Below are 144179 nucleotides of genomic sequence, written 5' to 3' on the forward strand. Positions count from 1 at the left end.
TACCCCATAAACATTTCCATGGGGGGGGTGCAGGATCTGGGGGCCCCCTTGTTAAAGGGAGCTTCCAGATTCCGATAAGCCCCCTGCCCACAGACCCCCACAATCACTGGGCAAGGGTTGTGGGGATGAGGCTCTTGTCCCCATCAACATGGGGACAATGTGCTTTGGAGGGGACCTGAAGGGGTTGGCATGGATTTTAGGGGGACCCCCGTGCCTTTTTTAAAAAATTTTTAACCACTTCAATACACTATACTGTATGTACTACACTGCCTGGATATAGATTCTACACTGAATATCTAATCTACACTAAATGCAGAATATATATATATATATATATATATATATATATATATATATATATCAATCAAATACACTGCCTGCAGGCCACTAACTAAGCTACCTAATCGCTCTATATCAAATACCCTGCCTGCACGCCACTAACTAAGCTGCCTAATCGCTCTTCATTCATTACACTATATACGGCCACCGAGTAATCAGCAGCCTTATATAGTGTGGGGCGTGGACTGCCTTTGGCCAATTATGGCTCTCTCAGCAGAGCGCCCTGTGATTGGGCAAAGCATGCATGTCAGGTGCATGCTTTGGCCAATCATAAGACGCCAATGCACTGCGATCTCGCAGTGCATTATAGGGCATTCCGCGGCGCTCAAATTTGCTGCGAACGCCCCATAATGTTCTAAATTTGCCAAATGGGTGAACACCCGATATTCGAGTCGAACTTACATTCGACTCGAACTTTGGACTTATGCGTAGTGGGGATCAGTATACAATAGGCAAACAGTCGAAACCCAACAAACGTGAAGAAACTTCCCACCCTCCTGCCCGGTGTTGGATCTGTTTATGTTGATAATAATGTTTTAGTGGTTGGAGCAGTGGCGGTATGTCCATACATAAGGGTGCACAGGTGCCGCCCCCTCTCTCCAGCCACCCCCTCTATCACCAATAGATAGATTCAAGCATTGCATGAATCTATCCACGGCCACCGCTGCCTCCCCCTTTTCAGGTGCCGGGACCCTTTTCGGGCGTGTTTTTGAAGCAATTGATTAGAGCCATAGGCTTTAATAGGCATCAAAAAAGGTGACCTGCGAGCGCCATGATTGGCACTTGCAGTTCACCCAGCTGTGTTAGAAAAGTGAATGAATATTCGCTTTCCTAACACTGAACCGCCTCTCCGCCAATCAGGTGCTTGGATCTGTAATCCGTCACGTGATTGGCTGAAACGACAGGTGCTGTGATTGGACGCCTATCAGGCGTCCAATCATAGGAGAGGACGGGAGGAGAGGACGGGAGAAAAAGACATTGAGGACATGGAGGTGCATTGGGGACACCGCTCACCGCCCGCCGCCATGACCCGCTGCCCCACCAAGACAGGGTAAGTTCTGGGCAGACGGCGAGCAGGCGGGTGGGGGGGGCACAGTGGCAGCATTTGATGGGCACAGTGGCAGCATTTGATGGCACAGGGAGAGCAATTGATGGGCACAGTGGCAGCATTTGATGGACACAGTGGGAGCATTTGATGGACACAGTGGGAGCATTTGATGGACACAGTGGGAGCATTTGATGGGCACAGTGGGAGCATTTGATGGGCACAATGAGAGCATTTGATGGCACAGTTGCAGCAATTGATGGGCACAGTGGCAGCATTTGATGGCACAGTGGCAGCATTTGATGGGCACAGTGGCTGTGTTTGATGGGCACAGTGGCGGTTTTTGATGGGCGCAGTGGCTGCATCTGATGGGCACAGTGGCTGCGCTTGATGGGCACAGCGGCGGCAATTGATGGGCAGGGTGGCTGTGTTTGATGTTTTTTTTTTTCCAGAATTTTTCAGTTTGTTTGCTCCCCCCCAAAAATTTTGAGCACCAGCCGCCACTGGGTTGGGGTCTTCGGAGGCGTTTAAACTTCTCAATTATAATTCATTGTAGGGAACCCATCTAAGGTATGGAGTCCTCTGTGGTATCCCAGTTAATGGTGGGTTAACTGGGAAGTGGTAAATAGTAAGTATCTGTGAAAGGTGGGTTGTCCCCGAGCCAGGGTTGTGCGGCTGGGGAGTTTTAATAGTCACACAGATACAAACCGAATAGGTTTGTGGTGCCTCCCAAGATCGGCACCCTTTAAATGATGGTTAGTTGACGTTGAGTTTTATTGTTTCTGTTTTAAAGGAATGTTAAATTGTTTGGTTATTGTTAATAAATGGCCACTGTGGCCAAATTTTCTCCATATTGGTGTCATTCTAATTAGGGTAGATGGTTTAATGTGATGGGTAAATAAGGCATAGTTTGTAAGAACGGTGAACATCTGGGTTACCTTAGTCATGTATGTGCACCTCTAAAGTCACAACACTTTTGACCATAAAGGGATACATTATTCATCTGCACCTTTTCTGTTTAACTCTCTGAAATATCCATTCTTCCAAAAAACAAAGCTAAACAATACTGCTCAAGATGCCTTGGTATGTTACTCCAGTCAGATCATACTGCTTCTAGCTGCTGCTTTTCAGCTGAGTGCAGGTTCGTCAAGCCCAATCATAGGACTACAACAAAATGGTGCCCCCCCCTGCACACTGTCCAGTCCACACTACTGATTGCAACTGTATTAGAGTGGCTCCAACTTAGTCTCCACCCATGGGAGAACCCCCCCCTAAATCAGAGAACCCCCCCTCTAACAGAGACCTACAATTATGCCCCTAATTGGGTGAATTGTGTTGGAGGGGGGTTCTCCCATGCTTGGAGACCAAGCTGAAGCCACTCTAATACAGTTATAATCAATAGTGTGCCTGGACAGTGTGCAGGTGGGCACCATTTTGTTGTAGTCTCTGAAATACCTCTTGCTCCCCAAGGCAGTCACATAAAAGTGATTGCGTTCATAACTCGCAGTGATGAGAGCTAACAAGTCCAAATTAGCTGGATATGTTAGAGTATATGTAGTGATATACTGTATGTACTGCATATGTATAAACCAACAAGTCTGGATGCACAATTGGCACTGCATTATCATAGCTCCACCCACTATCCTAAACGAAGAATAAACGTCTTGGTCTTTGGAAATGTGCTGGAAGTTGTGATGTCTAAATAACTTTTAGGATGGCTCCTGAGTGTATGCACAAGTTCTTTTCTACACTTCCCCTTTCTGCTGCAGGCATAAATTAATTTCACACATGTAAGAGGAACATAAATACATGTGTTATGTATAATTCTTGCAAGCACGTGTGTTTCCTAATTTACATTCTGTTCTGTGTTCCACTCGAGGAAAGAATTCCAAGAATGCCCTTGGCCGATGACAAGCAGATCCCAACCCTGTGACCAAGGATGTTCGCCTTACTACACGCGACAGGGTTGGGCCAATAACAAGGCAACCGAAATAGATTTAGTCACACTGGCTGATAATTTCTTTAAAGTGAAACCTTACCTTTGCACCTTATAAATTAATTATTTCCCAAGTGTTCATACAGTTTTTATTAGGCATACACCCTTTTTATAACTTAATTACTTATCTGATTCTATTCCTACAACATTCTTTGATTCTGCTGTTCTGCTCTGCTGTTATATTGACAAGACCAAGTTTAAAATGTCCCTGCATTTTATGGGTTTTTCTGCTCCTTCTTTTGGAGTCTCTGTAAACTGCACTATACAAGACTAGTGGGAATATTCAGGTTAGTGTACTGCTCACTGAGGCCTGAAGGTGCCATCGTGAATGACCCAGGTCTCCCTTACCTGTTCAGGCTCAGGTAGCATTCCCGGAGCACACAAATAAACACAGGCTCAATCTAGAGATGTCTTTTTGCAGATTTATTGCTGTAATTGAACAGGAAAGAGGGATGAGGGTGCGGGATACTCCAAAAACACTGACAGGTACAGGGGAAGAGCACCTCAAGCATAAATCCTTTAGTAGTAGCCTTAAATATTGCTGGAGGTTGAGGGGACAGCCAGTCTATCTGATACTCTGTGAAATCAGTCACAGTGCTTGTAACAACTTCTGGCATCTAACCCTCAAAGCACAGGAATACCTGGAGTCCTAGGCAAAAAGGTCCTGTTCACAGTTTCCAAGGACAACTGTCTCCAAGCCCAGCTCCCTGAGGTACTGTCCTCCAGCAAATGCCTATAAATCCAGGTTGCTCCTTGCCCTCAGCCATCGACATGCTGAGGCCTGACAACAATAGCTATCCAGTATCACAGGCTGCCTCCCAGGTCAGAGGCCCCAGGAGAGAGAGTTCTGAACAAGCCTTCCCAAACAATTATCCTCTGCCCAGCCACCTTCTGGGTGCCCCCTCCCAGTGATTGACTGGGGTCAGATAAATATTCATAATCCAATGGCTGATCCTCCTACTCTATTTCTGGAAGCTTCTTTCAGAGGCAGGAGAAATCAACCACCAGGCTTAGGAGTAGACCTGACCAGACCAGAAAAAAAAATTGCTGTTCAGCTGAGTACAGCACAGCCAAAATCTAAATTTACATTTTTTTTGAGTAGGGTCTACATTAAGATGATGTTAATGTTCAATAATAGGCAGCTACAAAAATATTTAAAGGAAGAAGGGAAGGGGGAATTGGAATTTTACATATAATCAGTGGAATTTAAATTGACCAAACAACAATTTTCTAGTAGTAGTTCCCTTAAAGACTCTGTGGCTAATTCAGGCAAGTATTTGCACCAGTGTAGGTAACAGCAAATTTGAGTACTTCTTACTACTGCCACTTAGGGAAGCCGTCAATATGGTAGCAATAGATTCTTAAAGAGGAACTGCAGTCTGCTCACATAATTTGTAATAAAAACATCTTTGCCATTCTGAAGCTTCCCTCCAACCACTTTGCATATTATTTTATATATACTGTGATTCTGTGCTTGCCAAATATGCTGCAGAAATCTCCCTCCACTGAGTCTGGCTGCAACCATTTTAACCGTGGGCAGCTGAAGCTGCTGCCTGTTTACTTCCTGGATTTACACAGACACACAGAGGCACACCTCCAGATCTGCAGCTCTCATTGGCCCTCTTATGACTAATCCCCCCTCCTTTCCTGGCAAACTCTCACAAGAGATGTCATAAGGCTAGGCTTTTTACCAGACAAGAAACAGGAAGTGGGCTGTAAAAGGTATTTACTGGCAGAAAAAATAAATGTTTTACTAGCCAAAGGTAAAACAACAAGGGCAGAGGATTTAATAGATGGAAAGTTGAAAAAATTACTGAAGTTCCGCTTTAACTTACCGACCGCCGCACGACGATGTACGTCCAAACTTTGGCGGCTGATATCGTCGTTATGGCAGCAGCTAGCTGACATAACCCCGGTATCCCCGTTTTCGTGCGGCGGCCGGCTTTCAGATAAAAGTGGTCCCTGCGGCGGATTCGCCGCGAGATCACTTTTTTTTTTCACTTTTATCGGTGGCGGGAGAGGGGCCCTCCCGCCGCGATCCGGTGCCCTCCGCCACTTACCGGAGCTGTCGGTAGCGGCGGAGGCGATCGCATCCGTCTCCGTCCTGTGTCTGGAGACGAGTGAGGCTAAGATGGCGCCCACTCATCTCCATGACACTGCTGAGCGGAAGCGACGTCCACGCCTCTTAAAGGCACATTTTTTCAAATGTCATTTTTTTAAATGACTTGTAAAATAAATAATAAAAATTTAAAAAACATTTTTTAAACCCCCCCCCCCGTTCCAACGAGCTCTTGCGCAGAAGCGAACACATAGCACCCGCATATGAAAACGGTGGTCAAACCACACATGTGAGGTATTGCAGCGACCGGTAGAGCGAAAGCAATAATTCTAGCCCTAGACCTCCTCTGTACCGCAAAATATGCAACCTGTAGAATTTTTTTAAACGTTGCCTATGGAGATTTTTGAGGGTAAAAGTTTGACGCCATTCCACGAGCGGGCGCAATTTTCAAGCGTGACATGTTGGGTATTACTTTATTTGACGTAACATTATATTTCACAATAACTAACTTTACTGTTGTCTTATTTTTTTATTTAAAAAAGTGAATTTTTTCCAAAAAAAGTGCGCTTTTAAGACCGCTGCACAAATACAGTGCAAAAAAAGGTATTGCAACGACCACCATTTTATTCTCTAGAGTGTTAGAAGAAAAACCATTTTAAACATGTAAACACCTAAAATCCAAAACGAGGCTGGTCCTTAAGTGGTTAAAGAAGGTACAGTGGTATTTAGAGTGGGGCATGTTTGTGCTTGGATGCTGTCATTTATAAACTAAAGTGGACCTGATGGGGAACTAGTGTCTCAGTTCCTCATCAGGTTCCACCCATCCCTATTACAAAACTCCTTGGCCATGCACTTTTCAGGGCGCACTAGTCAGAGAGGGAGGAAGCACACTGAGGAAAGAATGTCAAGTAAAGACATTCTGACCTCAATACCAGGCACCAACAGATTCTTGTACCTGTCTCTGAAGCAAGCCATGTCACTTTCGGTCCTGGGCCCTATCAGAAATCTAAAAGGTGTCTATGACATCTATTACGTATTCCCTAGAATATGGTGTCCCAATGGACATTGCCATGCAAGGGTCAGGAGCATGTAATGCACAAAGTTCAGGGGTCAAGAGTATGTAACACAGATTCGCCCCTCCCAAGCAAACATTCCACCCCCAGCACACATTCTCTTCTTAAGCAAGAAATTCCTCTTAACCACTTCAGCCCCGGAGGATTTTACCCCCTTCCAGACCAGAGCACTTTTTGCGATTCGCCACTGCGTCACTTTAACTGACAAATGTGCGGTCATGCGACGTTGTACCCAAACAAAATTGACGTCCTTTTTTTCTCACAAAGAGAGCTTTCTTTTGGTGGTATTTGATTGCCTCTGCGTTTTTTATTTTTTGTGCTATAAACAAAAGAATAGCGACTATTTTGAAAATTTTTTTTAACTTTTTGCTATAATAAATATCCCCCGAAAATATATAAAAAAAAATTTTTTTTCCTCAGTTTAGGCCGATATGTATTCTTCTACATATTTTTGGTAAAAGAAAATCGCAATAAGCGTATATTGATTGGTTTGCGCAAAATTTATAGCGTCTACAAAATAGGGGATAGTTTTATGGCATTTTTATTTTTTATTTATTTTATTAGTAATGGCGGCGATCTGCGATTTTTATCGGGACTGTGACATTATGGCGGACACATCGGAAATTTTTGACACTATTTTGGGACCATTGTCATTTATACAGCGATCAATGCTATAAAAATGAATTGATTACTGTGTAAATGACACTGGCAGTGAAGGGGTTAACCACTAGGGGGCAGTGAAGGGGTTAAGTGTGTCCTAGGGAGTGATTCTAACTGTTAGGGGGCTGGACTTCAACATACAGGACAGTGATCACAGCTCTCGATGACATAAATAGGCGTGCGGGGGTGGGCAAGTTGTTAAGCACATGTAGCGTTACCCTCGTGAGGGCTGCTCAAAGATGCCATGCCCCATTAATTGCCCTGATCTTGCAAGTCTCCTGACACCTCAGACATTTCAGTCAAAGAAAAATATAGATGCAGACACAGATTAGTTCAAAGTAAGCCTGTTGAGTTTTACTTGGAATTTTGCAGTAAATATGATCAACAGAAACAGAAACAAAAAATATCCAAAGTTTTTGAGATTCGAGTGGAGGCCGTCCTTAGTGATTTGAGGGGGTCAAGCCACATAGTCAAAATAAAGACTCATAGGGTGGTTCAGAGTGCTAGCCAGAAAAATGTGAGACTAGGCAGGAGAGCCCTTATGGTATAGTATGTAACTGTAATTTAGTTGTTACCTCAAAAAAGATTATGGTTTACGTAGAAAGAAAAAAGCAGAATAACTTACATCTGGTTGCATTGCGGTCACCCTATAGGGTAAGGCACACAACCTTCCATGGGAGCCATTAAAGAAGTCCCCTGTCTCCACACAGGGTGAGATTGGTCTCTCTGAATGCCTCAAGGGTCCTTGTCCTATATCTTCTGGGGTAAACACTCTTATGCCCCGTACACACGGTTGGATTTTCTGACGGAAAATGTTCTATGGGAGCTTGTTGTCGGAAATTCCGGCCGTGTGTAGGCTCCATCGGACATTTTCCATCGGAATTTCCATAGCACAAAATTTGAGATCTGGTTCCACGCATGCTCGGAATCAAGCAGAAGAGCCGCACTGGCTACCGAACTTCATTTTTCTCGGCTCGTCGTACGTGTCATACGTCACCGCGCACTTGACGTTTGGAATTTCCAACAAGATTTGTGTGACCGTGTGTATGCAAGACAAGTTTCAGCCAACATCCGTCGTAAAAAATTTTGTTGTCGGAATGTCCGATCGTGAGTACAGGGCATTAGGGGGAGCTTGAAACTAGTAATTGACATTTGTGTATCACCCTAAACTGAGGAAGTGGTGGGTCTGAGCCACAAAACATGTCTTTTTAATTAAATAAAGCTATCTGGTGTCCATCAAACATGATGACTTCGATCTATCCTTAGACACACTAATGCCCTGTACACACGGTTGGACATTGATTGGACATTCCGACAACAAAATCCATGGATTTTTTCCGACGGATGTTGGCTCATACTTGTCTTGCATACACACGGTCACACAAAGTTGTCGGAAAATCCGATTGTGTGTACAGGGCATAATACTAAATTATACACCCCAACGAGCGCCTCTGCCATTCAATTCATTGACCCTTTTTTTTTTTACCTCCTCCAATCCAATGTTTTTAGGCTCTTCTTTACAACAACAATGTGAGGCTATCCTGGGCTTTCAGCACCCAACAACAAATATGAATCAGAAACAACATTTTAATTCTACAATACTTTTTTATTATTGAGTAACTTATATTTAAACATTGCAGGGAGCTACTTTTTAAACAATGAATGAGATCACTTTTTTCCAGCTGTGTCTAAAATTGCTTTTCACTCATTAAAAATCCACGTCTCCAAAAGTGTAGCGACCCTATGTTATTGATCTAAATTAGCATTCATCCTGGCTTTCGAAAGGGATGTGGAGCTGCAAAATATAATAACAGATAATTGCAATGTGAGATTCAGGTGAGTGTTTGGTCAGACAGAGTAAGCTGCAGAAGCGGGACCATTACCAAGAACAAAGGAATTAATGATGAGTATATTGACAATTAGAAGGCCATAATTAAATCATATGTGATTAATTGGGATACGTTGCTTTGGAAACATTACGAACACACACAGGTGTTATCAAATCAGTTTGATTGCAATACTTATAAAAGGGGCTCCAAGTCTATAATGTTGTTTTCCAACAATACATATCTTTGAAAAACTAAGGACACATAAGGGCCATTTGTACTGAATCAGCAATGTATAAATGTATCCATTGCAATTTGTTAACAAAACCATAAGTCAGTGCAGAAATACTGATTTATTGATGAGGGTGGGAAAGATCGCATTATGATCAGTGAGGTTTCTCTGCTGCTAAATTTTCTGAAATAAGGGAAGATTTAAAGCTGTTATGTTTAACCTTCCCAATCATGTTTGAAAAAGGCTCAAGGTTGGAATGGATTTGTGAACTGCAATAAAAGGACATTATGAATGTAGTTCGATGTGGACAATGAGGTCATCCATTTGGCAACAAATCATTGGTCAGCACTATTACCTTGTAATACTTGTGTCCTGGGTTCACTTTCTGCAAATCAGACCTTCTGCATGAATATCGTATGCCCTTCTGGGCTTGTGCACACTTACATCCTCCTACAATAGAAAATATATTGGTAGGCCAATGAGTGTGCTGTCACAATAAAAAGTCTCAATACTGTTGCATAATGTTCCCTGTGTTCGACACTAATTGATATAGTCTTTTCTCCCATTCCGCAGTCCCACCATGCTAGTTTTCAGAATAGATCCATGTAGGCAGGAGCAGGCCATCCCCCAGTCTGTAGATGGCACTGTGCCATTGGGAGAAGGGAGGATAGTTGACTGTTTGGATGCTGAAATCCCCCAAGATCCGAGGCAGCCATCTTGACGAGGGACCTTTTAAATAGGGCGACTTATGTCTTTCAGGCATGCCTGGAATGAGTGGTAGGCCAGGAACAAGTATCCACTGGTAAGGGAAAGAGAATAATGCAGAGGAAGGTTCCTGACGAGAAGGGTGAGAATAGGGAAAACTTGGGAAAACAGTGTCCGGAGTGGAAGTGTAAAGTTTCCTCATTCAGAAAATTCAGTGCCGCCTTGGTATGTTGTACATAGGGATGAGCTTCGTGTTCGAGTCGAACCCATGTTCGACTCGAACATCGGCTGTTCGATCGTTCGCCGAATTGCGAACGTTATGGGCCGTTCGCGCTAAATTCGTGTGGCGCGTCACGGCCCATAATTCACTGCGGCATCGCAGTGCATTGCTGGCTGATGATTGGCCAAGCATGCACTATGACCCGCATGCTTGGCCAATCACAGCGCCGTCAGTAGAGAGAGCTGTAATTGGCCAAAGCCAGGGTGGCTTTGGCCAATTATGGCTCAGGGGATTTAGTACACACCCCACACTATATAAGGCCGCCTGCACGGCGGCCCTGTGTAGTGTGTGTTCCGGTGTGCTGAGAGATAGAGAGAGAGAGAGACAGTGTCATTTGATTTGAGTTAGATAGATTAGGCAGAACAGTCAGTCAGTTAGCTGCACTTACAGTGTATTGTGTATATATATGCATCCCAGGTGTTGCATATATATATATACACTGTATTCAGTTTAGCTAGATCCGTTCCTGTTATCTTCTATCTAGACTATTTACATTTAATGCAGTGCGTCCTGCTCACAGTGTTCAGCTAGATCCGTTCCTGCTATTTACATTTAGTGCAGTGCGTCCTGCTCACAGTGTTCAGCTAGATCCGTTCCTGTTATCTTCTAGACTATTTACATTTAGTGCAGTGCGTCCTGCTCACAGTGTTCAGCTAGATCCGTTCCTGCAATTTACATTTAGTGCAGTGCGTCCTGCTCACAGTGTTCAGCTAGATCCGTTCCTGCTATTTACATTTAGTGCAGTGCGTCCTGCTCACAGTGTTCAGCTAGATCCGTTCCTGCTATTTACATTTAGTGCAGTGCGTCCTGCTCACAGTGTTCAGCTAGATCCGTTCCTGCTATTTACATTTAGTGCAGTGCGTCCTGCTCACAGTGTTCAGCTAGATCCGTTCCTGTTATCTTCTAGACTATTTACATTTAGTGCAGTGCGTCCTGCTCACAGTGTTCAGCTAGATCCGTTCCTGTTATCTTCTAGACTATTTACATTTAGTGCAGTGCGTCCTGCTCACAGTGTTCAGCTAGATCCGTTCCTGTTATCTTCTAGACTATTTACATTTAGTGCAGTGCGTCCTGCTCACAGTGTTCAGCTAGATCCGTTCCTGTTATCTTCTAGACTATTTACATTTAGTGCAGTGCGTCCTGCTCACAGTGTTCAGCTAGATCCGTTCCTGTTAAATTCCTACTGACAGGCAGGCTTGTCTGGTTACAGTATATAAAGCTACCTGAAGAAAATTACAGGTGTTCTATTTGATCCTATTAGTACCACGGTCAGGCAGCTAGACTATTTACATTTAGTACAGTGCGTCCTGCTCACAGTGTTCAGCTAGATCCGTTCCTGTTATCTTCCTACTGACAGGCAGGCTTGTCTGGTTACAGTATATAAAGCTACCTGAAGAAAATTACAGGTGTTCTATTTGATCCTATTAGTACCACGGTCAGGCAGCTAGACTATTTACATTTAGTACAGTGCGTCCTGCTCACAGTGTACAGCTAGATCCGTTCCTGTTATCTTCCTACTGACAGGCAGGCTTGTCTGGTTACAGTATATAAAGCTACCTGAAGAAAATTACAGGTGTTCTATTTGATCCTATTAGTACCACGGTCAGGCAGCTAGACTATTTACATTTAGTACAGTGCGTCCTGCTCACAGTGTTCAGCTAGATCCGTTCCTGTTATCTTCCTACTGACAGGCAGGCTTGTCTGGTTACAGTATATAAAGCTACCTGAAGAAAATTACAGGTGTTCTATTTGATCCTATTAGTACCACGGTCAGGCAGCTAGACTATTTACATTTAGTACAGTGCGTCCTGCTCACAGTGTTCAGCTAGATCCGTTCCTGTTATCTTCCTACTGACAGGCAGGCTTGTCTGGTTACAGTATATAAAGCTACCTGAAGAAAATTACAGGTGTTCTATTTGATCCTATTAGTACCACGGTCAGGCAGCTAGACTATTTACATTTAGTACAGTGCGTCCTGCTCACAGTGTACAGCTAGATCCGTTCCTGTTATCTTCCTACTGACAGGCAGGCTTGTCTGGTTACAGTATATAAAGCTACCTGAAGAAAATTACAGGTGTTCTATTTGATCCTATTAGTACCACGGTCAGGCAGCTAGACTATTTACATTTAGTACAGTGCGTCCTGCTCACAGTGTTCAGCTAGATCCGTTCCTGTTATCTTCCTACTGACAGGCAGGCTTGTCTGGTTACAGTATATAAAGCTACTTGAAGAAAATTACAGGTGTTCTATCCCAGCTTAGTGCAGCTACAGGCCATTAGTATGTCTGGAAGGCCAAGAAGGAGAGGCAGACAGTCACAAGCCAATAAGAGAGGGCAAGCAGGCTCTGTGTCTAGTGCTGGTCGTGGAGACGGTGCATCCTCATCAGCACGTGGCCATGGGACACGCTTGGCCTTTTTTTCGGCAGCTGGCCGCGTTGAGCCGCAACATGCGGAAGACTTGGTCGAGTGGATGACCAAGCCGTCCTCATCCTCCTCATCCTCTCTCACCCATGCCCAGGGTGCTTTGTCTGGCAAAGCAGCGGCCTCTTCCCTCAGCTCAATGTCATCAGTGACTCCTTCCCTAGCTCCACCATGTCCTCATGAGGATTCCCTCGAACTGTTTGACCACAGTGTTGGGTACATGCTCCAGGAGGATGCCCAGCGTTTGGAAGGCTCTGATGACGATACTGAGCTCGATGAAGGCAGTAACATGAGCGCGGACAGAGGGGGTGCCCAAGAAGGACAGCAATCTGGCAGTCATGCTCCCCCTGCTGCAGCATACTGCCAGGTTTGCTCCAGTGATGAGGAGGGAGGGGATGATGAGGTCACTGACTCAACGTGGGTGCCTGATAGGAGAGAGGAGGAGGAGGAGGAGGAGGAGGAGGAGGAGGAGGCGGCAGCACATCACCAACGAGGCAGGATGCCCTCCAGGGGCCAGCCTAAGGGCAGCACATTGACTGCATCACACCCCAAAGCTCCACATGTGCAGGGCGCTGCAGTCTCTGCGCGTTATTCAAAAAGTTCTTTGGTGTGGGCCTTTTTTGAGACGAGTGCATCAGATCGCACCGCTGCTATTTGCAACATATGTCTCAAGCGTATCTCGCGTGGCCAAAACATCTCCCGCTTGGGTACCACATGCTTGACCAGACATATGTTGACCTGCCATGCAGTTCGTTGGCAAGCGTATCTAAAAGACCCACACCAAAGAACAAAGAGGATCTCTCCTTGCTCCTCATCAGCTGAGATTTCCAACCCCACTAGACCTTCAGTCCTCTCTGAGACCTGCAGTGAGAGGAATGAAGGTGTAGAATTAGGTGTGTCACAGCCAAGTACTTGTGGGCAATCTGCTTTTGGTACACCGACGTCAGATTGTACCAGGCAAATTTCCCTGCCCCAGCTGCTGCACCGCCGAAAGAAGTTTGCTCCCAGCCATCCACATGCCCAGCGGTTGAATGCTAGCTTGGCAAAATTGCTAGCACTTCAACTGCTGCCTTTTCAGTTGGTAGACTCTGCCCCCTTCCGTGAGTTTGTGGAATGTGCGGTTCCTCAGTGGCAGGTACCCAAACGCCACTTTTTCTCACGGAAGGCGATTCCGGCTCTCTACCGGCATGTGGAAGGCAATGTCCATGCCTCGCTGGACAGGGCGGTCAGCGGTAAGGTGCATATTACCGCTGACTCATGGTCCAGCAGGCATGGACAGGGACGTTACCTAAGTTTCACGGCGCATTGGGTGACTCTGCTGGCAGCTGGGAAGGATGCAGGACAAGGTGCAGTAGTGTTGGAGGTTGTTCCGCCACCACGCCTCCAAAATGCTGATTGTGACACACCTCTCTCCTCCACCCCCTCCTCTTCTTCTTCCTCCATGGCCTCTTCCTCGGAACCAGCGGTGCTCCGTAGGCGTTCAAGGGGCTACGCAAGTACGCAGGCCAAAAGATGCCATGCGGTGCTTGAGCTGGTGTGCTTGGGGGACAGGAGCCACACTGGGGCAGAGGTTCTGTCAGCTCTGCAGGGGCAGGTTCAGAGGTGGTTGACGCCACGCCAACTTAAGGCAGGAATGGTGGTTTGCGACAATGGCACCAACCTCCTCTCTGCCCTCCGACAGGGACAAATGACCCATGTGCCCTGTTTGGCTCACGTCCTTAACTTGGTGGTGCAGCGGTTCTTGGGCAGGTACCCGGGCTTACAGGATGTCCTGAGGCAGGCCAGGAAAGTCTGTGTGCATTTCCGCCGGTCATATAATGCCAGTGCTCGGCTGACGGACCTCCAAAAGGAGTTTAACCTGCCCAAGAACCGCCTAATCTGTGACATGCCCACCAGGTGGAACTCAACGTTGGCCACGCTGCAGCGGCTGCACACGCAGCAGAGGGCCATCAATGAGTACCTGTGCGACTATGGCACCAGGACAGGGTCAGGGGAGCTTGGTTTTTTTTCCCCACGCCAGTGGGCCATGATCAGGGATGCATGCACTGTCCTGTCACCATTCGAGGAGGCCACAAGGATGGTGAGCAGTGACAGTGCATGCATCAGTGACACTGTCCCCCTTGTCCACCTGTTGGAGCACACGCTGCGTGGAATAATGGACAGGGCACTTGAGGCAGAACAGAGGCAGGAAGAGGAGGACTTCCTTAGCTCTCAAGGCCCCCTTTATCCAGACAGTGTTCCTGCGTGCCCGCCGATCACACAGGAAGAGGACGAGGAGGAAGAGGAGGAGGAGGAAGATTGTGTCAGTATGGAGGTGGAGCCTGGCACTCAGCATCAGCAGCAGTCTTTAAGGGATCAGTCCCAAGAAACACATGGACTTGTACGTGGCTGGGAGGAGGTGGCTGCGGACCATGTCGTTCTTAGTGACCCAGAGGACTCCGGACCAAATGCCTCAGCAAACCTACGCTGCATGGCCTCCCTGATCCTGCAAAGCCTGCGTAAGGATCCTCGTATTCGTGGTATCAAGGAGAAGGACCAATACTGGCTGGCAACCCTCCTTGATCCACGTTACAAGGGTAAGGTTGCGGACCTTATCTTGCCATCGCAGAGGGAGCAGAGGATGAAACATCTTCGGGAGGCCTTGCAGAAAGGTCTGTGCAACGCGTTCCCAGAGACTGGGAGGTTACAAACTCCTGTTTCTGGACAACGTGTTGCTGAGGCTTCGGTCAGTCAAAGAAGGAGCGGTGGAGAAGGTGGCCGTCTGACCGATGCGTTCAGACAATTTTTTGGTCCGCAGCCCCAAGGTATGATCGGTTCCAGCAACCATCGCCAGCGTCTGTTTTACATGGTGCAGGAATACCTAGGGGCAAGATCAGACTTGGACACCTTTCCCACCGAAAATCCTCTGGGTTACTGGGTCTTGAGGATGGATCACTGGCCAGAGCTTGCACAGTATGCAATTGAGCTACTGGCCTGTCCTGCATCCAGCGTTCTTTCGGAACGCACATTCAGTGCTGCTGGAGGCGTGGTAACCGATCACAGGGTGCGTCTGTCCACCGACTCGGTCGATCGGCTGACCTTCATAAAAATGAATGAGTCTTGGATCACCACCAGCTACCAAGCACCTGATGCTGATGTAACCGAATAATTTTTTTTGAAATCTCAGATCCCTTCAAAGACTGCCTATGCTGATGCTGAGTGACTATCCCTGAGTAATTATCCTCTTCCTCCTCAATCATCACGCTGATAGCTTGTAAGAACATTTTTGGTTCTGGGCGCCACCACCAGTGCCTAAGGCACAATTTTTCAGCCCCTGTTTAACAGGGGCGTGTAATTACAATTTTTGATGTAATACTTTGCAGCAGGGCTCGTTCCTGCATTCCAACTAGAGTGTCTGTGAGGGGTTGCAGTGTTGTGGCACCAGCACCAGTGCCTAGGGCCCAATTTTTCTGCCCCTGTCTAACAGGGGCGTGTAATTACAATTTTTGATGCAATACTTTGCAGCAGGGCTCGTTCCTGCGTTCCAACTAGAGTGTCTGTGAGGGGTTGCAGTGTTGTGGCACCAGCACCAGTGCCTAAGGCCCAATTTTTCTGCCCCTGTCTAACAGGGGCGTGTAATTACAATTTTTGATGCAATACTTTGCAGCAGGGCTCGTTCCTGCGTTCCAACTAGAGTGTCTGTGAGGGGTTGCAGTGTTGTGGCACCAGCACCAGTGCCTAAGGCCCAATTTTTCTGCCCCTGTCTAACAGGGGCGTGTAATTACAATTTTTGATGCAATACTTTGCAGCAGGGCTCGTTCCTGCGTTCCAACTAGAGTGTCTGTGAGGGGTTGCAGTGTTGTGGCACCAGCACCAGTGCCTAAGGCCCAATTTTTCTGCCCCTGTCTAACAGGGGCGTGTAATTACAATTTTTGATGCAATACTTTGCAGCAGGGCTCGTTCCTGCGTTCCAACTAGAGTGTCTGTGAGGGGTTGCAGTGTTGTGGCACCAGCACCAGTGCCTAAGGCCCAATTTTTCTGCCCCTGTCTAACAGGGGCGTGTAATTACAATTTTTGAAGCAATAATTTGCAGCAGGGCTCGTTCCTGCGTTCCAACTAGAGTGTCTGTGAGGGGTTGCAGTGTTGTGGCACCAGCACCAGTGCCTAAGGCCTAATTTTTCAGCTCCTGTTCAACAGGGGCATGTAATTACAATTCTTGATCTAATATTTCACAGCAGGGCCCTGTGAGGGCTTACAGTGTTGTGGCCACAGCAACACCTAAGGCCCAAATTTCTGCTGAGTATATAGGGCAGGACCCTACTTTCAAACATCTAACTTACAAACGACTCCTACTTGCAAACGGAAGGAGACAACAGGAAGTGAGATGAAATCTACCCCTAGGAAGGGAAATTCTCTCCTGTAAGAGTTAATATGGGAAAACAATTTCTCCTTTCCACTGATGCTTTCCAATCCTTGTTCCACAAAAAAACCCAAATTTTCAAAAAACATTTTTCATTGGGACAAAAAAGTGAGGTGAAATCTTCTGAAGAGGAGGAAAGACAGCAAAACAAATGTCACAGGGGTGATAACCCTTCCCTATGTTTTCCAAAAAGCTTAGAAAAGATTTTTTGGCTGGAGCTAAACACGTTAAAAATGTTCAAAATTACAAACAGATTCTACTTAACAACAAACCTACAGTCCCTGTCTTGTTTGCACCGCCTGTATACTGCTGTTCAGAGTATATAGGGCCTGGTGGCCCCACACCTTTCCTTATTTTAATTTGGGTGCGGGGTTCCCCTTAATATCCATACAAGACCCAAAGGGCCTGGTAATGGACTGGGGGGTACCCATGCCGTTTGTCTCACTGATTTTCATCCATATTGCCATGACCCGACATGACATTAAACCCGCAAGCAGTTTTAAATGAGATTTTTTCCTTTAAAAATGACATTTGGTGCAGGGACTGTTCTAAACATGGGAAACATGCGTCACTTTACAGGCATACTATAGACACCCCCCAGGTACGATATTTAAAGGAATATTTCACTTTTTTTTTTTTACTTTAAGCATCATTAAAATCACTGCTCCCGAAAAAACGGCCGTTTTTAAAAGTTTTTTTTGCATTGATACATGTCCCCTGGGGTAGGACCCGGGTCCCCAAACCCTTTTTAGGACAATACCATGCAAATTAGCCTTTAAAATGAGCACTTTTGATTTCGAACGTTCGAGTCCCATAGACGTCAATGGGGTTCTAACGTTCGTGCGAACTTTCGGTCCGTTCGCGGGTTCTGGTGCGAACCGAACCGGGGGGTGTTCGGCTCATCCCTAGTTGTACATTATTTATCGCTATCCATGCAGTGGAAGCCATCCTCCAGTACTACATGCCATAAGACTTATAACACTGTGTGAATACAACTCTTACATTGCCCTATACTGGTGTCCACCAAACTGTTTATGCTTGATTCAGGTAACCTGTTCTGAATAAAGCGGAGGTCCTGGTTCCCTACTGTGCATGCACCACTCGTGCTGCGCTATCCCACTGGTCCCTGCTGTCATCTGGGTCCTGTGTGTCTCCCAGAAGACAGCGGGGGGGGATGGTAGAAGGCGCTGAAAGTGGCGTAGATATCGGTGGCTTGGGTATCTATGCCCGGAAGTGGGAGCAAAATACCTGTATTAGACAGGTATCTGCTCCCCCTCCCCCCTGAAAGTTGCCAAATGTGACACCGGAGGGGGAAGGAACCGGAAAAGCGGAAGTTACATTTTTGGGTGGAACTCTGCTTTAATACAAGATAATATAGTGTGCCGAAAATACTGAGTGTGGTTACCCTGTCTGAAACCCCACCTACACACAGCCAACCAAAAAACTACAAGATGTAGAAGTTTAACAGAATTAGTCATTGGAAGAATGATCAGATAGAAAGTAACTGGAACTTTCAGTTTACTAAACAGGTGTAATTTTAAAAGCAATAATGCAAAACAGGTTCAGGATCCCAAACAGCATGCATACACTGCAGAATAATACAAAACAAATTATGAAAGCTGTGAAAACATGGTGTCATGTACCTGGTAGGAGGTCAAAGTGAGGGCTTTCCCTGCAGCTAAGCTCAAGGCACCCTTGGAGGTAAGAACAGGCTCAAAGAAACATGGTTGCCATTTAGGTAAATCCACTGAATGCAATATTGTGGTAGCACGCAAGACAAGAGAGTGGTCAGACTGGTAGAGCAAGACTAGGATGGCATAGTCAGGGTTGAAACCAGGGTTATACACAGAGGATCCAGCAAGAGTCTAGTATGAAGCATGGTCAGGAAAGGAGCCAAGATCATGCCCTGGAATCAAGAGGAGCAGGCAGAAGAGTGGTCGAAAGGGCAAGCTAGAGTCATATACGGATGGTCAGCAGAGGCAAAGTGCTTTAAGTGAGCCAGGGTCAGGAAAAGGAGTCAGGCAGCAGGGAGGTACAGACACAAGCTGGGTCAGTAATGGGGATCCCAGGCCTCCCACCCTACTGCAGAGCACTTGCCCAGCTACCGCTGCCTCATCAGGTGTGGTTTCTCTTAGATATTGAGGAAAGGAAGCAGAGGAATCCAAATATAGGAAAAGGAGTTAAAGGGACCTGTGCCTTTTTTTTCTTTTACCTGACAGAAACTCACATCACCCAGATTACTAAAAGATGTATAAGCAGGTGCTTCTTTGTGTGTTCTTTTTAGGTTTTTGACTATTGTGGTTCTGATTACTTTTTTCTGCATTTCTTTGTAAAACGGAATATCCCAATGTGAGTTAAGTGCACTGTTGAGTTGTGCTTGCTCTGCTGAGATGGTACTCCCTGAGGGATAAGGGTTAACTCTGCTGGGCAGGTTTTCCTGGGCTTTTTGGGGAAGTACCCCCCTCTGCTGGGGCAAACACATCAAAAGGGAGGGAACTGCCTCTCGGGGGCGACACAGATAGTAGGATGACCTCCCCGCTTAACCAGTTGCCGACCGCCGCACGCCGATATACATCGGCACAATGGCAGCGATGGGCAAATGGGCGTACCTATACGTCCCCTTTAAGAGCCAGGGATAGCAGGCGCGCTCGTACAGTGTGACCGTGCCCGGTGATCGTGTCACGGAGCCTCAGAACGGGGAAGTGCCTATGAAAACAAGGCACTTCCCCATTCTGGCTTGTGTCATGACAGAGATCACTGCTCTCTGTCATCGAGAGCAATGATCGCTGTCATGTGACTAGTAGCCCACCCCCCCCACAGTTAGAATCACTCCCTAGGACACACTTAACCCCTTCATCGCCCCCTAGTGATTAACCCCTTCACTGCCAGTGTCATTTACACAATGCACTTTTATTGCACTGATCGCTGTATAATTGACAATGGTCCGAAAATAGTGTAAAAAATGTCTGATGTGTCTGCCATAATGTCGCAGTCCCAATAAAAATCGCAGATCACCGCCATAACTAATAATAAAAAAATTAATAATAAAAATGCCATAAAACTGTCCCCTATTTTGTAAACCCTATAACTTTTGCGCAAATCAATCAATATACGTTTATTGCGAGTTATCTGTTATATAATGCCATGTGTCCCAGTGCCTGTGCTGTAAAAAAAAAAAAAAAAAAAAAAATTTCTACCTTATCTTAGAGCGTCTCTCGGCACTCACGTGTTTTCTCGGCTCTCTGCTCCTCTTCCCCCTCCTCCCGGCTGACGTCAGCAGGGGATTTTCGGCCCCACCTGCTATAGCCTTCAGCCAGGGAGAGGAGAGAGCAGAGGAGTCACGTGAGCGCCAAGAGACGCTCTAATATAAGGTAGAAATCAGCATTTTTTTAATATTGCACAGGGACACATAGCAATATATAACAGGTGGGATGGTATACGAATTATATAGTGATCTAACAACCACTTTAAGGGGTGCAATGCATATGTGGTATATCACAAGAACAGGGCTTAATAAGAGGACAAGACGAGATAGAGATAATGAAGTACAAAACATGCACTGAAGCCATTCTGAGAAGGCTGATCCAACAACAGATAGGAGAGAGACGGCTGATTCATAGTTGCAGCTTGTCTAGGCTGTGAGTACTTTCCTGGGGCAAAAAAAAAAGTGTTTACAGCCAAGACAAGCTGCAGCTATGAATCAACCAATTCCTTCCTAGCTGTTGTTGGACCAGCTGGGGCAGGAGGGGAAGGGGGAAGATTGATACTCTTAACTAGGGTTAGGAAGCACTTAGAAGCATGTGACAAAGTGCTACTTGTAAATTGCCCGATACGGGACAGAACTGTAAAATAACAATTTCAACGATAGATCTTGTTTAAAACCCAATAACACTTTTAGTATAAATCAGCTATCTACATTCCAGGTTCATTCAAAAGGCGTGCAAAGTCTTATTTTTTCATTAAAATCAACCACAGCCTGAGTAGAAAAGTTTGCCCACTGCCAGCATAATTTAGAAAAGGACTCTTGCTCTTTGAGTGAAAGCAGTGGTCTCTCTGCACAGATCTGACATGCCCACTGCTCAAATCTTTACCTCTGTAATTGGCAAAGGTCATACTTTCTGCTGATTGGAGAGTTTTCATTCTGATTCAGCAGGGAGCATGGTGGACCTCTGCAGAGAGACCACTGCTTCCACACAGCACAAGTTCTTCTCTGAAGCATGCTGGCAGGGGACAGACTTTTCTACAATGTGGTTGCCTTTAAAAAAGAACAACAAGGCTTTGCACACGTTTTGATTTAATGGACATGGAATGCATTTAGCTGACTTAAATAGAAAGTTCATTTGAGCTTTATCCTCATCTGGGTGCTCGCCTAGAGATATCAGTATACCACGCAGAAACAGAAGACTAAGGCCTATAGTGCACACATATAGGCATATAGCGGGCTTTATATGTCTTTGTCCTTCTGTTTCTGCGTGGTGTACTTTGTTACGGATATCTCTAGACGAGCACCCAGATGCACACAAAGTTTTGCGTGCAATTTAACTTCTTTGCGCTTCCCTTTACAAGTGCTGAATCCTTCGAGAGATGTCCTGAAACGAAAGGCCAGTGACCGCTCTTTCTGTTTGCTGACAGGTCCAAACACAGGACCCTTTGAGCCCCTGATTCTTCAGTCAGTTTTGATAGCCAGGGAGAAATAAATGAATACGGTCTGGAATTCAGCTCTACCTTTTATTTTGCCCTCTGCTTTGAACTGTTAGTTGAGAGAGATCTTTTCATGTTTTTCCTCAGGGAGCCAGACCGGCCTTGTTGTGAAGCTGCTGTGGGAATTAACATTTTAATATCTCTTAACCGATTACCAGTACAGTCTTTTGAAAGAGAGACACATCCAGCAGAGCAGAATTAAAGTTTTTCAAAGAGATACCAAATGTTACGTTCAATTAGTGGAGGTAAAAAAAAAAGTTATTTTATATTCACTACATTTTTTAATGATGAACATAAAAAACTAAATTTTTTATGTTTAACTTTTATACAGTTTCAGAAGTTAGATGAGAATTTAAAGGATAATTAATTTTCCATCAAATGTTCCTGGCATCATCGTTTTACCCTCCCCTCTATGGTGCTTTTTGTTTACACTTCTGAAAATTCATGTGTTTAGTGTGCAAAAAATTTGTCACTTAAGATTTTGCCATTAATAGTTTTAATTTTTGGTGTTATTTGTATATCACACTTGAAAATGTTATTAACTCCGACCCTCACCAAACACATACACCTAAACATAAGCCTAACCCCCACATCCAACCCTTAACCAGAACCCTACCATATACCAGCCTTTCTCAACCTTTTCAACACAGAGGAACCCTATAACTTTTTGATCTCAGCAAACCACTGCTAAAAATGACTATGTCTACAACGTATGATACACTAGTGTGATGGTCAGTGGGAGGAATGTTCCTTACACTTGAGATCATTGGGGAAAAAATGCCTTCTTAGAGACAGCTAAAAAGATCAATGGTGTCAGTGGAAACTTATCTGAGAGGCAGAAATTGCTAATTGATAAAGGAACCTCTAGCAAACTCTGAAGGAACACTAGGGTTCCATGGAACCATGGTTGAGAATGCCCTATACATTTAAAGTGAGCCAGTGCTCAGACTATAAACATAGTCTGAGCATGCATTATAGTCACTTTAAATTAGGCCATAATTCACCTCTGTAGCTATAGGCATTGTGGAGAAATTAATTTTCAAATTCATGACAGAGGCACTGTGATTTCAACTTTTTTTCTATGAGAGCAGAATCTTGCAAGAAAACTTTGCAGTTGTTAACAGAATATGTTTCAGTGGACACTTTTTGTCCAGCTGGTCCTCAGAAGGTGTTCGGTATCACAGTAGTCCTTTACCCTTTGGATCTCCTTCCATAATCTAATGAGCTTTTATGGGATTATCTTGAGGAAACCACCTGGAATGCTTTGTTTAAAGGAACAGTGTGTAGACCATTCAAAGTACCTCTACATACAGTGGCTTGAAAAAGTATTCATACCCCTTTAAATTTTCCACACTGTGTCATGTTAACGTCAAAAACGTAAATGTATTTTATTGGGATTTTATGTGATAGACCAACACAAAGTGGCACATAATTTTGAGGTGGAAGGAAAATGATAAATGGTTTCCCACATTTTTTACAAATAGATATTTAAAAAGTGTGGTGTGCATTTTTATATTCAGTCCCCTTTACTCTGATACCCCTAACTAAAATCTAGTGGAATCAATTGCCTTCAGAAGTCACCTAATTATAAAATAGAGTCCACCTGTGTGTAATTTAATCTCAGTATACATACAGCTGTCCTGTGAAGCCTTCAGAGGTTTGTTAGAGAACCTTAGTGAACAAAAAGCATCATGAAGGCCAATGAACACACCAGACAGGTCAGTGATAAAGTTGTTAGAAGTTTAAAGCAGGTTTAGGTGCACAGAGCACTGTTCAATCCATCATCCAAAAAATGGAAAGTGTATGGCACAACTGCAAACCTATCAAGACATGGCCATTCACTTAAACTGACAGTCTTGGCAAGGAGAGCATTAATCAGAGAAGCAAAGGGCCATTGTAACTCTGGAGGAGCTACCGAGATCCACAGCTCAGTTGGGAGACTCTGTCCACAGGACAACTATTAGTTGGGCACTCCACAAATCTGGCCTTTATGGAAGAGTGGCAAGAAGAAAGCCATTGTTGAAAAAAAGCCATACATCCCATTTGCAGTTCGTGGGAAGCCACGTGGGGAATGCAGCAAACATGTGAAAGAAGGTGCTCTGGTCATATGAGACAAAAAATGTAATTTTTTGGTCTTGTCAGAAACCATGAATCAGACTGAGACAGAGGTGCAGTTAAAATCACACTTGTTTAATAATAATAGTAAAAGGTAAACAGAGCAATGTAGTCAAATCATACCCAGAGTTCGGTAACCGGAGCGGATAGTCAGACAAGCCAGGATGTCAGGGAGCCAGAGATCAGCGTACTTCAGGACAGGCCAGGAAATCAGGAAACTGGATAATCAGCGTAGTGGAAGACCAAGAAAGTCTTCAATATGTACAACAGGAGAGAGTCTGGATGTGTTGATCAAGGCGAAGGCAGAGCGGAACTGAACTGAACAGCTTAAAGCGGGGTTCCACCCAAATTTTGAACAATATCTGTATGTATTCCTCTTCCTTGCCTAGATGCTGACATGCCGTTTAAAAAAATTTAAATCGCCGTAATTACCTTTTATTTTTCTATTCTTCTTTGCACTTCCTGGTTCTCCTCCCGTGGGAGTAGGCGTGTTTCTAGCCTCTCCCAGACTCCGCACAGTCTCCTGGGAACTAGTCTCAGGCTTCCCAGGATGCCACTGAGCATGTGCAGGAACGAGCAGTGAATGCTGGGAGCACAGCATTCACCGCATCCAGGAAATAAATGCTTGTGGGCTTCAAATGCCCACAATGAAGATGGAAACTGCCTGCAGTGAATAATATAAGTTATTCTTTCCAACGAAATCTGACACAGGCGGACATATATGTGAGTATGTAATGCTGAGAAGAAAAGTTTGTGAATGAACTCCAAAAAAAAAAAATGATAGATAGGTGGACACCCGCTTTAAGTAACCAGGACTGACGAACAGGATATCATCATCAGGTGAATCACTGTGGAAAATATTGGAGCTGGCAATTAACTGTCAGCTAAGCGGCCTGCTCTGAGAAAGGAGGGCTGAGCCCAGCCCTTACAGGCCTAAAAGCAAAACACTCTGTATGGCGGAAAACTAACACTGCACATCACCCTGAACACACCATCCCCACCGTGAAACATGGTGGCGGCAGCATCATGTTGTGGGGATGCTTTTCTTCAGCAGGGACAGGGAAGCTGGTCAGAGTTGATGGCGCCACATACAAGGCAATCTTAGAAGAAAACCCGTTAAGAGTCTGCAAAAGACTTGAGACTGGGGTTGAGGTTCACCTTCTAGCAGGACAACAACCCAACACATACAGCCAGAGCTACAATGGAATGGTTTAGATCAAAGTATATTCATGTGTTAGAATGCCCAGTCAAAGTCCAGACCTGAATCCAATTAGGAATCTGTGGCAGAACTTGAAAATTGCTGTTCACAGACGCTTTCCATCCAATCTGACAGAGCTTGAGCTATTTTGTAAAGAAGAATGGCCAAAAATGTCACTCTTTAGAAGTGCAAAACTGGAAAGACATCCCCAAAAAGACTTGCAGCTGTAATTGCAGTGAAAAGTGGTTCTACAAAGTATTGACTCAGCGGGGCTGAATACAAATGTACCCCACACTTTTCATATATTTATTTGTAAAACATTTCGAAAAACATGTATCATTTTCCTTCCACTTCACAGTTATGTGGTACTTTGTGTTGGTCTATCACATAAAATCCCAATAAAATACATTTACGTTCTTGGTTGTAACATGACAAAATGTGGAAAATTTCAAGGGGTATGGACACTTTATACACTGGAGATCTTTGTAGAAATGTTCAGCATTTAACAAGTGAGGGCATACTGGCTATGTCAAGAAACTGTACAAATACAATGCAAAAACATTTCACAATAAAAAAAACAAAAAAACAAAAAAAAAACATCACTTTGCTGTCCTTCTCAATTCAATCAAAATATTGCCTTTAATATATATTTTAATATATTATGTTGTCCCCGTTGGATAGAATTTACATTTTTATTTGTCCTGTGGCCATTATTATCATAACAGAAAATGATGGAAAGAAAACATTCTGTAGTTGTCAAGTAGTAAGAGTAAATCTTCCAATGGGACACATATGTTTCAGTGACAGCTGTCAGAAAGGCGTTCTCTCTCTCCCAACATGTGCTACAAGCTTCCTCTACCATGGAGACATTTGTAGGCTCCTCCGCTGGCCCCTCTCTAATATTCTAAATATAAAAGCAAGCTACAGATAGATTAATATAACATGCTTGTTCCCACCAAAACATTTTCAATGTATTCTATTCACACGGAACTCAAGTATGGAACAATATCAAATCTCATATGTATCAAAACTCAGGTTTCGTCTCATAGCTTCTTCAGGGAATATACTTTATTAGTATTCAGTAACAACCTTCTTGAAATATCCACATACAGTATGTAGGTTTCTTTACATCAGCATTTAACACAAATAATTGTTTCCTTTTTTTTTTTTTTTGTTCGTTACGTAACTCATTGAGTAAAGTATATTAAGTATGGTTAGAGTGTAATTTTATTATAAAAGCCCCATTTAAATATCAAAGTCATTTTTTTTTTAAAATGCTGATAGGTAGGGTTTTTATAACAGAGGAGACCCTCTTCTCATCTTTCATAAATGTTTCCTCCTGCCAGTCAGTTGTCTAGTATCCTGAGCCATGCACGCACAGCTCGGCGTACATTTAGGGTGCTCAATCTGTAGTGATGTGACTCAGGGAATGACATCATTGTGGCGTGGCCATTCACGCGGCCAAACAGATGGTACCTGAAGTCTGGGCAAAGACAGAAGCGTCTGGGGCCTGTAGGATCGGTGACAGCGCAGCGCTGGAAACGAAGACATTATGATATAAACCACCTGGAGGCACATGTAATTTAAAAAAAAAAAAAAAACAGCTTAATACCAATTTAATGCCTTCATCACATAAACCATTGGGGGCTTTGAGAATTAATACAAAAGCCTTTTCAGCAATAAAGCTAGATTTTGTATACGTGCGTATCCCGCTGACAAGATCATGTACACCTTCCATCTCCAATCATCCAGGGAAAATCTGCATTGCTAGAACAGAACACAATGCTCTAATTCCGTAATTAGCAATCATCTACATTGCAGTAGTTGTTGATTAGTTACATATTGTGAAAACCGTGCACAGCCTTTAAAGCATGGATTACATTTAGTTTCTGTTTAATCAGAGCAGCTGGCAGTTATCAAACTACAGGCAAAATACCATGTATACCATAATAATAATTCATGGCCTGTATGTTGTGCTTGCATTTTTTTGAATGCATAGATATCTGTTCAAAGGGGCACTTATGTCCCTGTGATACAAAACATAAATAGAGACACACATTTGGGCTGATTTACGAAAACGTTTGCGCCATCAGTAGAGGCGCACGCCGAGGCGTAAAGTACAAATTCATATTAATGAAACGTTTGCGCCGGTAACAGAGCGCTAATCCCCATTTACTCTAGCGATTTTGGTGCATGGGAGAATGAAATCTGTGCGCCACTATGGACATGGCGCACGGCATCTCCAATTCAATATTAACAGATGATGGAGGTGCCAATATTATGGGGTGATGTGAGGAATTTTAGTAACAAATATGCCCAAAATAGAATGAGAAAGTAACTTTTTCTGAGCAAGCCTGCTGTGCCTGCAAGTTTGTTTAGAACTGCGTGAGATCAATGTAAGCAGTGTGCATGCGCAAGCGACTCTTGTGCTCACTCAAATGCGTTTGTTCACTGCGTGGCCAAAATCTTAGTAAATGTCAAGCCACGAAAATGCAATTGCATGGGTTGAACGGGCGCAACTCTAAACTTGACAACTTTTTTTTTTTTTTTTTACGCTGGTTCACCTTTATGTATTTTTTTATGGATATTTGCACACAGGTCATGTTAGCATGTTACGTTGCCAACATGTGACATGCACCTTGTTAAAATTATGTAAAATGACTCTCGCTCCTCTAGCTCCTCCTAAAAGGGCATTTAACCTTCCCCCTCTAATGCATGCTGCCTTCACCAATCCAAACCACATCCTTTTTCAGAGCATACAACAGGGGCAGCTAGGAAGAGTACTTTGTGTGTCCTTATCGAGTTTGTAACACATGTATTTTCTTTTTGTATTTGGTTTGTTATATCTTTGCAAAACAGATTGCAAGTTTTTTTTTACTTTGGTTTATTGTATTTTTTTGGGTGAGGGATATTTTCCCCTGAAATATTTTTGAGGACAGGGTTGAGAACCACCGATTCAGAGCACTGAGCTAAAATCGAGCTCCAGACAGTCCTATTCTAAGGCTTCATGTATACGGGAAGTCTTTACAATGTTTCCTGAATTGTTTAACTTGACAGATAGTAACCCATGTTTAAAATGTCTGTTTTGCCGCGTTTACATGCAGCGTTTAGTGGCGTTTTCCCGCGTTTGCGTACAGAAGCGTTTCTAAAAAAAAAAAATTTTTTTTTTTTTTTTTAATGGCCAAAAACGCCTATAAACGAACGTTAGCGTCTGAAACGTCGGCGTCTGAACTCATTTTTTTGGCTTCAAAAAAAGGCCTATAAACGCAACTGCCTAAAAACATTAAATGAACCTGTGTATATGTACACATAGGATAACAATGAATGAGTTCAGGGACAGTTGAAAAAAGTGTCCAACTGCCTCTGAACATGCGTTTAGCAGAAGCAGTGTACATGAGGCCTAATTGTGGGCATTTGAGGGAAACCGAGTGAGTGTTAGAACCCCTGCTTGTCTTTTTTAGGTTGGGCTTTGTGTCCCTTTTCTTAAAACTGGCTTTACTTACTGTCACATAGCCAAACAGGAAGTGAGGGTAAAACCCTACCAATGTCTTTCCTTGGGGGGACACAGGTCAATCTAACTAGTGTCCCCATTAGGCAAATTGCACTCTAGCACTTTGTTGTGTACACCCCAAATTATTAGGTATTTTGGGGTTTATTAAAGGCAAATCCACTTTGCAATACAAGTGTACTCGCTGTAAATCTGAGGGGAAGCACTGGTGATTTTTTTATTCAATCATGTAGAATCAAAGATGCTGTTTTTTTATTCTCCTTGCATGTCCCCCTCGGATCTCCAGCAACTGCACTTCAAAGTGCACTTGTAGTGCAAAGTGGATTTGCCTTTAGTAAATAAACCCCAAAGTCCAAGATATCTAATAATTTGGGGTTTACAGAGCAAAATGCTAGAGTGCAATTTACCTAATGGGGAAACTATTTAGATTGACCTGTGTGTCCCCAAAGAAAGACATTGGTAGGGTTTTACCCTCACTTTCTGTTTGGCTATGTGACAGGAAGTGAATACATTTGAAGGAGAATGTGGCAAAATTTGGGGGGGTCTCTTCACCCTATCCGGGGGGGTGCAGACATCCCCAAAAACTGACAAGACTTCTAATCCCTCTGCACTCTATCCCCAAGCAAAAATAAGAAAGGATTCCATTTAGTTTAACTTTGCAAAGACACAGTCCTAAGTTCAACTGTGATGCATGTCAATGGCCCATTTAGACCTTGTTTAATAGAAAACACCAGTTGCCTTTCACTAGAAACATTTGTTAGTCCAGTCCTGGAAATCTGCATCTGCTTTACTATTAATTTACATCAAAATATGGATTCCTGCATCTAGATGCATGACTGCTGTCTATGTGAGACACGCAACTGCTGTGTGCACGGAGGTATGTACCCGTGGCACATATCTGGTTCCCGGAAGCGGTGGACAGCACACAGGAATGACATCACGCCCCTACAGGAAGTTGCTTGTACTGCTGCTAATTTCTTCCCACCACCATGCCCCGCTCACTGTTCTCTGAGGAAGAGATGATCCTTGTTTGCAAATTAAGAAAATTAATATTATTTTTTTTTTAACATGAGGTGGTGTTTGTGTGGGTCCCTAACACACATTCAGACATATTAGGGCCAATATAGACAGGATCCGATTTACCTACCAGCAAGTTTTTAGCGTGTGGGAAGAAACTGGAGTAAACCCACTCAGGCGCAAGGAGAACATGCAAACTCCAGGCAGATGGTGGATTCGAACCAGTGACCCTTTTTCCTGTTAGGTGAAAGTGCTAACATTTACACAACAGTGCTGCCCAATTTTTTATCTATAGATGTAGGTTCTTGTGTCCACCAGCAGAGAGATGTTGGGTAGATGCCACACTCCCAATTCTGGAGGCATAATAATGGTCTAGCACAGGAGTCTTCAAACTACGGCCCTCCAGTTGTTCAGGAACTACAGTTCCCATCATGCCTAGTCATGTCTGTGAATGTCAGAGTTTTACAATGCCTCATGGGATGTGTAGTTCCGCAACAGCTGGAGAGCCGTAGTTTGAAGATTCCTAATCACTCTAGCACATTTTGAAAAAGGGTGGTTTCTCATGTGCATTGTATAATGCCCATTAAATATCAATAGGAAAATACAAGTGGGTCATGGCACAACTACATTCCAAACTTGGCACTTAAGATGGTCATGCACTATGCAATCTGATTGGCCAATCTCTGTACAACTCGATATTTTGGCAAAATAGGTAATAGGAAGACGCACTTGAACAATTAATTCAAATTATAGAAAATCAAACAAGCTCTTGCACCAAATCTATTTTTTTTAAGATCTGACTGATTGCAGTGTATGGTCACCTTTAAATATCAAGATCAGAAAATATTAATTTATTGGGTTTAGAAACCCTTCTCTGTTCTTTGCAATGTATTGAAAGATTTGGGTAAAAATAGAAAAAAACAAATTTCAAAGATATATTAGAAGTGATAGGAATGAAATTAGCATCAAAAGGGTTAATTCACTGAGAACACCTACTAATTGCCTAACAAGACACATCCAATGAGATGAAATTAACCAAATGTATTGGGCGTGCGCTATTATCAATGAGAAAACTGCAGTTACCCTAGCACCAGTTGCAGTTTACATATTTATTATCGTCTGCATGCGCCAGTTTGCACGTTCAATCAATGACTTTTCCGGCTCACCAATTAAGGTGTGAACTGGCGCAGCACATTCGTCTTAGTAAATCACCCCCTTTGTCTCTTCCTCTGCACCCAAAACTTTATTGTACTAGCAGCAGAGGCACTCCCCCTCTTGTTTCTACTGACATATTTAGCCCCTATCTCTATCATTAGGCACCAGCCAAATTGTTGTGTCTCTTTGGCATTTACACAATACACTTTTGCATGTGAGGTTGTAGAAATGTTTGTTCCTAAAGCAAAGAGGGGGGATAGAGCCCAAAGGATTGCAGGCACTCATGGCTGGAGTGTGACATTAGAGCAGTATGGGGACATTAAATATATTGGTGGAGCAATTTGGCTGTTGGTTGCTCAAACTAACAGTCCTGGGTGAAGCTAATTTCCCCTTTTTGGAATATTGAGTGCAGTGCAAAACCTCTGTAAAAAAAAAAATCTTGTTCCCAAAGGACACAAAGAGACTTATTCAGTTTTCAGGCTGATGTCCACTATCTCATCCTCTTACATTGAGTTCCCCAGCTGAAGAGGATTGAGTAGGGGAGAATTTTCGATTATGTAAGATTTGATAGAAGGTGTGATGGAAGTGTGGTGCTGACAATAGACCATAAGGCCCCTTTCATACTGATCCGCTATGGTTTCTCCACAGTGTGAATGCAGTGCAGTGTACCCAAGGTTTTGTGTGGGTTATCCACGCCTTGCCATGGACTTCCATTAGATTGGGCGGCTTTGGTACATTTTCTGAAAGCTTATCAAAAGTCCTCCATGCAGAGGTGCACAAAAACCACAGGTACCCTGCGCTGCACCCTCGCTGTTGGGAAACCGCAGTGGATCATTGTGAAAGAGGCCTAAATGAGTGTGTAAATTCTTCCAGGAGATAAAGTTTGTGCTCAAAACCAACAGGAGAAGGTGTAATATAATATAATGAAATAGAATAGAATATTATTATAGATCTGTGTCCTGCCAGTTTGTGAAAAGGATTTTGTGTTATCCAGGGTTTTCATCCAGACATGTTGAGGGGCTCCAGGATACCAGTTCAAAGTAGAGAAAACAGGTTTTGCAGTTTATCTAGAATTGGTAACTCCTGGATTGAGCTCTGGAGCCCAGAGACTCTGTGTAGACTTGGGAAAGATGAAGCCTCTAACCCCGGGTCCACCTTTTACTGGAAACCAGCACTTTAATTGTGCAGGCTGATCAAGAAATAGCCCTGTTTATAAAATAGCATTGTTATGCATAGTGTGGCTACCACTTTTAGCAACATGTTCTACCGCGTTTTTCTTAATGTCTGTTGACCAAATGCATTCTACACTTTGGAGAACGTCCATGCATGTGTGTGAAAAATCTTTCTTTTCAATGTAAGATAAGTGGTCTTGACTGAATTCCACAACAAGGTGTGCACAGCCCTTTTAGTACAGGGGCTGTTCACACTTGCGTAAACAGAATGCTGGTTTCCAATAAAATGGGGACCCAGGGTTAGAGGCTTCATCTCTCCCAATCCTCTACACAGCCTCTGGACTCAAACCAGAAGTTACCAGGAGACTGCAAAACCAATTTTTTCACTCAGAACAGGCAGCCTGGAGCCCCTCAACCTGCCTATATGAGAACCCTGGGTAACACAAACCCCTTTTTTCTCACCATTGCATGGCGCACCACTGTCACAATACATATATAGGAATACATATTGAAAGATGACTAAGCCCAATAACAAAAAGTTAACATGTTACAGCTTAACAGCTTAACTTTTTCAGGTTAAAAAAGTTTTAGCAAGTAAAAAAGCTACCTATTGATCTTACCATAAATGCAGGGTCCTTTTCATGTTCTGTGAGCTGAGCAGAAACCAAAAAACAATGTTATCTTTCGTCTGTGAACTACTAATCTCATCAACTTCCATGCAATGGAAAATAACTAAGCAGACATGTTTAAAATCTACCCTGGGTAACAACTGTGGCTCCTTCCATAGACAAAATTGTAAGCAGGTGCCTACAAAGAGGATTTTTTTTTTGTGTAAACAAGTTAGTTGGTTTGCCCAGGCTGGGAAAGGGTTCATTGGGTCTGGACTCTTTTCCTGGGTTTTTCGGGCTCTGCCCTCCTTCCTGGTACAGAGCCTGCACATGGGAATTCACAGAATACCTGAGCTTCGGAGGAATCTGCCAGCTTAGGAGGACAACAGTTACGGACTACACATATTAACCTCTTGGCTTTGATGCCTCCCAGCCCTTTAAGAGGTTTATGACACCCGGAGGCGGTGCATGGTTTAAGATCACTTGGCCGCCGGTAACTGTGCCAGGAGCGAGCAGCAGGCGTGCTCTCGGCACAGGTGTATTTGGGGCAGTTAACGCAAATATGCGACCCCTCGGCGCTAAGAGGCCACATTTTTGCATGTGGCCGGCGCCAAGGAGTTAAAGTATGCCTGGGCAGTCTCAGCTTAGTTATTTAAGGTTGGATTTGTATGACACTGCTATGGACATGGCCATGAGAGAGCTCTCAATAAAGTTTTTAAAATGGTCTAAGCCTGGTCTGAAGCTATTCAAGGGGTACATGGTAATATATGGTGCATCAGAGGAAAAAAGTCTGTAAAGCACACGTAGGGTATTAAGCAAGGCCACAATAAAAGGTTTACTCAGCAGAAGAGTGGAGTTGGGGAACAGTTGCTATGGGTAATCATTAACAGGTGGAAAGTGTATAGCAGCTGGTCATAAAGCAAGGTACCTGGCGAAGGTAATGAGGGGGGTCGGTGATCTGGCTCTCTACCTAGCGGTCAGTTCCCCAAAGTAACAAGGACTGAACCCGCATTACGGAAACCCCATATATACCTAGCCACATTGTATGGGACAGTGAAGAAGTTAAGTGAGAGCATGCCTGAGGTCCACAATAGTGCTTGGTGGGACCCCATTCTGTTACTGGGAGTGAAGTAAAAGAGATACACTGGACTGATGGAGAGCACATGGGCTTAGCAGTGTCCCTCCTAAATGCAACATACACGAGGAAGGTGCATAGTAACATGGGACGGGACTTTGAACACTTAACCACTACACATAGTGTACGGCACATCTGTAAGTCGGGAAACCGTCATAATGTTGGCTTTCACATGAACACGGCCCCATTTGGTCCTGGGCATTGATGAGCATGCACATGAGAGAAAGGTACCCCCATGTGTAGGGCGAGTAGGCCCCACCCACAGAATGAATCAAAGAAGGATGAGGAAGGCTGCACTAGACTGTTAAATTAGGCAAAGCAAAATCATTTCCAAGTACAAACAGCCTGACACCATGTCATTTTATTTGTGATATATTCTTCCTTGTTCTGCATTACACAATGAAGCTCTCTTATCATTGTTGATGAAATATGTTACAAAGAATGATAATGTGCTTCACGTTCCACCAACTAATTACATAACAGTTATTGCAATTCTTGTTTCATCATAACAACCATAACCTCTAATTGGCTGCTATGGTTATCAATTGCCATCACAGTAAAGCAGAACCAAATTCTTACAAAAGAATAATTAGCTTTGTGGGGGACTGTAAATAAAACAGAACCAATTTTCTGTTACAAAAACATAGTTTTCCTCTTTCTTTGGTCATGTTTAAACCACTTACCGACCGGCTCATGTACATACACAACGGCAGTTTGAAGATGGATATCTCAGTAACGGCATGAGCTGCTGCCACAACCGAGGTATCCATCTTTAGAGCCGGCGGGTCAGTTTACGATAATGGTGGTCTCTGCTGCGGATTCGCCGCAAGATCACCGTTATTGGCGGCGGGAGAAGTGCCACCCCCCCTCCCGCCGATCTCCTGCGCCCTCTACTTACCGGAGCCGTCGGCAGAGGCGATCGGGACCTGTCCGTGGCTGTGTATGGAGACGAGTGAGGGGAAGATGTCCCCCACCCATCTTCATACTATAGCAGGGCGGAAGCGACGTCAAAACGTCACTTCTGACCATACGTCTTAAAGGCATATTTTTCTGTTGTCATTTTTTTAAATGTCAATTTTTTTTTTTTTTATTGCATTTAAGTCCAAATATGAGATCTGAGGTCTTTCTGACCCCAGATCTCATATTTAAGAGGTCCTGTCATGCTTTTTTTCTATTTCAAGGGATGTTTACATTCCTTGTAATAGGAATAAAAGTGACCCAATTTTTTTTTAAACAGTGAAAAAATAAATAAAATTAAGTTAAATAAATAAGAATTTTTTTTTTTTTTAAAGCGCTCCGTCCTGACGAGTTCGCGCGCAGAAGCAAACGCATACACGAGTGGCGCCCGCATATGAAAACGGTGGTCAAACCACACAAGTGAGGTATCGCCGTGATCGGTAGAGTAAGAGCAATAATTCTAGCCCTAGACCTCCTCTGTAACTCAAAACATGCAACCTGTAGAATTTTTTAAATGTCGCCTATGGAGATTTGTAAGGCTAACAGTTTGACGCCATTCCACAAGCGGGCGCAATTTTGAAGCGTGACATGTTGGGTATCAATTTACTCGGCGTAACATTATCTTTCACAATATAAAAAAAAAATGGGGCTAACTTTACTGTTGTCTTATTTTTTTATTCAAAAAAGTGATTTTTTTCCAAAAAAGTGCGCTTGTAAGACCACTGCACAAATATGGTGTGAAAAAAAGTATTGCAATGACCGCCATTTTATTCTCTAGGATGTTAGAAAAAAAACAATATATAATGTTTGGGGGTTCTAAGTAATTTTCTAGCAAAAAAAATGTTTTAAACTTGTAAACACCAAAATCTCAAAACGAGGCTAGTCCTTAAGTCTCCCCCCTATGTGCCCATTATGTGCAAAGTAGATATAAAGCATGAGAACTCCAGTAGCAGCTGAATGTCACAGGTTTTCTGTGGTTATTGTAGCGTGACATGGCAACACATTATCCATTAGCATGGCTGCTTGTAGTCTAACTAAGGAGTCCCCAGAAAAGGGTGACAATGGTGCAGCTCCACTGGAGTAAGCGTTGTCACCATAGAAAGGGATATGTCTTTGGATACACAGGCCTGGTATGCTTAAGAGTGGAATTCCAGGAGTTATATTCTTAGCATACCTACATTGGGCCAGCTTGGTTCATGAGGCAGAGAGAAACAGAGAGGCAGCAAAAACATCAAAATATAATTTATTCAGAGAATAAGCTTTGTATTCAGGGTCATACCTACAGGGGTCGCAATTGCAACCTGGCCCCATGCTGCCGGGGACCTGTGTAGCCCCCTTGTACACCTGGATGAAAGGAGCAGCGGGGGCAGCTGCATAATGAGTAACTGATCTTTCCATTTTTGTCCTGCAGCCGTGGTTGCAAGAGGAAAATGGAGAGATTGGTTCCTCTATATGCAGCCGCCCCCACCGCTCCTTCTAACCAGCTTGTTTTTGCAGTCTCCCCTGTGCTTTCCCGGCCCCCCTGTACTCTCTCCTGTCCCCCGAAGCTCTGCCGGTTTCCCCCCTGCTCTCGCCCGCTGACTGCTGTGAGGATCTTTCAGGATGGAGAGTCAGTGATCTACACCAATCACTGCCTCTGTCCATTCATAACTGAAACCTAGTAAACTTACTACGCTTCAGTTAATGAATGATTGAGGAGATCTGTAGAGAGCTATTCCTGTCCATTCATTCAGTGCAACTGAGGCTGAAGAGAAGGAGATTGAGGGCCGTGTCCTTAATCTCCTTTCTCTGTCTCAAAGGTGAAACATCAAAGGTCTGTTTAGACTCTGATAACTCACCAAAGACCCCCAGCTGGGTGCCTATAAAAACTCTAAAACATAAAAAAAAGAATATTGTAAAAAATTTTAAAAAAATTATAAGAAAAAATAACAAAAATAAAAAGCTACTAACACCAGTGTGGAACTACCAGGGTCACAATGGTCGCACTTGCGACTGGGCCCTGGTGTTCCGCCACCAGGCTCGGAGGGAAGGGCCCTGGACGGGGTTCAGGGGGGGTCCTTTATGGTTTTTTTGCAGGGGGGGCCCCTGAAGGTTCTAGTTATGCCACTGCTTGTATTCAATGAAAAAAATACAAGGTATTCTTTGAATGGCAGAGGTGCCAAGTGAGTGGCCTTCGGTGTTAAGAGTACAGAGGAGAAGCTGCTAGCACAGAGCTCAGAAGATCCTGGCTCTTACTGTATGTAGCGCTGACTACTGCAGTGATTTAGTGGCATTCAGCTTTAATTAAACACATGAGTTATAAAAATAAAATAATTCAACTTTTAACCAGGAACATAGTAGTTTTAATGTGAAACTATAGGCAAAATAAAAATGGCATATATGATGCAGTCTGTCTCTAATATGTACATAACAATGTTTGTAACATAGTTTCATTACCGGTTGATCCTGCCAGGAGATTTGTTATTTTTCCACTTTCTGTAACAACGCAAGCTGCCCAGCAGAAGAGTCAGTTATAGGAAGCCCCACTCTCAGGTGCTAAACATAAACGGTAAGCGCAGCTGTCAGTCAACCAGTAGAGGGTATTGACTGCTGTGGTTTGGATAACACATAGCTGCCTGTAGATTGCACAAGAGGATGACAACTATCTTGAAGCATTGGGAGCTGGTGGTCACCCTAATAAGGCTGGGTTCACACCCTTGCGAATTGGATGCAGGTTCCCCACATCCAATTCCCAATAGCAGGAGATTTTGGCCGGCCCTCTATGGAGCAGGTTCACATAACTCCGCAGCGGGTCCGGTGCGATTTGCACAAAAACGATGTGCGTCTTTTGGTCTGTTTCAGGTCTGAATTCAGCCAACAATTCGGGTTGAAATCGGACCTGAAACGGTGGACCGGGACGCACTGGACCCCTGCTGTGAGCCGAATGTGGCTCATATGTGAATCCAGCCTAAAGCAGGGCTCAGAGAAAGCAGAAACTGGCAGGATCAGCATATATTTATTACAAATGTACTCAAAAAAATAAAAATAAAAATGCGCAACTACATTTACAAGGCAAGAAAGTCAGCTATTTACACACATTTACTATTCAAGTCACTTTAAAGTGTTTGGTTTGGATCCACTATAAGCCCCGTACACACGATCGGATTTTCCGACGGGAAATGTTGGATGTGAGCTTGTTGGTGGAAAGTCCGACCGTGCGTATGCACCATCGGACAATTGTTGTCTGACTTTCCGCCAACAAATGTGTGTTGTCGGACTTTCCGATTGTGTGTACACAAGTCCGTCAGACAAAAGTCCAAAGTACAAACACGCATGCTCGGAAGCAGAAGCGGTTGGTCTTGTAAACTAGCATTCATAATGGAGAATTAACATTTGTGACGTAGCAAATTATGAAATCTCCAAATGCAGCGCACAATTCTCTTCTTCTTTAATGGGATAATAATGAAGCTGCTTTGCTGGTGATACTGATGGAGTTATTGCAAACAAATTTTCAAAAGCTTTTTTTTATCTAGTGATAACAAGAATAATATTATTATGTTTTTTTTTTTTTTTTATTTGTACATTAAAAAAAAAATTAAAAAATTAGACATGCTATCTGCCAACAGAACTTAACCAAAAAGTGCATTCTATGCATCCAAAAATATAGAAAATATACCAAATCAAATCATTATTATTCAACCCAAAACATTATGTCAAAGCAATAACTCCAAGGCCAATAATAAATAACACGTTATCTCCTCCGATTCCGCAACATGGCTGGTTGACGAATGGCCGCTCAGAAACAAACTGAAAAGCACAAAATGAAAAACGCAAAAAGAAAAGCGCGAATCAACACTCACCAAACTTCTACTAACACAAAATTAGCAGAAGGAGCCCAAAGGATGGCGCTAAAGAGCTGAAAAAACACGTAGTACGTCTAGTACATCACTACGTTCGTAATTGCTGGCCAACATTTGTGTGACCGTGTGTATGCAAGACAAGTTTGAGCCAACGCCCTTCGAACAAAATTCCACGGTTTTGTTGTCGGAAAGTCCGATCGTGTGTACGAGGCTTAAGGGTTAAAGCAGTATTAAACTCAAAATCAAAAATATAATATATTGCAGCTTACCTATCATTAATCATTAAATGTGGTGGCTGCATCAGTTTTCTTTTCTTTGACTTTTTTTTTTCTCTATTTTCACCTGGTGGCCAATAACACACCTCCTATATTAGTGAGATACAACTCTGGAGGAATGAGAACGGGACACAGCAGACAGCAGCATTGTCAGTCTGGGGGAGCGGAGTGTTAAATATATTAGCAGATTTGAATATAATAATACATTGAAGCCAAACTTCATTTCATACTTTATAATCAGTTACAGCAAACTGTTTTTTTTTTTTCCTTTTGGGATAAAATTTTACATGAATAAATAAAAAATTATAATTTTAATCACCCCTGCCAGTGGTAAATGGATGGTCTCATCCATGTAAACTGATACATTCTGCTAAGGAGCTTGAACTTGAAAGATAGCCTAAAAAGAGAACTAATGCAGCCATCACATCTAAGAATTGGTAAACTGCAAAATAATACATTTTTGCTATTGGTTTTAATACCGCTTTAAAGAATGTCCGATTTAAACATTTAACCAGAAATAAGCATGTTTTGTCCAGTTGGTCCTAAGAAGGTGTTTGTTATCACAGTTGTGGGATCCCCTTCTATAATCAAATGAGTTTGTATGGGATTATCTTGATGAAATCACAGCCACGACGTGGAATGCTTTGTCCAAGTGAACATTGTGTAGAGTCCATTCAAAGTACATCTACATAGACCCTTGTGGAAATGTTCAACATTTAACACCAAGTGTGGGCATTGGCCATGTCAAAAAACTCTACAAGTACAAAGAAATAAAAGTTCACAATAAAAAAAAAAAATTCACACACATACTGTAATGTTTCTGTCCTTCTCGAATTTATCAAGCTCTTGCCTTCTATATATATTCACTTCGGCTATTGCGGTTTCGGCGTATTTCTGGACGACTTGGTGTACACTCCAGTTCACATTCACGAGGTGGCACATAGCCACAGCTGTCATGAGGTGGCACATAGCCACAGCTGTCACGAGGTGGCACACAGCCACAGCTGTCATTCCTGCATCTGCAGTTGTAACACCAACACATGATTATTCCTCCGATAAGAATAAAGACAATAGCAGGCCAAGCCAAGAAGAGGGCTTCCCCCATCTCTATCCTCACTGCACCTCTGCATACAGCCGCATCATAGTATTTTCGGAGAATATTGCTTGATGTCCAGGCCACTGGAATTATGATGAGTACGGCACTTATGATATACAGGACTCCCGCTGTCAGGCGCATGCAGTGCTTTGTCTGCAGGCCCTCCTTATTGCATCTGGTCAAAAGAATTGCAACCAGAGAGAATAAACAGGCAACGAAAGTCATCAGAACAGAAAAGACCATCAAAACCCTTCCAGCTTTTAAGTCTGTTGTCAGCGACACCTGGGATTCATAGCTGCTGCATTGTAAAGGCATTCTGGACTGGCTGACACAGGTTGTCCACAAGCCATCCCACCGGCTGATCCATTGTCCATCAATCCGACCATTGGCAAGTCCATTGTTCTCTGCCAGAACAGATATCCTCCACTGAGGCATGATCGTAATGATCCAGGTAAGAATCATCCCAATGGCTCCACAGATGATCCCAAAGATCTGAACTAAGAGCCAAGTCATGATGTTTTCAAGGTACAGGGACCCAAGATGCAAAGATGATAGTCTGTCCCAGGCTAAAGTGCCAATGTTAGAAGGGCATCCTAAGGCAGAGCAATTTATTAATCCAGTCACGTGCAGAAGACAATAGGATGAATGAGTAAAGTATGACATAATATCAAAACAAGAATGGTAATTACTGCATTCAATGGAACTTAATGTGCTTTGAAACTGGCAGAAAAAAAAAAATACCCAGAGCTCTGTTGTTGCCTTCTAGGCAATAATACATGTTGATTTTGTGGATCTTATAAGCTTTTAATACAAGCTAAAAATGATTCTCTTTATATATACAGTTTATATTACTGAAGTAATAAACATATCACACCTAAAGGCCCTTAAGATTTATGAAGGTAATTAAAGTTCACTAGAAGTATAATTTAGAACTTCAACGTTACGTAACTAATTTTAGCTGTGCAAATATACACTCACCAGCCAGCTTTATTCACATTCCTCAGAGATTTTGGTGCATACTGACATGATAGCATCATGCAGTTGCTGCAGATTTGTTGGCTGCACATCCATGATGTGAATCTCGCGTTCCACCACATCCCAAAGGTGCTCTACTGGATTGAGATCTGGTGACTGTGGAGGCCAATGGAGTACAGTGACCTCATTGTCATGTTCAAGAAACCAGTGGTGAGATGATTGGAGCTTTGTGACATGGTGCATTATCCTGCTGGAAGGAGCCATCAGAAGATGGGGACACTGTAGTCATAAAGGGATGGACATGGTCAGCAACAATACTCAGGTGGGCTGTGGCATTTAAGTGTGACAAGAAAATATCCCCCGCACCATAATACCACCACCACCAGCTGGATCCGTTGGTACAAGGCAGGATGGATCCATACTTTCATGTTGTTTACGCCAAATTCTGACCCAACCATCTGAATGTCACAGCTGAAATCGAGACTCATCAGACCAGGCAACATTTTTCCAATCTTCTATTGTCCAATTTTGGTGAGCCTGTGCGAATTGTAGCCTCAGTTTCTTGTTCTTAGCTAAAAGGAGTGGCCCCCGGTGTGGTCTTCTGCTTCTGTAGCCCATCTGCTTCAAGGTTTGATGTGTTGCGCATTCAGAGATGGTATTCTGCATACCTTGGTTGTAACGAGTGGTTATTTGAGTTACTGTTGCCTTTCTATCATCTCAAACCAGTCTGCCCATTTTGCTCTGACCTCTGACATCAACAAGGCTTTTTCATCCACACAACTGCCGCTCACTGCATATTTTCTCTTTTGCGGACCATTCTCTGTAAACCCGAGAGATGGTTGTGTGTGAAAATCCCAGTAGATCATCAGTTTTTGAAATACTCAGACCAGCACATCTGGCACCAACAACCATGCCACATTCAAAGTCACTTAAATCCCTTTTCTTCCCTATTCTGATGCTCGGGTTGAATTTCAGCAAGTCATTTTCACCATGTCTAGATGCCTAAATGCATTGCGTTTCTGCCATGTGATTGGTTGAGTAGAAATTTGTGTTACCAAGCAATTGAACAGGTGTACTTAATAAAGTGGCCGGTGAGTGTATGAAGTGTATTCAGATTACATATTATTCACATAAAGGAGCTGGGATCAGATCATAAAATAACCATCAATGCAACTGTGATAACCCCAGCCTGTACTGAGGGAAATACTGTATGTAGATTTCCATTGTTGACTTTTCCTTCTAAAAAAGCTCCTCGACTGACCAGCATGCTGATCCAATGGTGCTGATCCAATGGTGCTGATCCAATGGTGCTGATCCAATGGCATCAACTCTTTCAGAGTTTCTAATCTGTAACATCTCTACAGATCTGGAGTCCTCACTTCACTGTCTTCATATCTGTTCCAGGTCTATATTTGAGAAATTATGGGAGAAAAGAGTTTGTTAAACATTTAGGAAAAACTGGTATTGTGACCATAGCCCCTTGTAGTTCATGCCCAAGACTTGTCAGGTGGGAGAAGGGGTGTGACTAAGCCCCCATTCACACTAGTGTGGTTTCCCATGCAGCTGTGCTGCTGCCACTGCACATCAATGGAAACACATTACTCCGTATGGTGCCCATTCACTTAACTGCAAAAAGTTTCAGGAGCTACTGACGTGGTACAGTTGCAGCACGATTTTGAGCCCATAGACTTCAATGGAAACACACCAAAAAAATGTGTGAAAAATGCATGTAAAACATGTGTTTTTAGAGTGTCTTGTGGCGGAATTTTGTGTATAAATCCAGTCTCCTACAAATAGCGCATCGGCATGAAAAACACATCAAAAATGAGCCAAAATTGCTTCAAAACTTGCAATGTTGCGCTACAAAAATGCACAAAGAAAGGCATCATGCTACAGCTGCACTAGTGTGAACCCAGCCTAAGTCTAGGCTCGATTATGTTCAGTATTTATTCAGTCACTTTATTTAGTTGTAGTGCTCACACCCAAGGGGTCAAATGAAGTAGACCATGGTAGTACATGGTTTTACCATGGTAGTACAGAGGCTGCCTGCCAAAGACACAGCTCCAAGCACACCCACACACAGGCTTAGTCTAGGGCATGTCTTTTTGTGGATTTTATTTGCAAAAAAACTTGAACAGGAGAGGATTTAGAGGTTCAGGATACTCCAACATAATATCAGAGATCGACAGGAGGACAATCCAGTTTTCACTTGGCTCATTTCAGTGAGGTAGACAAAAGATCCTTTCCAGACCCAGGTGATGCCCTCCAGCAAAAATCCTTTAGCAAAACTTCTCTAGATCCTCAACCCAGCAGCTGCTGATGCCCAAACTGTAAATCTGTTAGCCACCTTCTGGGTGCCCCTTCCCAGGGATTGGCTGAGGTCTGATAAATATTAATAACTGTGTGATTGACCCACCCTTTTCTATTTATTGGAAGCGCCCTCCAGAAACAGGCGGGAGCAACCAATCGTCCAGCCTAAGAAACCCTGACCAGACCAAAAAAACTAATAATTTCTCCACTGAGTACAATGAAGCCAACAACCAAATTTAGCCTAACGTTTGGCGGAGTGCTACATAGTTATAAATCCAGCCTGGTGGGCTGTGTCACAAACTGGCTTCGTATATGTCTTGTACACCCCAACAGTGAGAACTCCCTGCCATAATTCCTGATATTTTCCTGTCTAGCTGGGAGTTTTAGGTGTTCCTGTTCACCTTTTCATGTTCCAGTTACATGCTCCATAATAATACATATACTGTATATAAAATCTACCAGGAAAAGCAATACCATAGGGTTCCTCCATAGGTTGCTGGGGCTTCCTTGAGCTATGGCTGATTGGGTCAGCGGCATGACATCAATTATCTTTTTTGCTCTCTGTAAGGGTGGAATTCCACTGATCACACATGTAAGGGGCATGTATGCCACTGAATCCAAAAGATTGGTTTTAGCAGGGGTTTCCTGAGACCTGAAAAATATATTTAGGGTTCCTTGGGGGGAAAAGAGATAAGAAAGACTGAGCTATAGAGTTTTTTCATGTCAAGTGGTGCCAGTTGCGACATATAGTTAAATGTTTGCAGCTTCCTAAATAAAGAAATCTGCACCACTATTGTTTCAGCAGAGTGGAGTATCTTAGTTGCTTGGCTTATTAGTGAACTAACAAAAAACAAAACAAACAGCCTCCCATCCAAGCTATAGCCAAAAGACAGCTACATTGTGGGCTCACATTGCCAGGAAGCTCCTATGGATGTCCTCCCGTGGTTGTGTTTCCCACATGCCCCCTGCGGCGCGCATTGGCATGGATCTGTGGTCTGTATCTACATATGATTCTTTGACTTCTACTTTTTACAAAATATGCCTTTCTAACTTGCTCAGGCATACCCTCGCCTCAGCTCTTTTGATTCCGAAGGACATTATATAATTTCTCTGCTATATTCACCTACTTTTCACCTTTTTTTATCAATCATCATGGTTGACAACATTCTTGCATCTTCGGCTGCAGATACCAACTTTAGTAGAACTCTTACAGCACTAGTGGATAACCCATTGAGATTGTGATTGTCACAACAGCCCCATACTTTACAATTGTCCCATGATGGCGATGTTTCACTTTTTCGGCGGTTGGAGAATTTCATGGCCAAAGAAATCAGATCCTTCTGGGACATCAATACTCTGACTGAGTATAGCAAGTTGCAACAAATTCCCCGTGGGTTACTTATTAAGAAATTTCCTACATTTGAATTGTGCAATGACAATTATAAAAAAGAGTGGACCAATACCCTGTCTTCTTGCTCCTTTAAACTTATCCAGATTATCATCGACTCAAGGATGGAGGAGCTTGCAAGATTACAGAAGGAGTTTACCACCATACAGAAGGATTTGACACCCTTACAGCAACACAAAGATTTTTTGGATCTTGATACCCGCTTGAACAAAAATCTTGATAGGCTGGAGAAAAGTGTCATTTCAAGAAAAAAATGATAAGCTAGCACGGGATCGTATGGATTACGAAATTGACAGTGCCTATGTATGGAGAAAACCAACCTTTCCAAATCGTTCTCGCAAATATTCAATGAAGAAACGGGTCAGTTTCTTTGACCTGGAAAATGAGGACACAGCTGATCACAGATTGGGGTAAAGAGCCAATCACAGCAGCTCTTTACCATGTGACCAGCCGTGTCCAATCACAACTGATCACAGTGTAAACATAATTTGCCGGTTATCGGCAGTCCTATCCTCACATTGGTGCGTGAGGCGAGAAGAGCTGGTAACCGGCAAATCCACACAGGGTACATCTACACTGATAATCAGGGCATTGATCATCATTCCTGATTACCAGTGCAGCCCAACAGTACCCACAACTGCTGTCAATCAGTGCCCATCAGTGATGCCTGTTAGTGCCCATCAGTGCTGACTGTCAGTGCCCATCAGTGATGCCTATCAGTGCCACTTATCAGTGCTGCCTATTAGTGCCCATCAGTGCAGCCTATCAATGCAGCCTCATCAGAGCACAGCAGTGAAGAAGAAAAATTACTTTTTTAGAAAATTTTATAACAGAAATACTTTTTTTTCAGATCTATTTTATATTTGCACAAAATAAAAAATACAGTGGTGATTAAATACTACCAAAAGAAAGCTCTATCTGTCTCAAAGCAATGATAAAAATGTTGTTTGTGTACAGTGTTGCATGGCCGCGCAATTGTCATTTAAAGTGTGACAGCGCTGAAATCTGAAAATTGGCCTGGGCAGGAAGGGGGTGAAAGTGTCCAGTAGGCAAGGGGTTAAACATTAACCACTTAAGCCCCGGAAGATTTTACCCCCTTCCTGACCAAAGCATTTTTTGCGCTTTCGGCACTGCGTCGTTTAGCTGACAATTGCGAGGTCGTGCGACATTGTACCCAAACAAAATTTACGTCCTTTTTTTCCAACAAATAGAGCTTTCTTTTTGTGGTATTTTATCACCTCTCTGGTTTTTATTTTTTGCGTTATAAACAAAAAAAGAGCGACAATTTTGAAAAAAAAAGCAATATTTTTTACGTTTTGCTATAATAAATATACCCCAAAAATGTATAAAAAAAAAAAAACATTTTTTCCTCAGTTTAGGCCGATATGTATTTTTCTACATATTTTTGGTAAAAAAAAAAAAAAAATCACAATAAGCGTATATTGATTGGTTTGCGCAAAAGTTATAGCATCTACAAAATAGGGGATAGTTTTATGGCATTTTTATTATTAATTTTTTTTTTTTTATTAGTAATGGCAGCGATCTGCGATTTTCATCATGACTGCGACATTATGGCGGACAGATCGGACACTTTTGACACTATTTTGGGACCATTGTCATTTATACAGCAATCAGTGCTATAAAAATGCATTGATTACTGTGTAAATGACACTGGCAGGGAAGGGGTTAAACACTAGGGGGGCGATCAAGGGGTTAAGTGTGTCCTAGGGAGTGATTCTAACTGTGGGGGGGATGGGCTACCTAGGACATGACAGCGATCACTGCTCCCGATGACAGAGAGCAGTAGATCTCTGTCTTGTCACTAGAGCATCTCCCCGTTCTACCTCTCCACATTGCAATCCCAGGTGGCCGGCGAACATCGAGTTCCCAGGACCCGCAGGCATGCTCCCGCTGCGTGTGGCAGGCGCGCGCCCGATGGGTGGCAAATTTAAAGGAATGTACCTTTACGCCCATTTGCCTGCCTGTGCCATTCTGCCGACGTATATCTGTGGGCAGCGGTCAGCAAGCGGTTAAACAGCAAAACTTTTTAATGGCATGTTTTTAATAGACCAAAAGGGAGCAATTGAAAGACGATCATCGATTAAGACTCAGGATACTTTATTAGGGTTTACATAAACTTTTCGTTAGAATTTAAAGCAACATATCAGGTGGAAAGATTTTTAAATTGACAAAAACTTTCTATTATATACACTTTGTTGTTTTAGGAATGTGATTAAAACCAGCAGAGAATTGCGCTTAGCAGCTTTAGTCATAGGTGAAACTAGTGAAATTGATATTTCCCACATACACACAAACCCCAGTGTGTTCAGATCTCTTCGGAGTCTATGTATGAATGTCTAAAATAAGGAATGTAATGAAATGGAAAGGTTTTAATAGTATGCTGATGAAGGTGAGAAGGAGGAACCAGGGATGGCAAATTGAGCAGATTGAACATCATCTTTAAAAAGACTATAAAAGCAGTCTCTGAATTATGGAATTACTGCTATCCACAGGTGACATAAATTTGACGAACGACAGTAACAGATAGCAAGTAAGGATATATAAAAGAGAACCACAAAAGTAAAGAAATAAAATAATCAAAAGCTAGCACATTCCCTCTTTTTTTTTACTAAGTTATAAATGGAATAAATCCATATTTTGGCTGTAAATTCAGTTTATAGCCTTCTTCAGCTATCAACTGCACTTCATCACCTTCCAAAAGTTTGTGTAATGTTTAGTTTCTCCCTCCGGCAAAAGGTGCCTCAGCCGTAAATTCATGAATTATTTACATTGCTACCTTCCTTTGCTGTTATTCTTACAACAAGTTAAAAGAATGCATCAGTAAGACAAATACAGACAGTTCAAACTATTTAAAGCAATGACACGTGTCACTGTTATTACATTCTTCTTTTTAACCACTGGTTGTCACTAATTTATAATCGGTGCATAGAGCAGCTGAAAATGAATAGATACAGCTATGTATCAATGTCAGGCCAGACTTACATCATATTTTATCCTCTGATGACTTGTCCTCTTTTGGCTGTTTGTCATCTAAAAAGTTTGCGCTCATCCGTTATTCCTCAGAGTTTCAGTCAAGTGTTCCCTGGACAGATGTCATCTGCTCTACAAGCCCCAAGACTTCTTGACAGGCTGCATGACATTTCTTATGTGTTACACCAACTGGGTGTTACAGATTTATGTATTTTAGTTTGATTGTATCCTTTTATATGTCTGTATGAAATAGTCATGGTTAATAATGAGTTGAACTTACCTGGGTTCGCTTTGGGGCTGGTTCTGTGAATAATACTAAAGTTTGGATGCCGAATCCAAACCCCAATGGAGCCAAATGTTTAAAAAGAGTAAACTCCATTTTTTAGGCTAATAGGAAAGAGATTGTCAAACAAATGGCATTGCTGGATTGATGACGTCTGTTACAACGAAACGTGCATCAGGCAGGGGAAAGAGTAGTGACATCAGCACACCCGCCAGGGTGCAGGACGAGTGTACATACTGAATGCCTGTTTATTTCTTTGGATTTGTGAGTAGATTTTTTTAATAAATAAGCTTTTAACATTAAGAGGACATTGTCTAATGAGCGGTTCTTCTTTCTATTGCAGTGCTCCATATCATCCTGTCCGAGCATCCATAGTGAAGAATTTGAATAATTGCCTCTAAGCAAAATTATCTGATGGTCGGCTGGAAATGAAAGATACTATATACCCAGAGTGAGGGGTAAGCTCATTAACTATTTCCAGCCCACCACGACACATGCATTGCGCGGGGCAGCCGGGCTGCGCAAAACAACGTACCTGTACCTTGTTTGCACTTCCTGGGCACACGTGATCGTTCGGGGGATTATGTAAAAAGGCAGACCGTCGTTCTGTCACAGAGGAAGAGAGAGATCTCTGATTTTCCTACTAATCAGGAAATCCGATCTCTTTCTTTGTCTAGTGTCAGCATCCCCCACACAGTAAGAAAGCACACATAGGGAACATATTTAACCCTTAGATTGCCCCTGATGTTAGCCCCTTTGCTGCCAGTGTCATTTATACAGTGATCAGTGCATTTTTTTTAGCACTGATCACTGTATTGGTGTCACTGGTCCCTAAAAACTGTCACTTAGTGTCCAATTTGTCTGCCGCAATGTCACAGTCCTACTAAAAATTGCTGATCGCTGCCATTACTTGTAAAACAATAAAAATAAATAAAAAGTCCCTAAATCTATCCCATAGTTTGTAGACGCAATAACTTTTGTGCAAACCAGATCAAACCAATATACGCTGATTGGGATTTTTTTTTTCCAAAAATAAGTAGCAGAATACAAATTGTCCTAATTTGATGAAGAAATTCGATTTTTTACATATTTATATTGGATATTTTTAATAGCAGAAAGTAAAAAATATTGTGTTTTTTTTTCAAAATTGTTGCTCTTTTTTTGGTCATAGCGCAAAAAAAATAAAAACTGCAGAGGTGATCAAATACCACCACAAGAAAGCTCTATTTGTGGGGAAAAAAGGACATCAACTTCATTTGGGTACAACATCGCACGACCACGCAATTGTCAGTTAAAGTAACGCAGTGCCGTATGGCAAAAAATTGCCTGGTCATTAAGGGGGTAAATCCTTCCAAGGCTGAAGTGGTTAAAGCAATCACAGGCCTGGATAAGGTCTAGTTATCTGGTAAGAAGCTGATTATGCTCATCTTGGAGGGCAGCACTTGGTGGTTTGGAGTTTGAAGTGCACACTTTGAATATTACCTTAAGGATCATATATTGGGACTTTTCTTTGTCTTTTTACACTTTACCTTTTTATGCATGATGCCACTGATTATATGAATTTATACATTAATTTTTTGTATTCATTATGTGTTATAGAAGAATTTTTTTCCATGCACTTTATGACATGAGTAATTACAGTGCAACACTTTTTTTCTTTTTAAATGGCATGGTGGGCTGGGCACTGCACTGGGGTACATGAAAGTAAAAAAAAAAAAAAAAATCTGAAAAATCAATTTGGCGAGGAGCAGCAAATTTAGTGCTTAAAGTGAAACATTAAAAATGCAAAAATTCATTATATAGCATGCTTGGGGTATTCTCTGACCCTGCTGTAAAGTGGCACATGTGTGCAATGTATCAATGTATACAACCTACTAGAGCAAAACTGACAATTATAAAGGATAACGTGTTTATATTGTTGGTAAAATGACAGCTACCAGCTGCTTTGTGTGTATATGACGTGGCTGGGTTTTCCATCCATCTTCCATCTATACTAGACCCTTATTCTACTTGAGGGCCTGAAATTATTCGGGGATCCCATACAATGTAAGTTTAACCTTTATTTTATTTATGTCTGTTTGTTATTCGTATGCATTATGTATCCCCAAATGTGCTAGTCATCAGTGCTAGTCATCAGTGCTAGTCATCAGTGCACATCATCAGTGCTATTCATCAGTGCACATCATCAGTGCTAGTCATCAGTGCTAGTCATCAGTGCTAGTCATCAGTGCAAGTCATTAGTGCTAGTCATCAGTGCAAGTCATCAGTGCAGATCATCAGTGCTAGTCATCAGTGCAGAACAGGGATCGGCAAACTATGATCCTCCAGGTGTTGCGGAAATAAACATCCCATGAGGCATTGTAAAACTCTGATATTTACAGACATGACTAGGCATGATGGGAATTGTAGTTCATGAACAACTGGAGGGCCAGAGTATGGAGAACCCTGGTGCAGACTATCACTGGTGTCTAGTCTCGATTGCAGAATAGGAATCATGTCAGCTTTATGTTGTTGAATAACTTACCTTTGTTAATATATGTAGATAATGAATGATCAATATCACAACAGCAAAAAAATTATTGGTTTAGTATCACATTTTATTTGAACAATAACAAAAAATAGTATTCAAAACATTAACGACAACAGGCGTGTGTAACAAATACCATTTATTGGCAAAAATTCCGAAACTGCACTTAACCACCCTTCTTGCCCTTGTGAGATGATAGTTAAAGGTTTTCTTAGGGGTAGTCAGATTCCTGTTGGAGTAAGGCCTCATTAGGTGTTCCCCAACACAAAAGCCTCATCTGCGGCAAAACACATAGGGTAGTGGGGGTTCAGTTGTGCCAGGAAGGGGACAGTTCTCAGGCAGATCTAGCCGATTAGGCTCTGAGGAAGAAGGTAAAACCTTCGAAACGCGTCAGTATCTGGAGACTGTTATCAGTAGACGAACTGTCACAAGTGAAAAGACTGTTACAGTGCGATTTCTTCTTCCTACTTTTGTGAGTAGTTTTTAATTATGTTTCTTCTAAATAAATGTACCAAAGGATAATGCACCAGGCTGGCACGCCCTCTCTTTTCTGTTCTTTTGTAAGATCTAGCCAATTATCTCGTAGCCTTTCACCAAATGAGGAACTTGAAAAAATATGTGAATCGCAGCTACTTCCGTAGGATCCTATATTTATATAGGTGAAGCAGTAGTTTGCGTCAGCCACGGCTAGCAGTACAAAGGTGCAATATTTTTTATAATTGAAGAACATATTTCCACTACCAACAGGCTTAATGACACGCACGTGCTTCCCATTTATAGCGCCAATGCAATTGGGGAAATTGCACTGCCTCCCAAAGAGTCTTGCAATATCCCAGTAATTCTCTTGTGTAGGCCTCTTCATAACTATGGTGTTAAGCACATTCCATAAGATTTGGCAGGTTTCTCAGATGATGTAGCTGATTGTAGACCTGCCCACTATGAACTCACTAGGGAATGACCGGTTACCAGGTACCTGAAAGACAAAATACATAATTGATTATGTTCCTATTTATGTTTTGCAGTGCATATTTTACAAAATCAATGGAAGGGCTTACGACATTGTTTCAAGCGATACCTCCGAAAAATTCAAGAGGCCAGGAGTGGATCAGGAACAAAAAGGGTGGTACCCTATGTCCACGGCACGCTGATGAATTAGAGTTTCTGAGACCTTTCATGGATATGAGAGAGTGAGATAACATCTGTCATATTTGTAAAGTGCTACTATACAGTTATATAAAGAAGGGTGTGCCTTAACAGTATTATATTTAAATGCAGAACACAATCCAGTTGGGAAGTGAGAGAAGAAGGGCAGGAGGCATCTCAAGAAGTAGGAAACTCTCAAGGTTCGCAGTCACAGGAGCATTCTTTGGTGGAAGAATCACAAATACAACAAGAGAGCAACCAAGCAGAAGCTGCAGCGTACACGGAGGAGTCAGCTGGGCCTAGCCGGCTTCGAAGCCAGTGTACGAGCAGACCACCATGAGGAAGGCATGGTCAGAACATCGACCACTTTGCGGACCTAGTTGAATGCCTGAAAAAAAAGTTAGATGATCTAGAGTTTGAAGATTATGGATTTGGTATAATGGTTGTGGACATCCTAAAAAATATTCCCCCATAGCGGAAGAACAATATGAAGAAGGCTGTGATTGACCTCCTTGATGCGAGTCTGCACGATGAGCCAGCAATTGCCTCCTCACCTATCTTTGGACCACCACCACCATCCAGTCCTTATTATGCTGTCAGAAGCCATGAATAAGGCCGAGACAGAAGTGCAGTTAAAATCACACTTGTTTAATAATAATAGTAAAAGGTAAACAGAGCAACGTAGTCAAATCATAGCCAGAGTTCGGTAACCGGAACGGATAGTCAGACAAGCCAGGATGTCAGGGAGCCAAAGATCAGCGTACTTCAGGACAGGCCAGGAAATCAGGAAACTGGAGAATCAGCGTAGTGGAACAGCAAGCAGGGTCAGGAACTAGAAGGGACATCAGCCAAGCAAGTCTTCAACAGGTACACAGGAGAGTCTCTGGATGTATTGACCAAGGTGAAGGCAGAGAGGAACTGAACTGAACAGCTTAAGTAACCAGCAGGACTGACAAACAGGATATCATCATCAGGTGAGTCACTGTGGAAAAGATTGGAGCTGGCAATTAACCGACAGTTGAGCGGCCTGCTCTGAGAAGGAAGGGCAGAGCCCAGCCCGGGACATATTCATCCCATACCACCCAGAACCCACCCTTACTATCCCCTTCACTTCCGCCCATACTGCGATGAGTATGACAATGTGATGAATACTGCACTGATCCCATATCCATCTCCGTCCCTAATTCCCTCCACCATTGGCCCATCAGGTAACCCAAGATGCTTTCAGCAATCAAATAATTTTCCAGCAACACTGTTGCAAGGCCTTCCACCAGCACTGCAACCTCCCGTTCAGGATATGAACCAATATACAAACAGTTGTAATTTGACAAATCAAACAAAATGTTCCTTTTTCAAGATGTACCCTAATATTAAAATTTTGGTGTTTTTCAAAATGTATTGGATGTTTGTGTGCTATATTGTGCAATATATGTTATACAATATAGGTTTTTTTTTTTTTTTTGGAAGAATCATACTTACCTAGGTGGATGCAGCATCGGACTGATACTGCATCTGTCCCACGCCGCTTCTTCACACAGAACCAAGCCACCATACATCGGCGATGGCTCAGATTTCTCCCCTCCCCGAGCAGAGAGCTGCTGACTGTCAGCTCTCCTGCTCTGCTCCTCCACACTTATTGGAGTGCTGAGCTGTGGAGGGGCAGGGAGCGGCTCGCTGAGAGGCTGATACTGCTATCAGTCCAGGCAGCTGGTGGGTCAAGAACTTCGGAAGTCAGGATGACACGCTGCCTCGACTGATCTTGGTGTAGTCTTTAGACCACTCTCCGCTGAAAACGGGTCACAGGTGTGCAAAACGAATTGCACTCATGTAACCCGTTTGAGAAGCCCAGCCAAATGAGCTCAGGCTGGACTTCTCCTTTAATGTTAAAAATATGCATGGTGCATAATCTGCTGCAGCAATGATGACAAAACAATCCATTTGAAGGATTATTAGCCAAAAATATATCAAGCAATATGGAGCTGCTAGAGTATTTTTTTTTGGACTTGATCACTCTTGAACTTCTACATTTCTTCCAAAGGTGTAATAAATTATACTGTTGTGCATAAAAAAAATATAGTTTACCTTAGTGTGATAATCAGTCTTTCAGCAGGTGAGATACTCCTCCTATATGATGTGTTCTGTCGCTCCAGATGGATGGAAACCAGACCAAGCAATTTGTCAAAATTGTTAATAAAAAATTAATAAAGCAGGTAATTTACTATATTGAAAATAAGAACTATCAGCCAATGGTAGCTACACGCACACATTAACCCCTTCGAGTCGACCGTATGCAAATATGCGGCCTCTGATTGAAGGGTGTTGTATCGGGGTGATGCTTGCAGCTGCAGCCATCACCCCAGTAACGATGGTCAGCTTTATTTGGATAACAACCGATGCAGGTAAATTGCAACAATCGCCATTTTATTCTCTAGGCTCAATGCTAAAAAATATATATCTAATGTATGGGGCTTATAAAGACTTTATCTAGCAAAGGATACAGAATAAGCAATAAATATCTGAAAAAGGCTAGTTAATATGTGCATATCCACATATGGCATATGTACTTACCTTGCGATAGACAGCCAGGTATAGTTGAAAAATTTGTCCTCATAAGCATGCAAATTCTCATACATGGCCCAGAACCGGCCTCTGTCATCTCTATTAGCAATGATTGGATGGATCCAGTAGTGACGTCTTCTTCTCATCCTCATCCTCTGCTTCCTCTCTTCCTCTTCCTCCTCCATCAATACTGCCACACCAGCTGTTATAATAGCTGTCATTAGATTGCGTTGTAAGTCGCTTAAATGTGTGCTGAAGTCGCCTCCAAATCACTTTGCAAAGTCGCGCTGTAAGTCGGATTGCCCCTGTGTGGACAGTGATAGATTGCAGCTGTCATATACAGTGGTTTAAAAAAGGAAAATGATAAATGGTTTTCAAAATGGTTTACAAATAAATATCTGAAAAGTGTGGTGTGCATTTGTATTCAGCCCCCTTTACTACTATACCCCTAACTAAAATCTAGTGGAACCAATGGTCTTCAGAAGTCACCTAATTAGTAAATAGAGTTCATCTGTATGTCATTTAATCTCGGTAAAAATACAGCTGTTCTGTGAAGCCCTCAGAGGTTTGTTAGAGAACCTTGGTGAATAAACAGGATCATAAAGCCCAAGTAACACACCAGACAGGTCAGGGATAAAGTTGTGGAGAAGTTTAAAGCAGGGTTATGTTATAAAATATATCCCAAGCCTTGAACATCTCACAGAGCACTAAAAGGGGGGAGGGGGTTGGGACTTTAAATGAGATGCATGACGGATTAGTCATGCACCTCCATCCCTGTATATGAATTACAAAGAGAGAGTTGGGACTTTATATGAGGCACATGAAACATGACTGGATAAGTGGTTAAATGTAATGACATATTTATTTTAGTATAAAAACAAATAGCATCGCACATGCATATGATACACACATAGGTAATTATAAATTCATATATGTACACCTGATAACAGAGGCATATTAGATTTCACGTATACACATACAAAGATATCATCATAACATCCTGCAATATGTGGTGTTGTGAGCTAATTTGTGCTCCGTATCATATATTTGTTGATATAGCAGAAACAACATAGTGGAATCTAAAATGGAAAATGTAGATATGAAACATGGCTGCACCCAAAAATCTTGCTACGTTTTGTGGATTCGCTCCACTTCCTCAGGAGAGGATACATTAACGTATCATGGACACAATGGTACAAAAGGGGCAAGAATACCACCAAATCTGCATGCCATGGCACACACACACACACACCCAAGCCAGCATTTCTTACTACTGTAGAATAGAGTTCAGAAGTGTAGATGTAAACAACTTTAAAGGAAACACGGACCGAGAGCTTTCCAAGTAAGGCAAGGATGGCCGGATGAAGAAACAAACTGTTGTTTTCTGGTAACAACATCTTAAATATACAGGCAGGTCCAGCAAACATTAGAAAGCCAGCTGTAGATTTTCCTTGTCCAGACCAAGACTTCTCAATACTCAACAAAAAATAGGCAGAGAGGGAACACTGGAACTTCTACGAGGCCAGAAAATGCCACATTCAAACAGAGTTTGCCTTTTAGATCCCCGGTGTTTAAGGTCAAGCCATAATACACCACACTGCAGACGTACCAGATATACATCAGAAGGACCGTTCTCCAGGAAAGCACTCCATATTTCACCAAATCAAAGACACTGTGCGCTGAGTCACCATTTCCTAAAGTTCTGTTACATTCCTTTAATTTTACTGTAGAAAATTCTTTCCCATTGCCACAAGCTATTTGGCGTAGTACTTCTTCTGCTTTGTCTGTATAACCATGGGAGCATAACCATCTTGGAGATTCAGGGAGTAAACTGGAGTGTTGGCCACAAATTCAAGCGTTCTCCAGTCTCAAATGTAATAGCCAACAAGGCATAACCTGATGTCAACAGAAAAAGTGAGATTAGTTAAGGAACCAGTTAACGTCCAGTATGATTTTCCTACATACTCTTGTGTTAATACAAAAGAGACCAAGGCCATTCCACCATTCATTTTCCCAATAAATAATTGTGATACAGCAAAAAGGCCATAGATTGGAGCCAAAGTGGTTAGGTAACCAAAGATGATATCAAATAAGACCTATTAAATATACTGGCCTTTTTCCCAGTTTAACAGACAACGGTTCAAAAAAAATGTTCTCAATGAGGAGACCAGAAAATATCAATGACAATGCCAAATCAATCTTGTAGGCTTGATGCTTAATTAGGTTCCACTCAGTTACTATGGAGGTAAAGTTATTTGCATATCAGACATGCTTGATAAAGTCTTTATCGCTGATGCCTTCTTCCTTATCAATCTGATATTCTGGTACAGTGCCCACAATCGACTGAAAAGCCACATACACCTGACTCCTGGAATGAGACCTCCTGTCTTCTGGCTGCTGGCTGTGGCACCTCTGACCCCTGGGTGAGAACTCCTGTCTCTTGGATGGGTCTACTCTGACCCCTGGGTGAGACCTTCTATCTTCAACACTGGGAGTTGTCTCCAAACTGGGAGCCTTACGGAGCACTGTTCAATCCATCATCCGAAAATGGAAGAGTATGGCACAACTGCATACCTACCAAGACATGGCCGTCCACCTAAACTGACAGGCAAGGCAAGGAGAGCATTAATCAGAGCATTAAGCAGAGATCCACAGCTCAGGTGGGAGAATCTGTCCACAGGACAACTATTAGTCGTGCACTCCACGAATCTGGCCTTAATGAAAGGGTGGCAAGAAAAAAGTCATGGTTGCAAGAAAGCTATAAGAAGTTCCTTTTGCAGTTTGCGAGAAGCCATGTGGGGGACACAGTAAACATGTGGAAGAAGGTGCTCTGGTCATATGAGACCAAAATGTAACCTTTTGGCCTAAAAGCAAAGTGCTATGTGTGGCAGAAAACTAACACTGCGCATCTCCCTGGACACACCATCCCCACCGTGAAACATGGTGGTGGCAGCATCATGTTGTGGGGATGTTTTTCTTCAGCAGGGACAGGGAAGCTGGTTAGAGTTGATGGGAAGATGGATGGAGCCAAATACAGGGCAATCTTAGAAGAAAACCTGTTAGAGTCTGCAAAAGACTTGAAACTGGGATGGAGGTTCACCTTCCAGCAGGACAATGACCTTAAACATACAGCCAGACCTACAATGGAATGGTTTAGATCAAAGCACATTCATGTGGTAGAATGGCCCAGTCAAAGTCCAGACCTAAATCCAATTGAGAATCTGTGGCAAGACTTGAAAATTGCTGATCATAGATGTTCTCCATCCAATCTTACAGAGCTTGAGCTATTTTGCAAAGAAGAATGGGCAAGAATTTCACTCTTTTTTGAAAACCATTTATCATTTTCTTTCCACTTCAATTATGTGCCACTTTGGGGCTGATTTACGAAAGCCGTGCGCCATCAGTAGAGGCGAATGGCGAGGCACAATTCACATTTTCCTATTTACGAAACAGTGCGCTGGGAACAGAGCGCAAATCCCCCATTTAATATAGCGATCTCGGCACACGGGAGACTGCAATCTGTGCGCCACTGTGGACATGGCGCACAGCATCTTCAATTCAATATTAACAGAAAATGGAGGTGCTAATATTATGGGGTGATGTGAGGCAGTTTATTAACAACTTTCCAAGTAACAAATATGCCCAAAATAGAATAAGAAAGTAACTTTTTCAGAGCAACCCTGCTGTGCCCGCAAGTACGTTTAGAACTGCGTGTAATCAATGTAAGCACTGCGCATGCTCAAGCGGCTCTTGCGCTCATTCAAATTCGTTTGTTCACTGCACGGCCAAAATGTTAGCATGTTACGTTGCCAACATGTGACATGCACCTTGTTAAAATTATGTAAAATGACTCTCGCTCCTCTAGCTCCTCCTAAAAGGGCATTTAACTTCCCCCTCTAATGCATATGATTTCCTTGGGCTAGCTTTTGCTTTTAAAGGGGAACTCCACACTCCATTCTACAATGCTCTTGTCTCCCCCTCTAACCCCTTGGATTTCCATGGGCTAGCTTTTGCTTTTAAAGGGGAACTCCACACTCCACTCCATTCTCCAAAGGCTGGGAGCTGCTTTTACCAATCCAAACCACATCCTTTTTCAGAGCATGCAACAGGGGCAGCTAGGAAAGGGGCAAGAAGCGCGATTGCCCAACCCCCTCCTGAACCAAAAAAGGCCACATGCACTCAACATAGGTGGCTGCCTTTGGGACATGTTGGGCTCAGCACAATACCAACCACAATACCAATACACAATACCAATACCATGTTGGGCTCAGCACAATACCAACCACAAAGCACCTTGTACCCACTAGGTTAAAGGGGCTCCCCACATTCCGTTAAGCCCCCTGTCTGCAACCCCCCACAACCCCAGCCTAGAGTTGTGTGGAAGAGGCCCTTGTCCCCCTGAATATGGGAACAAGGTGGTTGACTTTTGGGGTACCCGAGCCCCTTCTGCCCCCAAGCATCCACCCTCCTTTCATGGGCTGGCTTGCTGTGTGTGGCTAGGGGTTTGTTAGTGTGTGGGAGGGGCACAATATTGTGCCCCTCCCACACACAATATTTTTTGCGTTTGGGGTGGGATTTTTCACGTGGGGGTTCTCATTTTAAGCCTTAACAAACCCAAATGGGGCTATTATTTGTTTTGTGTTAAAATCTTGCCGCTGCAATGTAGATTTGTAACTTTTCTCTAAAGACATACATCTTTGAAGCAGTATTTTGGATACATGCTACAGATGCACCACTTTACAGGCAGAGTAAGCCTCCCAAGTTACTAGCTTTTAAGCAATTTTGCATTTTTAATGGCACTTCTCCTTGTTACGTTTTTGGGGTTGCCCAAATTGGTGACATTGATATATGTTCCTTAGGGTGGGCCCTGGGCCCCCATATCCATTTTAAGGCCAATAACTAGAAGATAAGCCAGCCAAGTGGGGACTAGCAAAATTAACAGGTCAGTTCCCATAGACTGCAATGGTATTTGTTGCCCATGTTAGGCTCTTTGTTTGCCCCTCCTGGACCGGGGGGGGTGTTTGTCCCATCTGTAATTTTGTAGCATGCTGGATGATGTGCTTAATTTTGGACAGGGGGTGGCTTATTTTGTGCTAGCTGCATTTGGGTTGGTCTGGGCATGCTCAGGGACTTTGCTTTTTTTGTTCTTCTTTTTGTGTGTGAACAGCACTTGGATGTTTCTGGGCATGCTCAGAGAGTGTATACACACACTATATTACCACAAGTATTGGGATGCCTGCAGTCTCCACTCTAATTCATCCCAAAGGTGTTCTATCAGGTTTAGGTCAGGACTCTGTGCAGGCCAGTCAAGTTCCTCCACCCCAAACTCGCTCATCCATGTCTTTATGGATCTTGCTTTGTGCACTGGTACAAATCATATTGTGGTGGAGGAATTATGATGTGGAGTTGTTTTTCAGGGGTTGGGCTTGGCCCCTTAGATCCAGTGAAGGGAACTCCTTAAGGCGTCAGCATACCAAGATATTTTGAACAATTTCATGCTCTCCACTTTGTGGGAACAGTTTGGGGATGGCCCCTTCCTGTTCCAACATGACCGCGCACCACTGCAAGCAAGGTCTATAAAGATATGGATGAGTGAGTTTGGGGTGGAGAAACTTGACTAGGGATGAGCCTGATGTTCGAGTCGAATGTAAGTTCGACTTAAACATCAGGTGTTCGCCTGTTCGCCAAACAGTGGCGATGTTCGTGACAAATTCCAAAGCCGCCGGAACACCATTAAAGTCTATGGGACACTAACATGAAAAATCAAAAGTGCTAATTTTAAAGGCTTCTATGCAAGTTATTGTCATAAAAAGTGTTTGGGGACCCGGGTCCTGCCCCAGGGGACATGTATCAAAGCAAAAAAATTTTTAAACACTGAAGTTTTTTTGGGAGCAGTGATTTTTTTAATGCTTAAGGTGAAACAATAAAAATGAAATATTCCTTTAAATATCTTGCCTGGGGGGTGTCTATAGTATGCCTGTAAAGTGGCGCATGTTTCCCGTGTTTAGAACAGTACCACAGCAAAATGACTTTTCTAAAGGAAAAATTTTCATGTAAAACTGATTGTGGCTGTAATGAATTGTTGGGTCTCAGCAATATAGATAAAACTCATTGAAAAAAAGAGCATGGTATTTCCCCCCCCCCCCCCAGTCCGTTACCAGGCCCTTTGGTTCTGGTATGAATATTAAGGGGAACGCCGAACCAGAATAAAAAAAAAATTGTGTGGGGGGTCCCTCTAAAATCCATACCAGGCCCTTCAGGTCTGATATGGAAATTAAGGGGAACCCCTCATTTTTTTTTAATTTGGCGCAGGGTTCCCCTTAATTTTCATACCAGAACCAAAGGGCCTGGTAATATATATATATAAACTGTATTTTATATATATTTTTTTTAAATTGAAATGTTGTTGTCAGGCAGGGCATGCTGGGATTTGTATACACTGTAAAAGATGAGCATGTATGATTTATATCCACTTATAGTAGTTTACGTCTATAATTGCCAGTGTGGATTAATGATAATTTGTGATTTCCTTTGACTCTAAGAGAGCATCCAATCCAACCAGTTAAACCCGTCTTCGCGTCCTACGGCACATGACTGTCTCTCACATTAATGTGTTTGATATGTGTGTAGCAAGGTCCCGTGCCTTCAAAGGCCTAATGGTGACCTCAAGAGTCAGGGATAGCTGACATCTGTCTTTATAGAGTGGGTTACCAGGCATGGTGGGTGTGATGCAAGATGGAGTGATGGGCGCCAAACACTTTTTGAAAGTAAAAGAGATTTATTGTCTCTTAACAAAACTGTGGGAGAGAGGGTTGGGGTTAGGACATCCTTAAGTAGATGCAATGATAATTGGCAGACTCTGAGACTTCTATAGGTAGACAGCTACACAGGGGAAGGCCTCTGGCTGGATACCACTTGGTAGGACCGCTGTTACCTATGGCAACAAATCTTGTAACAGTCACTAACGGTAGTTGTATTTAACTATTGGCCACACAGAATAGTTCTTCTCTTACACTACAGTCTCTCACTGTAGATTTTTACTCACTTAGCTCCCAGTCTCTCACTAGACCTCCAGATCCAATCACCACTGGATCTCCTGAGCTCTTCCACAGCTAGCACGCTGTATACTCCTCAAGTGTCACCCCCGATGTCCTGCTGGGTCTCTAGCTTGGTACTCGATGTTCCTCAATCGTCACCCCTGCTGTCCTGCTTGGTCCCTGGCTTGGCACCTTCTGAAGCTTTCCCCCTTTTTCACCGCCCCCGGCTGGTGAGAAGACTGCTCTGGTACTGGCTCCAGCTTACTCACTGTAGTCTCCAGTAACAAGGTGGATGGTCCCTTAGTGGCGAAAACAACTGGTTCCCCATCCAGCTGAAGCTTCACAACTCAGTTGGACTTCAATCCTGCAGTCCCAACCCTACCCTGCTTCTCTTGCTCCTGGATAGGCCTCAGGCTTTCGGCCTAGCAGTCCGGGGTGACATAACACACGTCCACCCAGACAGCTGTCCAGATGGCACAGAACCCCGATCCCCTGACTCCACCCAAATCAATAGGCTCTCCGAAAGGGCCAAGGGACCAAATAACCCCTGCCAATTGACTGAGACACCCCATCTATCCATAGTCTGACCTTGCTACACCCTTGTCAATCTAATTCCACCAGCAAGCGCCACCTAGTGACAAAAGAGAAAAGATACAGCAATCCACAGTTAGAGAGGAATCAGCGGATCGTCTAACAATCAGCCGGGATGATGAATACCTGACAAACTAAATTTATTAGCAACCCTGCCTAAACAGGGTACTACATGTGTTTTATATGGAATATATATTCATTTTAATGTATACAAATCAGATTTTAACCCTTCCAGGTAGATCAAATAACAATATTCAAACAGTAACTGATTACATTTATGGTTTAGTACAAAGCTGGTGGAATGTTAAAGGGTTCCAGCACTTCTATATGTTATTAATCTACTGTAAAAAGTTTTTCTATATATTCCTGGGTCGTCCTGGGTCTAATTTTCTGTTTAAAGAATTGTAGATTTTATAACTGTTATGCCCTGTACACATGATAGGATTTTCCGATGGAAAATGTGTGATAGGACCCTGTTGTCGGAAATTCCGACCGTGTGTGGGCTCCATCACACATTTTCCATAGGAATTTCCGACACACAAAGTTTGAGAGCAGGCTATAAAATTTTCTGACAACAAAATCCGTTGTCGGAAATTCCGATCGTGTGTACACAAATCCGACACACAAAGTGCCACGCATGCTCAGAATAAATTAAGAGATGAAAGCTATTGGCTACTGCCCCGTTTATAGTCCCGACGTACGTGTTTTACGTCACCACGTTCAGAAGGATCGGATTTTCTGACAACTTTGTGTGACCGTGTGTATGCAAGACAAGTTTGAGCCAACATCCGTCGGAAAAAAAACATGGATTTTGTTGACAGAATGTCCGATCAATGTCCGACCGTGTGTACAGGGCATTAGCGTTATATGTGGGAGATCTCCTTCTCTGATTGACAAGCTCTGCACTTCCGGCTATAAGCACAGAGTGAGCTAATAACAAAAGGAGGCTGTGTACAGTTTATATACAGTATAATAGACCTTGTGGGAGGAGGGTTTCCTTCACAAAGCTCAGCTTGCTCTAATACCCTGACTGTAGCCTAAATTCATAAACCAGAAACAATTTACACATCATCTGAATTTTTAAGCTCTTTTTATTGCCACTATCTTGTAGGTATTTTACAGCAACAAACTAACAAAAACGTATTAAATAAAAAGTGAAAAAAGAAAGCCCTACCCAAAATTGATATTCCCGCTTTGCATGGTTATTACTGAGACGGATCAGATGTCTCTTATATTTATTTAAGAACTTTAGCTAGCTGGGGGAAAACCAAGTGTCAATAATATGTTGTAGATGTAAGGGTTCGTTCAGATGGGCACTGGCACTACGGATGGGCGAACAAGTCAGGCCGAACATCGCCCGTTTGGCTGTTTGCCGAACACCCACATTTTCTGTGCGCAAGGTGGGATGTTCGCCTGCTGAGCGCACAGTCTGCCCCCCCACCCCAAAGCACCTTGTCCCCATGTTGATGGGGACAAGGGCCTCTTCCCCACAACCCTGGCCGGTGGTTGTGGGGGTCTGCGGGCAGGGTCTTATCAGAATCCGGACGCCCCCCTTTAACAGATCCCGGCCCCCCATGTGAATCAGTATGGGTTATCCCATTGTACCCCTACTCATTTGCCAAAAAAGTGTCAAAAATAAATAAAAACATGAGCCAGTTTTTGACATTTCCTTTATTTAAAAAATAAAAAAATAAAAAAACAATGTCCCCCCATGTAGATATATCGTCAATCACGACGCCGGTGAACCGCCGGACCCGAAAAAAGAAAAATAGAAAAAAATTCCACTTGCGAGCACCACCCCCCCCCCCATGTTGACAGCATGTGGCCTAGTATGGTTCAGGAGGACCTGCCTGGCTGCATGCTCGAATAAGGGTCTGGTATGGATTTTGGGGGGGACCTCACGCCATTTTTAAAAACAAAACTTAAGACCCAAAAGGCCTGATATGCATTGGAGGGGACCCCACGTTATTTTTTTTTTTTTTTCATTTTTGTTACAATTTTTAACATTTTTGATACTATTTTTTTTATATTGTTTTTTTAAAGGAGCAGTGATTTTAAGATGCTTTAAATAAGACAATAAAAATGAAAAATTCCTTTAAAAATAGTTTTCCTGTAAAGAAGCTGCAGAAAAATTGACATTTCTAAAGAAAAAACAAATGGCATTTAAATATATTTTCTCAGCTTTAAGCCATTTCTGGCAATATAAAGAAAAAAAAAACACACCAAAATTAAAAAAGAAAACAGTGTGGGGTTCCCCCAAAATCCATACCACACCCTTAACCCTCCTGCCCAAAGCACCCCCCCCATGTTGAGGGCATGTGGCTCGGTATGGTACGGCAGGGGGGGGGGCTCACTTGTCCCCTCCCCTTTCCTGGCCTGCCAGGCTGCATGTTCGGATAAGGGTCTGGTATGGATTGTGGGGGAGACCCCATGCTGTTTTTAAAAATAAATAGGCGTGGGGTTCTTTTTTTATATTTTTGGGGGATATCTATTATAGCAAAAAGTAAAAAATATTGCTTTTTTTTCAAAATTGTCGCTCTTTTTTGTTTATAGCGCAAAAAATAAAAAACGCAGAGGTGATCATATACCACCAAAAGAAAGCTCTATTTGTGGGAAAAAAGGACGTCAATTTTGTTTGGGTGCAATGTCGCACGACCGCGCAATTGTCAGTTAAAGCGATGCAGTGCCGAATCACAAAAAGTGCTCTGGTCAAGAAGGGGGTAAAATCTTCCAGGGCTGAAGCGTTTAAGCATCATTAAAATCACTGCTCCTGTAAAAACAATCTTCTTTGAACATTTTTTGCATTGCTACATGTCCCCCAGGTCAGCCCCATACCCTTTTTATGGCCAATAACTTGCATATAAGCCTTCAAAATGCGGACTTTTGATTTTTTATGTTCGGGTCCCATAGACTTTAACCGGTTCAATACAGGGCATTTTCAACCCCTTCCTTCCCAGGCCAATTTTTAGTTTTCAGCGCTGTCGCATTTTAAACGACAATTGCACGGTCGTGCAATGTTGTACCCAAAAAAAATTGACATCCTTTTTTTCCCTACAAATAGAGCTTTCTTTTGGTGGTATTTGATCACCTCTGCGTTTTTTATTTTTTGCGCTATAAAGAAAAGAAGAGCGACAATTTGAAAAAAAAAATTGAAAAAAACACAATATTTTTTACTTTTTGCTATAATAAATATCCCAATTTTTTTTTAAAACAACAAATTTTTTCCTCAGTTTAGGCCGATACGTATTCTTCTACATATTTTTGGTAAAAAAAAATCGCAATAAGCGTATATTGATTGGTTTGCGCAAAAGTTATAGCGTCTACAAAATACGGGATAGATTTATGGCATTTAAAAAAAAAAAATATTTATTTATTTTTTTTGCTAGTAATAGCGGCGATCGCAATTTTTTTTCATGACTGCGACATTATGGTGGACACATCGGACACTTTTGACACATTTTTGGGACCATTCACATTTATACAGCAATCAATGCTATAAAATTGCATTGATTACTGTGTAAATGTGACAGGCAGTGAAGGAGTTAACCACTAGGGGGACACAAGGGGTTAAATATGTTTCCTAAGGGAGTGTTTCTAACTGTAGGGGGCGGGGACGTACAAGGGGAGGAGACCGATCAGTGTTCCGCTGTACTAGGAACACAGATCGCTCTCCTCACAACTGACAGGACTTGGATCTGTGTGTTTACACACACAGATCCACGGTCCGGCCCGGTTAACGGGCAATCGCGTGTGCCCGGCACACGCACCGGGTCCCGAGCAACGCGGCGCGCGCGCGCGCGCCCCTAGACGGCGGGGTATCCCAGGCCTTCATATGACGTCCACCCAGGATGGGAGATCCCATCTGTGGACGTCATATTACTATGGCTGGGTAGGGAAGTGGTTAATAAAGTTTGCGGCTCAGGCCAAACTTTTTCCCTGTTCGGAAGTCCTGGTGCGAACCAAACAGGATGGTGTTCAGCCCATCACTAGCTGACACCCTTCCTGTGGGCAGGCTTTATTCTAGTCATATCTGCATGTAACATTTTTACAGCCATGCAGGAGTAGCTGCATGAGCCCAAATGCAGGCAATGGGGTTGTTTTGCTAAAAGAGTGCAAAATCTGGTGCAGCTCTACAAAGAAATCAATCATCTGCTAGGTTTTTTCTCAAAGCTTAACTGAACAACCTGAAGTTAGAAGATAATTGGCTACCATGTACAGCGTCACCAGATTTTCCACTCTCCAGTTTTAGTAAATCAACCCTAATGCGTGTAATACTGAGCATTGTTACTGAAGATGCAGAACTCTACTTGCCCACAAGATGACAGTATTCACTACTTTATATCACTATAGCTCTAATACAAGTGCCCAGAGCAAGCTGGGAAATGTAGTCTCTAAGGAGAATCTTGCATACAGTGAAGCTGTGGTCACGGCCACAAGGCCCACAAGTACCAGCAATGGGGAGGGACGATATAAAATAAAAAGCCTAGGAAGGAGCCGAGCAGTTGGGAGGAGACATGCCATCCAGGAAGGTGTGTGTGACCGTGCTGGGCCATGTTGTTTTGAACCGGGCCAGACTGCATTCTACAGGGCTGCATCAGAACCAAGGAACAGACTGCTGTGCTGAGCACTGAGCAGTGGAGGAGACTGGAGAGAACCCAAAGGGGATCTTCCATCATCCAGAGTTGCTGTCTGAGTTGCATTTGCCCTGATCGCCACAGCTGCATCGCCACTTAACGAGGCCCCCTCACCGCACAGAAAACTCTTGTCTTCTAAGGACTGCCTCATAAGAATTGGGTGAGAGGGTCTCTGACACACACAGTCGCTATAATCAGCAGTCAGTTCTTGTTTGGGCCAGAGGCCTGGCAGGGCCATTACCCTCTATTGACACTGTTGCCCAATAGAAGACAAACACATTTACTTTCATTTACTACTGAAAGTTGTAGCTAGCTAGCAATAAAAGTAAAATGAAAGCCCTTCCTCTCACTGCCATTCTTGCCTAGGCGAGAATGACGTGTTCCTGCTCCCTCACATCTCATATCCTAGGAGGTTGCAGGAGTAAGTACTCACACTGGCTGGTGGGTAGAGCTGCAACATGTCATTGGAGGCCAGCTGCCTGAACCCAGAAGAGAGAGCCAGCTTCCCATGACTGAGAAGGATCAACATGGTGGCATGGAACCCGCGCTGCTGGCCAGTGGATCGCACTAGGACCCCCAGTTGGATCCACTAGGCAGGGTAGTATAGGGTTGGCACCTTTTCTTCAAGTCAAACCCAAACATGTTAGAGGCGCACAGCAATCTTTTTTATAGTATGAACTTTACATATATTAATCAAATGAAGAGTCCCCCTTTACATCAGAGTCCACAGAGTTCCCCTTTTACATCTGAACTCTGGGGACTCTAAGGGGTGCTCTGGGAACCCTGATCTAAGGGGGAACACTGAGAACTCTGATGTACGGAGAGGACTCTGATGTAAGGGGGTACACTGTGGCCTCTGGTGTAAAGGGGAACTCTGAGAACCCTGATTTACCTTTGTGTACTCACTCAGAGGCAGGAGAGAGACGGGGGGAGGCTTCAGTCAAAGACAGCACCTCTTATCCAGATGTAGCTAAGGCTTCTGGAGTGTGGGCAGACAGAGTTGTAGTGGCGGGAGGAAGAGGCAGATCAAGCCCTTTCTCCTCTCCCGTCTGTGTGGGGGGAGGGGTAATTGTTAGTGCTGGCTTTGCGCAGAGAGTGTAACAGACACTATCAGCTTACACAACTGCAGCCAGAAACCCTGCTGGAAAGCCATAGTCTGATGTGAATAATGTGCCCGGGTTTCAGTCGGTCTGAAACCCGAACGCATGATTCCAAACCCGAACTGTCCGGGTGAATCCTGGACAGGTGGCAACCCTAGGTGAGTATCTGATTCGAGGAGGGGCAAGTAAAGATCCTCTTTAAGCTTGCCATAACCTGAGTGACTATCAGCCGGTTTCTTATGAACTGGAAGAATTGTAGGCCATTGGTGGCCCTGTTGGCCCCCTCCTGCTCAACATCTCTTGATCTGAAAATAGAAGGAGCCAGGCAGAAAATTGTTGGCCACACAGCAGCTGCATCCAATCTGATGTAACCAGTGTTTTAGTATTCTGAGACAAAATAACCCAGCACTGCAGTTTCTGTTTAGGCGTGTTTGGCTAGCTCTGATTTCAATAACGCTCCTCCTCAGTTAGGTTTGGTATTGACGTTGTATGAAGCTATGACTCAGGAATGTAAATCTGGCTTCCTAGATGCCTGAAAACGTGATGTATATGTTTATGGTCCTCAGATCAGGTGTTTATTCAGTTAATGCAGCAAATAAAATGTGATCCTATGAATCCAACTGACATTATAATTAGAATGATCAAATATTTTGATGCTCTTCCATTTAAGTGCCTGTCCTATGACAAGAGTCTAATTCGCCAAATTCACATAGAGACAAAGCATTTACAAAGAATTCACCGTGTGCACTAGTTTCTTCTTGTACGGTTTTGAAAAACTTTCCATTCCATTGTCTTAAGAGATTTTAGGCTTGTTAGACATCTTTTACTTTATACATACTCTAATTATGAAAGTTCAAAATGTTCGAAAATAGTGGGAAAATAGAGCCTGTTTTTGTTTTGCACAGAGTGAGGAAGGAGTAAATCCTCCGGAAGTTTTTTTTTTTCCTTGGGATGCAGGCAGAGGTGAAGCCTTGTCATCTGTGTTACCTAGTAAGTAAGGTTAGGGAAATATCCCCAATGTGGCCACACAGGGCCGATCCTAGGGTCAGAGACCCCTGGGTGCAGAAATATTTCTGGCGCCCCCACATGGGCGTGGTCATCTTACAAACCCCTCCCATTTACAAATGTTTCTATGGCAACCAGTCAATGGCACACCTGAGGATAATGCTCAACAGCTTGAGGAAAGAAAAAAATCCTGGACGGCCGCACACCATAGAAGGCATCTTTATTGATATGAAGAAATTTATGAACAACATTTCTAACACCATCAAGGAAAATTAAATAATCCTTTCAAAGGACGTGTTAGCATTTAAATCATCCCGACACCACGCTTGATATGGTGTTGAGATGATTGATTCACGTTATTTCTATTACATTGTAATATATAATGAAATAGTTCAACTCACCATAATGCAGAATCAATGGGAACCCTGAGCTTGTCACTTGCCACCAAATGCAGCGTGCCACCGTCGCCTGCCACCAGATGCAGCGTTTCACTTGCCACCATTGCCTATCACCAGATGCAGTGTGTCACTTGCCACCATTACCAACCACAAGATGCAGAGTGTCACTTGCCACCATTTCCTGCCACAAGATGCAGCCTGCCACTTGCCACCATTGCCTGTCACCAGATGCAGCCTGTCACTTGCCACCATTGCCTGTCACCAGATGCAGCATGTTACTTGCCTCCATTGCAGCTGCTCTCTCTCTACACAGAGACACAGCCGCTCTGATCTCCTATTCTGCTGCCCGCTGGTAGAAGGAGGGAGGGGGAATGGGCAGGAAACAGAGCCCTCTTATGACAGCGGCGCCTCGATGGGGGGGAGAAGGGAGGCAGCACAGTTTCTTCTCCTCGGACCCGCTTGCCGCTCCTATCATTTGCTGGCGGGAAGAGCAACCGAGAGAGGGATCCATGGCACCTGAGCTTCGGTCCCTTCTCCCTCAGCTTGTGGCGCCAGGGTGCGGTGCACCCTGAGCACCCACTCAGGATTGGCCCTGTGGCCACAGAAACCAGTGACTAACAGTTTACTAATTCCTTGCAAAACATAAAAATAAGCTTGAATTACTCAACACTGCTAAGTACTGCTAAGCGAGGATATCTACTGGCCATTGCATGGTCATGTGACTTTAGTACTGCCCTTCGGATTAGGGAAAGGAGGAGCCCGGGGGGAGAAATAGAAGTGTCCCCTCATGCACCCAGGACCCTAGAGCTGCATGGTGTCTGGCTGGAGTCCAAGGACAGGACTCAGGGCTGCCATGGGCTTCCAACCTGAAGAGAGCGTCCTTTGCTGGGTGGCTGTGTTGTCTTTACAGGACTGTGCAGATGAGTTCTGAATATTGCTGAGAGGAGTGAGGGCTGGCTGGGGTGGCTGATGCCTATATTTTGCTGGGACCTGCTTAGAACCTAGGGCCACGAGTTGCAGTTGCTTTGTGAAGCTGTAGTATGCTTGTCAGAATGCTGGAGGCTGTTATAGCCACAAAAAACTGTGTCATCTCCGTCAGCTGTCCACAATTATTTGGTCATCTAGTGTAGTTTGTTTTAGATTTTCAGACATGGTTTTTGCCAAGCCAAAACAACATATGTTGTGGGTGGGGTCATCTGCGCCTGTGCATGAGGGGGTACCTTTTGCACTGAGCATGTTCATCAATGCCTGGGATGCAGGTGGAGACTGTGGTCATTTCAAAAATCTAACATTGATCTAAAAATAATCTACGCAGTCCCCCGATTAAGAAATGAGCATTCACTGTGTGCTGTAAAAATACAAAGTTCTCCTGAAAAGCGACTTGGCCCATGTCACTACACACTGTATTTGTATGTTAGTTGCATTAGGAGGGATATGCTTAGCCTGTTCCCACTCCACCAGTCCAGCGTACCTCTGTTACCTCACTCCTAGTAACATAATGGGGTCCAACCGAGCACCTAGCGCAGACCTCATGCTTGCTCATTAATGCTTTCCTTCCTGTACCTCGTGAGCAGGCCATAGATCTCTGTAATGCAGATTTGAATCTGTTTGCTATTGGATACCGACCACTAGGGAGGTAGTCAGACATTAACTCCCTCACTACTGGAGGACCTATCACCTTTACCGGGTACCACGCCTAACGACTGGTTGCTATGTGTCTTGAACTTGTACTCAGTTGCTCTCAATGACTACACTCCTTCCTTCCCTGTCTTGTTGAGTTAAACCTTTTGTAACCATGTTACTTCATACCTGGTTGTGCATTTAGAGAACCTGGTTCTTTAGATATGCCAAAACCTACATGCATCTCTTTGAAATAAATTCAGACCAGGCTCAGAACAGTTTATGCAACTTTACTGGACACAGCATGACAGTTCAATATGAACAACATTCTTTCCCTAAACCTAACTAGAATAATGTAGTGGCCCCGGAATAAAACCATGAGGTGAAAGTCCATAATGGCATTGTCCATGGCTTGGATGTTTTCCGAAAACCCTGGTTTCTTCATCATCGCAAATGATTGTGCTCACAGGTGATGCTGGAACTCACTGGGCCCACCAGAACCCGGCTCCTTGGCCGTCCTCCTTTTTATAACACAAGTGGGCTGGCTAGAACCAAAAGCCTGGGAACTGAAATAGAAATATTGAACCCTTTCCCCAGCCGGCTGGCAGCTGGCTTACTAGGCTGTACACATGTCAACCTGCCTACATGCCTTATCACTAATTGGTGATATAAACTTTATACCATCACTCCTTTACCAAGCATAACAGTTCCAAGAATCTGAATATCAATATAGCATAACTCTTTAATTTTTCTACTTTTCAAACTGTTTACATGAGGTTGTTAAAAAAACAAGAAAGTAATACAGATGAGTTTGTATAAACGATTGAATAAAATGTGTAAGCATGCTACAACATGTGCCAATTATTTCATACTGTTCATCGGTATAACATCTGCATAATTAAAAGATGAAATACAGTATCTTCAAATTATTGTACCCACTGTACATACTGCTCATCTGAAAAGAATGTTAATAAAGTCATATTAATAGGACAAAAGGAATACTGTACTGAGAGAAAAGGGGAGCTGCCATTGTTGATGACCTTCTAAAAACTCTGGTTGCCAGGCCATCATCAGGGATGAGCCTAAAGTTCATATTGAACCTTGGCTGTTCAGGCATTTGGATGCCTGAGCATTTACCTGTTCAGCAGGAGCTGAACATCATGTATGTATTACTATTACACATGACAACTTCCCGCTGACTGTTAAAGACCCTGGCAGGTGAATGCACCACCAAGTAGTGACACCACCTGGCTCCATTCACTTACGTGATCAGGAATCCCCAGCCATGTAAGTAAAAGAGTAAGTAATACTTAGTAAGAGTTAGACTTGGTTCACACTAGTGCAGGCCATGCGTTCCGCTTCCCGCAACCACCCGCAGTCAAATTGCACTGCTCTTGCAAGACATGCGGGGCTCTCATTAATTCTGAATGGCGCCCCCACGCATCTCAGCCCTCAGTGCGGGAACCGCAGAGATAATGCATGGTCAAAAAAAACACATGGTTTGCCTGTGGCTGCATTTTTACAAAAGTGCATGCACCTTTTTTGTGAGTTTCACGCAGCACAACAGCCCATTCAAATGAGGCATGGCCCGAACTGGTATGAACTGAGCCTAAAAGTAAGGGATATTGTTACAATGCATCTAAATCACCCTTTAATTTATACCAGGCTCTAAAGCCTGGTACTCACTGTGAGTTTTTTTTCGTTCAACCCAGCAGGCTGAACAAAAAAAAACCTGAGGAGCTCGGGAGGAGCCACTGTACTAACTATGCGACGTTAGAACAACAATCTCTCCACTAAGCTATTATATTCTGACAGAGGGACTGCCCCCCCTACCAGAACACACCGGTAAGCGCTGGCAGCCAATGACTGCCAATGATCGAATGCCAATTGGATGCTGGCTTTCCAGCATGTTCGTTCGACAGTGTACACACGGGCCGAATGTCGGCTGGTTTCTTTTGAATCAGGCTTTAGTGCCGGTTCACACTGATGCGAGTTCATTACGAATTTGATGCGTCAAGAACATTCTAAATTCGCATGTCATCCATAAAGTCATTGTTTTCAATGACCGTCGTTCACATACATGCGTTGCGATTCCCCTACGAATGCGATGCGATAAAAAAAAGGGTCTTGTGCGAGTTTACTGCGTTGCGTTGCGAATTTAGCCTCCATAGACATCAATGTAAATCGTTCTGGAATCGCATTGTTGGTTCAGATATGTGCGAATTCCACCACACTACTCTCCACAAAAACCAGGAAATACACAGGAAGTTAACACTTTTTTTCTTTTTCCATTATGATTCCATTGGCTAGAACATCAATCGCAGCTATGACCAACTCCTGAAATTCGCGGTAAAATCGCGGTAAATTCACGGTAAAATCGCACCTCACACAGGACAAAAAAACGGAACAAATTCGCAGCGCAGCAGTGTGAACCGGTACTTAAAGTTTGGGTAAAGTTGGAACTGTATGTGAATGTTATTTGTGTACTGTAGCTTTTAAACTTTTATTTATGTTAATTTTTTTTTAAATTTACATTTTCCTCCTGTCTTTCCCCAAAAATAAGACCTACCCTGAAAATAAGACTTAGTAAGATTTTTGGGGAGGGCTGCAAAACATAAGCCCTACCCCAAAAATAAGCCCTAGTTTAAGTTGTTTGTGCAATGCTACAGTCCACTTTCCTACACTAGTATATGTCAGTGCGGCGCCACTTGGCGCTCAGCTGATCTCCTCTTCTCTCAGCTGTCAGCGGGGAATATTGGCCCCCCTCCTTGAATTGCTCAGAGCGGGAAAGACAGCTCCCTCTGCACTAATCGTAGCCGTGGAAGATGGCTCAGGTGGGTCATTGAAGCGCTGAGCAGGGCTCAGCTCTCCTCTTCTCCAGGGTGTCAGGGGGGGATCCCCCCCCTCCCTCTGCAGTGCTCAAAGCAGTGTAAGACAGCTCAGGCAGGCCATGAAAGAAGGTATTTGCACAGTTGCATTGCAGAAACGCACACCTTTTGCATTATGTGATCCTGTGATAGAGGGGATTCTGGCATTTTGCAACCACTGAGAAGACAGCACATTGCATGGCAAGCCCTACCCCAAAAATAAGCCCTAGTGTGTTTTTGGCTGACAAAATTAATATAAAACCCGGGGTTATTGTCGGGGAAACGGTACAAGAAAACATGTCACAAAACAAGAAAGTCACGAGTATATATACATAATATATGTACTGTATATTCAAACTTTAGAGCCTGTTCACACCAGGAATCACACAGGAATACGCTGCGTGTTCTTGTGCAATTTACATGCAGTTCAGTGCGGGGCAATTTGAGCACATTCACTTTGAATGGGCTGAATTGTACTGGACAGCAGCAAATGTCATGCATGCACTAATTTAAAAATGTATTGCTATCGCATTGCATGGTAGTTCTGTACCTTGAGATCTGGTTCAGGCAAGCACACTGCATTTGCGACCTGCATTTGGGGAGTCGTTAACTTAACATTGACAACTGGTGCAGATCGCAACTGCAGTGCGTTTTGAACGTGGTCCCAGAAACATGCAGGGAACGTAGGTTTCCTGCACCACGTTCTGGTGTGAATGTGCCCTTAAACTCACTCTCCTGTTGATATTGAAGCCCTATGAGTAAGCGTTGAGACTTTGTCCCATTTCAGTTCATTATGTGCAGGACTGAGTTCCTCCTCTCACTTGGAAAAGAAGTGTGGAGCGACAGGGAAGGTTTTGTTCAAAAGAACATTGATATAACAAAGAAAAAAGAATGCACTAGCTTGTTTTGTTGCATAAGCATAACCTCAAAGTCCATGTATGGTCTGGAGAAGAGGTCTGGTGTTGAAGAAGACTGAAGGTGATATTGTAACTTAATGGCACGATGGTGAGACCACAGAGAGGGAGATGTTTTCTGTTAGGGAATATATGATGTAAAAGAGTTCCATCGGTTCTAGCCCAGAAAGGAAATTGAGATTTGTGAAAGGCCAGAGAAAAAAAAACTTCCAAACAACAGCACTTAGGGCTAGTTTACACTTGCTTCGGACATGCTTTGTTAAAGCTCTCTAAACGCCAGTCAAAGCCCCTGCCACTAAATAAAATGGTTAGCTTACAGTCCTGTTTATACCTGCTTTTGCTTGGTGCTTCGATGAGGCTTCGATGAGGCTTCAATGGGGCTTTGGTGGAGCTTCGATGGGGTTTCAGTGGGGCTTCATGAGGCTTCAGTGAGGCTTCGAGGGGCTTTGATGAGGCTTCGTGGGGCTTCAGTGGGGCTTCAAGCAAGCTTTGCCATAGACTTCTATGGAGGCTTTGAAGATGCTTTGAGGCACCACTGAAGCTACATGGGTTATCATTTTTGAAGCGAAGCCAAAGCAAAGCAAAGCAAAAGCAGGTGTAAAAAGGACTGTAAGCTAACCATTTTATTTAGTGACAAGAGCTTTGACTAGCGTTCAGAGAGCTTTAACAAAGCCTGTCCTAAGCCTTGTTGAAGCCAAAGCAAGTGTAAATCAGCCCTAAGAGGGGCAAAGATTCAGTGGGGGTCTTTGGTCAGGAGTCGTCCACAACAATGACGTGAGGTCTGGTATAATTGAGTCATCTTCCGGGTTGGTTCACAGTTTGGTGCACCTGCTGTGGTACCAATCTAGCATTCTTATTAGGGAAGCTGCATGGAGATAAAGAAGAGACATATTTGGAAGCACTACCCCCACTCCTGTTTTTGGCCAATGATAAAATAAAACTCTTAACACTCTTTTTTTATTGTTCCAAATTAATTCACGCATAGCCTTATACGACCAAGTAAGAAATCATGCTGGTGGGGGAACCAGTATCGGTGGGGTGCCATACATTATAGGGTTTGTGGTGTTTCTCCTGTTACTTAGCGCCTGGATGTTACCCTGGTGTTTCCAGGATTATTTTCCCTTATCAGGGGACTCTAGTGTTTATTTTTGGTCCGCATGCGCAGTGTAACCACGGAGAGGTTTCTCTGCGTGTTGCGTGATCCTTTCATGACCCTGCGGGGTCTCTGTTGTGGATCAGGTGACTCCAGTGTTTACTTGTGGGTCTGCATGCGCAGTGTAGCCATGGAGAGGGCTCTCTGCGTGTTGCGTGATCCCTTGGTGGCCCTGCGGGGTCTCCGTTGTGGGTCAGGTGACGGGAGATTCCCTTTGTTTGACACGTTGATCGGCGGTCGTTCGCACGGGATTTCCGGTCTTGTCCCTGATTGGACGATCGATCCGCCTGTCAATCAGCACCTTAGTTCTGATTGGCGCCTGGCATCTCTGCAGATAGAAGCCATTTTCTAGTGTCAGCAGTGGTGATTCCTGGCGTGATGTTCTATTGTTCAGCTAACCTATTATTGGCGGTTATGTTTGTCGGCCAACCCTATGGCTTTTGATGATAGGTTCTGTTACACTTCTGTCATTTAGTGCGGGACCATCTGACCACATACATCCAATGTGAATTAGATTAGCACTTCCTGGTTAAGTTATGCAATGTATGATCAGGTGACCTTATTCATCCAATGAGATAGTTTGATTTTTATCTATTGTAATTGGTCCTTACAGGACATTTTATTTATAAATATATGGCAACCTGGAGTGGATGTTTCATGCCCCAGTAGAAGACCCCTAGGTCGAAACGCGTTGGGATTATTCAGCATCCTCGATGTTGCCCACTCTGCTTTTTATATTGTGATCACGTTTTTATTGTAATAAGGCTTTTTTTTAGAAATAAAAAATACATTTTTATCTGCACTATGTGGAGGCCTATTTTCTCTTTCCACATACCATCTGAATGAGATAAAGTTCTTACTCCAGTTCCACGTGAGATGTCTTCGCTTTTCTGATCCGTGCTTTGATTATCCACTGTGAGGACCTACCTGGTGGCCCCCGTAGATCCACGCAGAGTCCAGTCTGGACGGTTCGAGTGTCGGGACATCCTTCCTTATGCCCTGGGTGGCACCCTGCTCATTTGAGTCCCTGTCGCTGACAAGGGAATCCACAGGATCTGGTAAGCGTTTTCTACACACCACCTTTTCCATGATTGTTTCATCTGGTTGATGTGCCTTTCCTGCGGATTTAATCTTCTGCCAAATGTTGGAACACCATCCCTCTTCGAATTACATCCATTTTTATTTAGTGGGACATTAAATTCTTCACTTATTTTATTATTATAGACTTTATATACATCACATGTTATTTGGTTGATGAATCACTAATACTTTTGTTGGATTGAAGCACAATTGAGGAATACCGTTTGTACTTTGATCACACATATATTCATTATGCGCTACATTTTCTTTATCATGTATTTATTATTGTTTTTGTCACAATGTATGTAGCAGCTTTTTTCTTTGCATTTTGTTAGCGCAGTGTTTTTTCTATACACTTATCTTTTGCCATACAAGCACAGCTTCTTTTGGGCAGGATGTGTGCTATTGGCCCCACAGACTTTTATCATGATGTAAGCACCATGTGATGAGTGCGCGTGTGTGTGAGACGCATGTTTTTGCAGTTTTTTATACACTCCTAATTAAATCTATGCACCCAAAATGTTTGATTCTGCCTGACAGGCGAGATGCAACCAGGTATCATTTACACAATGGTATTGGGGCTTATATTGTCATTAATAGGAAGGCTTCCCCACCTTACAGCAACACTAAATCCAAACTCCTCTTCACTAAAAATGACTAGAGCCGAGCCATGTCATGGATGGGTGTGTGAGATGGTGTAGGTGGACAAGGGAGGTGAAGAAGAGATGAGACGATGAGGTCAGCTCTGAGATTTATATGACTTCACCCCGGGATAAGTGACAGCTTATAATGTACAATAAATAGCAGTGGTGTTTGGTCACTTGTCTGGTAAAGGATCATATTAATCGATAGGGTGCAGGAATGTGAAGCGCTGTGAAATACAATACAAGCAAGATATAAAGTAAGCTACACACCAATAACCTGCAAAAAATGAACACGCCGTGCCTTACTTCCAGATTTCAGGAGAGAGATGGATCTGCACTGCCTGCTATTGTATATTTCACAGACAATCCGTGTCTACATGATAAATATACTCTGGAGATTGCTTAGAAACAGTGAATGAAAAGAGTGCACTTTACAAGAGTAAAAAGAATTGTACTACTAGTTTTGTATAACTTCATTACTAAAGACCACTACTGCAAATAAAAAAAAAAACCTTTTATATATTATGTATTTTATATAAAAATATAATATTCAGATAACAGCTACAATGTCTCTAAATCCAGGAACAAAAATGTAACAATCAATCAAAAATAACAATATATAGTTTGACTCCAATTCAACAGAAATATATATATATTTATAAACCAATCTGTGAATATTAAATCTGTAAAATTAATTCATAAATAATATCAAAGTTCATAAAACAACTCTTTTGTTGAATTAAAGTGCTTCTCAATTTTTGTGACTTCTCAATTATTATCCACTACTGTGATAAACATATCTTCTCCAGATATAGAGAGGCCCAGAGTAGAACCCCAAGGCAATAAACGGAGGGCCAGCATGACAGGGGTTAAAGGGGCTTGGGTTACAGGGAATTAATAGCAAGGAGCGTTTCTTTGCATTATTTAGGGCTGCTCAAAGTTGGTTAAGGGGGCTGGGTGGAGCTTTGGGGGAAGTGATTAGGGGCAGAAAAGGGGGTGGTCTCCAGTCGAAAGGAAGAAGTGTACGGAACAACTTCCCACACGTTAGGCCTACGGTCGCTTTCACTTTCAATTATGGGGGGTTTGGAGTATCTGATTTCCCAGCTACGGGCTGCAGCTGCTGTGCATGGCACGGACTGGCTGCATTCCCAGGTCGGTGGGCTACTTGTGCACTGGAGAAGTTGGAGAAGTTATCTGATCTGATGTACAAATTCGAGCATACTCACCAGATGAAAGGCGAGAGAGGTTATCGGCATACATTGTCTGCATAGACCAGATCCTACACCAGATCATCTTGAAGAAGGGTGTGGATCCCAGAGAGGCGGACAAAGTCCGGTTAGACCGGACTCTACAAGGAGCTAGGCCAAACCATCCTACTGTCCTCCGATTACTCCTAAAAGGCACCAAAGAGGCCCCTTCTTACCCAGAGCTGTTGGGGTTGGTAAGAGAAGAGGAGGCTATTGTAGATGAGAAGGACCAAGAGGCTCGACTCACCGTAAGGACTGGTCAGAGGAGTGAGAAAATTGCTGCACAATCGGAACATGTATAAGGCAGTGTGGAAGAGAGTGATGAGGAGTTTGAGTGGGGGGAACACCCTAAGAGTCCTATTGTGCAGTCCAGAGGGTGACTCCAGTCAAGCTAACAGAGAATGGAGTCCAAGCATAGGAGCAGTTGCAGCAAGTCTTGTTACAAGTGATGGAAGCAAAAGCCCAGCACCGGACTGAGCGGACGGGTAATCGAAAGTGCTACAAGTGCGGCGATCCCGGACACTTTAAGGCAGTGTCCAAAGAAGGAAGTGAATGTTGAGTTGTTGGAGGAGTTGGTAAAGATGCTGAAAGATCAACTGGCGGAAAACTCAGTGATGGAGCCAACTGAGAACCCCGCTGAAAAGCAGAGCTCCAAGAAGCAAAAGAAGAAAGGGGCCGGAATGAGGCCGCAGAAGATGAGGGTGGCCATACCAATGGTCAAGCAACCCGACACCGGGGTCAGGGAATCAGGCGCAGAGGGTCAATGCTTTACTGTCACCCAGGACCACAGTTAGGTCCTATCAGAATACTTCTGAAAAAGTTTGTCTGACTAGCCCAATTCAAAGAGGTCTGGCAACACCGCCTAGGGTCACTGCTAGAGTGTCACAGAGTACTAAGAAGAAGAAGAATGGGGACTCTGATCGCACTCAGCGTGCGTCTATAAACTTCCCAGAAAAGCTAGTGGGGCCGACCCTGATTGTACCCGTGCAAGTTGAGGGAGTAAACAACAAAGCTCTATTGGGCACGGGGCGCAGGTTACGTTGCTATACCGGGACTTTTATGACAAGCACCTGAGCCATATCCCCATTCACAAACTGGAAGAACTTGAGATCTGGGGAATTGGAACCACCAGATGTCCATATGATGGCTACATTCCCATCCAGATATCCTTTGGGCCAGCAGCTGTTGGGAAAGAGGGGGGGCCGGGATCTGGGGGTCCCCTTGTTAAAGGGGGCTTCCAGATTCCAATAAGCCCCCCGCCCGCAGACCCCCACAACCACCGGGCAAGGGTTGTGGGGATGAGGCCCTTGTCCCCATCAACATGGGGACATCCTCCCCATGTTGAGGGCATGTGGCCTGGTACAGTTCAGGAGGGGGGGCGCTCTCTCGTCCCCCCCTCTTTTCCTGCGGCCTGCCAGGTTGCGTGCTCGGATAAGGGTCTGGTATGGATTTTTGAGGGGACCCCCACGCCATTTTTTTTTAACTTTGGCGCGGGGTTCCCCTTAAAATCCATACCAGACCTGAAGGGTCTGGTACGGATTTTGAGGGGGACCCCCATGCCATTTTTTTTTTCAATTTTGGTGTGAGGTTCCCCTTAATATCCATACCAGGCCTGAAGGGCCTGGTATGGAATTTGGGGGGACCCCCACAAATTTTTTATTTTTTTTTAATTTTGGTTCGGGGTTCCCCTTAATATTCATGCCAGACCCAAAGGGCCTGGTAATGGACTATGGGGGAATCCCATGCCGTTTTTATCAATGAACTTTTGGTATTGCCGGGACTGACAATTCATTATAGCCGCGAGTACTTTTAAATGACTTTTTTCCCTTTAGAAATGTCATTTTGTGCAGGGACTGTTCTAAACACGGGAAACATGCGCCACTTTACAGGCATACTATAGACACCCCCAAGGTACGAAATTTAAAGGAATATTTCACTTTTATTGTTTCACTTTAAGCATTATTAAAATCATTGCTCCGGAAAAAACAGACGTTTTTAAAAAAATGTTTTGCATCGATACATGTCCCCTGGGGCAGGACCCGGGTCCCCAAACACTTTTTATGACAATAACTTGCATATAAGCCTTTAAAATTACTTCTAAAGGGTGTTCCGCGGCTTTCGAATTTGCCGCAAACACTCTAAATTGTTCGCTATGCAGCGAACGGGCAAACAGCCAGTGTTATGGTTTTTTTTTGTTTTTTTTTAAGATACAACTATGTTGGTGTCCCTTGTCAATTTTACATTGTATTTTTTAAAATGTAACTGCCTACTACCAAACTGTCATTTGAAGTAAAACACATAGCCAAGTATTATTCTCCACAATTTTCTTATTTTGCATTAAAAAAATAAAAAATAAATAAAATTTAGACATGCTATCTGCCAATAGAACTTAACCAAAAAGTGCATTCTATGCATCCTAAAAAAAAGAAAATATGCCAAATGAAATCATTATTCAACCAAAAAAATAATGTCAAAGCAATAACTCCAAGGCCAATAATAAATAACACGTTATCTCCTCCGATTCCGCAACATGTCTGGTTGACAAACGGCCGTTCAGAAACTAACTGAAAAGCACTAAATGAAAAACACGAAATGAAAAACGCGAATTAACACTCAACAAACTTCTATTAACACGAAATTAACAGAAGAAGCCCAAAGGGTGGCGCTAAAGAGCTGAAAAACCACGTAGAACGTCGAGTACGTCACTACGTTCGTAATTGTTGGCCAACATGTGTGTGAACGTGTGTATGCAAGACAAGTTTGGGCCAACACCCTTCGGACAAAGTCCACGGTTTTGTTGTCGGAAAGTCCGATCGTGTGTGTGGGGCTTTAGTCTTTTTTCCTTTATATCATAAAAAATAAAAAACCCAGTGGTAAACAAATACCACCAAAAGAAAGCTCTATTTGTGTGAAACAAATAACATAAATTTCATTTGGGTACAGTGTTGTATGATTGTGCATTTACCAGTTAAAATAGCGCAGTTCTAAATAGTAAAAAGACAGGTTTGCCTTAGGCCCCTTTCAGTATGTCTGTTTTTTATCCATCCGCTGACGGATGAAAAACGGACATACATGTATCTCTATGGGATAGCGGACTTTAGCAGATAAAAAAATGGTTGTCAGCGCACGATACGCTTACATCCGATCCTCTGACATCTGTTTTGAAACCCTTTTTTTTTCCCCATTAAACACAAGATATATAGCTGGTTGCTAAGGAGGGGGCCGGGAAGCCGTCCGCCGCGTCCTTAACCAATGAATCATCAGCTGTCAGCGGGTTTCCCCGCTGACAGCTAAATGTAAAAAAAAAAAAAACAGCATGGGGTTCCCCCCAGGTCCATACCAGGGAAAATGGCGTGGGGTCCCCCCAAAATCCATACCAGACCCTTATCGAGCTTGGTTTCTTGATTGCAGTCTCACCTTCTAGCCGACAGTACACTGGAACGTACACACAAACCCCCTGGCGACGTTCTTACTGGAGGAGAGGGATAAGAAAGCGAAGGCAGAGGCGGCTGCTGGCTTCAGAAATGTTTTGGTCCATTGTCGTTGTGAGTGCTTCTCCCTAGGTTGATATCTCAGAGCTGCTTGCCCTTGGAACGTCACAGACATCTGAGGATCCGGACGTTGGAATCCATCTGTCCCCACAGAGGGCTGTATCTGCATGTGCATATGACCTTGCTATAAAGGAGGTCCACCGGTTACGGTAAGGGCTCAATCTTACTGTCATCTGGATTCACCTTCAGCCTGGATGTTTCCTTCACATTTCCTTCTTCCCCTTTCCTTTCATACGGGCTGGGATCATTGAACTTTGGATGTGTGATTCTTCCTCATTGGATTTGCTCGTTCTTACCAAGGTTTTTATGAATGGACTTTATCATATACTTACAAGCAATTCATGAACTTCAATCACTATTTCTTTTCATATAATTTTTCTTTTTTTTTTTGTCACTTGATTGCAAGCGCACTTATATATTCTTCTCTATTTTGACCACATTTATATTTGTGTTTTTTTGTTGCAGCTGCAGTTTAGTGCTTTATAATTTATTTGCTTTTTAGCGCGTTTTTTTTTCTTTTTACATGGACATACATGTATCTCTATGGGATATCAGACGTTAGCAGATAAAAAAATGGTTGTTAGCGCACGATACGCTTACATCTGATCCTCTGACATCTGTTTTGAAACCCTTTTTTTTTTTCCTAATTAAACACACGGCATATAGCTGATTGCTAAGGAGGGGGCCGGGAAGTCATCCTCCGCATCCTTGACAACCGATGACACCCGCTGACAGCTGAATGTAAAAAAAAAAAAAAAAACAGCATGGGGTTCCCCCCAGGTCCATACCAGGGAAAATTGCGTGCCCCCCCCCCAAATCCATACCAGACCCTTATCCGAGCTTGCAGCCCGGCAAGTCAGGAAAGGAAGGGGACGAGAGAGCGCCCCCCCTGAACCATAACAGGCCACATGCCCTCAACATGGGGGGTGGGTGCACCTTACCCCATGTGGATGGGGACAAGGACCTCTTCTTAACATTACTGGCTGGTGGTTGTCGGGGGTCTGCAGGCGGGGGGCTTATCAGTATCTGGATACCCTATTTAACAAGGGGGCCCCCAGATCCCAGGCCCCCCCTATGTAAATGGGTATTGGGTACATACTACCCCTACACATTCACCAAAGAGGCAGTGAAATGTTAAAAAGAAACAAGAGTCGGTGTTTGACAATTCCTTTATTAATAGCTCTGTGTTCTCCAGGTGCCGTCTTCTCCACCGCCATCTCTTCCCGCCACCGTCTTCTCCTGCCATCTCTCCTGGTGCCTTCTCTCCTGCCGCTGTCTTCTTCCTCACTGCTGGGTCCCCGCTAAAAAAATTAAAAAGCTGCGGTGCTTCTGTTGCCTTCTTCCTCCATTGTGTTGTCATCCGCTGTCTGGCATCTGTTATATAGCCATGGGGCGTGGCTGTCTGATGATGTCACCCGGAAAGCCCGCCGTTGTGATATCACAGGGGTCTGGCTCTCCAGGTGACATCATCTGATGGTCACACCCCATGGCTATAAAGCAGATGCCAGACAGAGGACGACTACACTAAAGGAGGAAGACGGCAACAGAAGAACAGCGTCTTTTTAAAAAAATTTAGCGGGTAACTGGTGGTGAGGAAGAAGACGGCGGTGGGAGAGAAGACATCGGGGATGACGGCGGCGGGAGGAGAAGACGGCAGCGGGAGAGAAAGTACTGGGGAAGACAGCAGAGGGAGGAGAAGGCAGCGGCGGGACAGAAGGCACCAGGAGAGACAGCAGGAGGAGACAAGGGCATGAAGAGATGGCGGCAGGAAGAGACGGCGGCAGAGAAGACGGCACCAGGAGAAGACAGAGCTATTAATAAAGGAATTGTCAAAAACCGGCTTTTGGTTTTTTTTAAATTTCACTGCCTTTTTGGTGAATGGGTAGGGGTAGTATTTCAATTCCAATAAGCCCCCCACCCGCAGACCCTGACAACCAACAGCCAGGGTTGTCGGGAAGAGGCCCTTTGTCCCCATCAACATGTTTCTACTACACTTCTGGTGGTGTACACAGTATCTAATACAGTGTACTGTGGTGTTGCAAAACAAAATATACATCATGTCCAGAAGGCCACCAAGGAGAGGCAGACGCTTACAGGCCACTAAAACAGGGCAAGCAGCCTCTGTGTCTACAGTCAACAGTGCTGATCGTGGACATGGTGCATCCTCTGCATGTGGCCGTGGGGCATGCTTGTCCTTTTTTTATGCTGCTGGCCATGTTATTGAGCCAGAACATGCAGAAGAGTTGGTGGAGTGGATAACAAAGCCGTCCTCATCCCCCTCATCCTCTGTCACCTAGGCTCAGAGTAGTTTGCCTTCCAATGCAGCTGCCAAAGCGGCCTGTCCCACCAGCTCCTTGTTCACAGTCACTCCTTCCATAGCCCCAGCATCATGCATAGATGAGTCCCCAGAACTATTCGACCACAGTGTCGGCAGGGTCGGGTACATGCTACTGGAGGATGCGCAGCGATTTGAAGGCTCCGATGTTGGTTCCCAGGTTGAGGAAGTGAGCCTAGAGAGAGGGGGTGCCCAAGAAGGACAAGAAACTGATAGTCATGTTCCCCCAGCTGCAGCATACTGCCAAGTTTGCTCCAGTAACAAGGAGGGAGGGGATGATGAGGTTACTGACTCTACTTGGGTGCATGAGAGAAGAGAGGAGGAGGAGGCACAACTCCAACGAGGCAGGATGACCTCTAGGGGGCAGCTTAAGGGCAACCACCCTATTGCATCACACTGCAGAGCTCCGCAGATGCAGGGCACTGCTGACTCCCAGCTGACTTTTAAAAGTTCCTTGGTGTGGGCCTTTTTTGACACATGTGCAGCAGATCGCACTGTTGCTGTTTGCAACCTATGTCTTAAGTGGGTCAAGTGTGGCCAGAACAGCAGCCGCTTGGGCACCACATGCTTGACCAGACATATGACTGCAGTCCGTTGACAACAGCACTTGAAAGACCCACATCAAAGAAAAAGGCGGACTTCTCCTTGCTCCTCATCTGGGATCTCCAACCCCACTTTAACTCCAGTCCTCTCAAAAACCTGCACTGAGAGGAATGAAGGTATAGCAATAGGTATCCCAAGTACTTGCAGCCAATCTACTAGCAGTATGCCACCATCTGATTTTAGCAGAAACATTTCCCTACCCCAGTTGCTGAAGCATAAAAAGAAATTCACATCCACATCCACATGCTCAGCGTCTGAATGCTAGCTTGGCCAAATTGCTAGCACTGCAACCACTGCCTTTTCCACTGGTAGACTCTGCCCCCTTTCGTAAATTTGTGGAATGTGCTGTACCTCAGTGGCAGGTTCCAAAACACCATTTCTTTTCACGAAAGGCCTTTCCGCCTCTCTACCGGCACGTGGAAGGCAATGTTTTGGCCTTGTTGGACAGGGCGGTCAGCAGTAAGGTGCATATTACTGCTGACTCATGGTCCAGCAGGCATGGGCAGGGACGTTACCTTTCCTTAATGGTGCACTGGGTAACTGCTGGCAGCTGGGAAGGATGCAGGACAGGGTTCAGTATTGTTGGAGCTTGTTCCGCCACCATGCCTCCAAAATGCTAGTGGTGATTCTGCCACAGCTCTCTCCTGCACCCCTCCTCTTCTTCTTCCTCCATGGCCTCTTCTGCAGATTTGTCCTCTGAACCAGCGGTGCTCCGTAAGCGTTCAAGGGGCTACGCAAGCAGTCAGGCAAAAAGATGCCATGCCATGCTTGAGTTTTTTTTTATCACCTAGTTTTGTGGTTTTCACATCCCCACCAACCCGGGCTGGGTTGGTGTAATATATTATTTACCTTTTACCTGGCTTGGGCAGGCTCTGCCCAAGGTTAGATTTCATACACTAACACCTTCACAATTTTCATTTTACAGTACATCCACTGGAACTGGCATATACACTGCATCATCTATTTATCAACCACAGGGAACTTTACTACCACTGGTGTTCCCCATGCTGCAGCCCTGGGCCTCGGTGTGGCCGTGCCTCTGCCGCCTCAGCTCCTGTGGGAGACTCGCTTTCCCCATGGCGTTTTCAACTTCCAATAATATTGTCCAATTACTTACTTTTACCTACAGGATCATCCTCGCTCTTACTTCCTCTGTGTCCAGCGATTATTCATTTTGTAATCCTTTACTCTTCTATTTTAGACCGTTGCACATTCAACTGCTCCTGATGAGTGGGAATCCCCCCCGGAACGCGTAGAGCCCTAGCCTTATGCTACACCACATAATCACGTGATCCCGAGATTCCGCAATAGTGTTACTTATTTTATCATCAATGTTCACAAATTTATTATTATTGTTGTTGTTTATGAATTAGCATAATCACACTATCGAGTACCAATGTTTCTATTACCCTTAGACTGGTTATGAATTATGCCATTATCAACACAATCATATTCCTCATGAAGTAGCTTAATCGCATTATCGTGTACCAATATTTCTATTACCCATTGATTGGTTATGAATTATGTTATAATCTTGCATAATAAATTGTTTTATTTAATTTTATCATTTTATTCTTGTGATTCAACGTATATGCTTTTGGCATCCATGATCATGTGATTCTTATTTCTTTCTACATTCTTAGATGTGCTTCATTTAAAGTCACAAACCTTCCTTTTGATTATTTTTCCTTGTATACATTAGAGATGGAGGCAGATGAATCTATTCATTCATTGCCTCATCTAAAGTCCCAAAACTCCCCTTCCTCTTATTGCCAGTGCTTGAGTTGGTCTGCTTAGGGTACAGGAGCCACACTAAGGCAGAGATTCTGTCAGCTCTGCAGGGGCAGGCTCAGAGGTGGTTGACACCACGCCAGCAACGGTTGTATGCGACAATGGCACCAACCTTTTATTCACCCTCCGACAGGGACACTTGACCAATGTTTCATGTTTTGTCACCATTTGAGTAGGCCACGAGGATGGTGAGCAGCGACAATGCATGCATCAGTGACACTGTCCCTCTTGTCTTCCTGTTGGAGCACACACTTCGTGGAATAATGGACAGGGAACTTGAGGCAGAACAGCAGGAGGAAGGGGAGGACTTCCTTACCTCGCAAGGCCCCCCTTTATCCAGTATTCCTGCGGGCCCGCCAAACACAAAGAAAGTATAGAAGGAGAATTGTGTCAGCATAGACATGGAGGATAACACTCAGCAGCAGTCTCTGTTTAACAGGGGCATGTAATTCCAAATCTTAATATAATATTTCACAGCAGGGCCCATTCCTGCGCTCACCAAGAGTAACTGTGAGGGCTTACAGTGTTCTGGTACCACCAACACCTAAGGCCCAATTTTCTGCAGAGTATATAGGGCAGGCCATATAGTATATTTACTGCTGTTCAGAGTATATAGTGCCTGGGGGACCCCCACGCCATTTTTTTTTATTTGGGTCTGGGGTTCCCCTTAATATACATACCAGACCCAAATGGCCTGGTAATGGACTGGGGGGGGGGGCCAATGCCGTTTTTTTCAATGATTTTCATCTTTATTGCTGGGACCCGACAATACATTACAGCCCCGAGCAGTTTTAAATGACCTTTTTTCCTTTAAAAATGTCATTTTGCTGTGGTATTGTTCTAAACACTGGAAAACTGCGCCACTTTACAGGCATACTATAGACACCCCCCAGGCACGAAAGGACTATTTAATTTTGATTGTTTCACTTAAAGCATTATTAAAATCACTGCTCCCGAAAAAACGACAGTTTTTAAAACTTTTTTTTGCATTGATACATGTCCCCTGGGGCAGGACCTGGTCCCCAAAGACTTTTTATGGCAATAGCTTGCATATAAGCCTTTAAAATTAGCACTTTTGATTTTTTACGTTCGTGTCCCATAGACTTTAACGGTGTTCGTGTTATCGAACAAATGTTTTGTCTGTTCGCATGTTCTGCTGCGAACCGAACCGGGGGGTGTTCGGCTCATCCCTAGTCACAAGTCGGATGGTTAGGACAAGGATCCTACTTTGATTTGACTTCAATGATATTCAATTGGTTGAAGTAGGACCAAAGTCGGACCAAAGTAGTGCAGGGAGCATTTTCAAAGTCGTACTGCCTTGTGTCGGACCAGTTAAGCTCTCATAGGGAATCTTTGATTTTCACACATCATGCGACATGAGCTCCCAATGTCGGAGCGTTTGTCGTACCAGTGTGAACCCAGGATTAAACCGTTTTAAAATGTTCTGAGTCCTTGTAGTCTGACTTGTCCTTTGACCAATCAAAACAATCCCATTGTGACATAAATTCCTTTTCCTGCTGCTGTAATCATCATGTCGGATGTCACAAGTCAGATGGTTAGGACAAGGATCCTACTTTGATCCAACTTCAGTGATAGTCAATGGGCTGAAGTAGGACCAAAGTCGGACCAAAGTAGTGCAGGAACCTTTTCGAATCGACTTGTGTTGGACCAGTTAAGACAGCTCTCCTAGGAAACCATTGATTTACACACGTCATGCGACATGTGCTTCCAAAGTCGGAGCATATGTAGTACCAGCGTGAACCCAGCCTAATCCCCTAGCATTGCAGTAGCTGTTGAGAGGAAAGAAAGTGACAATAAACAATATCCTTATGCTCCAAAAATGATCTATACACATCTGCTACATAATGGGCTTGTAATCTATTTTTCACAAAATAATTACTTGCTGTGTTTTTCTGCCTTCTTGTAACATCCTCCATGAGCTCCTGAATAGGGTTGCCACCTCATCCCTCTGTGGCTGATTAAGGTGGTAATTAAACTCACTTGGTGCCTTATCTGCATTAAATCAGGGTTTAAAGGGATGAGGTGGCAACCCTACTCCTGAACCTCTTCTTCCCACTGTCACCTTTGTTTGTTTGGAACGAGCAATGCACATGTAGTGGGTGCAGATGTTTTCCTCCGCCCCCCCCCCCCCGGTCAGCCAGCATCACTGCCAGGGACACAGACACACAGGCTGGCACACAGGCAGAGCCACAGCTGGGGGCGTTTCCTCCCCCCTCCCTCTCCTCCCCACACACAACAGAGCGGGTCGGTGTTCTGCCGAAAACTCCAACTCGCCAAAATCTCCAACCACGTCACTTCTGTGACTCTTCAGCAGCAATAATTGGAGATTTTGACAAGTTGCCTGTTTTCACAGAACACCGGCAGCGTATACACTAAGGTACACGATATTATGAGTGAACATTGTTAGTCCGCCCGGTAGTAACCAACAACATGGCCGCCTCCAAGGCTTTCCAAGACTTTTTCCTCTTTACCTAGTGTTGGAGTTGGAGTTTTCAGCAGAACACCGGATTGGATAGCTGTCTGCTCAAGTCTCCTGCTGATTGGCTGCCACAGGGGACCAATCAGGGGAAAGCAAGAGCAGGGCATCTTGGGACATGTAGTCCCGAAGAGGAGCGGCCTCACTACAGTGAATGAGCAGTGGACTGCAGCCCCTGGCATGCCAAGGGGGAGAGCTGGAGCCAAGGGAGGAGGAGGAAGGACTCAGGCAGCCCAGGGGGAGAAAGAAGACCATGAGGCAAGAGAGGGATGGCTGCTAAGCCAGAGGGGTGATCCCATCCACTAGCCAGCTTCACCCTGGGATGCCAGACCACCGCTACAGACACCCCATTGGCTGTGTGGGTGTCTGTGCAGACATTGCTGTGTCACCGAGTGTCCGGGTCGCCAGGCGGACATCAAAGGTCAGCATATCCTTCAGAAGCCTGTTCTGGAACATCCTTTGCCGTGGGCCCTGATCTAGCCGGGAATTGATGAGTGGGCAGAAGCCCACCTTGTGCAAATCCTTTTAACCACTTCAGTACTGGGCACTTTCACCCCCTTCCTTCCCAGACCAATTTTCACCTTTCAGCGCTGTCGCACTTTGAATGACAGTTGGGCAGTCTTACAACACTGTACCCAAATGACAGTTTATCATTTTTTTCACACAAATAGAGATTTCTTTTGGTGGTATTTATTCACCACTGGGGTTTTTATTTTTTTACGCTACAAACAAAAAAAGACTAAAAATTTTCAAAAAAATGACATTTTTCTTAGTTTCCGTTATACAATTTTGCAAATAAGTAATTTCTCTTGATACATTTGAACAAAAATGATGCTGCTACATTTCTTTGGTAAAAAATAACCCAAATCAGTGTTTATTTGGTGTTGGCAGTGATGGGGGACAGACAGGTGTTGTACAGTATGGGAACACTGACATGTGTATGGGGACAGGGGTATCAGTGGTGCTTGGTGTAATGCTTGTGGGGTGATCTGTAGCAGCTCTCTGTGTAAAATCATCCGCACACAGAAAGCTGTCACAGATCTGCAGATTACCCCTGCACTGAGCTCTCACTGAGCTCGGCGGGGAGAAATGTCACAGAGACATGCGTCTCTGGGGTTAATTTACTAAAGGCAAATCCACTTTGCACTACAAGTGCACTGAAAGTACACTTGAAAGTGCATTTGTAAATGCAGTCACTGTAGATCGCTGTAGATCTGAGGGGAAGCTCTGAAATGAGGTTAAGCTCTGCTGATTTTATCATCCAATCATGTGCAAGGTAAAATGCTGTTTTTTATTTCCCCTCGGATCTACAGGGACTTTACTTCCAAATGCACTTGCAGTGCACTTGTAGTGCAAAGGGGATTTGCCGTTAGTAAATAACCCCCACTGTTTACATTGTGATGGCTGTGATTGGACACACCCGTCACGTGATTGGGAGGGCCAATCACAGTGCCCATATCCCAATCTCTGCTCAGCTGGATTCTGTGATCATAATGATCACAGGATCGAGCCGCAGCACGCCTCATGGCCGCCCTGCGAGCGCTCGTTCTGAGGGACGTTCCTGAACATCCACTAAGAAGGAGGAAAGGACCACCCGGCCGTTTATGTGTAGAGACACTGTATTCAGACACCTTTACTTTCTTTTGCATCACAGCCTTTCAGGAGACACTTTGCACTAGTTACGCCCTGTTACTGAGTTTCTTTGCATAAGAAATCTCTTTGTACTGTTTTAACTAGCTGAAGATATAGGACAACTCCGCTATAAGGGCTCCCACATATTCTTCTGCCACGCCAAAGACTCAGTGACAAACACTGATAGTAAGGAGGAACTCTAACTTTAAAGTATAAAGTTGATGTTAAAGTTGATGTTTATTGATGCATATTGTAATACGAATTTGTGTTTGGGCCTGTGACCTCAGGATTCTAGGGAAATAGAGTGACCGGCCACAAGTCATCTTCATTCCTCTTCATGCCAGAGTACATAGGGCCTATTCAGGCCCTTTGAGTTGGTTAAAGCTGTGCTCTAGATACTTTGTTTTTCTCTTTGTGTTATGCTGCATAATATCAGAGTTTGCCATATTTACCTACCTAGTTAAAGTTATTTCTGTTGTCTTTTAGTAAAATACTTTCGGTTCACTACAGTTTGGTGTCCTTCTGCCATTATGTCTACAGTCATATTTGATCACTAGGTGTGCCAGAGGGGCCAAGACATATTTAAATATTCTCAAGCAGCTCCTACAGGGGTGGTGCTACACACACTACACATCCCATAGTCCATAGTCGATCTCAGGAGAGAGCAAGACAGGGTGGCTACGTTCCTACATACAGTGGGACCATAGAGAATGAAGGTAGCCATCATCTAACAGGAAGTCAGATCACAGCAGCAAAAGAAAAAAATATTTGATTTGGAGAAGAATGAGAGCAATAGAAGGGACTTTTCTGAGTTAAAAATACATTCTTGAATACATTTGTCTTTAAAAAATCAGAGTTTGGTGTCACTTTAACTTTTTATCATTAACATTGTCTGGGTCAAATTAGGCCAGGAATGTTGTATGAGAACTGACATTACCAGGCCAAGCCAAATCTATACTGTAAACGGGATGTGAAGCACTGTGATAATGTTATCAGTCACTAGGTCATGGCAACCATTCTTCCAGAGACATGTAGTTTTTATTTAGAGATTACCGAAATGCTCACAGAAAATAAATGATAGTAATTCAGAAAATTACTACAAGGAAACGTATTACCTATTAGTAAGTGTTACATGGTACAGTGGAAATGTATATTACCTTAATATCACCATTTGTTTTTTTTCATGCATTATAACAGTGCTCTCCGAACTGTGGCCTGTGGGCTGAATGTTGCCCTCTGCTTGCCTTTATCTATCCCAACCATTCCTCTTACTGACACCAACAATGGGGCATTTTTTCTTCCACTGACACTAATAATGAGGCACTATTGATGGGGCACTATTCCTCCATCTACTGACTACAGGCACTGTGTCATTTTTTTACTCCTGCTGACACTGGGGCATTTTCTACTCTCCTTTGGCCACTCCAGTCCCCCTAAAGTAAACTGGCCCTTTGTTTAGAAAGTATGGAGACCCCTGCATTATAACATAAATATTTCACGGTAATGTTTATTGGTCTTGTATATTGTTATTCTTTCACCCTCATTCCTACTGTGTATAGAGGGCTCCTTACAAAGTTTAATCACAGAAAGACTGGCAAATGAAGCAGCTTATGCTGCTCTATCTTCAGAAATAATTCAATTTTTTGTCATGGGTACACTCTGTAAGAAACGTTTTTTGGTAGTGTTTTTTTTATATACAATAAAAAAAGATTTAAAACATCAGCTTAAAAAATTATAAAAAAAAAAAAACAAAAAACCTGCGCAAAAATAAATAAATGAAAAGGATTTAAAACAATTCTTCTATGCTTTTAATATCCATGTGTGGTTCTTGTCTTCTGTCTTTGCTTATAGCCCATGTCCATCCATTCCCTCTGTACAACCCTATAAAAGGTTTAATAGAATGTCACTGTGAGGTTCATAAAATAATAAAGTTCAGTGAGTAATGATTAGTGGTTACATCCACACCAACCGTTAAGATATAATTGTAATTTAAGTGTAAATAAAGCCAAAACTTTTTATTTTAGTTTTGGATAGAACATGAAAGGGTTAGAACCTTTGTCAAAGATTATTACTGTCTGTGCCCCTCACCCTCTCCATTGTTCTGATGACCACTGTCCCCGGTACAGAATGTGATGGGAAATGCAAACTGATTGAGTTATCACCGAAATAGGAGGTGAGGAAAATTTTTAAAGCCAAACCCATTGTAGGGACAACAGTCTAGGAGAGGACGTCCCTTCGCTTTGGAGGGGTCTCCACTTACTTATTCAGTCTCTGGGATAGCAGCTGAAGGGAAATCTGACTGAGGGATCATGGACAGCAAAAAGTAAAACATCAGTAGGGGTCTGAACTATTTCCTACTGTATCCAAAAGAGAACAACAAGTAAAAAAAAAAAATATATATATATAGGCGCCCCAATACTTTTGGTAATATAGTATATATATATATATATATATATATATATATATATATATATATATATATATATATATATATATATACTATATTACCAAAAGTATTGGGGCGCCTGCCTTTACACGCACATGAACGTTAATGGAGTCCCAGTCTTAATCCGTAGGGTTCAATACTGAGTTGGCCCACCCTTTGCAGCTATAACAGATTCAACTCTTCTGGGAAGGCTGTCCACAAGGTTTAGGAGTGTGTCTGAGGGAATGTTTGAACATTCTTCCAGAAGCGCATTTGTGAGGTCAGGCACTGATATTGGAAGAGAAGGCCTGTCTTTCAGTCTCAACTGTAATTCATAGGTGTTCTATCAGGTTGAGGTCAGGACTCTGTGAAGGCTGGTCAAGTTCCTCCACCCCAAACTCGCTCATCCGTGTCTTTATGGACCTTGCTTTGGGCACTGGTCCAAATCCTTTGCTGGAGGGGGGATTATGGTGTGGGGTTGTTTTACAGGGGTTGGGCTTGGCCCCTTAGTTCCAGTGAAGAGAACTCTTAAGGCATCAGCATGTCAAGACATTTTTGACAATTTCATGCTCCCAACTTTGTGGGAACAGTTTGGGGATGGCCCCTTCCTGTTCCAACATGACTGTGCACCAGTGCACAAACAAGGTCCATAAAGACATGGATGAGCAAGTTTGTGGTGGAGGAACTTGACTGGCCTGCACAGAGTCCTGACCTAAACCCGAAAGAACACCTTTGGGATGAATTAGAGCAGGGATTGCGAGCCAGGCCTTCTCGTCCAAATCAGTGCCTGACCTCACAAATGCGCTTCTGAAAGAATGGTCAAACATTCCCATAGACACACCCCTAACCTTGTGGACAGCCTCCCCTGCTGTATACATATACATATATATACTTTAAAGGAGAAGTATTGCCAAAGCTTTTTTGGCTATACTTCTCCTGTGGATGACATGAATGCACTCCTGTGATCTGTTTTTAGCTGGCAGAGGGCTGAAGCCCGTCGTCAGCTGATGTCAAAGGGCAGGTCAAGGCTCCGGAAAGGTCCTGACCATATGGTCGGGACCCACACAGAAGCCTGGATCGGCACCGGATTCAGCCTCTCAGCGATCCACCGAGAGCCTGAGCCAGCTCCTCCTGCCCCTTCCAGAGCCCAGCGCTCCGGTAAACGCTGGAGGGGAGAGCAGAGAGCCGCTGACTGACAATCATCAGCTCTCTGCTCAGAGCAGAAGGGAGAACTAAGTGGAGAACTAATGCTGCATCCACCTAGGGGAGTATAAATGTCTCTTTTAAGGCAGACAGAAAAATAAATGATGAATTCAGATTGGCTGTTTTTAGTTGATAAACTCTGGACATTGATCGTTGACTAAAGGCCATCATCTAATGAAGTGTAAAAAGAGACTTTCACAAGAAAGAATATATTTAAAGCATTTTATTACAATAAATTAAACAAATAATTAGGACAAATTCAATAAATACACTTGTGCATCATAAAATCAGAAACACATTAGTACATGTACCTCTTCGGCGACAATAAAAAAAATGTACAATAATACTATCAAACATTTCCATCATACAGAGCAGGCCATAATGTGATGCTGTGAACACACATGTGTTAATTCTGCTCCCACGATCCGTTGCCAGTCACTGGCACGGATTACCTTTCTTAGTCATTAAACATTAGAATAAACATTGCCCTTTTTTCAAAGTTTCTGAAACTGTCTATAGAGCTCTATGCAAAAAACATTTGCTGTGTGGACGTCTTAAGGATTCACACAGACACAACAAATAATCCTTGTATTTTTTGTAATATGAATTGCTCCTATAATCATTAGCTCCCTCTAATGGCCAAAATATAGTATTTTTCTAAAATACCTCAATCAAAAAAAAAAAATACTGCATTATGTCCACTAGATGGAGCTGAAGATCATAAGAGATAATATGGGAATCATTTGTTTTGCCAGTGCGAATGCTTAAGACTTCTGTATGGCACATTTTTTATACATAGACCCAGATAGTGTCAACCAGCATTGAGTCAAATTAAGACTTCTGCCAATGTGAATCAGAAAAGTGGAGCAACACAATTGTCAGTTTAGACACTTTGAAAACTGAGGGCTGGTGTAAGCTAGCTGTGGTATCTTCATAAGGAAACAATCTGGTGTTATTACTTCTGCAAAAATGCATTATTACCAACTGAGTCATAAATTTTACAAAAACAAAATGCTGAAGTCAAAGGCAAAACTATTGTAGCTATATGTAGTAGTCTACAATACAAAACACTTCCATATTAATAGTGCCAAATGTCAAAATAATTGGTGTCTGCCTTTATCTGGGATGGGATATGATAGCGCAGTCTGTTTTTATCAGACTGTGATTGCTGACTGCTGTTCTATTAGTTTACTATCCCCTTAGAAGGAGCAGTACTGAGCAGTAATAGGGTAAGAGGAGACAGGTTCTCTTTTTTGGGAGGCTAAAAAAGCAAAGAAAATGTTAGGTGATTTTCATAGCACACACGTGGATTCTATGTTCCATTTTTCCATTGCAGGTCAAAAAACAAAAGATGAATGTTGATATCTTCCTATGGGGGACAGCTTCATTTTTCCCCTCCTTGACATCTTATAACAGGAACCCTTTCAAAAATGATTTTTATCTTGACTCCAATTTCCCTCCTTAATGGTTTGCCTCCATACAAACAAGTGCAAAAGCTCATGACATGATTGGGTCCAATGGACGTTGCAACTGTTTCAATATAGATCTAGTTTACAATAGTCAAGGCCTCGGTGGTCATTGCCTAAGAACATTTTTTTTCCGGTCCCCGTTGTTATTCTTTTTTGTGATTTTGGTCTATAAAACAACCATACCGAAAATAGTATGCATATGATTTCTTTTTACATTTTGACAGTAGATAGCTAAGACTATATTTACTGTATAAGAGTCCCTAGGCACAGTTGCATGGTGATGCACTTTTTCAAAGGATTTAACCCTTAATCTTTTGTTCCCCAACCACAGACAAACTACAGAGAAAAAAATTAAAAAAAGAATGCTTAAAATGCTGTCTTGGTTATATGCTTGGTGTGGTAAACTAAGAGCCCGTTTTACTAAAACTTTGCTAAAAGCTGAAGTGGAGAGGAAAACTGTCCATTCAAATGATGGGGATTTAAAAAATAAGAACTTCTCCCAAGCATGAATAAATGTTTGTAGTAAGCATAGGTTCTTCTCAAACCAATAAGTCTTCAGGGAAAGAGTGTATAGGTTCTTGTTACCAGAACAGCAGAAAGTTTTGTGACTTCTCCTTGGGACCCCTGTCAGCAGGCCCTACACCAAACCATCTTCCCTTCATTGATGATACCAGAAACAGGGGTCTCCAAACTTTCTAAACAAAGGGCCAGTTTACTTATTATTAATATCTCCAATTTGCCACTTCTTCGGACAAGTCCTGGCATTAAAAGTTTTTCCCCCAGTACAACTAAATAGGGTCTAGAACTGTAAGCATAACAAGATGTAATTAGCTTCAAACCTAGCAGAGCGTTAACGAGCCATATCTACTGCACAGTGTGCACATGCTGCAGAATGCAGAGCGGTTAGTTAAACGGCTGTGTCATGCAGGTTAATTGGACAAGCAGGCTCACATACCAAAAAAAGGTCAGTAGGAAATTGTATCAGCTTTTCCTAAGCAGGTACGGATTTGCATAGTGGTGAAGCCGGCTCCTTGTTCATCGGTAATTAGCACATACCTGGCTTATGTCCCATCCACATAATTACAGTGCAGAGCTTAGCAGTGAGACAAAGTCATAGCATGCTAAAGGCTGCACCTGACCTTTTCTGCTGAGCTCAGGAAAATGTACACTACTTCACCCTTTAAAGCCCAGCTGAAGTCACGGACACAGATGGGGAATCAGACAGCCAATGTGCTAATAAACACCAATGTCATAATCTTACCTGCATTTCCTTGTTACAGTTGTGCAGGTTGTCTAATAGGCACCAGTGCCCTCAATATTTCACATGGACCTGGTCAGACACACCCCCTCTCTTCCTCTGCAGTACAAGTCTGTGTTAGGTCACATGTGCTGAGGGGTGTGGCTGTTACTCAGCTCTGCCAATACATAGCACTGCAGTGTTATGGCAGGTTGCGCATATCATAACATGCAAGGGTACATGACTATAAGGAGATAAAAATGGAGTGGGTCTTCAACTGGGCTTTAAAATGTTGTACACCATCACAATGGTTGTTCAGTTTCTTACACAATAGCAGGCAAACAGTGGCCCTCTATGTGATTTAGGACTGCAAATTCTAGAGTGCATGCTGGTATTTGTAGTTTTACAGCAAGAGGTGAACCTGAGGGTGCCTAAAGGACATCGACAATTTTCCTTGCATAAAGTGAATCTATCATGATAGCAATGTGAACACTGTCACAGTTGACATTCCTTTTAAAAGCTTTCAGCAGGTGTATTTGTACTGCAGGAAGCATAACTGTTTTTAACACTACATCCTAATTCTTTCATTGATATTGCACCTATACTTTGCTATTTGGCCATACGCCCAAGGTGCACTATTGTTACGCTCATCACATCTCATGACAATAAGTAGCTGAGCTCTGGGTGGAGATAAAAGGTCTACCGGTCCTAATCCAGCAAGCAATGCAATTTCATGCAATTAATTGTAACTTAAAAAACAAAGATAGAGGGCAGTTGTACATGCACACATCATCTTTCTGCACTCCTGCTACCCCATAAACATAAACACTCGACTGAGCATTTACATTTAACACTATTGAGGGAAGAAGCAGGGGAGGCAGGCATGCTGATCAATGGATGGAAAATATGGAATAAGAAAAAGTTTTCAAACCCGTCCAATTGTTCCCCAAAGTGTAGACAACTGGCACATGTCTGCATGACAAAAGATCAATCCGGCCTAAAACGACCGCATCATTTTACGTCTATAGGCAACATTATACCAGACTCACTAACACTTTCTTGGTATCAAGGAGAAGGCCTTAGTAAAAAAAAAAAAACAGTTATCTTGCACTATTTTTACCAAATATACCAGCAATGTACAGATGTAGGGTCAGATATCCTTTCAACCTGCTTTAAAGAGATTGTGACCAAACTGGCTAAGCAGTTCTAACAGCATTGAGTGTCCATTTTCAAGTCCCCAAAACCATATGTCAGGCAGAAATTAAATACAATCTTTCTAAATCATGTATGATAATGAACTGTGTCAATGCATTATTCTTTTTCAACCCCGGTCATTGCAATACAAAAAGGGATGTACATACATTTTGAATGTAATGTTATCCCATAATATTGCATTCTTGCAATAACGCTGCCTGGAGCTCATAAAGTGGATCCCCATGGTAATACCTACTCTTACAATGTCTAAAAGTGCATTTTAAATTTAAGTTAGTTTAAATATTTACTTTAAAAGTAGTTTGATCATTACAGCATGTGCACAAAATGCATTATCAACGTTCAAAGTGGAAATATAAGAGCAAGGTCTCACCCAAGCCCCATTCAACCCCGAAGAAGCTCATTATTGCAGGGTCTGATGGGAAAAAGCAAGATTTTACTGGTTCAGGCTACTGCATTCTGTCTTTTACAGCCTGTGATCATCATCTTGCTCATTTTCAAATTAAGCTACAGAAATGTCATCAGTCAGTCATCAGATATACTGGCTTCTGGAATAGAGGGCTTGGCTAGGGGTTTTATCTCGCGTTTCGCATGGAACATAAACTGGTCGTGGCAGAGATGTTTGAGATGCGTAGATTGTGTTTTTGCACCTGTCGTTATCCTCTTCTTCATCGCAAGGGTGGTACCAGCAGAGTATAGCTCCTGCAATCAGGAGGAAAAACATGGTGGGCCACCCCAGGAAAATTGCTTCCCCGATTTCAAGTCTTTGCATTGTTTTGCAGCGGGGGTTGTTTATTTCTTGAATGATGTTGCTGGTGGTCCAGACGATTGGAATTAGAACAAGTATGCCAGCTAGAATGAAGCCAACACCAGAAGTTAGAAGAAGACAGTATCTGCCATCACGAGCTCTTCTCCACCATCGCACACATAAGAGGGCTACGATAGCTATAATGAGGGCTATGATGGAAAGTACAACAGCAAAGGACATCAGAACTCTTCCAGCTTTTAAGTCAGTGCTGATAATCACCAAAGACTCATACGGTTTGCACTCCATAGAATTTTGATTCTTGGTTGTACAGGTTAGCCACAGACCATCCCAACGGCTCAGCCATTGTCCATCTATACGTTTATCACAGTTGGCGGTGTTTCCTTCTACCATGTATGATACCCTCCACTGGGTCATCGCTGTAACAATGATGGTCAGAATCGTGCCAATAAGGCCTAGGATGAGTGCAATGAGCTGGATAATGAAAACTGCCATGGTTCTGCAGATGCTTGGCAGGTTTTTAAATGCAATACTGAAGTTTCAAAATAACTCCTGCAAACTCCTCTCCAGCCTCGGAAAGTCTCTGTGAAAATCAGAGTTTTGCTTCTTCGAAGGAGTTCTGGAGATCTGCACTTGTTGGAGTTCAATGTTTAAATGGTTCGGAGCAAGCTCTGCAGGCTGGTTTTATATATGAAGTCACGTGAAACAGCAACTCTTCGTCATAACATGCTAACTACGGGCGTGACTACACTAGGAAATCCCATTTATAATTGATGCAAGTAAAGAGCTTGGAAGTTGTGTCGAAACTTGTTTTAAAAAAAAATGCACGTTTTCTCTAGTTGTTTTACCTTACCTACAGACATCTCCTAGTAAACATTTAATGACATACAAGTTGTACCAGGACAGTACGTGCGAAGTGTGTTTCAGTGAGAGTAATGCATTTTAGGCTCAATTCACAAAACATTCATTCAAAGATAAAATTACTTATCCTGGTGTGTTAGCTTTGTGAAATGAGATTAATGTAATAGTCGTTAATATTCTAAAAAAATAAATTCAAGAATGATGTGTGCAGGCTTACGGGGTAGCTTATGATCACTTGCCACCTATAATGGGTTATGTGGTTCCTTGTCAAATGCCATTTCTGCACAAAAAGTTGGATATCAGTTTTTCTGTCACTTAGTATTACCCACTCAGTAATTAGATGTTTCCAAACTTTACCAGGTTTACCAGTCACCTGATATTACACACTATACGTTACATTATATAAGCTTGTTTTACATCCCATTCAGAAAACCATGGGTATTAATATAAAATGCCTAAAACCCCCACCCTCTCTGCGGCTATAACAACCTCTACAAGTTTTTGAAATATGTGTCTGTGGGAATGTAAGCTTATTTAGCCAAAAGAACATATTTAAGGTCAGGCATTCATGCTGAGCAAAAAGACTGGCTACTGGAGTTCCAATATTGGGTTGAGGTCATGGCTCTGTTTGGACCATTCAAAATTCTACATATCAAACTCATCAAACCATGTCTTTTTGGTGCTGGCTTTGTGTATGGGGACACAGTCATGCTGGAAGAGAAAATGTAATTCCCCAAACTGGTACATCAAGATTAGAAATGCACAATTAACTAAAACTCACTGCAAAATTTGGTTCGCTGGAGTTTCAGCAAACCCATTAAAAACCATTAAAACTCAAACATTACACCAACCCCTATTAAAGTCTTGGAGGCTACAATTTGGTATTTTGTTCCTTTTCAAGGTCAATTTGCAAGCTTTTTTTAAAAAAAAAAGAATGCATGGGTAACTGGGCATTGCCATGGGGGACATGTACAAATGCAAAGGGTAACAATAAATTTACACAAATTCCTAAAATAACATGCTTGGAGGATGTCTTAAACCCCTATTTGAAGCTGTGCTTTTGGCCATAAAGTGTAGGTGTGATGGTCATGAGTCTATGAAACTTTTGACCATAGTATCTCTGGCTCTTCATGGTCACTTATCCTGTGATGGCCTACATGTAACACCTAGGCTTGGGGATTCAAATGCCTAAACATATGAAAGGCTCTGAAACTGACTATAAACAAAAGACCTTAAGATGACCATAAGACACATCTAATGCCCCGTACACACGAGCGGAATTTCCTTTAGAAAAATCTTGGGTGGTTTTTCCGATAGAATTCCACTCAAGCTTGACTTGCATACACACGGTGACACAAAAGTTCTTTGAACTTTCGACCGTCAAGAACGTGGTGACGTACAACACTACGACGAGCTGACAAAATGAAGTTCAATGCTTCCGAGTATGCGTTGAATATTTTCCAAGCATGCGTGGTTTTTTGCACGTCAGAATTGCATACAGACAAACGGAATTTCCGATAAGAACTTTTTCTGTCGGAAAAATAGTGAACCAGCTCTCAATCTTTTGCTGGCAGAAATTCAGACAGAAAAAGTTGGATGGAGCATACACACAGTCGGAATATCCGACCAAAAGCTCCCATCACACTTTTTTTTTACGGAAATTCAGACCGTGTGTATGCAGCATAAAACTAAAGAAAAAAATGGTTTGGCTTTAGATATATTTAAGTATTTCTTGATACGTTCAGTTCAAGTATGCAGCATTTTTTTGGTATTGCACAGACCATACATATACAGTATAAAAGAGTGAAGAGTTTGAAATGCGGTTAAAGAAAAGCTTTTCATAAAAATCTTTGACCAGAAAAGAAAAGGGGCTTTAGTCATCTCTTTGGGATTTACATATAATTAGTTATTAGTGATTTTTAAATGACAGTTCCAAAAGCACAAATTTCCCAATATATTTGATCTGTCAGCTGCTCTGAGGTCCCAGTGTTGTGTCGAAACATACAAAACGTATTCAACCATCAAATATTATTATCCAACCATAACAAGATGTCCACATCCTGAAAAGTATTCACATAATATTCCGGTGCATTTATTATTCTATAAACTATTTTTTTCTCTGTACTTCATTTTGCATCTTTCTTTCACAAAAATCTGTTGTATCATGACTTTCAAAAATGCCACATGTACACCGTTTAAATTCATTGTCAAAAGCCAATCGTGAAAGTGAATATAACATTTTAACCACTTCATTACCCGGCTATAGTAATATAACGTCCACAGGAGGGATCTCCCATCCTGGGCGGGCGTCATATGACCTCCTGGGCTTCCCGGCCATCTAGGGGGTGCTCACCTCGTTGCTCGGGATCCGGTGTGCGTGCCCGGCAGCCGCGATGTTCACCGGGCACCCGCGATTCCCCGTAAACACAGCAGGACCAGGGATCTGTGTGTGTAAACACACAGATCCACGTCCTGTCAGGTGAGAGGAGACCGATGGTGTGTTCCCAGTACAGAGGAACGCCGATCGGTCTCCTCCCCTTGTGAGTCCCCGCCCCTACAGTTAGAATCACTCCCTAGGAAACATAATTAACCCCTCGATTACCCCCTAGTGTTAACCCCTTCCCTGCCAGTCACATTTACACAGTAATCGCTGCATTTTTTAGCACTGATCGCTGTATAAATATGAACGGTCCCAAAAATGTGTCAAAAGTGTCTGATATGTCCGACGCAATGTGTACTAGTGAAAAAAAATAAAAATAAATAAAAATGCCATTAATCTATCCCGTATTTTGTAGACGCTATAACTTTTGTGCAAGCCAATCAATATACGCTTATTGCGATTTTTTTTAACCAAAAATACGTAGAAAAATACGTATCCGTCTAAACTGAGGAAAAATTGGGATATTTATTATAGCAAAAAGTAAAAAATAATGTGTTTTTTTCAAAATTGTCGCTCTTCTTTTGTTTATAGCACAAAAAATAAAAACCACAGAGGTGATCAAATACCACCGAAAGAAAGCTCTATTTGTGGGGAAAAAAACAATAAAATTTCATTTGGGTACAGAGTAGCATGACCACACAATTGTCATTCAAATAGCGACAGCACTGAAAACTAAAAATTGGTCTGGGCAGGAAGGGGGTGAAAATGCCCTGTATTGAAGCGGTTAAGTGAATATTAGGCGGACATTTTTTGTTTCAAATAAACATGTAAAGGAGATCACCCTGATGCACATAATGGGGTTGATTTACTAAGACTGAAGAGTACAAAATCGTGTGCATGGTAGCCAATCAGCTTCTAACTTCAGCTTGTTCAGTTAAGCTTTGCCAATAAAACCTGGAAGCTGATTGGTTTCTTTCCAAAACTGCACCAGATTTTTCACTCTCCGGTTTTAGTAAATCAACCCCAATGTATGTTGACACCCCTCAAAATTATTGAATTCAGGTGTTTCCAGTGAAGGGTACTGTTAATGCTACAACATGCAAAGACATCTTATAGAACTGTGCACTTCCTACCATGAAGCAAAGTTTAGTAAAGGCCATTTTCTGTTCCAGCATGACTGGAACATGACATGGTTGGTGAATTTGGTGTGAAGGACCTTGAGGAGCTTACACAGATCTATGATCTTAACCCTACTAAACACCTTTGGGATAGAATGGAATGCCAGTTTCAAGTTAGGTCTTCTCATCCAATATCAGTACCTGACCTCATAAATGGTCTTTGACTGAATGGGTACATCTTACCCCACACGCACTCCAAAATTGGATGCTAAGCCTTTTCAGAATACTCCTTATTAATGTACATGGTTTTGAATAGGATATCCAAACAGCTCATATAGGCGTGATAGTTAGGTGTCCATAAAAGATGGAGGAAAATAAATTTATGCTCCCAGCCCATAGATATAAGATGGCACTCATTCCAGGATTTTTCTCTTATGTTAATAGGAGGCCATAAGTCTCAGAAAATGACCGCAGTCTAGCGGATCACTGGATCAGGCTGGTTAGGGAACCTTGCTAAATCATTATTATTCCCTGTCAAGGTATGCAGCATTGATAGATTCTCCTACCATGTCTCTAACAATTAATATTTGATAAATAATGCTAATGTGTTGGGGCTGCTCAGCTGCTTATGTAAGATTCAGCATGACACGCACTGCTCTCTGCTGACATATATTTATTAGCCCTGAGGAAGGGGATGCAGGTCCTCAAAACCTGTTGGTTCCCGATATTCTTTAGTAGAAGGATCTACGTAATTCCACTTTAAAGCTCCACTACACTCATCCCTACCTTCCACCCCCTTTAACTTATTCTTCCTAGAGTAAAGTTTTCCTTACCTGGTAAAGTCTATTATACTATACCTGAGTCGTTCCCCCTATCTGGGTTCATCTCCTCCTGCGGGCAATCCAGTTCTGCATGCAAGCCTTGCAGGCCGCCTCACTACCATAGGCCTGATGCCATCTCTCTTTGAGATCCTAACAGGACCCCTTCGCTGGCCGGCCAACGGGTGTGATGTGGATACCCAAAAGAAGAACCCCTCCAAGAAGTAAACAGTGATGAGACAGACCTGGCACTGGATGATCACATGACTGTGGGCTCAGGTAAGTGAAAACAGGGTTTAGAGTTTTTTTTTTCTCAACCCAGTGATCAGATAGAGGGAAGATTGGGAGGGGATTACATTCATCCTGCAGTTGGGTTTTAAGCACCCTAAGGCTCACCATACGTGTTACAATCTGACTGTACAATATCTGTACTAGTACTACACACTTGACAGCTCTACAAAATATTAGTTTGACAGGCTCCTAAAATTGTATAAAAACATTAAAGGTATAAAGAAAATGCTGGGTATGGCAAACACATGATAAATCAGCATCTTTGCATATTTTCATGACCGAAACACATGAATTATAAATATAAATAGTCATTAGCTGATGACTTCTTCTCCAGGCTAGGTGTGGTGTCCCAATGACTTCATACTGTCAAACTTGGAATGTCTGAGTGAATCAAATCAAAATGTAGTATTTATTTTCCCAGCCCAAAGATTAATGTCTGTCCATCTCCTTACATATTGGATACACAAACACAACTATATATTTTTTTTCAGTCTAGAAAATTAGAATTTCGTTATTTTCAGTATACTGCAAAAACCGACATTCCTCTCATGCAACTAACCCTCCCAGTAGTAAAGGGAGTAACTGCTTTCCAGAGCAACACAAACTTCTATCAGACAGTGTCATCACCTTTTCCTTCACTTCCTTATGGACTTGTGTTATATTTTTAGCAGAATTATTTGTAAGCTCTACTTTACATCCTAATGCAAAATGTATGTATGTAAAATGAATTACCATGCAATTAATTCAAATATCATGTTAGTATTGAATAGTGGTGGACAAAAGGCACCTGTGTGAGACTAAATTTTAATCCCCTGCATGAGAGCAGGGTTAGTCTTGGCATTTGCCAGCTGGGCTAGTACCAATACGATGTGATAGGCTAGTGGCAATAAATAGGGATACTTCCCTATTCAGACATCAATCAGAGATAGACCCACAATCAGTGGCAGCTGATTGGTACTATATAGCTACTTGCTCCCCATTCAGACCTGTGATCACAGCGATTGGCAGAGGGAAGTCTTCCAGTACCATCTTCTCCTGTAGCTTTGTGATGTCACATGACCGAATGGCGAGAGCTGCAAAAAGAAGCTGAGGCTGGAGGATGTGAAAACGTGTGTCATAATAAACCTTGACTAAAGTATTCAACAACCTGGGTCCTTACAATTATAGAATAAAGACTGAGTGACATGGGTTTTATATGGCCACAGCAGCCAATTTTATTAACCAAAGAATAAAATAACATCATATAAAACATACCAATAAGTGCAAATTCAACAATGTAACAAGAGGTATTTGAGTGTCCTTGAGGCACAATTTTAACTGGCATCGTCCATGTCCTCAGCTGCACCCCAACTGGCTCAAAGACGTTCCGACATTACACATACTTCCAGATTGCCCTCCCCCAGGGGACCTAGCTCCTGGGAGAACCACCAATAACCAAGTGGAAGCTCCATACCTTAGATGGGCCCCACAATTTTGTAATCATGCAGCACTAAAACATCTGGAACTTGTTGACTCTAGAATAGTAATGATATTCAGGGAGAACCCGGCCCCACATCATCTTCCGAATCCCCAGCCATTTCAGAATAGCTTCACTTCATGGAATGCCAAGTTGCCTCCCCTCTGGCCGAGCGTCAGCCCTCACAGTCCCCAAAAAACATAGGAATTTCCCCAAGATCCAGACAAGATCAGGAGGAAGATCTGAAACAAAAGAAAACATACAGCCACATAAAAACACACAATGTAAAGAACAGCTAACAACTTCAGAGCAAATGAGGGCGAATATAAATCTTGAAACAATCTGACTCCCACCTCCCTATACGTTTCACTACCTCAGGACCCAAAACCCATCTGGCCGCCTTCATAGCCGCCCCCACTCGAAAGGAATGAATATTCAACTGGGAAACCTCTGTGTCCGCCCCAGCCAAACAACGGCGGAAAACAGCCAAAAACTGAAAGCGTGACAAGGATGATCCATCCTCGTGCAGCAAAAAGAAACGAAGTGCCAACCCCCTCACCTCGACAAACCACTGAACAGAAGAAACTGGGCAAACCGAGTCCAGCAGCACCCGAATCAATGACACAGTAGCCCCCCTTCCCAATTCATCAGTTCTAGATTGCCCAATATGAATCCGGACGCAGTCGTCGGCCACCGCTACATCCGAGAATTGCAGCCCACACACGTCACACCTGTTCTAGCTTACCAACTCCCCAATCCTGAACGCCGTAAAAAAAAAAGCTAACGTAAAAGCCACAGTGAATAGCCACACCTCATAAGCAGAGGTGCAAACCCCAGTTAACTCCTCCACTAATTCCTTAAACAAATCAAACGAGACCTGGCACCTGGTATCTGGCTTCACCCACCCGTGCTCAAATCCCTTCATGGCCTGTCTTACCATAAAGTCATTGGTCACATCACTCAGGCCATAAACCTGGAAGAGGAAAGCGGAAGCGGCCAAGCCCCTGTTCATTTTCAAAACTGATGTGCCCCAGGTAAGATCCTCGGGGCCCCACTATTAGGTCTTTACTGATGTGCAATTATGCTTGTCTATGGAATTATTAGTGGCTCGAACTCTGATACAACAATCTATCACATATGCATTGATACATACAGTATCTCACAAAAGTGAGTACCCCCCTTACATTTTTGTAAATATTTTATTATATCTTTTCATGTGACAACACTAAAGAGATGACACTTTGCTACAATGTAAAGTAGTGAGTGTACAGCTTGTATAACAATGTAAATTTGCTGTCCCCTCAAAATAACTTAACACACAGCCATTAATGTCTAAACTGCTGGCAACAAAAGTGAGTACACCCCTAAGTGAAAATGGGCCCAAAGTGTCAATATTTTGTGTGGCCACCATTATTTTCCAACACTGCCTTAACCCTCATGGGCATGGAGTTCACCAGAGCTTCACAGGTTGCCACTGGAGTCCTCTTCCACACAGGTGGTGGATGTTAGAGACCTTGAGCTCCTCCACCTTTCTTTTGAGGATGCCCCACAGATGCTCAATAAGGTTTAGGTCTGGAGACGTGCTTGGCCAGTCCATCACCTTTACCCTCAGCTTCTTTAGCAAGGCAGTGGTTGTCTTGGAGGTGTGTTTGGGGTCGTTATCATGTAGGCATATTGCCCTGCGGACCAGTCTCTGAATGGAGGGAATCATGCTCTTCTTCATTATGTCACAGTACATGTTGCCATTCATGGTTCCCTCAATGAATTGCAGCTCCCCATTGCTGGCAGCACTCATGCAGCCCCAGACCATGACACTCCCACCACCATGCTTGACTGTAGGCAAAACACACTTGTCTTTGTACTCCTCACCTGGTTGCTGCCACACACTCTTGACACCATCTGAACCAAATAAGTTTATCTTCGTCTCATCAGACCACAGGACATGCTTTCATGTGCATCATCTTTGGAAGAGGCTTCCTTCAAGGAAGACAGCCATGCAGACCAATTTGATGCAGTGTGTAGCATATGGTCTGAGCACTGACAGACTGACCCCCCACCCCTTCAAACTCTGCAGCAATGCTGGCAGCACTCATATGTCTATTTCCCAAAGACAACCTCTGGATATGATGCTAAGCATGTGCACTCTTTGTTCACTTCTTTGTTCGACCATGGCGAGGCCTGTTCTGAGTGGAACCTGTCCCGTTAAACCGCCGTATGGTCTTGGCCACCGTGCTTCAGCTCAGTTTCAGGGTCTTGGCAATCTCCTTTTAGCCTAGTCCATCTTTATGTAGAGCAAGGATTCTTTTTTTCAGATCCTCAGAGAGTTCTTTGCCATGAGGTGCCATGTTGAACTTCCGGTGACCAGTATGAGAGAGTGAGAGAGATAACACCAAATTTAACACACATGCTCCCCATTCACACCTAAGACCTAACACCGGGGAGGGAAAATGGCTAATTGGCCCAATTTGGACATTTTCACTGAGGGGTGTACTCACTTTTGTTGCCAGTGGTTTAGACATTAATGGCTGTGTGTTGAGTTATTTTGAGGGGACAGCAAATTTACACTGTTGTACAAGCTGTACACTCACTACTTTACATTGCAGCAAAGTGTAATTTCTTCAGTGTTGTCACATGAAAAGATATAATAAAATATGTACAAAAATGTGACAGGTGTACTCACTTTTGGGAGATACTGTACCCATTATCCTACTGAAAAGCAATCTCCGTAACTGCAAAACTAGAAGTTTCTCCAAATCAGCGCCTAATCTGCATGTTACGGCGAAAATACAATTTTATGCTACCCGTGTATTTACTATTATACATTTTTAAGCATTCTAAATAAGTAGTAGGTAGTGGATGGGATTATATGGATGGAGGCTTTTCCTAACAGCAGATGGATGGAGTTTGTGTTGATGTAGTTTTAGGATAGATTTTTTTTAACCTGTAAACATTAAATACAAATTTATTATTTGAAAAATGTTATTTTTTGGTAGGTAGCTCAAAAGTTATTTTACTACCGCTTTAAGGGTGATCCTAAGATAAAATAAAAAATCAAAAGGGCCCCACAAAGTGAAGGTGTGCAGAGTCAGGAAGTCAATGCAGAGATCTCACCATGAGGGACCCTCAGAGATAACAGAAACTGCCAGGTGATTTGATATTTCCAATTTTATTCGACAAGAAGAAAAAGGGAAATTTCCATAAACTGAGGGGAATTGTCACCTTTAACAGTTGCTACTGGAACAGGTGACCCAGTGTGGAAATTTCCCTTCCTCTACTACTCTGGAGACAATTGGAACCTTTTTAACACCCATCTCCAACTAAGCCTTAAAATCCACCCTTCCACCTCCCTGAGTATATATTAAATACCACTTTTTTTAAAGTCCCCTGGCTGGTTTTGTGAGATCACAGCTAAGCCCTCTTCTCCTCATTGGCAACAGTGGCTGGTGCCTTACTGCTGCACTAAATAGGGGTCACATAATAAAGAGTAAGCGTCAACAAGTGTAGTAGTACTGTGAACCCAGACACATCCCCAAGGGGTGTGGCCATGACAGCCTGGCTTCACAGAAAGTAGGTTGAATGATGATGGCCATCATGCAACCTAAAAGAGGAGGATCAACTGGTGAGAAACGGTAATGCAGCAAAAGCGTCTTTTTCTATTTTTACAACAGCTGGGGAGTTTAGATTTTATTTTGAGAACTTGACTTTCAGGCACCAGGACAGTGTGTTTTTTTTTTTAGTCCCAACAGGGACTCAATGAAAATTCTTCCCCAATCTACCCAGAACTAGTAACTGTACTAGTTATACAATGTTAGTGGTAGTAGCAATAGCAAGACTAGGGGTAGTTGTTGCTTTCCAGGTTCTATAAATATTAAAAGGTTACTCCACTTTCATGGGGAAAAAAAAATAGCAAATAAAGAAAAAAAATTATAATGTATACAATTGCGACACAAGTCATATTGTAATTGAATGTTATTAAAAATGGCCTTTCCGTTTCAATCTGCATCCGCTGTAATTTTATGAAAATGCAATATGACTACCTGGAGGTGTTCTGTACACAGAATGTTTACAGAACGCTCCCCCCCCCCCTAAAAAAAAAACATAGTTTCCTGCTTGTGCGATTGGCTCACCGATTTTCCCAGAACTCTGCACAGAACTCAGATTTCAGGCATCCTCTGCAACAAAAATGTCATTTTTGCTGAGATATTCCCAATAGGAACACATCTAAAGAGAAGCAGGCCCAGCAGATTTCGTCATTAGTGCTCTGCAAGGTGCACAGCTGATTGATAATTATGAAAAAACTCCCATTCGATTCACTTTCCCACATGGGTACAGAGAATCACAGAGGGATTTCTTCAGAAAAACAAAAGGTCGGAATCTGCAACAAAGTTTGTTATAATACCTGCAATGTACATAGATCACCCAGAGGAGAATGTTTTTTGTCAACAAAAGTGGAGTTACTGTTTAATGAAAAAGGTAACTCTCATATAACAGGGAAGGTGCTCATTACACTACATTCATACACGTGTCATATTTGAATAATCCAATAAAATCAGATACACACATACTTCTCCTTTGAAGAGTTCTCCTGCAAATTATACAGTTCACCATCACGGCCACATTAATGCTCATTAGCAAAATTATTCCTCTGCAGTTTGTTGATGCATTAAAATATACTGAATACTATTACATACTTTACGGATGACTTTGCCAATTAAGAAAGAAAAGTAGTAAACAGTTCTGCTGTGTCAGTTGTAAGCAACATTCTGACATAAGTAATACGGCACTATATGGATTTAAAGTTTGATATTATACTGGATTTGGTAGCATAGCTCCATTCTTATTTTCATAACATGGTGCTACTTCTTGTTCTGGAACTACTCCTATGAAAACCAGTTAATAAATGACTACAGATTTGTTGTAAAATAGCCTGCTAGGTATTCTGTTAGCAAATTATACTTCATCCATTTGCATTAACATGTGTGCTATGCATAGTCAATGGCTAAATGATTCAAACCAATCAACAAGACCATTTCCTGCAAAATGTTTATTCATTTTCCCATTTTGAAGTGAAATGCCAAAATCCAGCTCTGACAGATTCTTCTAGCAGCATGGTTCATACCTAATACCTGTTCTACTGAGGAAGGCCTGTGATTGGCCGATACGCGTCTAGAAGGGAGGAGCTGATAGTCACGTCCAGCCAGGCACTGTGTATGTGGACACGGCGGTGCTACTCTGGAGGTTCTTATGTGATTTTAAAAGTTTTTATCTTGTAAGTGCAACTTGTCTGTTTGGGGGCTTTGAATAAATTTGTATACGGAGAACACTATGATCTCTATACTTATTATTTACATGTCCTGAACTCATGGAATCTTGAGCCAAGCTGGGAGATGATCTGCTTCTTTGGATATTAATGAGCTGAGTTACCATTAAGAAAAGAGCCATCTGGATTACCCACCATTGATTGGGAAGAGGAAGTGAGAGCAAAGAGCTCGTGGGGAGATCCGCATATGAGTTTTGACTCATCTGGGAGGTGAGCGCGCATTTTTACTGGTGGTGGTGTGCACTCCTTTTAAGGACGAACAATCACTGTGGTGGAATTGTGTGGATACACTGATCACAAGAAGAGTTTTTCATGTTTTATTTCTTCATTTTTTCATTTTATGGACTATTCATTTATATGTAAGAATTATTTATTTTAGAGATTTGCACTTTACATTTATAATTTTACACGCAGCGCTACATTTATTCATTTACTATCCATGATTCATACCTAAGCCACTTATTGAACTATAATAAATTCTGCAATGACTACGTCTCTGGTAATATGGGTCTGATTTTGGTTCTGGTAATATGGCTCTGATTGGGTCCGAGTAATGTGACTATAATTTTGTCTCTCCTAATGTAGCTTTGATCCTGGTGCTGGTTCAATGTTCCTTTCATACATTTCTTTGTATGGTCTTAAAATACTAATTTAAAATAAAAGACTAGCTCACTTACACAATCATCTCAACCTCATACAGAATTAACAATAACTTTCCTACCTGTCCTGTCCTTTAATTCAAGCTTATAAATTTGAAATTGGTTATTAAATTGTCCATGCAAGATAAAAATCATGATATTGAAATGATTAAATTATAAAAGATCTGTTTGATATAGCCACCTTGGGTTATGTGCGTTGCTAAAATGAGCTTACAGAAAAGAAATAGACTTAAAGCTCCTAGAAAAATGTTTATTAGCAGACAGACGATGAGCCGAGGGCATGAGGCATGCAAAGACATGGAGTCTGAGAACTCTTGTTGGGACCATCCCTATGAAATATTATAAAGGATTTATGTTACTGCATACATTTTGTGCATTTAGAACCATTTCGCTATGTTTTCAGTTGTGTATTTGGTTGTTTAGCCAGAGTTGCCTTTACTTTCTAGTTTATAATACAAAAAAAAAAAGAAAACTGGTTGCTTACAGCTTCATCATATTCTATGACCATGTATGTTTCATTTTGAACATTCCAATAAAATCTAATACTTATGCTTCTCCTTTGAAGAGTCATTCTGGGAATCATAAGGTATCACAGTTATACAACTGATTAAAATGATTCCTATTTTGCAGCTTGTTCATATTCCACAGTATATGGAATCACATTAAATAATTTACAAGTGGCTTTGTAATCCAATAATATTATTTTTTGTTTGCAGGGAAAATTGCCAAGCCTACTTTTTAGGCCTCATGCACAATGGACATTTTTACAGCTGCTGCTTTTGACGTCAGACTTTTTTTACACAGTCAATAAACTCCCCATCATGTTATCACATATGTCCATGCACACATAGGCTGTTATCAGCTGTTTTTGGCAGGGGCGTTTTTGGGCTGTAAAAAAAAACACAAAATTAGTGCGTTCTGAGAGGATTTTTTTAGCTGTAAAAAACGTTTAAAAAAAAAAAACGCAGATAAATGCACAAAAACGCAGCTCATCAGTGTTTTTTAAAGTTTTTGATCCAATCCCTAACGCAAACAAAAAACAATGAAAAAAGCTTTTGCAAAAACGCTATTGCAAAAATGCTGAAAAATGTTGAAAAACTCACTGCAAAGCTACTGGCGTTTTTATAACGTTATTATCATGTCCAGTATGCATGAGACCTAAAACATTTACACCAACAGTTACTGCGGCAGGTTGGCTCGGCTGCCCGCCTGCAGATAGGGGGCGTATGCACGTGCCCCCTGCCGTCCCCGCGGTGATCAGATTAGTTACAGAACGGATCGATCTACAGGCCCAGGCCAATTACTTCTGGCCTGGACCTGCTGATCGGTTCTGGCGAATGAAATGCCTCCTCTGCCTGTGTAATGTAAATATAGGCAGAAGAAATTATGTCATCTCCCTTTGTGGAGCCCTTTTCGATTCAAGCACTACACTAACACCAATACACATAGGCACACTTTTCATCCCTGATCGCCCCCTGATAGCCCCCCCCCCAGTTAACCCTTTCACTCCTTGTCACTTTGTCACAAAGTGCAGTTTTCAGATTTTTCACTGATCACTGTACTCAGTGGCGTATCGTGGGTTGTCAGCACCTGGGGCAAGGCAAGTAATTTGCGCCCCCTAACCTGCGGACTTTTAGCACACCCCGAGTCCCTTCCCTTCCTACAATAGTACTAACCAACCTGATTCCTATACTGACCATTACACACTACACTGACCACTATACTATACTGTCCACTACACTGAGAACTACACTGACCACTATATTGTCCACAACATTACACTGACCACTACACTGACCACTACACTATACTGTCCACTACACTGACCACTACACTATACTGTCCACTACACTGACCACTACACTATACTACACTGACCACCATACTACACTACACTGACCACTGTACTACACTGACCACTATACTACACTACACTGTCCACTATACCACACTATACTGACCATCACACTACACTGCACTGACCACTATACTACACTGACCACTATACTACACTGTCCACTATACTACACTATACTGACCACCACACTATACTACACTGACCACTACACTACACTGAGCACTATACTACACTGTCCACTATACTACACTGTTCACTATACTACACTATACTGACCACCACACTATACTACACTGACCACTATACTATACTACACTGACCACTACACTACACTGTCCACTACACTGACCACTACACTATACTGACCGCTATACTGTCCACTACACTACACTGACCACCATACTGACCACTATAATACACTACTCTGACCTCCATACTAAACTACACTATACTGACCTCCATACTAAACTACACTATACTGACCACTATACTAACCACTATACTATACTACACTAACCATTATACTGTCCACTATACTGACCACCATACTACACTACACTGACCACTATACTACACTGTCCACTACTAAACTACACTATACTGACAACTATACTAACCACTATACTATATTACACTGACCACTATACTGACCACTATACTGTCCACTATACTGACCACTATACTACACTATACTGACCACCATACTGACCACTATACTACACTACACTGTCCACTATACTGACCACTATACTACACTAAACTGTCCACTATACTACACTATACTGACCACTATGCTACACTACACTGTCTACTACACTGTCCACTATACTGACCACTATACTACACTATACTGTCTACTATACTGAACACTATACTACACTATACTGACCACTATACTAACCACTATACTGACCACTATACTACACAGCCTACATTATGCTGTCCTGCCTACAGTCTCTCTCGCCCATCCCCCTCCTCGGGGCCAGTAACAACTCTCACGAGGGAGTCTCACTCACCTTCTAGTCCTGGCCTGCATCGGTCCGGAGGAGGAGGAGAAGACAGCGGCGGCTCACATTTTTGCTTCTCTCCCTTCGCACTCTGGCTGCTGCCATGTTCAGTGTCCAGCGCACTGTGATTGGGCATATAGGGGTCATGTGTGGAGGCGGGACTTCAGGAGCGATCAAGGACAGGCCAGCCCTACCCCTTAGCACGGGGGGCACAGGAACTTGAAATTAGGAGGAGGCAGCCAGTAGTGACACATACTGGCGCCCCCCTAAATGTTGCACCCGGGGCCACGGCACCCCCTGCACCCCACACGCTACGCCACTGACTGCAGTGGTGTCACTTGTGACACTAATCAGCATTAGGGCAGTTACTGGTAGGCCCAGGTAGGTTTAGGGTACCCCCATATATTCCATAATAAAGGTTTTAACCCATTGGTCACCTCCCAGTTAACCCTTTTGCCCCCTGTCACAGTGTCACTAGTAGTGTACAGATTTCTTTTCTGATCACTGCATTAGTGTCACTTGTGACTCTAAACAGCGTTAGGGCAGTTAGTGGTAGTCCCAGATAGGTTTAGGGTGGGGGTCGGCAACTCATCGATCGCGGAGACCAGGAGCACAGCTCAGGACAGAGGGTGGGGGAGGAGCCAGCCAAATTAACTTTTTATGTTTAACTGCAGATGATTGGTGGGGCGTGTCCGGACGAGCAGCAGGGCGGACGTATGGAGGCTTAGCTCCGTCTAGAGCATAGGAAATCCACAGCCATCCTCGCTCTTCTTAAGCTTTTAAAGCTTCATCTCGACACCAAAAGAGACTAGCTTCCTCCTGCTGCTGACCCAGCACGATATTAGTCGCATTTGCTACCACTTTAGATTCTCGGCCTGCAGTCAGACCTGAGCCCTGTGCTTCCGACACGACCATCTTGGGGCCTGCTTTATGACCGAAGCCTGCCGCTCTCCTCTTCCGCGGACCGGAGGATAAGAGGGTCCTCTTCTCCTTGTCAGGCTGCCATCGGCTGACACGGAGGGATCGTGAGACGGCGCAACACTGCCTGGAGACTGCCTGGAGACCCCTTCTTCTGCCGCCGGCTTTCCTCATCCAGACGCCATCTTGCGGCCTGCCGGCCTGGCCTCGGCATCACAGGGACACAGTGAGTAGAGTGCCATCCGCATATCCCCTCCCCTGCCGGCTCCATTAATAGCGCCTATGGACTTTCACCCCATCAGGGCCCCGAATCCTGTGCCTTACAGAGGCGTTTTAGGCCTATAAGGAGCGCCGCTCACCCGGCCGGATACAGCCATCAGGAAAGTCTGCGGCTTCGGCCTGTTCCAGGTAGTCGGCGGCCATCTTGGTGCTCCACATACTCCCTTTACCAATCTGTTCTATTGTCTGCCTCATCAAGCTCTCTTGAAGTATTCATACACCAACTGGCTCCCCCCTATAGTGCTGGGACATACACCCCTTGCTGTGATTTTGAATTTGGGTCCTTGCAGGGCCCTTTTTTATATATTATAGCAGCCCCAGGCCGGCCACTACCGCTAGGAAAGTCTGTGGTTCTGGCCCATTTCTGGTAACAGGTGGCCATCTTTGTGCTCCCAATACTCCCTAACTCATTTGCTGCTGACACATTACCTGCACAGCTTCTGTTCCTATAAATTTGAATCAAAACAATCCCTCCTTGCTCCACCCTGCTGCTGCTGAAGTGACTTTATTGCTATCTACATACTATCTACATGAGAATTCCTTTAAATGATAACAATATTTTGATGTATGCGTGATCTCAATTAGATGTGAGTGAGAGGTGCCCCCTACAGCTACCGGCCATATAGTTCCAGCTATGCCTGCCAAAACACCTAAACTTCGATCTGCCTCAGTTAAACGTCCAGGCAAAAGATCACTGTCTATTCCAGTTTCTACAGGTTCCTTTCAGCAATACTTAGCCAACGCACGTGGCGCCCAAGACCGAACCTCGAGAACAAGCGCTTCTCCATCATCCCACGCCGCTTCGGTGAGGGAGAGCTCTCCAGCCTCCTGTTATTGCTCGGACCTTATGGATGATCCTGGATCCCCCGCGGGTTCCGAAATGAATACGCTCATGAGCGGTCTCAAAAAAGAACTTGCAGGTATGTTTCACAGTTTGAAGAAATCCATTAAAAAAGAAATAACTGCTGTTAGATCTGATATGTCACATATCCTGGTCAGAGTGGAAGAAACGGAGCAACGGCAAGACACACAAGCCTTAGCCATTAAAGAATTGCAGGACACTGTTACCCAGCTGGCCTTTGCCCATCGGGCCTCCTTGTATAAGCTCGAAGACCTCGAGAACCGTAACCGTAGAAACAATATACGTGTCAGGGGTCTGCCAGAGGCAACCGGAGACAGTGATCTTGAACCTTCTATAAGAGGCATTTTTAATACCATCCTGGGCAACCCGGTCACTGAACCGCTGTGCTTCGACCGTGTGCACCGTGCCCTAAGACCCCGTAATGCTAACTCAGACCAGCCCAGGGATGTTATCTGCCGCTTGCATTACTTTGAGGATAAGAATGCTATCATGTTAAAGATGCGGGGCTTGCCGAACATTGACTTTGATGGGGCTGTTATCACCATATACCCAGATCTCTCCAAGGATACTTTGGACCGTCGTAGAGCCCTAAAACCGCTTCTTGATCACCTACGCTCTGACGGGATCACATACAGATGGGGCTTCCCTGCCTGCCTGATTGCCACAAAAAATGGCCGCTCCCATACACTAAGATTTCCTGAGGAACTACCAACTTTCTTGCAGGATCTTCATCTTTCGTCCTTGGAGCTCCCAGGCTGGCAGGATCCAATCCCCAAATTCTCATGCCCAATGGATCCTCTTTGGAGAAAAATTCCCTCAAAGAAAAATCGTACTTCTCTTCCAGGCTCTGCACAAAAACATGGTTGAAATATTAACTTTCTCGTCCATATTATTGTCATTAACATGAACAATCTTTCTCCTACAGGGTTTTTTGGTTTGTTTTTTTTACAGAGTCAGGTCTTGGCCGCAGTTTTTTCTATTTTTATCTGATCATATATGGCCGAAGCTGACTTACCAGTAAGCTGACCAATGTTTAATTTTTTCCTTTTTCTTTTGTTATTTGGTTCACGTTTCAGTTTGGTTTACATCTATGCTACTTTGTAGGATACATACTGTTTATTATGATCCTGGTTCGGCATATCTAATCCTCATATTTCTAACTGGAACTAATTATTTACTTATAGGTACAAGTTATTAGTTTTGCACAGGCCGTGTGCGCACTTCCCTCACTACCCCTTCCCTAGAGCGTAACCCCGCCCCCATTTCCTTCTGGGGTTGGCGAGCGTGAACGGCCTTAAGGGTATCCTATTCTATCCCTGCTCAGGGATTGGGATGGCCTCTCGCTCTCTCCTCCCCCAATGGGACCACTGCAGATTTCTGCGTGTTATTCATCTGTTTCCCACAAGTTCTTTAAATCATGTATGTACTTTCTGTATATGCTTATCTTCTTACCTCTTTCTTCATCTCTCTCTCCAAACAACTTCTCTTTTTCCTTCCCCCCCATTCCCCCCTCCTTGCTGGCATGCATGGCAAGATAGGCTGAAGGATCACAGGTTATTTTAACAATGGCTACGTTAAAGAATATATCTTATAATGTAAGGGGTCTTAATGTCGCTGCTAAGCGACACCAAATATTTCGTGAACTAAAACAAGCCACATGTTCCATTGCCTTTCTTCAGGAAACGCATCTAACCCACACAACACCTGTTAAATTAACATCACCCAACTTTCCGCAGTGGTACTATAGCCTGTCGGACACCAATAAAGCTAAAGGTGTAGCCATTGGATTTTGCAAAAATGTATCCTTTAGGCTATCTGATATGCTAGCGGATGATCATGGTCGCTTCCTTTTCCTTAGGGGATTCATAGGTAACAATCAATGTACTCTTGCAAATATATATTGTCCAAACCATAATCAACCTGCTTTTCTCTCACAAATCCTCACTAAACTGTCACACTTCGCTAAGGGAATTATTATTCTAGCGGGGGACATAAACATACCATTAGACCCAGTTATTGATACGTCCAGAGGCCATTCTAATATCTCTTTCAAACGTCTGAAATTTGTCAAAAAAAGGCTTCTGGACCTTCAATTAATGGATGTATGGCGCCTCCTCCATCCCAAGGAGAAGGATTTTTCGCATTTCTCCATAACACACCAATCCTACTCCAGAATAGACAATATATTCTTAGATCATTTTCACCTCCCCCTTTTACAATCTTCTCATATAGGAACCGCGTCTGTTTCAGACCATGCACCTGTGTCAATGACAATGACCATGTCTTCCTTACCACGACATACTACCAACTGGGAACTTAATGACTCCCTTCTCTCTAATGAAGCTGAGGTTTCCATGTTAGCCTCTCATTTATCGCAATACTTTAAGGAAAATAAGCCCTCTGACACCTCTCCCTCCATTGTTTGGGAAGCTCATAAGGCTACTGTTAGAGGCCGACTCATTGAGCTTGGTGCAAGGAAAAAAAAGGAACATGGTCAACAAATTAACCAGGTTTTACAACAGATAGCAGATCTTGACAAACAGCACAAACTCTCTTTGCATATTGAGCACCTCCAATCCCTTACACTTAAACGAGAAGAATTAAAAGCCCTCCTTAACTTAGACACTAAGAGAAAATTCCAACGTCTGTCACAGAAATTTTATGAATGGGGGAACAAACCAAGTAAATTATTAGCTAGATCACTAAAGACTAAACAATCACAATCATTTATTCCCAAAGTCAAACTTTCAACAGGCGAGCTGGCTCACGCAACTCCGGACATTGCTAAAGTCTTTAGAGAGTATTACGCAGACCTTTATAACGTTAAAAATGACTTATCATCTTTACCTCAAAAAGAGAGGAGAAACCGCATGCTTTCCTACTTGAAAGAAGCTAATCTTCCTAAATTGCCCATTTCTGTCCTTAAAGAAATGGAGGAGGACTTTTCGGTTGAGGAATTTCAGGCGGCATTGAAGTCATCCCCATCCGGTAAAGCTCCTGGGCCTGATGGGTTCACTATTTTATATTACAAAACATTCAGTGATATTTTGCTTCCTCGCCTCTCTGCGTATGCAAATTCTATCTCTCAATCTTCAGGACTACGCCCAGAATCACTTTCAACTCATATCACTGTCATTCCCAAACCTGATAAGGACCCCACCCTTTGTAACAGTTTTAGGCCAATATCATTAATAAACGTTGACATTAAATTATTTGCCAAAGTAATGGCTAATCGCCTACTCCCCTTATTACCCAGATGGATCTCGGCAAACCAATCAGGTTTCATACCCAATAGAGAAGCAAAAGACAATTCCCTTCGTGCAATTTCTCTAATCCAATATGTTCAGAGATGCGCCCAGCCCACCCTACTCCTTTCCACAGATGCAGAAAAAGCTTTTGATAGGGTGGACTGGGAATATCTTAAAATGACCTTACGACACTTTGGTCTGGGCCCTAAAATGTTTTTTCGTATCTCTTCCCTTTACTCTAATCCCTCAGCACAAATTAGAATTAATGGAACGTTAAGTGACCCCTTTGTTTTACATAATGGTACTAGGCAAGGCTGCCCTCTCTCCCCTCTCCTTTTTGCTATTACTTTAGAACCCTTCTTAGCTACAATTAGGAATAATGTTAATATCAAAGGCATACAAATAGGTAATAGATCCCATAAATACGCAGCCTATACAGATGATGTACTATTTTTCATTCAACAGCCACGTATTTCGATTCCCAACTTGATGTCTGCATTTTCCACATTTCACTCAATTTCTAACTTCAAAATAAACTTATCCAAATCTGAAATTTTAAACATTAATATACCCAAGTCCGAGGCTCTTTCTCTCAAACCCCTTTTTCCCTTCAAATGGGAACCAAAATGCATGAAATACCTAGGTATTTATCTTACTTCTAGTCTCCAATCCCTTTTCCGATACAATTATATCCCTTTGCTAAATAAGATTAGAGATGACCTACGAAAATGGTCTAGCCTATCACACACATGGTTGGGGAAAGTTAATATCATCAAAATGAATATATTTCCTCGCATTCTCTTTATCTTTCAAATGCTCCCGCTGGGTGTACCGGTGGGGTTTTTTACTATTCTACAAACCCTGATTTCCCAATTTATTTGGAAGAACAGCCACTCCAGAATATCCAGAGGGCTATTATTTCGTTCCAAATGCTCAGGAGGCCTGGCACTTCCTAATTTTAAAGCATATTATCAAGCGGTTGTTCTGGCCAGACTGGCTGATTGGAAATATGCTCGTTATTCGAAATTATGGGTACAAATTGAATATTTTTTGAGTGGCATAGATCTCTCAATAGCTCCATGGATACCCCGTTCTTACAGGAACCTTGCTCGAACTACCTCGGTTCTTACCATATCCTCTTTAGATATATGGGACGCCATACACAAAAAATTTTCATGGAATTATGATTCCCCCCTATTGCCTCTCCTCAATCATAAATATTTTCTACCAGGTCTACTTGACCCAGGCTTTAAATCATGGAGGTCGGAAGAACCTCTCTTACTACATCATATTCTCAACGGCAATGTACTTAAACCATTACATATGATTCTCGCTCCTAAACCGGCCATGTTCCTAGATAAATGGAGATACCACCAACTACAGCACTTCTTAAACTCCCTTTCTAATCCGCTTAGGGGTCTAAGTGATTTAAATGATATAGAAGTAATATTTCACCCAAAAGACCCTCCTCTACATAGCATTTCTCTATTTTACAAAGCTCTCATTGCTCTCCAAAATCCAGACTTTCCACCTTTTCTAGCTAAATGGGAAACTGATCTGGAGTCCTCCCTTACTGACAACCAAAAGGATAAGATCTTGCAATTAGCTCATACTTCATCCCTAGCCTCAAAAATGTCAGAGGTCAACTATAAATTGCTCACTAGGTGGCATTATACCCCAGCTAAATTACACCAAATGTTCCCTGCCAGTTCCCCATTGTGCTGGAGGAACTGTGGGAACAAAGCTACTCATGCGCACATATGGTGGTTTTGCCCACTTATTCGATCATATTGGGATGTCATTCGCGATCTGATTGTCCAGATCTCTGATGTCAACATACCCAACGACCTATGGACTATTCTTTTCCATGCTACAAAAACCCCCATAGGTTCGTATAAACGTTCAATCATTCCTCATCTTCTGAACACTGCCAAAGCCTTAATTCCCACTGTATGGGGCCAACCAACAACCCCCTCTATAAAAGTTTGGCTACAAATGATAGACAATGTACACCTTATGGAGAGTATTACCCACAATATTAGAGGTACCTCCAAGAAACATTCTCTAATCTGGGACTCTTGGATAAAATTCCAATCCACCTCCTCCTATAAGGACTTTATAACACAAACCCCTTAGATCTGTCAATTAAACGTAGACATTTAATGTATAATTTCTGATGACTCACCTATCTTTTCGGTGTATTGACATGCATGCCAGCAACCCCCCCCCCCCCCCCCCCCCCCTCCTTTTACCGCCTCTTCTTTTACCCTTTCTTCTTTCTTCTATCTCATATATTCTTTTTTCTATCATGCTTTTTTTTTTTTTTTTTTTTTCCTTACTCATCCTATGTCGCTTTCTCTTTTTCTTTATTCTTCTTAAACTAAAGCAATATTTTTTCTCAAATTATGTTTGGATTAAAGTGCTCACACAGTAAGACTCCCTTTTCTAATTAGATAACACAATAACTCTTTGTATTACTCCAGAGATATTATTGTATTTCTAGCTTACATCTAATTGTTGTAACCTGTGAGTACTGAATCCTATGTTAATATGATACTGAATATATTTTCTATTTTGAGATATATGTATATCCTTGTTATATCTTTCTTCAATAAAAATGTATTAAACAAAAAAAAAAAAACTGCAGATGATTGATTGCTAGGATAAAGGGTGGTCCTAAGCAACCAATCACCAGTTTGCTAATGTGAAAAGTCACTCTGCCAGCTCCACCCCTCTGTCCAGAACTATGTGTTGCCTCCCAGTCTCAGCTATGGAAACAGGTAGGAGACTATGCTATGCGAGGCAGAGATTACTGCTATAGGAGAAAGGGAGGAGGGGGCAGAAGACACCACTGTGTCTGTGGGTGTGTTTGATGTGACTGGAGCAGAGGACACTGTTATAAGCAGGGTCACCCCCATAGCAGTGTCTTCTACCACCCTTCACATCACCCTCCACCCCATTCCCCCCCCCCCCCCGGAATCCTGCATTCTGAGCCTAACATACTCCTGATCCCTGCATTCTGAGCCTAACATACTCCTGAGCTATGCATTCTGAGCGCAACGCACTCCTGATCTCTGCATTCTGAGCACAATGCACTCCTGATCCCTGCATTCTGAGCCTCACATACTCCTGATCCCTGCATTCTCAGCTCAATTAACTATTAAACCCTACATTCTGAGTGCAACGCACTCCTGATCCCTACATTCTGAGTGCAACGCACTCCTGATCCCTGCATTCTGAGCCTAACATACTCTTGATCCCTGCATTCTGAGCCTAACATGCTCCTGATCCCTGCATTGTGAGCCCAATACACTCCTGATCTCGGCATTCTGAGCACTGGGCACTCCTGATCCCTGCATTCTGAGCGCAATGCACTCCTAAACCCTGCATTCTGAGCACAGCGCACTCTTGATCCCTGCATTCTGAGCGTAATGCGCTCCTGATTCCTACATTCTGAGCGTAACGCACTCCTGATACCTGCATTCTGAGCCTCACATACTCCTGATCCCTGCATTCTCAGCTCAACGCACTATTAAACCCTGCATTCTGAGTGCAACGCACTCCTGATCCCTGCATTCTGAGCGCAACGCACTCCTGATCCCTGCATTCTGAGTGCAACGCACTCCTGATCCCTGCATTCTGAGCCTAACATACTCCTGATCCCTGCATTCTGAGCCCAATGAACTCCTGATCCCAGCATTCTGAGCGCAGGGCACTCCTGATCCCTGCATTCTGAGTGCAACGCACTCCTAAACCCTGCATTCTGAGAGCAACGCACTCCTGATCCCTGCATTCTAAGTGCAACGCACTCCTGATCCCTGCATTCTGAGCGCAACGCACACATGATCCCTGCATTATAAGCGCAACACACTTCTGATCCCTGCATTCTGAGTGCGATGCACTCCCGATCCCTGCATTCTGAGCATAACGCACTCCTGATCCCTGCATTCTGAGTGCAATGCACTCCTGTTCCCTGCATTCTGAGCGCAACACACTCCCGATAGCTGCTTTCTGAGCACAACGCACTCCAGAACCCTGCATTCTGAGTGCAGCCCACTCCGGATCCTTGCATTTTGAGTGTAATGCACTGGTAAACCCTGCATTCTCTGCATAACGCACTCCTAAACCCGGCACTCTCTTGTACTACTTATTTTTGTCACAAATAAAAAATCATTCAAAAAAAAGGAGTCGGTCTTACTGTCTTTTTTTTGGGTTGGGGGGACACTATGCCTGGTGATCTTTGACTTCATCAGTGTTGTTCAATTAGATCTCCATCCCTCGAAGGTTGCCCACCCCTGATTTAGGGTACCCGCCATACAGTCCCTAATAGGGATGAGCCGAACACCCTCCTGTTCGGTTCGCCGCAGAACATGCGTAAATGGGTAACCCGTCCCCTCTGACACCACAGGGAAGCCATGGGGAAGTCCCCATTGCGTCAGAGGGGGCGGGGTCACCTGGCTACATCACCGGGTGGCCCCGCCCTCAATTATATAAGAACTGTCAAAGGTGAAGAAGCGTCACACGGCAGGAGCCTCCCATGGAGGAGGGTTGGTTGCGTTCTTTTTTTTTTTCTTTTTTGGTCCGTCGCGCGAGATAGAAGAAGATGAATGGACATCGTGGGACATTTTTTAATAAAGGACTTGTCCCCAAGCTGTGTCTTGTCGTTTTTAACATTTTGACACTTTTTTGTGAAATGGTAGGGGTACATCTGTACCCCATTACCGTTTCACACGGGGGGGGCTGGGATCTGGGGGGTCCCCTTGTTCACCTTTTTTTTAAATTTTGGTTTGGGGTTGCCCTTAATATTCATACCAGAACCAAAGGGCCTGGTAATGGACTGGGTGGGGATCCCATGCTCTTTTTTTCAATGAGTTTTATCTATATTGCCGAGACCCGACAATTCATTACAGCCACAATCAGTTTTAAATGACAATTTTTCCTTTATAAATGTCATTTTGCTGTGGTACTGTTCTAAACACCACTTTACAGGCATACTATAGACACCCCCAGGCACAATATTTAAAGGAATATTTCATTTTTATTGTTTCACTTTAAGTATTAAAAAAATCACTGCTCCCGAAAAAACGACCGTTTTAAAAAAAAAAATTTCATTGATACATATCCCCTGGGGCAGGACCCGGGTTCTCAAACACTTTTTATGACAATAACTTGCATATAAGCCTTTAAAATGAACACTTTTGATTTTTCATGTTAGTGTTCCATAGACTTTAACGGTGTTCCGACGGCTTTCGAATTGGCCCCGAACTCCGCATATTGTTCGGTGTTCGCAGAACATCCGAACAACCAAAGTTCGACCCGAACTTATGCTCGGACCGAACCATTCGCCCATCCCTAGTCCCTAATAAAGGTTAAACCCCTCGATCACCCCCAGTTAACTCTTTCACTCCCTGTCACTGTGGCATCAGTATAGTGTACAGATCATTTTTCTGATCACTGTATTAGTGTCACGGGTTAGATAGTTAGCGTCAGGTGTCAGTGTCAGTTAGCTTTAATTCCAGACAGCGTCAGATTTTAACCCTTTGATTGCCAGTAGCACTAACGCACACGCCTCCCTTACTACTATAGTGTTTGGATGGATCAATATCTTTCATCTGATCAGATCTACACTAGCATGCCCAGTAGTATAGTGTTCCCAAAAACGCTGCGTTAGCAGGATCAGCCCAGACACCTGCCAGCACCTGCGTTTAGGCCCTCCACCCAGCCCAGCCACCCAAAAGCAGTATTAATAGATCACTGTCACTTACAAAACACAGCACACAAAACTGCAGCATTAGGAGAATCACGCCTGATCCCTGCTAGCACTAACAGTTAATTTTTTTGTAGCGATTCAAGCAGTCGCTGACAACCAGTCACTCTTTTACCTGTGAAACGCACTAGCTGTACCTATAAATTTAGTGGCCAAAATTTCCGAACAGAGGTACAGTAGTGAAGAAGCCTGCACGTTGCTGAGCATGACAGATGAGAGCGAAGGGGAAGCTTCAGATTCAGGCTCAGTATACAAACCCATAGAGAGCAGTGGCACCCTGACAGATAGCTCTGACGACAGAGTAGTGGTCCCTGTTAAGGTCAAGCGTACCCGTTCTTCTGTTGCTGAGATGCAACAACTGCAGGGTTCTCGTATGGAGCAGAGAGCCAGTACTAGTGCTGCTTAACCCTCTGGTGAACTGGCAATCACCAGTAGCCTAGTACATCCTGATCGTAGGCAAACCAGCACTGCAGTATCACTTGGTGACGTGGCAAGTTCCCTAAGTGCAGTTCAAGCTGGTGCAGTGACTAGCACAAGTAGTGCCCCGCAGCCACCAAGAATTCAAAGACAGGCCCATATAGCCCATAGTGCCCTTCCCGCTGCGTTTGAAAATCCTAGTTGGCAACCCACCACTTCTGCAGCACCCGTATTTCCTCCATTCACTGGCCAACCCGGAATGCAGGTGGAAACAGTGGATTTGCAATAAAAAAAGTTGTTTTATTGAGTTAATGTTTTATTGATACTGCGGTTTATTGTTACCATTGTTTGCTTTGCAGGTACGCCATTCAGCTGCAGCACTGATTTTTTTTTTTACAGCAACAGGGTTTGCTCTCACGATACGTAAATCAGCGACTCCAGTGCTGTAGGAGGTGATTTCACCACCACAGTAAAAAAAAAAAAAAAAAAAGAACATACTGTATATGCCGAAGCATAGGGGCAGGGGTGGACATTAGAGGCGAATTGCCCCTGTGCTTTGGCAAATATTTTTATTTACTTTTCTTTGCAGAGATTTCTTCATCCACATCCCCATGGGTTGAACGTAAAAAAAGAATGGTGCATGTATGCCCCTTGTTGGCAAAGATTTCTTCATCCACATAGATCAAACCCTTCATCCACATTGATCGGGCTGAAAGAACCCCCATGGGCTGAATGAAAAAAAAAGAATGGTGCATGTATGCCCATCATTAAAAGAGGGTGGATGCAGGGCGGTATTCTAACGGTGGGCATACCACCGATCGTTTGATGTGAATGGAGGAATCTGTTTTCTTTTTTCATTTAACCCACAGGCTGCATGAAAAAAAAGAACATTACAATACATGCCCAACAAGGACCAGCGACGTACTGGTATGTTGCTGGACTTTGAGTGATTATACCCAAATGATCTGATGAATGAAATGATAGCAAAAATTAGCCGCTAGACTGCTTTTGCAAGCAGTGGGAAAAAACGTTGCCCCAACCCCCCCCCCCAACCCCTCCGTTGTCTTCCATGGTTTTCTCTGGCTCTTCTGTCCCACTGGGGAACCCAAAAATGCAGCTGGTGGTTCCGCCAGCTGACCATAGATTTGATCGAAGACCAGAACAGCTCCAATCATCTCTATGGCCAAAGAAACCGGAAGCTATGAGGATTTCATGACTTCGGTTTCGCCGGATATAAACAGCGCCATTGGGAAATTAGAAAAGCATTTTATCACACCGATCTTGGTGTAATCATATGCTTTAAGGGCTGAGGAGAGATCTAGATTCTAATAGACCCAAAATGTATAAAAAAGAGTACCTGTCACTACATATTGCTATCATAGGGAATATGTACATTCCCTGTGATAACAATAAAAATGATAAACAACAAAAAAAATGAAAGGGACAGTGTAAAAATAAAATAAAAAGCAAAATGAATAATTAAAAAAATAACATGAATTTAAGCACCTCTGTCCCCCGTGCAATCGCGCAAAGGTGAATGCAAGCGTCTGTCTTGTGTCGTATGTAAACAACAGTTGCACCGTGCATGTGAGATATCACCACGAACGTCAGATTGAGAGCAGTACTTCTAGCAGTAGACCTCCTCTGTAAATCTAAAGTGGTAACCTGTAAAGGCTTTTAAAGGCTTTCAAAATAATATATAGTCTGTCACCGCTGCACGGTTGTGCGTAATTTTACAGCATGTCATGTTTGGTATCTATGTACTCGGCATAGGATCATCTTTTATATTTCACCAAACATTTGGGCAATATAGTGTGTTTTTGTGCATTGAAATTCCAAAAAGTGTTTTTTTTTTCACAAAAAATTGCGTTTGAAAAATCGCTGCGCAAATACTTTGTGAAAAAAATATTTGCAACTTTTTTAAGGTTGAACTGGATGGATTTGTGTCTTTTTTCAACCTGACTAACTATGTAACTATGTAACCATTTCAATCTGTAGGGCCTCTGCTTTAAAAAAAATATATAATGTTTGGGGGTTCAAAGTAATTTTCTAGCAAAAATAAATACATTTTCTTCATGTAAACAAAAAGTGTCAAAAAGGACTCAGTGGTTCAAGCGGTTAGAAGAGTGGGTGATGTGTGACATATGCTTCTAATATTGGGCATTAGAAGCTTATGCCACACATCATCCAAGTTTTGGGAAAAATTACAATTTTTTGCTAAGGTATTTGCTAAGAGGCATAGTGAGTTTTTTGCAGCTCTCATTTGTTTTGGAAAATGAAAAAAGAAAAAGGAATTTTTTTCTTTTTTTTTCCCCTTTTTTTAATATTCAAAACTTTGTGACAAAAAGCGAGATCTGCAAAATACTCAACATGCCTCTCAGCAAATAGCTTGTGGTGTTTACTTTCCAAAATTGGGTCATTTGGGGGGTTTTGTGCAATCTTGGCATTTCATGGCCTCCAAAACTGTGATAGGCAGTGAGGAGTGAAATCAAAAATTTACGTCCTTAGAAAGCCTGAAGGCAGTGATTGGTTTTTGGAGTCCTGTTTTGCTAGGCTCCCAAAAAGTCTCACACATGTGGTATCCCCATACTCAGGAGAAGCAGCAGAATGTATTTTGGGGTGTAATTCTACATATGCCCATGGCCTGTGTGAGCAATATATAATTTCAGTAACAACTTTGTGTAAAATGTTTTATTTTTTTTTTGTTATTTTTCAAACTTGTGACAAAAAATAAAATATTCAATGGGCTCAACATGCCTCTCAGCAAATACCTTGGGGTGTCTACTTTCAAAAAAGGGGTAATTTGGAGGGGTTTTGCACTGCCCTGCCATTTTAGCACCTCAAGAAATGAGATAGGCAGTCATAAACTAAAAGCTGCGTAAATTCCAGTAAATGTACCCTAGTTTGTAGACGCTATAACTTTTGCGCAAACCAATAAATATAGGCTTATTGAAATTTTTTTACCCAAAACATGTGGCCCAAATGTATGACTAAAATTGAGTTTTTTGGATTTTTTTATAACAAAAAGTAGAAAATATAATTTTTTTCAAAATTTTCGATCTTTTTTCATTTATATTGCAAACATAAAAATCCCAGAGGTGATTAAATACCACCAAAAGAAAGCTCTATTTGTAGGGAAAAAAAAGGAAACAAATTTTTTTTGGGTACAGCAGCGCAACGCAGTGCCAATTTGTAAAAAGTGCTCTGGCATCTCTCCAACTTTCATGTGCCATATGATTCTTCTAGGTTAGCAGGGTTACCAACCCTTTGTAAATTTACAGTGAGTTTGTAAAAATCAATTATATTTTCAACTATCTGTAAATGTCCATTATTTTTTGTCCATAAAAATTGAGGCCTTTTGAAGGATTACTGGCAGGCATCTTTGTCAAAAGACACTGGGAGCGATGGTTAGGTGCCAGTCGCAGATGGCGCAGCTCTTGCCGATAATGCTCCTCTACTCCCCGCTGCAGCCCTGTCATAATGGAGTGACATCTGTCCAACTTTCATGAGTCTTATGATTCTCCTAAGTTAGCCGGATAGCCAACTGTCCCTTGGAGCCGGCAAGCCCAGGGGGTTCCGAATCTGCCCGCAGAGGGTGGCCGTGAGGACCAAAACCACCTGCTACGAGTTTAATCAGCACCAGTACCGGTACACTGGCCTGTCTGTGGGGGAGCTAAAAGGGCTGATTAGTCTGGGGCCACAGTCCAGGGACTTTAGCTGCATAATACTTCTTACTTTCCCTCCATGGGATAGATATTACATATTCCAGTCCAGGAATCCCTCCATACATTCTGGGGAGTTATCTAAAATCTCTGTGCCATTATAATAAAGCACAAAGCTGTCAGAAGTGCCGTGGTCAGTACTGTTTCATATATTCAATCACCTGAATAAAGACACCAGTCTTTCCAGTTCAACTTGCGTTATCTTCTATGCCAACAAGACCAACAAGACCTCAAAATCACAATGATAGAGAGCAGACTGATGTGAAACAATTTATCCCTGACTTCCATTTTGGCTTTGCATCCTGAACAAAAGTGACAAATTTAAGTGCTGTACCATCAACGAGAGAAATTCGGTCACATGCTGGAGGAAAATACAGATAGAATAACGGCATGTGTCCCAGGGTCCTAGGCCTTGAAATTGTTATGTGCTTCCCCATATTCAAATCAAACTCCAAGCTGAACTGTAGAAGCTGTCTTCCATTGTTTTCATGAACATTCAGAAATGTCCATTGACCTAACCAGAGTATATAAAAATAGAAGCACAAGAATGTAATCTTGACGCGCGAGAGCTCCGACATGGCCGCCTGAGCCAAGAGCTCCGCTCCACCCCAGACCGCCGAGCCGCACACTAACCGCCACAGCCCGCTATCGGGCGACACAACACCCTCCCCAGGTAGGGGAACTCCCGGGGATCATAGGGAGATGTCTGGGCCCCAGGCAAGACGAGATCTTGGCCCCCAATTTGCCTCGGCGGGAGCGGACGGGAGTCCCAAGATGGCCGCCAGCACGGACGGACCGCAGCACCAGGGAGGCATCCACTCCAGGACTCCAGAGTGCAGGCCAGTATTAACCCCTCCGACCCTGACTTACGCTCAAGCAACACAGGGACCCTCTCAAACTCCACATATCCCTCCGCACGACCACACAAAGAGCCAGGCCTCAGCAAGGTCCCCCTCAGAGACGCTGTCCCTCTCTCAACAAGAGATATTCTCTCAGGCCCTCCCTGCACAGGCCCAAATACCAGCCCCTACTATGCACCAATCTGGATTCTCAGTATCCGACCTCACAACAATACAAGAAGCCATGTTTATTAAATTCTCATCTCTTTTGGAGAAAGGACTGGCTAACACAGCTAATCAGATCACCAATACTATTAAAGCGGACCTGTCCAATTTAGGCGCCAGAATTGAAGCCATTGAGGACAAAGTGGACTCCACAACCGCTAGAACCAACCAAAACTCTGCTCACCTCAGGACCATTCAAGATCAACTAGAAATGGCCCTATCCAGGATCGACGAACTCGAGAACCGGTCTAGGAGGTACAACTTTCGGATAAGAGGCCTTCCGGAAACCTTTACGGACATACCCTCCACGGTCCAGGACATCATAACAGCCCTTATTCCCAACATTCCCCCCCAACGTCTCGAACTGGACAGGGCACACAGGTCTCTTGGACCCCCCAGACAAGATGGCTCCCCAAGGGACATCATAGTCAAGCCGCACTTCTATGCGGTTAAGGAAGAGGTCATGCGCCAATCTCGTCTAAAGCCTATGCTGCAGCACCAGGGTCACCAGATCCATATTTTCGCTGACCTCGCACCTACAACTATTCAAAGACGCAGGACACTTAAACCCCTTCTCACGGTCCTCTCTCAACGGGACATCAAATACCGTTGGACCTTCCCCTTCGCTGTTAAGTTTTCCATCCAGGGCAAAACCCACTCATTCGCTACCCTACAGGAAGGGGAGAGGCTTTTACTAGGTCTCAGGCTGATATCCCAGGAAACTCCAATGGACTTTACGTCTGCTCCCTCGGGTTCTACTAAACGACCACCTCCAGGCAGCCCGGTATCCCCACTATGGTCGAAGGGCCCTTCCAAGAAGAGCAAGGAGGGGAAACCCCCCTAAGACTGACTTACCCACCTCATCTCTTCTTCCCAGTCTCTCCAGAGGCATTCTCGGGACTGTTCTTCCTCCAAGATGATGGAGCAGGAGCTCCAATACCTTCCTACGTATTACGGACATGGTTTCCCCCACTGCCTCACTTTCTTAGATTCTCACTGGGATAGTCACCGTTTTTTACATCTATCGTCTCTTCATAACACAGAAGACCTACACCATTCACTCACCTATTTTTTTCCCAGCACGCCGACTGCAACATCCATCTAAATTGACTGACAACCGCCCTAGAAGAAGGAGAATTCTACAAGAAATTCAATTCTACAAGAAAACCAAGATACCTCTCTCATAAAGAGCAGATTACTGGACTAAAACTGGGGCATCGGTTTTACTAGGCCTAATCTTAGTTCATTTAGAAAACTTGGAATACCTGTATTTCCCATTACCTTTCCCCTCTTGCAGGTGTAGGTCAGATAGACTAGATAGTTGGGGACTCTTTAGTTTTGGGGGGACCCCCAGGCTTTTTCCCCTCACATGGGCAGTTGGGGGGGGGATACCCAGGGGATTAGAAGGGGGCGAGACCCTCAGGTTCTTGTTGATTTGTTCCTACCTGGGTAGATTTATGTCTCAGGCATAGAGATCCCTGATAATTAGGCTTTTATTGCAGTTATTCTTATAACAATTGTTGTGTGTTTAGTTTATAGTTCAATTTTGACAAACCAAGGGTCCGGGGTGGACCACTTGTGCCTCTACTCGATTCCAGAGAACCGTTAGTGTCCTCTGGTATCGGAACTTCTGACGCCCAACAGGGCAGTCAGAAGTAGCTCATTGGGGTTAGAGCAGATTTGGATCCGCATAAACCCAAGGGTAGCTTTATAGTACCCATGTCTTTGTTTTTTTCTTTAGTGTTTTGTAAGTATTTAATCTCTTTCTTCCTCATCTCACCCCTTTTCTCTCTCCTAGCCAACCCGGGGGGGGGTACCCCTCCAAGCACCGGAATTGCTCTTAGGACGGCTCAACACAATCTGGCCGACAATCAATGTCAAGAGACCCCTAAGGGTAAGTGACTGCGTGATTTCCAGCTTCTATTCCCTCTGCTCCTATGGCTGACCTTACCGTGAAGGATAAGGACCTCAAGATTGGTTCTCATAATGTCCAAGGCCTTAATTCTCCAAGGAAAAGGAGATTAGCCTTTGATCATTATAAATCACTGAAGATTGATGTGATGCTCCTGCAGGAGACACATTTCCACTCCCGGTACACCCCCAAGTTCCTACACTCACACTTTCCGACATTTTATCTAGCGAACGCCACCAATAAGACGAAAGGGGTTGCTATTCTTTTCTCTAAAAACTGCAAATTCTCATTCCTCTCTGACTTTAGGGACCCAGAGGGCAGATTCATTTTGGTGAAGGGTACCCTGGAAGGCGTCCTATATTCTTTTGTCTCATACTACGCCCCAAATAAGGGCCAAGCGGCGTTTTTCCAGGACCTCTTCTCAACCTTGAACCCACTCCTGGAAGGCAAAGTAGTTATGGGGGGGGACTCAAATGTTGCATTTGATCAGGGTCTGGACAAAACCAGGCCCCTTAAAAACAAACTCACACGCCCCACAAAACTTAGCACGAGGATCGCCAAAATGGTCCATTCGCAGGGGCTAGTGGATGTTTGGAGGGAATTGAACCCCAACAAAAAGGACTTCACACACTTTTCCGCTCCTCACCATTCGTACGCTAGGATTGACCACATCCTCACCCAGACAGCTCTTATTCCTCTGTCAACCAAAGCAGCAATTCTGGACACTGCATGGTCTGATCATTCCTTGGTTGCCCTTACCCTACAAAATGTCCTGTCTGGGCGAGGAGGTTTCTACTGGCGACTAAACGAATCCCTGTTAGCCGACCCTAGCTTGGTTCAAGAAATTGCTAAGGCTATTAAAGAATATTTCCACTTAAATGACGTGGATAATACCGACCCCGAAATCCTGTGGGCAGCCCACAAGGCAACCATTCGAGGAGTCATAATTAGACTTGCGTCCAAATTTAAGAAGGAACGATTGATTGACATTCAGAAGCTTGAAAAGTCCTTCCTCCAACTAAAAACAGAACATAAAAAGCACCCATCTAAGACCCTTTTGGGTAAACTTGATGCCACCAGACTTGAGCTGAATCTCGCCTTAACGGCTAAGGCAGAGAAGACTCTTCGATGGTCTGGAGCCAAATTTTATTGCCATAGGGATAGATTCGGCTCAATGCTAGCTTCTAAACTCTCACCTAAATTTCGCTCTAGTTCCTTCCCCAAACTGAGGATAGCAGGTCAACCCCCAACAGCAAATCCAAAAAGTATCATGTCTGCTTTCCACGATTTTTATTCTACACTCTACAGCCCGCCTCTTTCTGAGAAAGGCTCCCTGGTAAATGATTTCTTATCGCAGCTACAACTCCCAACACTATCCAGGGACTGTAAAGACTTAATGGATGCCCCTATCACGGAAGATGAAATCAGGGAAGTCATAAAAAGCCTTAAAACCGGCTCAGCCCCAGGGCCAGACGGCTTCTCAGTCCCTTACTATAAGGAATACAACGCTATCCTAGCCCCGTATCTAGCAAAGTTTTTTAATTCCAAAAAGTCAGGATCCCCTCTGGAATCTCAACTAAACACAGCTTTCATCTCAGTGATCCCCAAACCCAACAAAAACCACGAGGAAGTTGAGAACTACAGACCCATTTCTTTAATTAACAATGACCTCAAAATTCTCACTAAAATTCTTGCCAATTGCCTCTCCTCCTTTATCAATCACTATGTACACAAGGACCAAGTTGGTTTTATACCCGGTAGGCAAGGACCAGACCAAATAAGGAGAGCTATAGATTTAGTATCCATCCTTCAATCTAACTGGGAAGGGGGACCGAAACAGAAAGGTATGATCCTCTCGTTGGATCTCCACAAAGCATTCGACTCGATCGAATGGCCTTATCTCTTCTCCATACTAGAAAAATGGGGCTTTGGACCCAACTTTTTAGGAATACTAAAATCTTTATATTCCTCTCCCAAAGCGGTGATACGCCTACAAGGCCAATACTCTAAAACTCTGACCATTGCAAGAGGAACTAGGCAGGGATGCCCACTGTCCCCCCTAATTTTTGCCATTGCTATCGAAACATTAGCAGTGGCAATAAGAGCAGATCCCAACATCCAAGGAGTTGCCTGCGGTGACCAGGTCCACAAATGCGGGCTGTTTGCGGACGATATGCTCCTTTTCCTCACATCCCCAACCACCACCCTTCCAAACCTTTGCGGGCTTCTGAAAGAGTTTTCAAGGGTCTCTGGGCTTAAGGTCAATTATGCCAAATCTTCAGCCTTGAATATCTCCCTTGACCCAACCTTAGTGGCATCCCTGCAAAGTTCCTTTGATTTCAAATGGAGTGACTCTTACATTGACTATTTAGGGATAAGGCTTACAGCGAAAACTGAACTCCTTTATTCATCCAACTTCCCTCACACTTACCGCAAACTAGAGACAGACTTATCCAAATGGGCCAAGGGGGGGTTATCTTGGTTGGGAAGGATTCATGCCGTCAAGATGAACTTGCTCCCCAGAATTCTCTACCTATTTAGAGCCATTCCAATCAACATCAATAGGGAACATTTGAAATCGTTCCAACGGAAAATAGTTAAATTCATTTGGGGAGGGAAAGGGTACAGACTACAACAGAGCACTTTATACTTAAGTAGAACCCAAGGGGGATTAGGCCTTCCGCATCTATTATGGTATTTTCAATCGGCCAGATTAGCTCAGATTTCGACGGTATATGCGAAAGCGGAGAGACCGGATTGGATAATGATTGAGAGACAGGCAGTCCCCTCTTTTACTATCGATTTTCTATTGTGGGTTCCCCCTAAGAAACGTCCCCCCATTCTATCCCCAATCCTCTCGCAATCCTTTCAGTTGTGGGATTCTCTAAGAAACCTTCCTAACTTAACGTCCTGCAAACAACCACTGGCTCATATATTCAATAATCCTGACTTTCCCCCGGGAACCGACATTAAAGCATTCCGTTGGTGGCTGAACAAGGGGATGTACCGGATTGGACACTACTTCACATCAATGGGGCCTTTAACCAGGGCCTTCTGTGTGAGTCAGCTGGAGATGCCTGATTCTGAGAACTTTCGCTTTCAGCAGATCAGACACTTCCTCACACATAGAGGTAAAGACAATCCATCTAACCACTCATTCACTCCTTACGAGAGATGGTGCGGTCGGACCACGGAGCAGAGGGGTGGAATCTCCATCATTTATTAGTCACTCTCTAATCAAACGGCCAAGACTCCATACATGGTAGCTTGGGAGTCTGACTTAGCCCTGGAGTGGGACCTGGAGAAATGGAGGGTCACTTATAATAGGGCGTACAAGAGCATCCTGAACGTCTCACTGGTGGAATCCAGCGTAAAGGTCATCACGAGATGGTACCTTCCACCAGGGAGACTGGCCAGAATGTTCCCCTCCGCGGACTCCAGGTGCTTTAGGGGTTGTCTTCTTAGGGGCTCATTGGCCCATATCTTTTGGGAATGTCCTCGGCTGAGGTCTTTCTGGCATAGGATTTTCCATATGATTAAAAAAGTTACAGGAGTACAGGTCCCAAGAACCCCCGCCATAGCGTTATTGAACGACCATTTACCCAAAACTCCAAAAATGTCACGCAGATTGATTCATTTTATTTTGCTGGGAGCTAAGTTAACTATAGCTAAGGCATGGAAACAACCCAAGGTGTCCTTCAAAGCGGCTACCCGTAAAATTTCATGGATCATGACCCAAGAGGAGGTGGCCAGTACCCTGAATAATACCACAGAGAAATTTGAAGCTATCTGGGAACCATGGGCTAATTTCTTGGGCACCTCCCTGATCCCAGGGGTTAAACCCTGAAGCATCAAGCAGTATCCGGGTTTGGAGGACCTCCTCCCGTGGTTGGGCTTACGTCTACCTTCTCCTCCCTTTCCTTCACCCCTCTCTCACCTCTCTCTCTTCTCCTTATTTCCTTTCTCTTGTCTCTTTGCAGGTTGATCTATCAAGTTGATGCTCTCCAGCCTTAATTAAGACCATAGCAGAGATCTCAGGGAACCCAGCTCCCAAGGGCAGCATAAATAGTAGATCATTACTTTCTGTTTTGATATCCAGAGACATGAAGCATTAACTAAGGGGGTGTCAGGGGCAGGTGGGAGAATTCCGCTCAGGCACAGTGTGTTCCCAGTTGGGGTGCAGACGGCCTCTCCTACCTCCCCCTCACCAAACTAATCCTTACCTCTGGGTCTTTAGATCTATGCAAAATAACTTTGTCATATGTAGGTTCACACGCAAGGTCGCAATTCTCTTTTTTGTTTGTTTTGTTCGTGTCATATCTACGGTCATAAGGTATACATGTAGCCCCCAAGGGGTTTCATTTATTCTACTATGTACGCCTGCATTTAAAGCGATGGCTATGTATATTTATTTTTGATCCAATAGAAACTCAATAAAATACTTTGAAAGGTAAAAGATAAAAAAAAAAAAAAAAGAATGTAATCTTGAGTAATAGATTATGCAAAACCTTACTGGCCACAAACTCTAACAGACAGAACATTACCTGTTTAGGGATTGTATTGTAGGCTATGCTGCGTTTTTATAACCTATAACATGTGCAATTTGTTTCGTTCCGAATTAGTTTTTTAACAAATTTTGACAAATGTGTTAATTCAGAAATATCTGAATTAAAGAAAACCCATTTAACTAATTTTTCCCAGTATTCGTAAATTGGAATATTTCAAAATTTGTAAATTCGAAAATTCGTAAATCCGAAAATAAGAACGAAAATCCGAAAACAAGAACGAAAATCCGAAAATTCAAAAACCCAAAAATTTGAAAATCTAAAATAATAACTAACTAATAATAACTTAACTATAACTAACTACTAAATTATAGGTATTGGAATTTCTTTTCAAATTTGGCTGTTAGTGAACGGAACAAATACAAATTTATCCAAAGTTACAAATTATGCGGAAATAACGAATGCCGTATCTAAACAAAGGAACGTAACAAATTAATAATAATAAATAACAATAATAATAATAAAACTTTTTATTATTATTAATTCATTCTATTCCATTTGTTTGGATGCAACATTCGTTATTTCAGGTAATTCGTAACTTCGGAAAATCCAATACCTATAATTTAATAGTTAGTTACTATTTCATTAGTTATTTAGTGAATTATTATTTTGAATTTTCGGATTTTCATTCTTTCAAATTTTCGGATTTGATTTCTTATTTTCTGATTTTTTAATTTTTGGATTTTCGAATGTATGAATTTTCGAATTTACGAATTTTCGGATTTTAGTATTTTTGGATTTTAGAGTTTTCGGATTTTCAAATTTACAAATTTATGAATTTACGAATTTCGATAATAACGAAAAATAAAAAAAAGCTAATGAAAAGAAAACGAACACATTTTTTGGCAGTTCACATGTCTAATAGCCTATATACTATATGCTGGAGCTGAAGAAATACATAGCTGCACATGACATATATAATGTTGTTTGTTATATTAAATATAAACTCTACCTGACATCTTTTCAAGGTGTATGACTCACAGCGCACGTGGCATGTGAAACCATGCAGAGAAAATTAGAAGTTTATGTATGAGGCGGCACAGCTCCAAATCTGCGGTTGGCAGCCAATAGCCGTATAATAAAGAAAGTGATGTCATGTCAAAGTCATCTCAACAGGGCATTGGGCAAACATTGTCATTTACAAGGCAGCCTCGTGCCTGAAAGCCGCTCTTACCTGCAGGACTGCATGTTCCACATTAGAGGGTGGTTCCATTACGTGATGTGACCTGCTATTATTGCCTCCTTGGCAAATGTTTCCATGAGTATTTTTCAGAATCAGGTTTTATGTTTTCCAAGATCTGTCAATATGCCTGAAGAACAAGCCCAGTGTTCCGAAAGCTTGTATTGTTAAAATAGGTTTTAGCTATCCACTAAAAGCAATCAATTTGACAAAACACCTACCTGTGTATGGAAACAAAATCCCTTCAGTAATTCAATGCATTGAGCTTTTGTAGAAAAAAAAAAAAAAACATAACATAGGAGAGTCAGGAGACAAAAAATCAAATTCCATGAAGAGTTCTAATTTTAAAGCATTATTGAAGTACATTTAGTTTGCTAGAGCGCTGTGTGTTATAAGCAATAACCATTTTTTTTAAAATAAAATATTTGCACTCACACTGATAACAGTGGAACATGTGCAATGAGCATTGACATACATACATGCCTCTTGTAGTCTCCATTAACTACTTCAATACCGGGCACTTTCACCCCCTTCCTGCCCAGGCCAATTTTAAACTTTCAGACTTTAAATGACAGTTGCACGGTCATGCAATATCTTTTTTTTTTTTTTTTTAACACATAGAGTTTTCTTTTGGTGGTATTTATTCACCACTGGATTTTTAATTTTTTGCTAATTTTGAAAAAAAAAGTTTTTCTTTTTTGCTGTTATAAAAGTTTGCACATAAATAATCGTTCTTCATAAATTTAGGCCAAAATATATTCTGCTACATTTCTTTGGTGAAAAGAACCCAAACCAGTGTTTATTTATTGGTCTGTAGGAAAGTTATAGGGTCCACAAACTATGGTATAAATATCTGAAAATCTATCATTCCTCTCATTTATTGAGACCCGAAAATGCAGGACAGTACAAATATGCCGAAAACTACCCCTTTTTGGAAAGTAAACAGTCCAATGTATTTAGTAAGAGGCACGGCAAGTTTTTTTTGAAGTTGTAATTTTTTGTCATAATTTTTTGAAAAATTAAGAAATTGTTATTTTGTTGTTGTTTTTTTACATAATGTCACCAGTGTAGTACAGCATCATCATAACTGGTATGGTGGTGATCAGGGACACTGAATCTTTTTTACCTTTTTATTACATTACTACTCTGGGGATGTAAATAGGGTTTTGGTTTTCTTTTGCACACTATGATTGCTTATAACAGTGATCATCACTGTTATAGACAACCATCTTTACTGAAGGAAATTCAGTGTTTACTTTTGTGATTAGCTGTGGTTGGCCACAGCTAATCACATGGTACAGATGGGCTGTGATTGGCCCTGTCTGTACCATGTGATCACTTTGCCCAATCATAGAGATCAATACAGTAGTACACAATGAATGGCATGAATGGAAGCCATCAATTTTGTACAACTGTCAGCAGGCTGGTACACTGATCTGTCATCTGCTGTGTTCGGCAGACAAAGCGGGTGACAGATTGCTCCGCAGCACAGCCCGTTGAGCTCGTGAGGTGCATTCTGGGGAGGACGTCATATGACATCCACCCAGATCTACAGTTCCCGCCTGGCCATCATTTGACTATAGGCTGGCCGGGAACTGGTTAAACAGAGCATTTGACAGGGGGACAACACTGCAGAACAATTAGAAGAAAGGGAGAGAACATTGCTACACTATAAGAGGAAGGACCCTCGTGGTAAAATCACTAAGTAATATCTTGATGAAAGCTGCATGCAAAGAGAGGTTGGGGGTTGGTGAGCCTTTTGTTGTGTCACCTGCCATGGTCCCTATCATGTTACATGTCAGGATCTGGATCACCTGCTGGTGGCACTGTGGTTCCCTGGGCGGAGGGTTGTAGTTCCACTGTCCACCAGAGTGTGTCTCCCAACAGCCAGCAGATCTCAGTAATCAGTCTCTATCTGATGCTTGCTGCTGGGAGGGTATTTAGTCCCTCCTCTACTAGCACATTATGTGAAACTAACCTGAAAACAAAGCATACCAGCAATGTGATCTCATCACTGGAGGCCACTTTCATCTTCACCCGTCTTCCTTCCGGGTCCGTGGACTCCAGCTGTGTGACTAGCTGGAGCCGCAATGACGTCACTCCCATGCATGCGAGGGGGGGCCATCATTTACGGCACAGGATTATGGAGGAACGGCCCGGGTGGCCATTCCTTCAGAGCACATGCACCGATGATGTCTTTAGCTGCATATATAGAAAATATCTCCTAAACGGCGCACATTTAGGAGATATTTACAGTATCTATAGGTAAGCCTTATTATAGGCTTACCTATAGGAACAAGTAAAAGCTTGAGGTTTACAACCACTTTCAGAAATGTGAAGCATGCACATCCTAATTATGCATGTATTCCATACAGCCGTATGGCGAATTACCGCCTTCTTTTCCTTCGGTATTGAGATTCAATGCTGCATAGAACTTTCTAAAATTTTAGCAACATCAATATTCTATGCAGCATTAAACTGATGTTGTGCCAAAGGGTGTTTCCATGGCGGCCTGGGCTCACAGGAAGGGGATGTGGCAGGAAGTGGGGTGGCATTCAATTTGTGAGGAGGACATAGAGGTGTTGATTTACTAAAGACAAATAGACTGTGCACTCTGCAAGTGCAATTGCTCCACAGCTTAGTGAACGAGCAGAGGCCCTGCTGACTTCTATCATCCAAACATGTGCAAGAAAAAATGCAGTTTTTTTTATATTCCTTGCACGTGATTGGGTATTCTTTGCAAAGTAAAGCTTTACCTCATTTAATAAGCTTTGGAGCAACTGCACTTGCAGAGTGCACAGTCTATTTGCCTTTAGTAAATGAACCCTAGAGTGTAATGCTGGAGTGTGAAGAGGGCAAGTATTGCTTTTACCGGTTATTCACACAAGAGGGCAGTGGTGTACTTAGGGTATTTGACACCCAGGGCAGAATATTTGTTTAACCCTCCCCCAAAATGACTGTATTTTCAGAAATAATGAAATAAATAATTAAATTATGAAAATACTAATAATGTCTAGCATAATGTCTAGAACAGAGACCGCTCCAATTTTTTTATCTGAATATTTTATGTATAATCATACCAGTAAAAAAAAAAAAAAAACTCTCTAGGTGGCTGCTGTTAATTACTAAAATATTGTACACATGGCTGGATTCTGTTACTGTTGGGAAACACTAATGCCGAGTACACATGATCGGAAATTCCGCCAGCAAAACTCCTATGAGAGCTTTATGTCGAAAAATGCGACCGTGTGTAAGCTCCATCGGTCTTTTTCTGGCGGAATTCCAGCCAGCAAAAGATTGAGAGCATGTTCTCTATTTTTCGGTCGAGAAAAGTTCCTATCCGAAAATGCGATCATCTGTACAAATTCCGACGCGCAAAATTCCTACGCATGTTCAGGAAACAATTCGACGCATTCGGAAGCATTGAACTTCATTTTCTTGGCTCGTCGTAGTGTTGTACATCACCGCGTTCTTGACGGTCGAAAGTTCAGAGAACTTATGTGTGACCGTGTGTATGCAAGGCAAGCTTGAGTGGAATTCCGTCGGAAAAACCATCCAAGTTTTTTCCGACGGAAAATCTGCTCGTGTGTACGAGGCATTGGACCCCTTTCACACTGAGGCACTTTACAGCTGCTAGAGCGCTAAAAATAGTGCCAGCAAAGCGCCTGTAAAGAGCCTCTCCTGTCAGTCCAATGTGAAAGCCTAAGGGCTTTGAAATCAATGGGCAGCGCCACTGAATCGCCACTGCAACGCCTCTTTGCCGGCGCTTTTAACCCTTTTTCAGCCGGAAAGCGGCGCTAAAACGACAGTAAAGCGCTGCTAAAAATAGCAGCGCTTTACCGCCAATATGAGCGTAGGTCTGGCACACATATGTAAACAGTGATTGCACATCAAAATGAGAGCAATAATTCTAGGCCCATAATTCATGATTAAACTGCTAACCTGTAAAAGCTTTTAAAGCATCCACTATAGACAATTTTTGGTACTGTAGCTTGTCATCATTTTGCAGGCATGTGACATTTAAAATCTTGACATTTTTGATATCTATTTACTCAATGCAACATGATCTTCTATATTTAATAAAAACTGGGTATTGTATTGTGTTTGTGTGCACTAAACTGAATTTTAGTGCATTTTTTCCTGAAAATTTACATGCGATAAACAGCTGTGCAAATTTTGTATAACATAATGTAGCACTACCCCAGCAGGGGCTGCTGCCAACTGGTTCCCCTACTCCTGCACAGCCAGGCAACAAGCATTCTCCACTCCCATCCAGACACAAGAAATCATTTTTGAGCTTTTTTTTGTTGTTTTAATAAGGGTGATAACTTGGATGAGGTAAAGCGGTTATGGAATGCCCAACTTGATTGAAAACAATGGTTGGGGACAACTTCCTCCCTATGTACAAAAATCCTGGACTGTCCTCCCTCCTGGCCTCAAACAGTCTTTGTTTATCAAAAGCAAAAGCCCCTTAAGGACTAGGAAATCTCAGTCCTTTCCAGAAAATAACACAGTGCGTTGTAATGTAAATTGCATTCAGGAGTATCTCCAACTCCTCCATAGAAACTACTCTCAGCTCAACTGCCTGCAGGAACTACCAGCCCTCCTGGCTGCTTGTCCACCAGCCCACCTGGCTGCTCTGAAGATCTACCATGGCAAAAGATAGGAGGGGTTAAGCACAGCACTGCCCTCCTGAAAGCTTGCTACATGTGGCAGTCTCTCCCCTTAGGAATCCCTGGGTGTGCTGATGTACTACTCTTTACTCCTGCTGCTCCTCAGGTAAGATTCCTTTCAAACCGCAATACAGTAAGGCTCTTCCCAAGCCAGCCCAAGCACAGCCTGAATGCAGAGCCCCCCCCCCGCCTGCCCCCCCCAAGACCCAGGGCTCCCTCCTGGGCCACCGACAGTCTCCTCAGCACTCCATCTTCCACCCGACCCCTCTGCTGGCATAGATGCTTCATATTTAAGGGCTGACCTAACCACCTTGCCAGAGCATTCTGACTGGGGATTGGTCAAGTTCCCTCAAGTATGCAGATTAGTCCCTCCTGGCCTCCGCCCACTAACTTCTAGGAGTTTCTAAAAAACTTCCAGATCTAGGGGGAGGTACCAGAGACGTGCCTCTGTGAGTCATTCAGCCTGACCTGCAGTAAACCCTCACCCAATTGAGACTCGCAAACTAACTGTGAGTCATAACATAAATTTGCCTGCACTAACACTAGTAGCACATGAGAGGGTCCTACAATAAAAAAAATTGCAACAGCCATCATTTTATTCTCCAGGGCCTCTGCTTTCATCAAATATTTAATATTTGTACTAAGCAATTTTCTAGCAAAAAATTTAGATTTTTATATGTGTGTGAAAAATCTGATCAATCTGCTCTCACCTGTTCCTACGCTTTCACAATAATAATAATAAATATGCCTTCAAAACAATTTTCTTACACACTTCCACAGTGCGCTT

General features: G+C 43.1%; 1 protein-coding gene and 1 pseudogene across 1 annotated transcript; both read right to left on the reverse strand.

The window, feature by feature from the left end:
• Nucleotides 1-36919: 36919 nt before the first annotated feature.
• LOC141129220 (claudin-8-like) lies at nucleotides 36920-40387 on the reverse strand. Its single transcript, XM_073617104.1, has one exon. It carries the CDS (start codon nucleotides 40321-40323, stop codon nucleotides 39568-39570), a length of 756 nt encoding a protein of 251 aa, XP_073473205.1. The 5' UTR covers nucleotides 40324-40387; the 3' UTR covers nucleotides 36920-39567.
• Nucleotides 40388-55185: 14798 nt separating this feature from the next.
• LOC141127718 (solute carrier family 22 member 15-like) lies at nucleotides 55186-99512 on the reverse strand (annotated as a pseudogene).
• Between the last annotated feature and the right edge of the window lie 44667 nt (nucleotides 99513-144179).

Source organism: Aquarana catesbeiana, linkage group LG02 (assembly GCF_042186555.1).
Source record: "Aquarana catesbeiana isolate 2022-GZ linkage group LG02, ASM4218655v1, whole genome shotgun sequence".
NCBI lineage: Eukaryota > Metazoa > Chordata > Amphibia > Anura > Ranidae > Aquarana > Aquarana catesbeiana.

What these genes read in the sequence shown, in the direction of transcription:
- LOC141129220 (XM_073617104.1), bottom strand. Translation starts at nt 40,323, where the DNA reads ATGACTTGGCTCTTAGTTCAGATCTTTGGGATCATCTGTGGAGCCATT.